At 37.2% G+C, this 144179-nt stretch overlaps 10 protein-coding genes and 8 pseudogenes across 26 annotated transcripts; 9 read left to right on the top strand and 9 right to left on the bottom strand.

The window, feature by feature from the left end:
- Positions 1-911: 911 nt before the first annotated feature.
- LOC147934100 (putative F-box/LRR-repeat protein At4g15060) lies at positions 912-2709 on the bottom strand (annotated as a pseudogene). The gene is made up of 3 exons (XR_015572834.1): positions 1716-2709; positions 1488-1628; positions 912-1403 (listed from the first exon to the last, which is right to left on the bottom strand). The product of XR_015572834.1 is annotated as a putative F-box/LRR-repeat protein At4g15060 (transcript).
- A 318-nt stretch (positions 2710-3027) lies between these two features.
- On the bottom strand, positions 3028-5018 carry LOC104773252 (sorbitol dehydrogenase-like; annotated as a pseudogene). The gene is made up of 4 exons (XR_015570559.1): positions 4772-5018; positions 3835-4187; positions 3515-3734; positions 3028-3421 (listed from the first exon to the last, which is right to left on the bottom strand). The product of XR_015570559.1 is annotated as a sorbitol dehydrogenase-like (transcript).
- A 5913-nt stretch (positions 5019-10931) lies between these two features.
- Positions 10932-13058, bottom strand: LOC104720322 (uncharacterized protein At2g29880-like; annotated as a pseudogene).
- Positions 13059-14357: 1299 nt separating this feature from the next.
- Positions 14358-15323, bottom strand: LOC147934099 (blue copper protein-like). The gene has a single exon (XM_087472053.1). It carries the CDS (start codon positions 15321-15323, stop codon positions 14358-14360), a length of 966 nt encoding a protein of 321 aa, XP_087328179.1.
- A 6013-nt stretch (positions 15324-21336) lies between these two features.
- Positions 21337-22274, bottom strand: LOC147934098 (uncharacterized). The gene is made up of 3 exons (XM_087472511.1): positions 22001-22274; positions 21603-21794; positions 21337-21554 (listed from the first exon to the last, which is right to left on the bottom strand). The coding sequence occupies exons 1-3, from the start codon at positions 22272-22274 to the stop codon at positions 21337-21339; spliced, it is 684 nt and encodes a 227-aa protein (XP_087328637.1).
- Positions 22275-24404: 2130 nt separating this feature from the next.
- LOC104773235 (protein neprosin-like) lies at positions 24405-32387 on the top strand. 2 transcript variants are annotated; one of them, XM_087471830.1, is made up of 8 exons: positions 24405-24773; positions 29294-29454; positions 29563-29655; positions 30982-31212; positions 31301-31453; positions 31593-31650; positions 31759-31898; positions 32028-32387. In XM_087471830.1, the coding sequence occupies exons 1-8, from the start codon at positions 24761-24763 to the stop codon at positions 32385-32387; spliced, it is 1209 nt and encodes a 402-aa protein (XP_087327956.1). In that variant the 5' UTR covers positions 24405-24760. The 2 variants fall into 2 exon arrangements, with proteins under 2 accessions (XP_087327956.1, XP_087327955.1); XM_087471829.1 differs by lacking the exon at positions 24405-24773 and having other exon boundaries at positions 29281-29454; positions 31593-31653.
- Positions 32388-33639: 1252 nt separating this feature from the next.
- On the bottom strand, positions 33640-35564 carry LOC104773236 (protein IQ-DOMAIN 31-like; annotated as a pseudogene). Its single transcript, XR_015570953.1, has 3 exons — positions 35181-35564; positions 34144-34835; positions 33640-33994 (listed from the first exon to the last, which is right to left on the bottom strand). The product of XR_015570953.1 is annotated as a protein IQ-DOMAIN 31-like (transcript).
- An 8120-nt stretch (positions 35565-43684) lies between these two features.
- Positions 43685-54130, top strand: LOC147934097 (putative F-box protein At1g67390; annotated as a pseudogene).
- On the top strand, positions 50405-52563 carry LOC104773238 (protein neprosin-like). The gene is made up of 7 exons (XM_010497816.2): positions 50405-50619; positions 50757-50849; positions 50957-51184; positions 51298-51450; positions 51650-51703; positions 51787-51930; positions 52084-52563. Exons 1-7 carry the CDS (start codon positions 50452-50454, stop codon positions 52447-52449), a joined length of 1206 nt encoding a protein of 401 aa, XP_010496118.2. The 5' UTR covers positions 50405-50451; the 3' UTR covers positions 52450-52563.
- Positions 54131-61991: 7861 nt separating the features above from the next.
- LOC147934096 (subtilisin-like protease SBT4.2) lies at positions 61992-105754 on the top strand (annotated as a pseudogene).
- A 2075-nt stretch (positions 105755-107829) lies between these two features.
- On the top strand, positions 107830-109436 carry LOC104773239 (galactoside 2-alpha-L-fucosyltransferase). Its single transcript, XM_010497817.3, has 2 exons — positions 107830-108311; positions 108741-109436. The coding sequence occupies exons 1-2, from the start codon at positions 108035-108037 to the stop codon at positions 108890-108892; spliced, it is 429 nt and encodes a 142-aa protein (XP_010496119.2). The 5' UTR covers positions 107830-108034; the 3' UTR covers positions 108893-109436.
- A 4176-nt stretch (positions 109437-113612) lies between these two features.
- On the top strand, positions 113613-116493 carry LOC104773257 (subtilisin-like protease SBT4.2; annotated as a pseudogene). Its single transcript, XR_015573041.1, has 9 exons — positions 113613-113713; positions 113799-113890; positions 113979-114225; positions 114316-114797; positions 114879-114973; positions 115075-115281; positions 115357-115463; positions 115569-115775; positions 115861-116493. The product of XR_015573041.1 is annotated as a subtilisin-like protease SBT4.2 (transcript).
- Positions 116494-122100: 5607 nt separating this feature from the next.
- LOC104773241 (subtilisin-like protease SBT4.2) lies at positions 122101-125240 on the top strand (annotated as a pseudogene). Its single transcript, XR_015572335.1, has 10 exons — positions 122101-122222; positions 122342-122436; positions 122593-122684; positions 122769-123015; positions 123114-123597; positions 123687-123776; positions 123876-124085; positions 124169-124280; positions 124380-124584; positions 124672-125240. The product of XR_015572335.1 is annotated as a subtilisin-like protease SBT4.2 (transcript).
- A 20-nt stretch (positions 125241-125260) lies between these two features.
- On the bottom strand, positions 125261-127679 carry LOC104773240 (uncharacterized). 4 transcript variants are annotated; one of them, XR_015572337.1, is made up of 11 exons: positions 127462-127679; positions 127307-127374; positions 126907-126988; positions 126632-126715; positions 126464-126503; positions 126335-126380; positions 126185-126238; positions 126035-126102; positions 125741-125824; positions 125595-125644; positions 125261-125482 (listed from the first exon to the last, which is right to left on the bottom strand). XR_015572337.1 is itself a non-coding variant. In XM_010497818.3 (11 exons), the coding sequence occupies exons 1-11, from the start codon at positions 127515-127517 to the stop codon at positions 125376-125378; spliced, it is 744 nt and encodes a 247-aa protein (XP_010496120.1). In that variant the 5' UTR covers positions 127518-127679; the 3' UTR covers positions 125261-125375. The 4 variants fall into 4 exon arrangements, 1 of the variants encoding a protein (XP_010496120.1); XR_015572338.1 differs by having other exon boundaries at positions 126185-126243; positions 126469-126503; XR_015572336.1 differs by having other exon boundaries at positions 126469-126503.
- Positions 127680-127756: 77 nt separating this feature from the next.
- LOC104773244 (uncharacterized) lies at positions 127757-131158 on the bottom strand. Of its 2 annotated transcripts, XM_087474997.1 has the most exons (5): positions 130855-131158; positions 128736-130565; positions 128436-128643; positions 128159-128346; positions 127757-128070 (listed from the first exon to the last, which is right to left on the bottom strand). In XM_087474997.1, the coding sequence occupies exons 2-5, from the start codon at positions 130558-130560 to the stop codon at positions 127982-127984; spliced, it is 2310 nt and encodes a 769-aa protein (XP_087331123.1). In that variant the 5' UTR covers positions 130561-130565; positions 130855-131158; the 3' UTR covers positions 127757-127981. The 2 variants fall into 2 exon arrangements, with proteins under 2 accessions (XP_087331123.1, XP_087331122.1); XM_087474996.1 differs by lacking the exon at positions 130855-131158 and having other exon boundaries at positions 128736-130786.
- Positions 131159-131182: 24 nt separating this feature from the next.
- LOC104773243 (uncharacterized) lies at positions 131183-135656 on the top strand. Of its 7 annotated transcripts, none has more exons than XM_019242616.2 (7): positions 131183-131379; positions 131547-131723; positions 131800-131875; positions 134315-134410; positions 134491-135007; positions 135083-135218; positions 135322-135656. In XM_019242616.2, exons 2-7 carry the CDS (start codon positions 131607-131609, stop codon positions 135514-135516), a joined length of 1137 nt encoding a protein of 378 aa, XP_019098161.1. In that variant the 5' UTR covers positions 131183-131379; positions 131547-131606; the 3' UTR covers positions 135517-135656. The 7 variants fall into 7 exon arrangements, with proteins under 7 accessions (XP_019098161.1, XP_019098165.1, XP_019098164.1 ...); XM_019242620.2 differs by having other exon boundaries at positions 131188-131379; positions 131589-131723; XM_019242619.2 differs by having other exon boundaries at positions 131188-131379; positions 131573-131723.
- Positions 135657-136280: 624 nt separating this feature from the next.
- On the bottom strand, positions 136281-136850 carry LOC104773246 (large ribosomal subunit protein eL27x). Its single transcript, XM_010497829.3, has one exon. It carries the CDS (start codon positions 136848-136850, stop codon positions 136443-136445), a length of 408 nt encoding a protein of 135 aa, XP_010496131.1. The 3' UTR covers positions 136281-136442.
- A 2323-nt stretch (positions 136851-139173) lies between these two features.
- LOC104773247 (protein PAT1 homolog 2) lies at positions 139174-143587 on the top strand. The gene is made up of 5 exons (XM_010497830.2): positions 139174-139723; positions 140095-140240; positions 140343-140399; positions 140573-140648; positions 140932-143587. The coding sequence occupies exons 1-5, from the start codon at positions 139669-139671 to the stop codon at positions 142986-142988; spliced, it is 2391 nt and encodes a 796-aa protein (XP_010496132.1). The 5' UTR covers positions 139174-139668; the 3' UTR covers positions 142989-143587.
- The last annotated feature ends 592 nt before the right edge of the window (positions 143588-144179 follow it).

Here is a 144179-nt window from a genome sequence, read left to right as displayed (position 1 = left end):
TACAAATTCCATGCTGTTATAATTTGCTATCAGTGCCTACTTTTTTTTTATAATGTCCTGATTGTTTATGAGGTTGAGGTTTAAAGTTACCTGAATATATATAGGACGTGATACTATATATATTTATAAAAAATTATGTGTTTTCTTCTCCCACCCGGCCCTCAATGGTCATCAAGACATTATAGTCACCGTCCAATCAACTGGTTAATCAAAACAAGATTCTCTTTCTCAATGGGGGAAAGACGTTCAAGCCACTATCCACTACCCACTACCATGAGTATGTGACTTTCTCAATGGGGGGAACTCGACTGTATCTGTAACAGAGGTTTTACAGTAGAATCATTTGTTGCTGAGCAGGTGTAGGAAACTGAAAAAGAACAATAATTAAAGTTTGGCTTTGTTTAAGAAATTATTATTATCATCAGCAGTTAACTAACAGTTAAGCAGAGAAATATTAGAGTGGAATCTGCTCTTTAGAAAAGAGTTACAGTAGAAAATATGGATTTCGCTATCAGAGATATATATTTGCGCACGAGTAGTCATTAATAAAAAATAAAAAAAAAAATTCGTACATAAATTTTCGGTTTAAATATTGACCAACAAAAAAACCTTCATATTTTCTCAAATTATCCGTGTTAAATCTCGTTTACTCTTGTAAATCATTTCATTCCTATTGCTTTTAAGTTTTAACTGTCTCGTACGTATGTTTAAATTTATAAAAAACCAAAACGGAAATTTTTTTTTTATTTGTTCTAAACCAAGTTTTGGTTTTTCAAATTGCTAATATATTTTGTTTAATCTAAAGAAAAATTAAGTACACATTAGGATGGCAAAATATTAGCTTAGCACTTTGAAATTATCACAATTTATTTATCACTAATCTTGTTTTGTTAGTATTATACGTTGGCAACCACAATGAAACAGTAGAGAATGATAATAGTTTAGGCACTGTTGAAAGATAATGATTGTTCTTCAAGAGTTACATCTTTGATCACATAATTATAAGTCATAACAATCGCTTTGTCGAAGCCAAGATCTAAAAATTGGGAAGCAATTTCCAAACTATCAACACTGGCGGCATTGAGGTGATCATCACGTACGGTTCATATAAATGAAAACAACAAAGTAGTATGAGTTGTTTTCGAACCTCGAAAAGAAAGTACCAGCTCCTGGATCACCATCTCACGTTCATCTTCAGTCTCTAGAGCAGACCGGAACCAGATTGTCGCAGCCTTTAGGCAACGAGCAGTTCTCAAGATGTATTTTGCCAAATCTATCACTTTTGGTGATCCTTGTATCCCTGTCCACTTGAAAGTTTCAAGACTCGATAACAAGCATTCAGGAACACAATTCAGTTCATTATCCCAGCGAAGCAGTGGATCCAGATTACTCTCTTTATGGTCCTGAGATCAAACATTAGAGCATGGCTTAAACATAAGTTACGTTAAATTAAACCAAAACAGAAGGACTCTATGGAAGAAACTTACATCATTCATATAGACCTCTAACTCTTGTAAATTAGGAGAATCTTTAAGTAACCGAACAAGTAGTTTCGACCAATTTGGATCGCATGGACATAGCTTCAGATGTTTTAGCTGGTTAAAGACAATACCTTCACGATACAACGCCTGCACATGATGAAAAAGGATTCAACCTCAAGATAACCTCAAAAAGTGTTCTAAAATGAGATTGGTAGATAGATGTAAACAGATTACCTCTTCAGCATTGACTGGTATGCATAATGAAAGCCGCTTGACGAATGTGACTGATCTAACAAACTTTTCGATATCGGGGTACGTCGAATCAATATACGCGTCCTCCAAGTTAGGCATATCTTTGAATTCGAAGGAGTAGCTATCGTCCTCAGTTACATATTTTTCTTTATAATCCGTAACTTCGAAATAATTCAAAGAAGGAGTGTCTATCACAAGCTCATCGAACCTATCACCTCTTGATATCTTTAGGGTTAGTCTCTGCAAAGATGGGACACTTACACCCTCAATGTTCTAAGACAGTGATATTTATGTTGTTCCAAAAATAGATCCTCAAGAACAGGGCAACTGGAAAGAAGTCGGTAAAAAGATTGTCATTTGAGTAAATCACACGTCGAAGGAGCAAAGTTTTTAAGTTTGGGAGACAAGCCATGTGAGGTACATGCACGAGTATGTCGTCTATGAGTTTCAAGATCACAAGCGATTTGCAGGTATACAAACTACTCAGTAATATAGTGAACCGGTAATTCGTACAATCAATAAGTTTGAGGCTTAACTCACGGACACAGCGAGAAACTGCGATTACAACCCACATACTAACAGTTTCAGGTTTAACTATTCGATTTGGTCCATAGCTAAAGTTGAGACGAAAGCATTCTAAGACGGGAGCTTTATGTAATGGCAGATTAAAATAAATAAAATTCACCAGATTTTCACGTTCGTACTTTGATTGCTCATAATACCATACTGGATCAAGCCCTACACTTAGGGGATCATTATATGAGTAATAGATTGAATCGTACTCAAGCTTAGGCAACCACATCCAAAGAAACTCCCATCGCTTGGATAATATACTTGTGCTTACAGCAACTTTTGTTGGGAGAAACAATAGTACCTTCAATAGCAATTCATCAGGCAATTGACTTATATTATCCACGTCTTCACAATCTCCAAAACTCTTTTTCGGGTTTAACGAAGATTCTCCGATCGTTGACATAAACACCAATTTGTAGAATACGAAACATTGGTTAAGGCGAGGGAAATAAAAATAGAGGAACAAAAGAAACCCAAAATAAAATACTTATGATCTTTTTATTAAGCCTAAGAGCAAGGCCAATGGGAGGTTCATATTTTGAAGTTCTTATTCACTGTTTCATTTATTTATGAATTAATTGTGTACTGTTTTAAATTCTAAGAACCTTGATCTCTTAATTAAAATTGTATCCTCCAATCGTAGTATATAAATATGGGTCTCTTATTTTGAAAATATTGTTTTTTGAAAATTTAAAAGTTTAAATAGATTAAACATTTAAGATTTTATAAAAATAAAAAAATATTGCATTTAATTAATTTTTAAACATACAAATCATAAAACAAACATAATACATTTTACACAGTAGAAAAAGTGCTATTCATAAATGGAGAAAATGATTAATTGTAATAATGATTTGCCCCAAACCGAGATTGTAATATATTTAATTGTAATAAAATGATGAATTCATAAATGGAGATTGTTTTCAGAGATTGAACATAACTTTGATGGCATTGCTCCGACGAGCACTGGTTTCAAAGGCATCTTCCACTTCCTTCTGAGAGAAACCGAATCTGTGGGTTATGAGTGGCTTTACATCAATCTTACCACTTGTAAGGAACTCAAGACACAAGGCCATGTGTTCTTGTACCTGAATACACCTACCACATCTACCTCCCTGTCTCAAAATAACACATTTACTTGTGGATCATGCGATGGTTTTCAGAGTTTCTTACTTTATTGGTTATTGTAAATATTCAAAAGAGGTTACCTTGCAGCTGCAGGAGTGAGAGGGCCAGTCATTATACCATGACCCATTCCAACAAGACAGACTTTACCACCACACTGAGTGGCTGCTAATGCTGTCGACATGGTTTTGTTAAAACCCGCACCATCGAATGTCACATCAATGTTTGCCCCATAGCTTTCTGAATTTGTTCAACCTCAGAACCAACAGACACACACCAACATTTATGAATGCTAATATGCTCCTACAATTTTAATGGAGACAATAAAAGAGATTTTTAAGCATCAATAAGAACCTTGTGGCATTGCATCAAAAAGGAACAAGAAGTGCTTAAGAGTTCTTACACAACATAGAAGTTCAATGTATCTTCTGACTGATCATCATCATTTTGGTAACCTTGAATTCTCTTTTTGGTAAGAATCTAACAGTTGAATTCTCTTTTTGGTAACCTTGTTCTCTGATGACGCCCTAACCAAGCATAATTCCCTCTAAGCGAATAGCAATACGGGATTGGTTTTTTACAACTCTTCATCCTACAATCCCTGCCAAGCTTGGTTGCATCAGCCATTGTTCTATGTTTAAGAACATTACTGCTACCACCAGACGAAAAACGTCTTGAACCATTTGAATCAAACAATACTTCTCCTTTACAAGGAACTTCATGGTGAAGAGGAAACAGTGCCATTTTCTTCAGGTCCTGTCCATTTAAGAGCAACATGTCATTAACATATATCTCTTCATTCACCAAAACCCAAAGCAAAATTTTACAGAAACATACAAAAAACAAACTTTAGAAATGCATATATCAAGTTTTAAAAAATCGAAACTTTAGCTCAGCCCTTCTAAGATAATCATAGAAACCTAATTGGGATACAGAGATCAGATTTAGGATAATCTCATTGGGGCATTTAATCAAACAACAAAAGGGCATAACTTTTTCAAGATCCCAACAGTGAAACGAGTAACAAAAGCCAAGCTCTTTGAAGTGAGAAATTGTCTTCTTCATCACCGTTTCCTTCAGACTTGTCGTCAATTAACGAATTCGAGAGAGTAGAATCCAAAACATTTGGGAAATATCAGAAGTTTGAGAAATCAATTCAAAATTTCAATTTTCCCAAACTAATTGACTCAAACGACATCAAGAACCCTCAATATAGATGCTACTGCTATTTAATCGAATCAGCGAGGAACTTGCATGGAAAAACCTTAATTTAAAGTGTTTTTGCTATGAATCAAATCAAAAACTTCAATTTGGTAAAGGAATTTGAAATCTGAATTTACCTGTTTGATAAACAATCCTCCAAAGCTTATCTTTTACCTCTCAACCTCTCTACTCTTCTCCTTCAGCGTCACCGCCACCGGATCGAGATGATTCTCTTTCAGTTTTTCCCTGCCTTCTGATTCCAAATTCCTTCGTCGTTTCGGGTATTCAATCGCGAGAGAGAGAGGAAAAGAAATTGAGTTTAGAGGATTTTTTTTTCCTTTTCTATTAGTTAGTTCGACCAACAGCATTACAACACATACCTTCTCTTTGAACATAATCGGGTATACTATATAAGGGCTTCCTTATGTTTTTTTTCTTTTTACTTCTGATTTATTTTTTTTGATTCAAAGCTTATCGATGGAGAAAGTCTAAGTAAAGAAAAAAGAGGTCCGGTTCTTAAATATTAAGCCTAAACAGTTGGACTTATTTTTTTAAGAGATTTAATATAATAATATTGGGTTTTCAAAGTTAGTCATTAATAAGATCATGACACGTGTCAAGTACACTCACGTGATATTGATATGTATCAAAAATTTATTATTTGTCAAAACAGTTAACTAAGATAATAACATAAAAATTATTATTTTTTAAAATAGCTAATTAAAATAATTACATTAAATCTACATAATATTTACATTTTTATATCTTAAAAAAAAATTTCCTAAATCAAAAAATTATATTATATGTGTATTATTGTTAATCAAGAAATAGTGAATAACAAATCTTAAAAAATAACATAAATTTTTTTTTTGTCAACAATTGGGCCACAATTGGCCGGCCCATTAGCCAAATTCCTACAATCGTAGGAAACGGATCTTTGGTGTGATGGTGTCTTCTACAAATGGACTTACCTCCTCCCACTGCACTAAGATTACTTCACAAAATAACATAAGTTATGTCAAAAGAATTATTATTTTTGAAACATAATAGGAACAACTAATTAAGAAAATAACATTATATCTAGATAAAATTTACATGTTTATATCAAAAGCTTTAATCTTTGATTTTTTTTTCTGATATAATTTTGTCGATCTATTTTGGATATTTTATTCGTGCGGGTTCTTCAATGGAAGCTATCAGATGCAATGAAATGAAATCAAAGTATATAAAGCCCGCTAAATTAATCGAGGATGGAGATACTGATGGAGGTTCCAAAAGTAATTCTACAGTTAGTAGCGTTATAAGTTTTAAAGATCAGTTGGTTGATGTATTTGGTCAAAATCTAGAGTTTTCTCTTCTGTATAATGTCAATGACTCCGATACTAAAACAAGAGATGCTTGACCGAGGAATTGAGAAGCGATTTTGTAATTTGGGAAATTGGAACGATAAACCGTTTTAAAATTGATTTCAAACCTGATTTATGTGGTTTTCTATTGAATTTAGTTTGTAAACCGTTTAAATCTAGGTATATAGAGAAATATATGAGAACTTTTGATTCGGCTAGAAATAAGTTGAGAACTTAGAATATTTGAGATGAGGTCATAGTTCTAAGTAGTTTTGGTACAATGAGATACTTCTAAGGATTAAATAAGGCAGACATCCTTAACGTGATTATGACTTATATCATGTTTTGGATTTTTTATAAAGTTTATATTTTGTATATCTGAATTATCTAAGGCTTTATATATACCATCATGATTATTTTTATTTTTATTATGTTATATTAACTTTCATTCAATTTCTTAACTTTGATTGGGTTGGTCATAAAATCATTGTAATAGAGTAGATAATTTTCACCAGTTGTTCATCCAAAATATCTTTGGAGTAAAAAAAATTCATGGTTAAAGAAATTATGTCACAAAACAATTTTAGTAATTATAAGAACTATAATTACGCTAAACAACATAAAATTTGTTTAATTTGTTGAAAAGACATTTTATAGGTGGTGATAAAGAGCAGACTGCGGACTAGAGTGTGACAGCTGAGGGTGTTGACGAGTCGCAGGGTGTCCAGGAGGATTCCATGAGTGTGGCCGGAGGGGGCGGTGTTGATGCTCCAGTGGCCGGTGATGCTAGGGTTCTGGGTGTGGGAGTCCCAGCGGGTGGAGTCCCTGGTGTCGATCTTGCGGGCTTGTTAGCACAGTTGGTGGAGCGGTTACCGGGATTGGTACCAGCTCAAGCACCGGTAGTGCCGCCAGTGGCGGCGGGGGTACAACAGCCAGTGGCTGCGGATGCAGGGGTTCACTCTCGTTATGTGAGCATGCTGAGAGAGATGAACCATATTGGTACCGAGCGGTTTTCGGGAGGTACTGATCCTATAGTTGCTGATGCATGGAGGACGAGAGTGGAACGTAACTTCCAGTCTCTCATATGCCCTGAGGAGTTTTGGGTTGATATAGCGGTTCACAACCTTATTGGAGATGCTCAATTGTGTTGGAGTTTTGTGGCTGCTAGGAGAGTGTAGAGGGATATATCTTGGGCTGACTTCGTCTTGGAGTTCAACCGCAAGTATTTTCATAGAGAGGCACTAGATTGGTCTGAGGTGCAGTTCCTTCTGCTAGCTTAGGGGACTCGGTCAATGCGGGAGCTTGACTTGGATTTCAGTCGACTTCTGAGATATGTGGCTCGGGCTATGGAGTCTGAGGAGGCTCAGATCATGAGGTTTTTGAGGGCCCTACGTGATGATTTGAGGGTTCAGTGTAGAGGGCGGAGTTATGCTACACGTGCAAAGCTGGTTGAGACTACGGCAGAGATCGAAGAGGACATCTGGGCACAGTCAGTGGCGGTTTGTCCAGTAGTTTAGTCTAAAGAGGCTCAGTATCATGGAGGTTCTAGCAAGGGTGGCAAGCCTGTGCAGGGAACCAAGAGGAGGTGGGAGGCTATGCAGAAGCCGATTGGTGCGGGTTACTTCGGTTGTGGGAGCATGGATCACAAGGTTTCTAGCTGTCCCAAGAGGAGTGCTCCGACGGAAGCGGCTCGTGTATGCTATCATTGCAGGGTGCCAGGGCACATCAAGCCCTTGTGCCCCAAGTTGCAGCCGATGGCAGTGGCAGCGTTGCAGCAGGTGCAGCCGGGAGGGCAGCAGGTGACACAAATTGAGCAGGCGCCACGGGTTTACACGACTAAAGAGACTGGTGGAACCAGTGCCAGGGCGATCACATGTATAATTTCTGATACTCTGTCTTTGTGAATTCTTAGAAAGTTCAGATTTTATGTTTTGTCTGTGATAAAAAGGTAGGTTCTCAACATATGAGGTTTGTGTAGGGACCCTGTTGGTCGGCGGGTTTAAGTCCCACGTTATGTTTGATTCTGGAGCTACTCATAGCTTCATTACTCCGCAGTGTGCAGAGAGTGCAGATATCAGAGGAGATCTCGGAGAGCGAGCCAGAGTGGTCAGAGTTGCTGGAGGCAAGTTTCTGAGAGTGATTGGACGGGCGAGAGGTATTGATATTCAGATCGCAGGAGAGTCATGGCCAGCGGATTTGCTTATCAGTCCTGTGGAAATGTATGACGTTATCTTGGGGATGGATTAGTGGCATCGGCATAAGGTTCATCTGGATTGTCATCGAGGAGATATGTGGCGGCCCTTGTGGCATTGAGATGATCCTTGTGTGGTCATGAGGTATTCCAATGAGGGATATGTGGTTGGTAGGGTATTGTGTTGTTCTACATGAGCCACGGGAAGGAAACCTGGTTAGGGATAGGACTTAGACGTGTTCAGAATTGTTTGCTCACGGCTCTTGGGGGACTTCGGTTCTCCTAGTACTATCATATTCTAAGTCTTTGTGGCTTGAGAGTATGGTTGGTATATCGACTTCGGATGATGATCCGGGGGCGTGCTGTAGGGTGGCAACCCGAGAGACGATTATTGGAATTCTCTATATTATGGCATGCGGGCTTCGACCCGAGGAGGAGCCAATATCATGGCATGCAGGCTTCAGCCTGATGAGGAGCCAATAAAAACTCAAGGTTTAGGCCTGTGAGTAGAGGAAAGTCCAAAAGTCGAGAGCAAATAATACTTGGAACGTGAGTATATCGCCTAGAGGTGACCTTTCGTAGTTCGGTCGGAGGAGTGCGGGCCGTGGAGACGGTTACACGGGAGTCCTTGACTGATGATTGTTTGAGATTCGAGGATGAATCTATGTTATTGGGGGAGAATTATAACACCCGCGAACCAAACTCTGCGTTTTGGGGGTGGGTGTCGATCGACACCAAAGGGGGCGTTGGTCGACACCAATGTTTTCTAGTTCGACCATATTGATTTATTAATTGATTTGGTTCGGTTTGGTTTGGAAAACCATTGAACCGGGTTACTTAAGTGGGTTTCGACGACAAGAAGGGTTTTGGGAAGTTTATTTGGTCGCCGCTTTGTTGTTTTGGAGAGAAAAGGGATAAAACATTGTTCTTGAGCTTTCGAGAGAGATTGGTGAGATTCTTGGCTGTTTCTTGAGAGATCCAAGGCTAGGAAGGAGTTAGGAGCTTGCTAGGAGGGTTGGATTCGTTGTTGTTGGTCAGAATCTTCATGCAAAGAGGTGAGTGCATGACCATGGCTGATCTAAGCCTGTGATTCTTTGTTCTTGCTTGTTTGTTGCTGTTTTTGTGTGTTTTCTTGCTGGGATTGATTGCTACAGGTTCCTAGAGATGTATATGGCTTGGGTTTTTAGTATTGGGCGATTTGGTGGAGTTTGGGAGCGAGATTCGACTATCGGCTTCGTGCGGATCGTGGTTGCAGAGGTAGTGTCGATCGACACCAGTGAAGCGGCATCGATCGACACTGTGGGGTAGTGTCGATCAACACCAAGAGCCAGTGTCTGTCGACACTTGGTTGGTGTTGGTCGACACCTCCCTTCCAGCGAGATGATATTTGCCTTCCTGGTTTGTATGCTTTGTTTGTTGATTGTTTAGAACATTGGTATCACAGTTGCTTGTGTGTATAGTCCAGTAGATGAGAGGATTGCCACACTGAGTGTTTATCAAATACTCATGTATCTCAATTTGTGTTTGTGATGCAGGTAAAGGCAAAGTGTGATCGTGGAATCAAGACAATGAAGAGGAGGATGTTCTAGAGACTCGATTGATTGTTGTCTGGCATTGCTAGATTGCTAGAGTTGGGTCAGTACAACATTGTTAGGTTGCTGGTTTTATGTTTCCTAATGTTTGGTTATTGGAATTGTTATACTTTGATTATTAGTTATTTAATTATTGGATAATGATTGGTTTATTGTTATGGTCTATGTTATCCGCTGTTGTGTGTTGTGGTTAGGTGGTTAACGGGTATGGATTCACCAGCTATAGAGTATTTATTTATTATTATTATTATTATTATTAATTATTTATAAAAAACAGGTCGGGTCGAAACAAATAGTTTTTATTAGTCATGTATGAAATATTTTATTTATTTAAATAATTAAGAGTTTCAAAAAAACTCAGAAAACGATCTTAAATGTGAAACAGTTGAAGGAAAAAACTAAAGTCGATGAGAAGCCAATTTCAGAGGAGAAGGAAGATGAAACTTCTGATAAAGATGATCTGGTTTTTTCCTTTTGACGTAACATAGACTTCTGAAAATATATTTTGTAATCAAAACAGAAAATAGAATATAATAAATCTATGTTGAATATTTGTTGGAGAAAATCTATAGTAAAGATTTGAGGTAAACTCAAGTAAGATAGAACTTGACTATATATTATTAAATCGATTTAATAATATAATGATAAAAATGAAAATTAACATTAATATATAGTATTAAAGTAGCTTGACTACAGTATAAAAGGCAGCTACGTTATCAAACGATCGAGATTGAATTATGAAGGTGTGAGTTATTTATAAATAAATTACATGCGGCTCAAAATTTGAAAGTCTATTAGATTTCTTTCTTTTCTTAAGTCCTCGTACTATTTTAAACAGTAATTATAACCAAAGTGGGAATCTTACTGTGAGCCACACATAAGATTAATGGAATCTCCATTTAACATTGGAACCTGTCTTTTCTTTTTTGTTTTTTTCGTATGAGCATGCTACCAAAGTTCTGGAAATCACCTTGATCCTCAGTTAAAGATTTACAGTGATCTATGATACCGATTCAAGCTCATTGAGAACAGATTTACCCAATAATTTAAAAAAAAAAAAAAAAAAAAAAATGTAGATTTCAAATGAAGCAAACAATTTTTAGGAAAAAAGGAAATACTACAAAAAAAAAACAAAAAACATTAGTTTTCTACCAACCAAAAAAAAACATCAATACACGTTGCGTCTTATCCAACACATACGTTCTTGGATAGACATGCTGATGAACACTTCTTTCATCCTCGACTTTAGAATTTCATTCAATGTATCATAACGAACATTTTCCTCCAAATCAGAAATTTCTTAAATAGCTTCCCATAAATTGTTCTTTTTCTTCTCAGCTTCTCTTGAGTGGCTTCTCTTTGTTGTATCAAGCTAACAACTTGATTGCTTACCTCAATTATTTCAGTGAACGTCTTTTCCATACGGACACTATCCATGCTTGAATTCGAATTATCAGAGTCTTCACCATCTCCACTTTTAGCTCTTTTTTTAGGAAGTTGTTTATCTCTCTGGCCCCCTTTGCTTTGTGGCATACTTGAATCTCTCTGACACTGATGCTTGAGATCCATCTAAATTTCCCATATTTCCAAAGATACTTGAGTATAATTCGCATGGATATTTCCCATATTCGCATATTTGGGCGTCAATATCATCTCCTAAGCCAACAACATTTTTTCCCGTAGCTAATCCAACATCAAATATTAGCTGTAAATCTTCATAGTCTTCAAATGTTTCATCACGCATGCTTTTTTTACATGGATGTGCCTATAAAAAAAATATTATAATATTACTAATTATTAAAATAAACAATTATAAAAATATAAAAACTCAGTTACCTTATCGTAATCATCCCACACATGGTTAGAAGCTGTAAACTTTTTAGTTACGGGATCCCACCCAAATCCAGAACTAAACCGAATCAGCTCTAGCATGCTATTATAGCGATTTTTCAAATTCTTCCATTTACTTTGATAGTTGTTATAAGTTTTCTCACACTGAAGTGCAGAATTCAAAACAGGCAGAATCTTTTTCTCCACTGTCATCTTGCTTATACAACCACTTGTATCACGCCAACCTTGTTTGATACCTTCTGTGAGGAGCCTGATCAACATTTTTGTTTCTCGTGCATTCCACGTTTCATATGGTCCTTTTTTCTTTCCTTGTGGTTGCGGATCTCCCATTATGCTTCTAGTAAAATGACATCCCATTATACATCTAGTAAAATAACATTTATCAAATGTAAACATATATTCTAAGAACCTATAAACTTTAATATCAAGTATCATTTGAGAATACGTATAGATTATGTATGAAACAAATAATTAAATTTAAAGTTTAGTCATGTATGATACTACGATAATTAATTAGGTAACTAATAATCTCACAAAAATACAAAAGATGAACTTACACGTGAAACCCAATGAGGCTGAACAAGATAACAGTGTAACCTACAAGACAAACAGGAAAAAGCAACTGTATCAAAGTGTGATAGAAAATTGCCATAGATTAATAACTTAAAGAAAAAAGATATACGAGAACAATTACTTAAGATTGCAGTGGCGCATCTTCTTTTCTCTTACTGTGTTATATAGACTTTTAAAGAAGTTGTCTAATTTAGTGGCACCAATTTCGTTTATGAGGATTTAGTTAGTGGAATGAGGTTGGCTAAGTTAGTGGCACCAAGTTCAACGAGTGAAATGAGGTTAGCTAATTTAGTGGCATCAAGATAGTGAAGAAGGTTCAACAAGTGGAAGGATAGAGAGCAGCAAGATCGTTTGTAATCAAAACAGAGAATTAAAAAAAAAAAAAGGCATATATAATATAAATGCAAATATAATATAATATTTTTATCAAATACGGTGGTCAACTATTTGTTACAAAATTAAAGATTTTAATTAAGCTCAAGATATTTAAAGATTTGATATGATCAATTCAATTTTTTTTAAGCAGTGTTTAGTTTTAATTAAATAAAAATCAAAATGAAATTCAGTGTTTTTTCATTTGTTTTTGTCAAAATTTTCCTTCCTATGCTGCAAATTCTCGAGCTTCCTACTTCTTCAGCTTAAGCTCTTCCAACTTTATTGCTTCTTCTAACCAACGTTGGCTTAACTCACCAAGCTAGAAGAAGAACTCATAGCTTATTTTTACTCCTCATAATCTCTAAGCCATTGGTCCAACGTGATGTAGTATCAACATACCACGCCCAGCTACCGTAGTCCATTGCATTTCTTGGGCTCTTTGAGTAAGCTTGATTGCCTTTCCTCCTTGGGTCCTTTGAGAGGATTCATCATCCATCTTGTTACTATATACTCTCATGTCGACGGCAGCAAATTGATTGCTTACTACTTAAGATACTATCCCTCACAGTCTCATTTACCAATGAAACCAAATTTAGGGGAGTAGTCGGGACAGTTACCGTGGCTGGAGAAGAGGACACTAAAAAGCTTCAATGACGATTGGATAAAGTGATGGTAGTAGCTCCTGTAACATCACTTTGGAAGACTATATATAGGAGTAGTTTCTACATTCTTAGAGACAATTTGCAGAGCATGAGGATAGCCTGATGATGGGTTAGTGTTGGCATTTACTAATGTAGTAGTAGGATGAAAATCGTTGCTGTTTACTAAGTAGTGTTGGCGTTTACTAAGAGCATGAGAAGAGCCAGATGATGGGTTAGTGTTGGCGTTTACTAAGAGCATGGGTAAGTTATTCTTTTGTTGTTTTTAATTTCCAGCACAATCACAGTTACTTTTTTCACATTAAGCATAAAGATTAAGACGATACTTTTTTCACAGTTGAAACATAGCTTCCTCTGCTGCTCTGCTGCTTCTAGTGATACTTGAAACCTAGCTTCCTCTGCATCTAAAGACATGCACATTCCATATGTTCCAATCAAATTCAGCAGCTCCTTTAGCGTTTCTCTGTCTCGCGTAATCACAGTCCACTGGTAATTTAGAAAAAAAAAACCATGAAGAAACAATAATAACTTATGAAACAAGGAAGAGATAAACCTGAAGAAAATTTCAGAGTCAAATTTCGCGTAATCACAACGATGATAACAACAACACGACAACGACGACGACGACTGTGACGACGATGACGACGATAACGACGATAACGACAACGATGATGACGACGATGACGAAGTCACCAGATGTTATTGATTTCATCCGGAGAGATACTTATGAGAAAAGAGATGAAATACTTAAAAATTGTTAGGATTGTATTTGTTCATGTTTTGGATGTAAAATATATTGAAATCTAAAGTGAAACAAAATCCATTAGAAATAGAATAACAGCGATGTTATAAGTGCTTTAAAATCATCCAACAAATGTTAAATCCAATAACATCAGATTTTATTGTATTTTCTAAAATACCTAATTGAATAACGCTGAATTTTGAAATACACCTAACTCAATTAAAATCCTAAATAGAAACGTCGAAAATTTTAGAAAAGTATATGACAAAATTTAAACGAAACAACGTATATTTCAAGCACTAAACGAATAAAACAAAAAGAAAACTAAAAAAAAACAAAAACTCTTAATAACCCTTAAAATCGCCACCGTTGATTAGTTAGTTGATCCGAATGCTTAGTGATGAGGTCTGATAATGCATAACCACCACCTCCACCTGTTGCAGCGGTTAATAGGTGAGAGCTTCTTGGGAAGATCCGGCAAAGTAACGTCTTCGGTTGATGGTTGCACCGTGACTCGAAGCTTAATGCCAGCCTGACAAAGACCGGTCTTCAAGCTTACAAAATAATGCACTCCTAGTTTAGTGAGCATAACGAGATCGTGTCGGGTCTTGTACACGGCTACAGTAGAATTCGATTCACATGATTTGAAGTCAAAATCATCGCTGATTTCTCTAACGTCGCTGATGTCCTTGTTGTACTCGAAATAGAGAGTATCTCCAACACGAAATTGTTTATTTTTACTCCACTTGTAATAGTAGTAACTGTAGTAGACGCTCCATCCTTTCGAATCACCTACCTTGTAGATCCTTCCTATCTTGCTCGGTGGTGGTGGAGGAACTGGACGTGAAGGTTCATGGTTCTTGCTCGGTGGTGGTGGAGGAATCGGACGTGATGGTTCATGGTTCTTGCTCGGTGGTGGTGGAGGAGGAACTGGACGTGACGGTTCATGGTTCTTGCTCGGTGGTGGTGGTGAAGAAGGAATTGGACGTGACGGGTCATGGACGACAAGAACGTCGAGTTTAAGTCCGTTGACGCATTGAATTTGATTTGAGGTGATGAAGTAATGATGTCCTGGTTCCTTGAAGGTTACGACATCGTATCCGGTGTTGTAAACAACTTTAGGAGAAGAGGAATCGCATGAATCATATTCTAAAACGCTGGAAACTTGAGCGAGGTCGTTGACGTTCTGATCGTATTCGAAGACGAGGGAATCTCCGACGTGGAATTGCTTATGTTCAGCCCACGTGTCGTCTTTCACAGTCCATCCATAGTCACCACCAACTGTGTATAGCTTAGCCGAGGTGCAACTAAGGAGAAACATGATCAGGAGTAAGAAGCCAAAGATCTTCTTGGTGGCCATGATTTCGGATTGTATGGATAGGAAGAAGAAGTTGAACGATTGTAGAATCAGAGGAAGAAGATGATTGATCTTTGGATATCTTCTTTGGAAAACCATTACAAGGATATATACAAAACAGAAACGTAGTCAACAAGACTAGTTAGGGAAACTTAAGGAAACTAATAAGTGTAATTATAGAATGTGCGGGATATGATTTGTGCTATCGAATAATATCCTAATACCCCCCTCAAGCTGGAACATGGAGATCGAGAATGCCCAGCTTGGACCGAAACTCTGCAAAACAAGTCTGACCAAGCGGTTTTGTGAAGATGTCGGCAAGCTGTAAGGTACTTTGAACATGGAACAAGACAAGGTTGCTGGACTGTATCTCATCACGAACAAAATGGCAATCATTCTCGATGTGTTTGGTGCGTTCATGGAAGACTGGGTTTGTTGCAATGTGTATTGCTCACTGACTATCACAATAGAGACACATAGGTTGCGGATGAGAGACACCAAGATCTGTGAGAACTCGCTTGAGCCACTTAAGCTCCTTGGTGATGTAGGCCATTGAACGGTATTCAGCTTCGGCAGAGGACATACTGACGGTGTTCTGTTTCTTAGTTTTCCAGGAGATCGGAGATGTACCAAGCTGAATAAAGTAACCAGAAACGGAACGACGGGTGAGAGGGCAACCAGAGTAATCAGAGTCACACCAACCTGTTAATTGGAAATTCGTCTTTGCCTTTAATAAAATGCCTTGTCCCGGAGTCGCTTTTAAATAGTGAACAATACGTAAAGCAGCACGCCAATGATCATCACGGGAGCTTTCATGAACTGAGCAAGGATATGAACACTGAATGCTAAACCAGGTCGTGTTGCAGCAAGATAAATGAAATGACCGATCAGACGGCGATAAGGTGTAGGATCACGAAGTAGAGGAGACTTAGATAAAGCTAACTGATGATTCTGTTCCAGCGGAAAAGAAACTGGTTTACAACCCAATAACCCAGTGTCAGCAATAATCTCCATCGCATACTTGCGTTGACTGAGGTAAAATCCCCGTGAACTGCGTGAAACTTCGATACCAAGGAAATATTTTAGAGGACCAAAGTCCTTCATTTTGAAACAAGTGGCCAAATATCCTTTAAACAGATCAAGAGCTTCATCCGAATTGCTGGTGATGATCATATCATCAACATAAATAAGTATGTTGATGCGAATTCCCTTCTTATGAAAGCCAAACAATGAATAATCAGCCAGAGATTGAGCAAAACCATAACCTTTTAACGCCGTCGTGAGCTTGGCAAACCAGCAACGTGGGGCTTGCTTCAGTCCGTATAAGGATTTTCGGAGTCTACAAACTTTGTTTTCACCAGCAATATAACCCGGTGGTGGTTTCATATAAACCTCTTCTGTCAAATCACCGTACAAGAAGGCGTTGTGTACATCCATCTGATGAACAGACCAATTATTACCTGCAGCAACCTCAAGGAACATTCGAACAGTTTGCATACGGGCGACAGGGGTAAAGGTTTCTCCATAGTCCACACCCTCAACTTGCTTATTTCCCAAAGCAACAAGCCGTGCCTTATATCGCTCAACACTACCATCGGAGTTGTGCTTGATTTTGTAAACCCATTTAGATCCAATTGCTCTCTTACCTGGAGGAAGGTCCTCAATGGTCCAAGTTTGATTATCCTCCAATCCTTCAATTTCAGTTCCCATTGCCTTCGTCCACACTTTACTCTGAACAGCATGCTTGTACATTTTTGGTTCGACAGCCGTGGTAATTGCCACTAAGTATGCCCGGTGAGTTGCTGAAAAACAAGAACACCCGACATACTTATTAATCGGATATAGAGATTTGGAATTACCCAGCAGTTGTGTTTGAACAGTGTTTACAACATAATCGCTTAACGTCACAGGGAGTTGACGTTGTCGAGCACCCCGACGGAGAGGATTCACCGGTTGAATGACTTCCTCCGGAACAGCAGAAACAGAGGATGCCGGAGATGCAGAGGGACTGGGTATAGGTGTCATAGAAGGTGTCGAATCGGTAGAAGGCGAGGCCGGTGTGGGTAACGGAGACGGGGTCGAAGTGGAAGAGGACGAAGGATCGAGGGCCTGAGATGGTGAGCTTAATGGGCTTGCAGTTGAAGTTGGGCCTGACACTGTTGGACCATTGAAAAGCCTGGTTTCATCATCGTCAATGATAGCGGCCGAAGGTGAAATCGACACCGTAGCTTCTTGTTCTTCCTAGATGATACGAGATGCAGGGTTGATAAAAGGAATTTCTTCTTCACAAAACACCACATCCCGTGACACTAAAAAATCGTGTGTCTCAAGGTCGTATAAACGCCATGCTTTCTTACCATATGGGTAGCCGACAAAAACACATTTTTGACTTCTAGGAGCGAATTTGTCACTGTTATGAGTGTGAGCATAACACAAACTCCCAAATACCTTGATATGATCATAATCAGGAGCAGTACCATGTAATTTCTGGTATGGAGTGAGACCATTCAAAACCGAGCTAGGAGTGCGATTGATCAGATACCCAGCAGTCAAGATGCATTCGCCCAAGAAGCGAATCGGAAGATGAGAGTGAAAGCGTAATGCGCGTGCAACGTTTAGGATATGACGGTGTTTTCTTTCAACACGACCATTCTGTTGTGGTGTCCCAACACAAGAGGTTTCATGGATATTACCAAGAGACCTGAAATAAGCAGCCATGCTTATAAATTCAGTCCCATTGTCGCTTCGAACTCTTTTGACTGTTTTCTGAAACTGTCGAGCAGCAAAAGTGATCAAACTTTTGAGATTTGTGGATGTTTCAGTCTTGTCATTTTGAAGGTAAATCCATACACTCCGGGAATAATCATCAACAACTGTAAGAAAATATCGACGACCAGAAGAAGATGGTGTGCGATAAGGCCCCCAAAGATCACAATGAAGTAACTCAAAAACGGATGTTGTTTTATTATCACTATGAGGAAAAGAAGATCTTGTTTGCTTAGCACAGAAACAGACATCACACGCCTTATTGGAAATTGCAGAAACAGGGATGGAAACATTGGGAAGTAAATCAACAACTTTTGAAGAGGGATGACCCATTCGATTATGCCACAGCTCATAAACCTTCGTCTCTTGCGTTGTCACCGACGCCACCAGCTCCATACGACAAAGACAAAAAGTTCCAGACTCACGCTTCCCCGCTCCAATCGTCATCTTTGTAACGAGGTCCTGAATAACAAGGAAGTGAGGAGTCACTTGCACAACACAACAATTCTCATCCATTAGCTGACCTACTAAAATGAGATCGGACTGTAGTTCTTCAACAAAGAAAACAGAGTGCAAAACGAGATTGGTTCCTAAAACAACAGTTCCTTCCTGGTTGGAGATCCGTTCACGGCCATCGGCCAGAATCACTAATACCGGCTCCATGTATCTCACATTGGTAAGAATGTTATAGTTACCAGTGAGATGATGTGACGCTCCAGAATCCAATATCCAAGATGGAGAAACATACTTACCGGAGAGTTTTTCGTTACTGGAGCTTGCACCACCATTGGATCCAGCATTCAGCATCTTCATGAGATTCTGCCACTGACTGTTGCTCAAACCACTGACACCATTACGATCAGCATCGGTCACGACATAGTTCGCTTGTTCACTGTTCGTTGCTCTTGGAACATGAACCACATTAGCATAGGTCAAAGCACGACCACGACCACCCGACGAGACTCCGCCAGAAACGCCACGTCCATGTCCTTGAACCGTTCGACTACGTGGACGCTCACCCCACCACTCTGGGTATCCAATAACCGCAAAACAGCTATCAGACAGATGACCAAGACAGTGACAGTGCTTACACAAGCCAACCCCATCATCGCCACGAGCAGAAGGAGTGAAACGAGGCTTTTGATGAGCAGCATAAGCAGTAACTTCATGAACCTCATCACCTTCTTTGCAGGATTCCGCAGATCCTCTTCCTGTCGAACAATGTTATACACCTCCTCCATTGGTTGGATTGGTGTGCGAGACACCAAGCTGGAACGGACGGTCGTGAATGTATCATCAAGACCAGACAAGAAGTCATGGACCTTGTCTTCTTCTCGATCTTTCTCCTGGAGTGATTGCAAGTTGCATTCACATTTCCCACACTTGCAGACACGCAAGGGGCGGTGATTAGACATGTTATCCCAAATCCTGTTCAGCTTGCCATAGTAAGCTTCGATCGTAAGTCCCTTTTGCTTGCAGCAAGCGAGCTCCGCTTTCAGTTGTTGAACACGCGGACCGTTCGTAAAGGAGAACCGTTTTTTCAGGTGATCCCACAGATCCTTCGCAACATCACGATGAGAGATGTTGGAACACAGAGATGGATCAACAATCATCCGGATCCATGAGACCAGCAAGGCTTGAATCGTCCACCAGTCTTCGAGATCAGCAGATCCTTCGTCGGGTCGGGTAATAGAGCCATCGAGAAAGCCAAACTTTTTCCTTGAGTAGAGAGCTGTCTTCAGTCCACATGTCCACTATTCGTAGTTGGTCCCCTTCAGCAACGGAAGAGAGATCACAACACCGGGATTGTCAGCAGCACTCAAGTCGTATGGAGAGATCTTGCGTCGTACCTCCATGGTTGTTTGGTTCGTGGTCGCTTTGGTCGTATTGTTTTCAGCCATAATCGAAAAAGGAAAATTTTTATTCTGTTTCGCGCTCTGATACCATGTAGAATCAGAGGAAGAAGAAGATGATTGATCTTTGTATATCTTCTTTGGAAAACCATTACAAGGATATATACAAAACAGAAACGTAGTCAACAAGACTAGTTAGGGAAACTTAAGGAAACTAATAAGTGTAATTACAGAATGTGCGGGATATGATTTGTGGTATCGAATAATATCCTAATAACGATGATGAGATGTTTGGTGAAAAAATAAGTCACCTATTGTGCTCTATTTATATAGCTTTACGAATCATAATTAATCATTGTCCTTTTAGGATTAAGTTTAGCTTAATCTTTAACATGAATGAGTTTTAAGATTCTTCTTTTAACGTAGTTCCTTTTTGGAATTGGATTCACTTTTTTGCAATCCTTTTCTATAGTACAGATTAGGCCCGCGTATTAACGCGGATATAAGAAAAATATGTAAAATGATATATAGTTTACGCACTCTATTTGGTAATACAATTATACTGTATATTATTACATCAGAATAAAATTAGATTTTACTTCTATGTACTCAATCCCAATATTAAAGTTATATCAAAATTATATCTTACTTAATATTAAAAAAAATAAAAATTAGTGAAACATAATTTTCAAAGAAAAAACTGAATACAGTACTAATATTACTCATAATTGAAAAATAACAATATCAAAAATTCATAGATATTTATTAATTTTCCTCAAATATTTATGAATTTAAAGTTAATTTACTTCCAAGAATATATATATATATGCATAATATGTAAATATATACTCTAAATTACATATATATATATATATAGATATATATATTTATATATTTAAAGTTTGATCTCATAGTTAAATTTTGACAAACAAAAAGAAAAAAGAGAGAAAATATAATTAATATTGTTCACAAAAAATTATGCATAGCTTTAATAATATAACGAAGTTTAATGGTGGTGTATTTGAAAAAACTATAACAACAATTTATTTGTTTATATAATGGTGAATATCTAAAATCCTTTTTCTTTTATGATTCATAATTGATAGTATATTTTATTAATTATGGTATTATATAAATTAATTATATAATTTCCTTAATTCTTTTTCTTATATAATTAGTAATTTAAAATTAGGAAGAGTATTATCTTTTTTTTTTCTTTTTTCAACCAAACATTAAATAAATTAAAAGATTACTCCAAGATTGGTTGCCCAAACAGGAGGATAAGAGTTTACAAAAGAAATTTCAAAAATTAAAGATCTTGAGGAACGAGCTAAACAACCTGCCCTGACATTGGACTCACGAGGGATCTTGATCAAGGTAAACGAAGGGAAAGATGATCAGAGCAAGGAGAATTCTTCCAGCAGCTTTGAGAAGGTCGGCCAGTCATCGGGTAGCTGCAACATCCCGATTAAATCTGCACAATCCGTCTCGAAGCCTTGACAGTCGACCCCTGCCGCCAACAAGGAATCCATAGCCCACATCAGAGCTTGTAGCTCCGCATGTAAAGGGGTTGGTCCCCGTCTATGACTTCGTGCGCCCAGAAGAAGCGTCGAATCTTCACCATTACAATACCATCAACCCATACCCTGGAAAGGATCCGAACCTTTCCATGAACCATCAATCTGAAAGCGTGGAGAGGGCTCCCGCACCTCTTGAATAACCGGAGGATACTGAAAACACCCCGAGAATGATTTGGCCTCCTCCCACAGTAATCTGTCATTATATGCCTGGTTTAAAATATCACTTGGGTTACCCTCTATTCCCTGAAAAACTTTCCTATTCCTATCCTTCCAAACTGACCAAAGAATCCAAGGGAGACGGAGGGATAAATCCGAAGCTCCCGATTGGGATGATGCCCGCCAAAAAATAAAGTCTAAGTGCGCATAATTGATTCATATGGAAAGCCATCAGGATAGATTGATACTTGAGACAATTCCCAGATACGTCGGGATCGAGAACACTCAAAAAGTGTGTGATTTATAGACTCTGCTGCGGACTCACATCGTTTGCATAGACCATCACAACGAACCCCCCGCTGCGCTAGCCGTTCCATCACAGGAAGGGTACTAGAGGCAACCTGCCAGAAAAAATGTTGAACCTTCGGGGGAACATCAAGTTTCCACGATTGAGCCCGAAGAGCCATACACGTAGGCCCGTATTCAACTTCCTTAATTAAATCCCGAGCTAACCGGTATCCCGTTTTCACCGAGTACTTCCCCAATTTGGTAAAATGCCATATTAAGCGATCCGGCTGATAATACTTACTGATCGACATACTCTGAATAATCGGGATATCCTTCGGGTTAAAAAAACTCCTCTAATATGGGTAATGTCAGTCCTTTGTAATTGGATTGATTAAGTGATTAACCATCAAGCTCGGGAGCAAAAAACGCCCCCGACCATTAGCTGGTCTTGGCCGGACATCCGGTATCCACGGATCCCGCCAAACTGAGATAGAACAGCCAGAACCCACCGCCCACCTTGCTCCTTGTCCCACCAGATCCTTGGTGGAGTAAATGATCCTCCATGCAAAGGAAGGATTATTTGGTTTTTTTGCCAACAGAGGATGTTTATTCCTAAAGTATCGGCCTCTCATCACCCGAGCCATCAAGGACGACGGATAATGAATTAGACGCCAAAACTGTTTAGCCAGCATGGCATCATTAAATTGATCAAGAGCTCAGAATCCTAGACCCCCTTCACACTTATCTTTGCATAATTTATCCCAAGCAACCCAGTGCATACCACGAGCCTTGTCGTTAGACTTCCACCAAAAGGTAGAAATAGCACTCGTTAGTTTAGACGTCAACTCCTGCGGTAGTTTATAACATGACATAACATGGGAAGGAAGTGCCAACCCCACCGATTTAATCATGATTTTCTTGCCCCCTTTAGATAAATACTTCACAGACCAACCATTTACTCGATCGTCCAATCGATCCTTCACATAGCTAAAAACCTTAGTCTTCAAACCCTGAAGGTTCTCAGGAATACCCAAATAAGAGCCCATACCGCCCTCCTTGGAAATGCCAATAACTAACTTTATCTGAGATCTTGTCTCAGGTGGAACCTTCGTACCGAACATAATCGAAGATTTCTCCAGGTTAACCTCTTGCCCTGAAGCTTTACCATAATTTCCTATGATGTTCATCACCGTCCGACACTTAGGCGCTTCAGCCTTACAGAAAAATAGACTATCGTCAGCAAATAGCAAATGAGAAATAGTGGGGCTATCACGAGCAATTGTGATGCCCGTCAACTTCTTCTCTCGTTCAGCCTTTCTTATATTTGCTATCAGCACCTCAGTGCAAAGTATGAACAGATACGGCGACAAGGGGTCCCCTTGACGTAAGCCCCTCTGTGGTATAGTAGAGCCCCTTGGCTGGCCATTCATAAGAACTTGATACGACACAGAAGAAACACACCACATAATCCACGAGATCCATCTCCGATCAAATCCGAATTTTTCCAAAACTGCCTTTAAAAAGTCCCATTCAATCCGATCATAAGCCTTACTCATATCTGTTTTAAAGGCCAGAAACTCCGAATTACACCGTCGGTTAGTATTCAGCCCATGAAACATTTTCTGGGCCACAAGAATATTATCCGTTATCAGTCGACCAGAAACAAATGCCGACTGAGTCTCTGAAAACATAAGAGGCAGAACTCGACGAAGCCGGAAACACAAAACTTTAGAAATAATTTTGTAGCTCAATTACAAAGACTAATCGGTCTAAATTCCGTCATTTGCTGTGGACTGTCCACCTTAGGAATGAGACAAATATTAGTCTCATTTAACCGGGGGTCAAAAACACCCGTTCGAAAAAACTCTCTTATCAGAGCCACCAAATCCTCTTTTAAGGATGACCAAAACCGCTGAAAAAACAAGGCTGTCATGCCGTCAGGACCTTGAGCCTTCTCCGGATGCATAGCAAATAAGGCCTTACAAACTTCTACTTCAGAGATATCCTTGGTAAGATCTCTATTTATCCTGTCCGTGATAAGAGGATGAATTTCCTGGAGCATCTCGGGATACCCTGACCATCCGACTTCGTGAAAAGGTCCACAAAATATTTGGTAGCAATATGCTCCATACCCGAGGGAGTTTCATTCCAGATAGTATTCTTATCAAATAATCCAATAATCCTATTCCGCACCCGCCTCTATTTAGTAGATGCATGAAAATATTGGGCATTCTTGTCCCCAACCCTTAACCAGAATTTCCTGCTTTTTTGTTGCCACTATATTTCCTCATCACGGTATGCCTCTTTTAATTTCCGCTCAATCCCCCGAATTTCTTCCTGCGAAATCGAATCATCCATTTTCACCTCTTGCAAAGCCGCCTTCAAGGAAGTAATAGCCGAGGGCCCAAAGGTGACATTGTTCTTTCGCCACAAGGAAATCGAATTCCGACAATTCCTAATCTTATCCACAAAGTCGGGGATCCAAAAATTTCTTGATTGATTCCACCCTGACTCAACTGCATCGGTAATACCCTCTTTACCCAGCCAACGCTTGTCAAAACGAAACTGTCTATGCCGTCTCCGCTCCGACTTTAGGCAAGTCGCTAAAATAGGGCTATGGTCAGAACCAATCATCTCCAAGTAATCCACCCTCGAGTTTGGGTAAAACCCATGCCAATCCTCATTACCCAAAGCACGATCTAACCGACAACGAACCACCTAGTTGTTACAACGGTTACCTCTCCAGGATAATTGTTCCCCATAACAAGGAAATTCGAGCATCCCGCAATGCCGAAGCATGGAAGTAAAAGGTACAAAAGAAGAAGCGGGGCTCAAAGCTCCCCCCTTTTCTCATGGTTCCCAACTAGTTCATTAAAATCGCCGATCAAAAACCAAGGATCAATGCGAAAAGAGCCAATATCCGTGAACTGGTCCCAAACTTTATCTCTATGTTGGGGAACAGGATCACCATAAATAAAAGACATAAACACTAATTGATGACCAATGAAAGCTTGTGTATCAATGATTTGATCGCTATCAAAGAGAATTGAGAGTTTTATTTCATCCATAGAAAACAATGCTAGACCCCCACTAGACCCGCGAGGATCAACAGTAAACAAATTATTATAATCAAACTTATTCTGAAAATTTTGTAAATAAAAAAAAACATTTTTTTATTTCTGAAAGAAATAAAATGTCTGGTCGAAGCTTCTTCCACAGATCACCCAAATAGTTCTCTGTCAGATTAGCCCATATGCCCTGACAGTTCCAGCTTAAAATCTTCATGTTTGAGCTGGTGGTTTCAGGAGCGCCACCATCCCTTTCTTTAGAGTATGACTTCCTCCACCAGCAGGAATGCCATCTTTTGTCTTCTGACCGTTCTTACCAACCACCACTGGTTTATTACCCTGACCTGCAGATTTGAGAGACATTGCTTTAGCTAAAAGGCGTTTCCCAGGTGAAGCCAACTGGAATACAACTTTCTTCGAACCTGAAAAACCCTTTCTACCTTGAGACCCAACCAATTTATCTTTAAAACTAACCGACTTCCCAAGGGAAACAGACCTCATGGCATTATCCATCTCCCACATACTTGATTGTAAAGGATCAGAAATATTCGTACCTTGAACATTTGTATCCTCCGCTCCTACGCCGGACTTTGTACCAGCCGCCAAAACCAACGCCGACTCTTGCCTTGAATCCACCAGATTATCAACATCATCAAATTCCCCATCCTCCAACAGATCATCAGTACTTTCGTTAAAACCCAGATCCCCAGGTTCCTGGTCCCCTCCACCTGAACCATCTGCCATAGTCTCCTCCATTGGGTTATCCTCGACCCCCACACCGCTGTGTCCTGGACCTTGAGACTTTTGCTTCCCCGACGCTTGCTTAATCTTGTACATTGGTTTGGGCCACACTGGATGAATACCTTTCCTAAGTGGAGGTAACTCCATGGAAGGATCCATCTCGACACCACCAATCAACTGTGACTCTGAAAAAGCATAGCCCATATTGGTACCCGACCCGCTGCCATGATATCTCATCTTCTGTCCCCACAAATGTCCTGGATTCCTCCCTTGAAGAGAAGTGCCCGAATGGTTTGACTCTCCCCCCCCCCCCCCCCCGGAACTGAGATTGGCGCCTATCAATAGGATACTCAGCTTGAAAATCCAAGGCCCGTTTGACATGTTTCCTTGGTTTCTCCCAACCACCTTCATGTTGAGCAACAGAAACTGGCTTAACCATAGTCTGTTGTCGCTGTGTTCCTCTCTTATCCGCATGTTCCACAACCGTCTTCAACTCAAGACACAATAGAGCATCGTGTGTTAATCTGAGACAATGTTTGCAATACCCAGACAGCTTCTCATAGTCGATGGTAACCACCACCTCATACCCTATATCGAAGGGGACCACCATTTTGAAGAGTAAATGGTTAAAACCATTCACCGTGACACAAATGCTACCTATTTCCTCATCGACATCCTTGATCTTCCCAATCTTCCTCCCTATTGCCTCAAGCGTTGCTACTTCCCACAGATGCATAGGAATACCTCCCAGCTTCATCCAAAAACTGAAGGCCGAAGGATAAGAATCTGACACAATGGGTTCCCAACGCACCAAAGAGTATTATCTTTTTGTATACATATAAGAATTATTTTTTTATATTTATTAAAATTGTTTAAATTTTTTTATTTCTTATAATTATCTTATTAAATTTAAATTTTGTTGAAACAAAGTTTTTTTATACCACATGACAAAATCTCTATTCGTTAAAATTGACACGAGTCATGATCACGTGAGTTACTAATTTTGAAAACAAAACTTTATATAATAAGATTTCATTCATTTAAAATATTATGATATTTTTAAGAATATAGAGATTGAGTAATTATTTATTAAAAGACATCAAAATACATCTCTTCATGGAAGGTCGTGCCTATGGGTTAGGAAAAAGGCATTTGCCTTAGGCCCCCAAAGTATATAGTTTTTTTGTGTGTTTTTTTTTCCTCTCAATTATGGAAAATATGGTGTATCATTATGGTTTTGGGATTCTTTTTATTTCCTAAAAATATACAAAAATGAAAACAAAACCTTAAATTGTGAAAGACCAAGTAAGGTCGTAAAACAGAAGGAAGAAAGATTAAGAGAAATTGGTGAAATAGTTTATTGAAATAAAAAGAAAAACGATTATGTTTTAGGCTTTTTAGATTTTTTTCTTTTGTTTCTGAAAAAAATTTATAGCCTTGAATTTTTGATATTTATTTTATTATAATTTTGAATTTTAATATTTATTTATTTTCATAAAATATATTAAAATAACTTTTAAACTCGCCTTAAGCCCCGATAAACCTGGGCACGGCACTATCTTCATGATCCATCACGAGCCTTATCCCAAGGGAATATGTTTTACAGCCACTTAGATCCAGATGAGTAATTACCATATTCAAAAATGTCGTAGTAAATATTGCCTAGCTTCCTAAAATTGCACCAACCATTTCACTATCATAATTTCTTTTGTTCAATTGATCTCTTTTGTTCAATTTAATTTTATACAAATTAAATCATTTTACAACATTTTCACTAAAAATATATACATATAATTCATTTAAATGCAAAACCCGTAAACATTTCCCTGTTCTCTAGCGGACATATTCATCATTCCCCCGCGTTGTAGCGGCCTTAACTGATCATTACTGTATATTAATAATTTTTAATAATATTCCACAAACTTAATTATTTACACAATTTTTCATGTATTCAATTTTAAACATTAATACAGTTTACTCAATATTTGTATTCTTCTTTTATTTTATCCAAATTCATGATAATATTAAAATATTCTCTGTTTTACATTATTTTACTGTATCAAAACTCATTTTATTACCATTTACTTCTTCCCTTCTATTTTTTTTATCCAAATTCATTGTATAAATATATAATCCACTGTTATATATATATATATATATATATATATATATATATATAATTGAATGCACTATATTGATCTGAGAATTTAACATAAAACTCCTATTTGTTATAAATCGTATATATTCGTGAATTTTCCCTACATTGTAGCGCGTGTCCGATCCTAGTTTAATATTTAATTGCTTAGTTAAGGTGTTGATTTGCACATAGGTATAATTAAGTTATGAATTGAACATACCTATAGAGTTGAGGTATGGAAAAGCTGTTTTTAGTTAGAAACAAAAAAATCATCAATTATTTTATAAAATTTCTCCCTCTCTCGATATTATCAAATATTACATAGGGGACAAATTTCTCAAAAAATAATTAAAATATGTTCTATAATATCCTTGCAAGAACGATTGCTTGTCAAGCATTTGAGTTAGTTTGTGCGGAGTTAGTCGCTATAATCTCTTCAAAACTGGCCAGCTTTCTCTAACCTTTTTGACGTTTTTGTTTTGCTCTATCTTTCCTTTCCCTCTTTCTCGTTATCTAAAATTTCTCGTAATATAAAAGCGGAATGCTTAGCATGTTCATCGACATCGTTTCTTTTACAAGTGGTTTTTGTAAACTTTTTACCTCCTGCTTAGACTACCAATTATCATGGAGTTTTATTTTAGTTAAAGTGTGGTTGCCAAAAAAATATGTTTATTGATCAATATATTAACATATAAGTCTTTATTAATTGTATTATATGTTGATATGTTGACTGTTGAATTCATTTCGTTATATGTCAACTGAATAATATTTGTTGAATATTGAATAAAATATTATTATGTCATTAATATATTAATATATGTCAAAAATATTGGTCTGGAATTTGTAAGAACAAAGGAGGGTGTATTCAAACCATGATTTTGGAGAATTTGATAGGATTTAGGAAATTTAGAATTTTGATAGATTTTAGAGAAGTTCACATGATTTTCTGTAATATTCTTTCAAATCCCACCTACAACCATGAGATTTGGATTTCTGTATTTTTAACTAAACAAATCCTCCAGAATCCTCCAGAATCCTAAAAATTATTAAAATCCTAATCCACAAAACTGTTTTGAATAACAATAGATTTTAAAGTAGATTTTTAAATCATCAGTTCAATAACAAGGGATTTTAATGAATTTTAAAGTAGATTTTTAAATCATTAGTTCAATAACAGTGAATTTTAATAGACTTTTTAAAATCCATGATTGAATAACGTAGAATTTGTAAATTTTACACAAATCACTTAAAATGTCAAGTTGAATACACCCCCCCAAAATGTTTTGTTTCATATTTAATCCCTTGTCTATCTTCCTTATAAATTATTTCATATTTATTTCTCTCTTTCATTCTCTCTAAAAGTTAATAAAAATGGGAATGATAGGTCCTGTGATACGAATGTTCTTATTGTGTTGCATCTTTGGTCACATAATTATAAATCATAACAATGGTTTCCTGGAAGCCAAGAAATTTTGGAAATTTGAAGATTTAGAAATTGAGAAGAAACTAAAAGCTATGAACAAACCCACTGTCAAGATCTTCAACGTTTTTCTATATATCTTTACAATATTGCTTTTGTTCCCTAGCTCTATATATATTCTATACGATTAAGTCATATATGTTAATCACTATATATATGGCTGTAAAAAATAGACTATAGATGGAGAAAGCTATGGGTGTGTGGATTTCTTTAAGCAACCTGCATTTGATCACCCTTCTATGAAAATTCATAGAAACCATTACACGGTAATTTCGGATAAGCGCTATAAATTTCTATATTAACATTTTTAAGTACATTTTGTGTTATGCCCTTTAAGTTTTGCTTATTTAATTTTTTATTTACAACATTAACCCCTACAAAAATTCCATAAATAACATTGCAGAAAAACTCAAATATTTAACTTTCTTAAATCGACCAATATTTGTTACATTTATTGCCATTAAATCTTAACAATATCTATACATTCTGATTTTTCCAAAAACAGCTCTACCAATTAAAATTTTAATCCCATAAAATCACCAAAACTATCTTTAGAGATTTTGTTTGTATAGACTTTCTATAGAATTTTTTGTTTTACATATTTTGATTGTAAAATGTAGATTTAGTCATCTACATTACTTGATTTGAGGTACTTAGGGGTTGATTCCTCAGATTTCTCACATTATAATAAATAAAACTAAATAATTATCCCGTGGTGTTTCTATAAATTGAAGTACATTTGGTGTCCTTTAAGTTATACTTATTTACAAAGTTAATCCTTAAAAAATTGCACATACCTCCAGTTTGGACTACCAATCTTTGAGTTCTATTTTAGTTTTATTTAATGTTTGGTTAAAAAAAAATTGCACATACAAACAGAATCAATTAGATTCCTAAAATGTCCGTACAAATTTGGTTTATAATTTCCTAAAACAATTTATATATTAAGAAATTTATTACACTTAATAACATATGCCAAAAATATCTATACAATATTTTCTTCTTTTAAAAACTCTAATATTGAGTAATAACTATATTGTTTCATATGAACAATTAAAACTTTAATGGTTATTAATATGCTGATAAAAAATGCAAAAATAATTATTTCACGGGTTAAATCTAATAAATTGGAGTATTTATAATATAAATTAATATGTGGTATATTGCATAACAACTTTTATGGATATAATTCTTTCACGAGTTAAATCTAAAATTTAAAAACACTAAAAATTTAAAAGTATAATAATGTAAGAATAATTCTTTCACGGGTTAAATCTAAAAAGCAGTAAAAATTTCTATTTTTATAACCATAAGAAATTCGATATGGTACAAATGTAACATTAGTATAAATAAAACTAAATAATTATCGCGTGTATGCGGTATACAACTGATCAAATTTTATAATTAACAATTAAAATACAACTATACAATCTTAAATACTAAACAACAGAAACAAAATTAACAAACAAATACAGTTTTTTAAAATTTAATTTTTTTGTTGTAAAAATAAAATCTAGTTCGTATATTAATTCTTGTAAAATGGAAACACAAAAAGAAACACTAATATGTTTGCGGTGTTCGATATGTCTTAGATGCGTCCAATATGGAAAGGCATTATGAGAAAACAAAATACAAACGATGCTGTATTTGGTTATTTATGGGAGAATGGTGTGGGTTGTCCTGTTGGTACGGTCCCTATACAAAGAGTCGCCAAAGAGGATATTTTGAGATTAGACTCATATGGCGATAATCATAAACCCCGTGGCTCTTGGAACACGACCAGTTATGATCCTAATAGTCCTCTTCATTTTGACCAACATCATGTAAGTTGATTATTTTAATTAAAAAAGACAAGAATATCATATAACCTTTTGATATATTTATAATGATCCTATTCTTGGTTGGGATTAGTTTGCCGTAGCTCGGACGAAGAACATAGGTAGGAGGTTCCGTGGAGCAACAATGGAACTTTGTATAACCGCGCCTAAGGTTCAGCCGACTCAATGCAGTGCTACTCGAATTCACGTTCAGATCGGAAGGGATTTCATCCAAGCCGGTTTGACTGTAAGTCAAGACTTAGTTTATTTATTTTGCACTGAACTACTGAGCTCAATTTACTAAATTCATTTTATAAATTTATAATCATGAATTGTATATTGTTTAGTATAATTTCAAATAACACAAATATTATTCACTAATTCAGGTTAATCCAGTATTGTACAAGGACCACCAACCTTGGACTTTCGTCTATACATATGTAAATCATTCAAAGAAAAAAATTCTCTTTCAAATTTATCATTTTGTTTGTTTCTATATATGTATGAAATAATTTGACTAGTTATAATAATATATAATCATGGGATATGTACATGGAAAATCATGTTACAATAGCAACTGCAACACTGGGGTGTTAGTCCTTCGTCGAGACTTTCCACTTGGTATGGCATTGAAGCCAGTGTCTATTCGTGGTGCTAATACGAGTTATTATGGAACCTTCCATGTAGTCATGGTTTTCCTCTTTCTTAGTACTGAGCATTTTTTGCCTTTGTTCTATTTCTTCGGAGTGCGACTAAACCATTCGAAAGTTTGACAGACATTATTGTAATGTCAAAAATAACCTATTATTTTCTTGTAACAGGACAAAAAATATGAAAATTGGTGGTTTCAATTTGGTAATAATCCTGTAGATATTGGACTTTGGCCGTGGTATAGGTTTAATCAAAGCTTCGGAAATTTGGTCGAGTGGGGTGGAGAAGTGTACAGCGCATTTCTGCCCAGTCCTCAAATGGGATATGGATATTTTCCTGTCGAGGCTGTACGGGACGATGCATATATCCAAAATATATCTGTACTCGACGGTGATTATAACATAGACCGCAATGTGACGAATCTCGAAGACTTTTCCGACGACACTCGAGGCTATAAAGTGATAGATACCCAAAATCCTAAACATCGTGGCGGTCATATAATCTTTTATGGTGGTCCAGGAAATATTTGAAAATGATTAGATCTTTATAATATGAAAGTTAAAACATTACCGTGACTTGATAATTAAAAAAGGTCTTCAATACAAACTATATATATATATATGCACAAGCTACAAGACATAGCAAAAGAGACATCTACATAGGCTAAATTATCAAGTAATCAAAATGAAAATTATGTCTTCCTGAAGGGCTACGTATGTGGGTAATTTTTGGTGTCTTAAGAGTTTTGAGTTTCCAGAAATGCAAACGGCTGCAAATGATTTTAAAACTCATACTAAGATCGATTGTTTATCTAGCATAATTCTTTCTAGTTTATTTAGATTTTCTTTGTAAACTTTCTAATTAATGATTGAAAAAAAATGAGTATACTTTCAATAGACCTACTCACTTGTCAATTAATATTGCAAGTGATGACCGTACAAGATTAATAATGTACCAACTAACCAGAAAAATATTATTGGGCACGTTATGTCTTGGATATGTTCGCCTCTCTCTCTCTTCTCATTGGTAACTAACTTTGTCTCTTACCATTATTTAATACTCCTTTACCAGTTAATATGATTCTTACCATCATTTTCTTGCACTGCGTCATATATAAGTTCGCCACAACTCCGAGTTCAAGACAAAACTTTACTTCGTACGTATAGTTACTGCCATGGCGAAAATTACTTTAATTGCCGAAATCACTTGAAAATAACTAATCACTAACACAAGTGTATTTGTTTACACAGACGGTTACATAATCACCTTTAACTTTAACCGTTTGTATTGAAGTTTTAAATTTTAACTAGGATAGTACCTGCGGCGTAGGGGAGGGTTTTTGTGTGTGTGTTTTTTTATTTTTATTTTTTTTTTTTTTGTAATTTTAATTATTGGGTGTGGTTTTTTTTTATCATGTGTTGTATTCTGTTTTTTTATATGTTTGTGTTGGATTAGAGATTCATTATATCTTTAACATCTTATTTGTGATTTTTTCTGTGTATGATTCATTGTTATTAGCATTATGTCAAGGTTTAACATAACACAGAGCCTTAAACAAGCAAAGATCAAATACAACAGTAGTTTACCAAGGTCAACGCATAGCCTCCAAGTGTATCTTCACCTTGGCAAGATAACGGTCTCAATTCATCAAGTGGAAAAGCATTGTTCATATATCCATCAAAAGCATGATAAAACATCCCACGTACCTGCGACAACCTTAGAACTTAAACTTTAGAAGGCTTCATCCAAAAAGATTGTGTTGTAACTGATGATAGGATACCATTCTAAAATAATCACATATTCATATAAAAAAAAGTTTAATATCTTCAAAGTAATGTACGATAAAAACCAGAATAAAAAGAAGAAGATCCAAAAGCCTTGTGGAAGCAACATTATCAGCTCAGGACACACTCACATTTGCGGAAACGTAGGGCCAACGATAACACTTGGCCAACATAAACACACACACAATCACAGACTCATAATCTAAGCTTTTAAATAGATAGATGGTTGCATTCTCGTGTTGGGGTAACGTCTCGTGTTGGGGTAACGTCCCTACTATAGAATCAAGAACGATAAAGGCTTCAACTTTCTGCAGCAATTTATCACCTCTTACGTTCTGCTGGAGTTGTCTTGGCTGCAAAGTCAAAACACAGTTTAGAGTCGTAGATGTAAGAAGTAAAATTTATGTAGTGATTTTCAGTAAGATCATGGGATAAAGCACTCAGGGAGATTTGGAGAATTTAGTTTGGTCTTATTAAAAATGTAATAGTGTTTGGCACTAACTGTTTCCTTCTTGGGAGGACAGAAGAGGTTTCTCCTTCTTATTCCCGGTTTTGTCACCTGAGTTTGTGAGTCTCGTTGTTATTGGGGAATTAGAGGTGATCCTGCCATTGCCTGAAGATGGTAGAGGATGAGGTTTGGAACAGTGGCTTTCTCAGTTCCATCTTGCTCAGCAGACTTTGGTGAGCCTTGCAGCCTTAGCTTTGCTTTTGCAGATTTAGTTGCTTGCACATAGCTTGGGATTGATGGGCTAGTCTGACTGTGCCCATTAATCTCTTCTCGCTCGGTCTTGCTAGTAGCTGAACCCTTCTTCCTGGATTTCTGGTTCTCCTTCCCAACTGAATTCTCTTTATTCTTTGGTTTGGGAGACCGTTCTTCTTTGGTATCCTTTTCTATTGAAGCTTTTTCCTCAACCATGGCTCTTTCGTTGCTGTCAATTTGGTTGACCAGTGATGAATCAAGTGCTTCATGGTTTCTAATGGTGCAAGAACTTTACGGACACTCTTCTTGGGTTTAGCAGATTCAGCCTCGACTAAAAGCTTGTTCTGAGGTTTTCTGCGTAGTGTTTTCTTCAGTTGAGGAACTGGTTTCCAGAAGCATGAGGCTGACCAGTTCTCTAACCAGATCAAGTTTGAGTTTGGATTGGATGAATTATAGGCGCGTACAGGTATCACTTTTGGTGATGAAGCGAGAAGCTGCAAACACAATTATCCATCAAGATTTTTAAATAAAGTAGAGAGACTCTATAACACAAGGGAGAAAATGTATACAAACTTAGCTCCTTATCTGTTTCTCCTAGTTTCAATGTCAAAAATGAACCCATCAAATTAAGTAACTCACCACCAAGCCAAGTTATTATGCAAAGCCTACTTCTCAAAAGGCTAAAGAACTTACCTTTACGACATAATCAACATCAATGAGTAATTACAACATCCAAAGATCAAGACTTTAAGTGTCCCCAAAAAACGAAAATTCAATTTGGGGACAACAGACCAAAATCGAGATAGCGAGTAAATCCAGATCTGTTGAGGAGTGTTTACCTCGTCTCTAAGCTGTTTAGTTTCATCAGGTTTAACAGTTTCGGCGAGAACTCCATGGTGAAGAACAAGACCCGAGAATGTGAGAGAGATCAAGATGGGAAACAAAAGCCACATGGAATTTGATTCCATCGATAAGCTGATTTTAATCTTGTGAAACCAGAATATATTCGATATCAATATATTCGATTGTACCAGAGAAAGAGAAGAAATCAATAAGATCTTCATTACAAAATCAATAAGAACGGCTTGCAAATTATATCAAGAACACCAAAATCGTTGATTCACACATCGTATTACTACAGAGTGGTGGCGAGTTCTTGAGACACGGTGAAGCGAGAATTGAGAAATCAGATTCCGGGTTGTTGAGATTTTGGACCTTTTCAATAAATTTTAGATTATTAGAATGTTATCTCATAGATAAGCAAAATTATAGATGATTTGTATTAATTTGATTGGTTAGCTATTTTTATCGATGTGTCAATTTGTGCTTGATTACAAAAGCTGAGGTGTTAGTAGCGGGAAAACAAAAGAAGTTTTATTGTATTGATACTTCTAAAAGTAACGGTTGAGATAGAAGTACTTTAGTTAGAAGAAATCAGAATTTGTTGGTATATTATTGGTTTATGTGCAAGTTGCGGTAACTGTTTTCTAAAGTGTTAATTATATATATATTTAAATAATTTATCCCTTTCATATGACATAAACAGATCCTCTCATTTTGTATTCCACTGCGGTTTTGCCTTTGTATTTTCTAATGATTTACTTCTTTTTATTGGGCAGATTTTTTGTATGTGGTAAAATGTTGTGTAAAGAAGGAAGGCATTTGATTTTTTTTTTTTTCTCAGAATGAAAATATATTGATTTAGGAAATGCCATTACACAAAGATTCAAGAAGCCATAATGGCTTAAATACAGAATCAGTATAATACACCTTGTCATTACAACCATACTTTGTCAATGCATTTGCTACATTATTACATTCTATCTTTGTGAAAGTAAATGAAGGTTGGACTAACCGTAATGACCACAATGTTATATCTTGTAAAATATTTCTTAAAGAAGCATTTGATTGTTGGCCATTTACTAGTTTGATTAACACCTCACAGTCGTCTTCAAAAACAATTGATTTGTATCCTCTGATCCAAACTTATTGTAATGATATTAATAGACCCTTTGTTTCAGTTTCTAATGGTGATCCTGCATAAGATAGTTTAGTTGCACCCCACACCAATGGTTCACCTTGATGGTTCCTAAATATTCATCCACATGTGCCTTTTTTTAGCGTCATTATCATCTCCTCCATCAAAATTGTATTTTATTGACGGATGTATTGGTGTTGTCCAAGTATTTCTGTGTTTGTGACATTATGTGTTGGCTCCTTAGGTTGCAAAGTATTAATCCAATCTTTAGATTCCGATTTTGCCATAAGAACTGTCTTGCTTGCGCTTTCGCGGAAATTATTGAAAAGTAGATTGTTTCTTGCTTTCCAAATATGCCATAATAGCCAAAAAGGTAAAAAGGAATCAAAAGTGTTTGTTGTCTGTGATGATAGAGTTATGATGTCAGAAATGATCTCGTATGTAGTATAAGGGAGTTGATTGACATTTATTAGAGCTGTGCTGGAAGGTCTCCATGCCATTATAGCAAAAGGACAAGAAAATAAGGCATGATGATCTGTTTCATCTGTTTGGTGATATCTTGGACATGTTGAAGCAATATTCATTCGCCGTTTCCTTAATCTTGTGTTTACTGGTAAGACTCTTGATACAATGCGCCATAAAAAATGTTTCACTTTGGGTAGAATCTTTAACTTCCATATCCTATTTTTTAGTTCCACCGATCCATATGGTATTAAAGGCATTTCACCAGGATCAAACAGGTAGTGTGTTATAAACCAGTATCCCGTTTTGATAGTGTAGTCACCAAATTGAGAATAGTTCCAAATAAGCTTATCTTCATTTGACACTTGAGAAAGATGAATGTTTCGGACTAACACATGCTTTGTTTGCGGAATTAGTGAGGATAACTGTTGTTCATCCCAAGAACGAAAATTACCAGTTATGGAGAAAAGATTCTCGAGAGGTTGTGAAGATTGTGATGTTAAAGTTTGAATTGGTCAAGGAGGATTATCGTCTATGGCATTGTCGACACCAAGCAGAATGGTTTTTCCATCCCCGACAATATAGCGAGTACCTTTTTTTAATAGATCTAAACCCATTAAGATAGAAGACCATCCATATGATTGATTTTTTCTTGGCCGAGCATCTAGTATTGAGTCATCTTGATAGTATCTGTTTTTCATAACACGAACAAACAAAGAGTTCGGATATTGTATAAGTCTCCAGGCTTGCTTAGCCAAAAGAGCATCATTGAATTTTGCTAGATCCCTAAATCCCAGACCCCCTTCCTTTTTTGAAATTTTTAGTTTCTTCCAAGCAATCCATGGTATTCCTCGTTGGTTTGAATTTTTCTCCCACCAAAAATTCATCAAGAGAGATTCTATCTCTGTAGTGATTCCCAATGGTAATTTAAAGCAAGACATAGCGTATACATGCATGGATAAGGCTACTGATTTGAGCATGATCTCTTTTCCTGCAGGATATAATGTTTTTGCAGTCCATCCACAAGTATGTTTTTTAACTCTATCAACAATGTATGCGAACATTTCTTTTTTCTTCCGACCAAACTGTTCCGGTAACCCGAGATACTTGCCTCCTCCTCCATGATTTGGGATGTTAAGTATGGACTTAAGACGTGATTGTGTTGTCCCAAAAACTCTGCTTCCAAACGTTATCATCGACTTAGATGTATTTATTTTTTGACCCAAATAGTACTCATAGATATCGAAGACGTCTTTTAAAGCTTGGCAGTTTTTCCTATTGGCTTGACAAAAAAAGAGATAATCATATGCAAATTGGAGATGTGTGATGCTTGGGACACCATTACCAATGCGAATTCCTCTGATATCACCTTCACGTTCTCTAGAACTGAATAATTGGCTTAATATGTCGGAACAAAGGATGAATAGATAAGGTGACAAGGGGTCACCTTGTCTAATACCTCTCGTAGGTGTGATATGTCCATATGGAGCCCCATTGATCAGTACCGAATAGTTAACTGATGTTACAACTGCCATGATCAAACTTATCCATAGGTCAGAGAAACCATAGATCCTCAAAGTCGTTTCAATGAAGTTCCATTCTATACGGTCATATGCTTTCGTTACGTCTGTCTTAACCGCCATGTAATTTTGTGAGACACGTTTCCGGACTTTCAGAGAATGCATAATCTCATGTGCGATCATTACATTGTCTTGAATAATACGGCTAGGGATAAAAGCCGCTTGTGAATCTGAGGCAGTGTCATTCAGGTGTGGTTTAAGGCGTTGTACCAGACATTTAGAGACTATCTTGTACAGAACGTTGCATAGAGCAATAGGTCGATAGTCCGTGAGTGTTTGTGGATTTTTGATCTTTGCAATCATGCATATGTTAGTACGGTTTATACTAGGCTTCATGTAGGATGTGTCAAAAAAATGTCTGACTTCTTGAATCACTTGTGTGCCAATAGTGCCCCAACAGCTTTTGTAAAACCTTGCTGTTAAACCATCTGGACCTGGTGCTCTATCATCACCAATCGAAACTACAGCATTATAGATCTCCTCATTTGTGAAAACTAGAGTTAAAACCTCATTGGCTTCACTCGAGATACTGGGTGTAAAGTCCGCAAAAACCGATGGTGAGACATGGTGACCTGAAGTAGTATAAATGTTTTTGAAGAATCGTTCAGCATGCTCGCCTATCTCCTTATCCCCTTGATATATTATCCCTTGATCATCCTTGATAGAACTGATCCAATTTAGAGCAAATCTTGTTTTAGCACTAGCATAAAAAAAACTTGTATTGTGGTCTCCTACAGTCATCCACTGGTTTCTACTTATTTGTTGCCAATGTTTCTCTTCATCACCATAAGCTTTGGTAAGAGCGTTTTGTAGATCTGGGATTGTCCTTCGTACGTTGGAAATAAGGCTTTCCATTGTGTAGTTTAGCTTCGCTAGTATAGACAATATTCTCTGTTCAGAATTTAAATGGTTGGTTCGCTTGAGAGTCGCCATCGCCTGTCTGCAACTCCTAATTCTTTGGTTGATCGGTATGTCCAAACTGTCATTACCGGCTATATAGTCATCCTTCTCTAACAGTTTCTTGAAAGTTTGGTACATCCACCAGTCATTTATCAAAATGAAAGGACCACCATTTGTGTCTCGTGATATATTTGAGGTCTAACAACATTAGTTTGTGATTGGATCCTGCAAAGTCCAAGAAGAGGTTCTCTACAGTTGGGAAGATCGCAACACCAGAGGAGTTGATTATGGCTCTATCCAGACAACATTGTATGGTATGAGAATGTCGTTCTCCCACCCATGAAAAAGGATTGCCTTTTGAACGGATATCATGTAAATCACAGATTGAGATCATGTGTCTAAAGTCTTTGAAGGTCCATTCTGCACATAATGGTCCTCATAGTTTTTCAGCATTAGAGATGATTTCATTAAAATCACCAATGAGTAACCATGGAGCAGTGCGTGTATGTGAAAGTTCTTCAAAACGATTCTATAATTCATATCTCTCACTTGGATTGGGATGACCATACACACAACACAAATAAAACACAATTTTATTATAAGATATTGAAACATCAATGAGCCTCTCATCCTGATAAATCAAGGAGAGAGACACATTGTCATTCCAAAACAGAGCTAGGCCACCACTCCTACCTTAAGGGTGCTGTATAATAATGTTTGCAAATCCTAAATCACACTTAAGTTTTGTTATTACATCAGATTGGTTCAGAGTTTCAGAAAGGAAAAAAAAATCACACTTAGTAGTTAAACATAGTTTTTTTTAAACGGGAAGTAGTTAGATGCGGACCAATGCTTTGGCAATTCCATGAGAGGATCTTCATATCGGATATTTTGGGGGTACCCCCCCCCCCTCCGTCGAATCCATTGTTTACAGAAACAAGAACCCACCGAGATCGTTCCCTGAGATTTCTCCCGGATTTGGTTCAGGACCACCAACTCCTCTGCTGCCTCCGCATTGTTGAAACTTATCTCAAATTCCACTCGCTTCCTCTCGAAGAGACCAAGGTCAGTGTTTGTGGTGGGAGGAATTGCATCTCTTAGAACTCTTTCCTGGTGAAAAACTTCATCATACTTGCTTCCTTTATGGGCCTTGAGATAGCGGAGACGTTCAGCCAACAAGTCTCTGTCCTCCAAAATACTAAGAGTAGCGTGGTTCACTATGGATTGTGGTACATAGCTTTGGACAGGAGCATTTGGTACCGTTTGCGTCTGTATACCCGGTATGAGGCTTGCCGGATCAAATAATGGGAGGGTGTTTGCCTCGGACATGTATTTGTCTCCATCATTGTGGTCCTCTCCATCACTGTCATTATCAGAATTCCCGGGTGCAGAGTCATCAAAGACAAGTTGACATTCTTTGACATCATGTTTAAGAGAGCCACATTTGGCGCAAAAGTTCTGAAGTCGTTCATATCGAAACTTAACAATGGTGTTCTCATCAGCAATAAAACGGATATTCTTTTGGAAACGCAAAGAATCATCTATGTTCCAGTCTATTCTAACTCGAACCGCCACAGTTTGGTTCTCATTCTCATCATAGTTACCTTCAGAAACATATCCTAACTTATTCCCTACCCATCTAGCCATTGCATTTGTTAAACAAAGGGTTGGGATATCTTGGATTTGAACCCAAAAAGGGATGATCTTCATATTGGTCTCACTGATGTTCGGGTACCACCGGTGTGTAGTAACCATCCAACCATTGAAAGACCACGGTCCTCTACGCAATACAAGATTCAAGGAAACTTCAGGTTGGAAACGAAATTGTACTCTTCCGCCATCGAGGATGCGTCCAACACATTCATCAGCAAAACCCGAAACCCTTGGCATCATCAATGCCCAGATCAAGATCTTGGACGGATTTACGAATATTATCACTCATTCTTAGTGATATTTGGGTAATAGTATTGGATAATTGGAAGATTGTTGAGAAAAAGGAGGGAAGATTGAGAATTTATTGGGGAACCATGGTGGTTTCGATTGACGGTTAAATCCCGTGAAACAGGGAGAAAAAAACTATCATGAATAACTGACAGAAAGAAACCGCCGATATGGATTCCCAAACTACAGTGGAGGAATTTATCGGTCGAAAAAGAACTCCTGATCAGAAACAAGATCAGAGATAAGGAAATGGATAACAGTTGGAGACGATCGCCAAGCGAGTCGCCTACAGAGAAAGCCATCACACTTTTCTTACAATTCTCTCTATCACAAATTCACAATTAGAAATCAAGTTGATTTTTATTTATCATTCTCCATTTGAATGTAAACGGAAAATAGAGTCAAATTTAATATTTATAAAATTTATAATATTTATAATAATATTTATAATAAATGTAATCTGAATAAATGCCAACAATTGTAATTTTTCGTCGTACATTTTCGTCAAATAATTTTTAATATTTATTTTAAAGAAAAATTGTATGGTTGTGTCTGTTTATTGTAGAGTTGTGCCTTTTACAATAAAAAAAATCATATAATTGCTTCTATTTATTGTAGAGTTGTGTCTTTTCACCATATCTTATTGAAAACTTTTTGTTCAAATAGTTATGTTTATATTATGTCTTTTGAACTCTATATATTTGTTTGTCTCTTCTTAGATTAACTAACAAATCATCGTTCGCTGACACAAATTTGTATTTCTTGTTGAATATAATAATATAAATTTTAATATTTAATATCCAACATTATTCTATAATCTAAATAGATTTTAGAAATGATTACAGTAATATATAAATTTAATCAACTTTAACTATGTAACTTACAGTTGCGTTTATTTATCGTAACTCTTTGTAAAATATGTGTTTTTTTAGATTTAACTATTATATCTTTTTTTTAGAAGTTGTATAATTTTATTAAAATTATTGGTTGATAAATTTTCACTCAAGATAAAATTTATTTTATTTTTAAATTTTTTTTAATAGAAAATTGCATTTACTTATTATAACCGTTCATTTGATATTCTAAATAAAAATCAGTTCGTCATAATATATATTTATGAATAAGAGAAATATCAATAATTGTTATGATGCTTGTTACTTCGAAAATAATTTTTCATAAAATATCTTATATTTATATTATATAAAAAAAATTTACAAGGTTGGCTCGACTCATTATGACTTTTAATTTAATAATTTTTAACTTAGAGTCGAGTCTTTTTCTGTAATATTTTTTATTATAAGTTTTTATTTTGATGGTTGTGTTTTTAAAACTCACAGTTATATATTTTTAATATTTGTGCAGTTTTATCCCTACCTATTAGTTTTCTTCTTTCGAGTTCATTTTTAGTTTTATTATTTTACATATATATTTTCAAACTGTTTTATTACTTTCAAAATTATTTTATCATATATAATTCTAAAATTTCAAATATAATTTAACTTTTTAAAAAAAAATTCTCCCACCACATCACGGGGGTCTGAGTACTAATATAATTTTGTAAAGAAACAAAAGTTAATTTGTCCGTACGGAAACACAAATATTAAAATAAAGAGGGTTAAATTTTAATTTCGACAACAACCCGAGATATTTTCTTTGTCTCTAAATAATCTTTTGTGCCTCCTCCTAATTAACTACATCAAGCATGTATAAACCTCCACACTCTTCATGGATAGACAAAGCTTTTCTGATGATGCACCTCTGGGTGTTGAAGCAATCGAGACAAGCTCTACACGTCGATCATGAGGATCTCATAGCTGGGATTTGATATGCTTTCAGTATTGGTTAGGCCTTCTCTGTGTTATTATTTGTTTTCCTGTCATTAGGTCAATTTAGGTGGTTTAAGAGATGATTTCACTTCGAGTCGTGGTGTGTTATCTATCTCACTGTGGTTAAAAAATGTAATGGTTCTCGATTAGGTAGCGTTGGATCCGCCTAGTGTTCCAGGGTTGTACTTGATCAACCATAGCATTTGTTTTGGTCCAAGTCTTTAGAGGTGAATGTAATGTGCCTTTGATTTGGTTGTAACATTTGGGTTAATGAAAAGTTGATGTTGAGCCAAAAAAAAAAAAAACAATAAGGAGGCTTGTAAAGTTGTACACACATGTAACTTTATCAGGATAAAATTGTCTAACCAAACTATATATATATATATACAAAACACATAGATGGGTTTTTATTTTACTTTTGGACAACATACGTAGATGGTTATATACCTCATTGTACACATAAGAAAGATGCTATATATTATGTTTTAAGTTTGTTTTATACATGCATGTACACATAAGAAAGATGCTATACCTCATTGTACACATAAGAAAGATGCTATATATTATGCTTTACTCATACATGTGAAGCATCTCAAGTCTAAAACAATTCTCTCTTTTTCTATTTCTCTTCTTCATAAAAGCATCCATCTCCTTCTTTAGTGATAATATCCATGGAGATATCACTATTATCTTCTAAAGCAGGAGGAAAAGGTGTCTTTGTTGATGCGGTCAATACCGAAGATCGAATCAGCAAACTCCCCAATGATCTATTGCTTAAGATCTTATCGACCCTGACTACAGAAGAAGCTGTTAGAAAAAGTGTTCTATCAAAGCGATGGAAATGTCGGAACTCTGTGTGGACATGCGCTATATCACGATATTTAGAAATCTTTTGTTCCATATTAGTCCTTATGCCGCTAGATGGATGACAAAGGTCCATTTCTTTTATTCAAAAATTCCTCTTACACCTTTTTGGGAAAAAATTTCACAAATAAACAAGTATATAGTACTGTATGATCATCCATTAATCCATGAATGATGAATCATTGAATCTCTTGTTTTTTTATTGTTGAAGTGGCTAATCAAATTTTTGATAGCAAATGAATACATATTATTCTAAAATTCGCGTGTTTACAAAAAATAAAGCTTAACAACTTTAACGATATATTGCGCGAAAAAAGTTTATATTTCAAATTTTATGATCAATGCGTTTAAATTTGGGTATATGTAGTACGTTTGTTATAACAGTTAGTGAATAGGAAATCTATATGATATCTTGCCTTATCCCACCCAGAATAATTACATGCATATAAAAATGTAAACCTTTTTTTTTGTCAAACCCATAAGGGGGCGTTTTAATTAAACCGGGACCAAAAATGTTGGGTTACAAACTGGGTGAATAGCTGTTTTAGCAAGTTCATTGCCCGACGGTTGAGTTTACGATTAACATACAGAAAAGAAATTTCATCAAAAAAAAGGGATAGATCTTGGATATCATGGAGAATCCCGTAGAGCTCCTTCGATGGAGTCTCTGAAGTGATGGCTTTGACCAGCATCTGTGAATCTGAAGCCAGAGAGAGTTTGTTGAAGCCAAGATCTAGGGCTTGTTGTATAGCCAGGGATACCACAATCGCTTCTGCTAAAATTGGACGGCTACGTTTTTCGCTGATGCCTGGTTCGGAATCTCCAAAGATCGGGAATAATCAGTAAAAATCCATCCAAACCCCGCATCCTGACACTCTGATCTCCATGCCACATCGGTGAAGCAAGAGATAGTATCCAATCCGATATCTGGCCTTTGAGGTTTTCGTCGAGGTTTAATGATCGGGGGTTGCAGTAATTGGGCAGCAATCCACTCACGAGCACTGGTGATGGCTTGAGAAACAATGTCCTGCGGTGAGGTTTGTTTCTGTTCAAATATCTTTTTGTTCCGAGAAGTCCAAATATTCCAGAGTATCCAGGGGACCAATGGCTCCATACCAATATACTGGTGGCATGTTGATTCCCAAGTTTACTAACTTTAAGTCCCATTTGTAGGTTGGTGATACGGTGGAGATCAATAAAAATGTAAACCTAATGTGATATATATATATATATATATATACTGTATAAATCTATATATATTTTATTTGTCAGGCAAAAAGGCTAATTAGAATTGTTGTAAAGTATACCAATTCATATATATAACTAAATGACCTATATATAGACTATAAAATATATTGTTGTCAGATTTAATTCATTGTAATTCCCTTTAATAAACGAAGTGGTGCAGCATGTACAGAGATTCATATATATAGTTAAATGATATATTTATCTTTATCATTGTCATATAACCTAATTAAATCACTCTTTGTCCTTGTAAGTTATAAACGATCATTGTGGCCATTTCCAAAGAGTCACAACTCACAATCGACCATTACCCATACCAATGTGAAGATGGGGCGGTCGAAGCGTGTATTCGCTCACTGATTCATGTGAAACTTGTCAAGCATCTCACACTTATAAATTGTTATGGCCGTTGCATCGCAAAAATCAAAACCAGTTATACACTCAACTCGACTTGCCTCCACACTCGACGCGGACCCCTATGTCTACCCAATACTCATAAAGACATCTGAGAGACGGGAAGTTGTATTCATTCTCGTCCTGCTCATTTCTATCAGCATGCTGACATACTGAGAACGAGCTCCTGCACCAGCAACCACTGGCTGCTGCACTCCCGCCGCCATAGGCAGAAACACCGCTCTAACAGCTGCGTCAACAAGCCCACCAGGTCAACACCTCCATCAGAGGCTCCACCAACTGGAACTCCCGCACCCGGAACTCCAGTACCACCAGCCAACCCCGTATCGACACCGCCCACACCGACTCCATCTCCGCCTACGGTCCTATCGGTACCACGACCGATCACACTCATGGACCCCTCCGAGAAACCCTGCAACTCGCCAACGCGCTCTTCTGTCACACTCTGATCTACAGTGTCACTAACCGTTTGGCCTTTGTCTCTACCACGTTTGCGTCCGCGTCCACGACCACGTCCGCTTCCCGCAACAGCTCTACCTCTAACCGTCTCCACTAACATGAACATAAGGCTAAGCAAGCAATCTAAACCATACACAAAAACACAAGGAATCACATTGAATGCTCGAAGAGTATGTTCTATGAACCCATGCCACACACAATTGACTAACTCACATAATCAATCAAAGCATGCAATTCCAAACATCAACAACAAAAACCTAGTGAACCCATACCCATAACCATAAGAGCTTTGATACCAAACTGAAACGACCCGACCCCTTTTTTTAGTACAATATTAAAACTAGTGATCACATACTCACTAACAACCTAACCACATTCAAACCAAACAGCGGAAATAACCAAGCATTAAACCAATAAAATAAATAACCAAATGAATAAATCAATATCATCAATCCAACAAACCAATAATGTAAACCAAGTCATAGAATAATGAACCAACATCCTAAACAACCGTTCTAGACCACTAAATTCCATTTTAACAACCTAACAACAGCATAGAATAAACAACCAAGCCTCTAGAACATCCTCCTCTTCATCGCCTTGATTCCACGATCACACTTTGGCTTTACCTGCACCACAAACACAAATTGAGATGCATGAGTATTGTCATAAACACTCAGTGGGCAATCCTCCCTTCTACTGCGCTATACACACAAGCAACTGAGGATTCCAATGTCAAACAAGCAACAACCAAATACAAACAAACTAAGAAACAAGTATCAGCCGCTTGCTGAAAAGGTTGGTGTCGACCGACACTGACTCTTGGTGTCGACCGAAACCCTTCCTCGACCCGAAAACCCTAGGACCGACACTTTCCAAGTCTCCGCGCCGTCAACTCCTTGGTGTCGACCGACACTGACTCCAAATACGCGATCTGCTCGAAGCCGAGAGTCGAGTCACCGCTTCTTTCCACCTCCAAATAGTCCAAAACTCAATCAAAAGCCACATGAAGTCGTAGGAACCATGTAGCAACCATAACAAGCAAGAAAACGTCACAAACAACATAAAACAAGCAAAACAAAGGAAATCTCAGGCTTAGATCAGCCATGATCAAACACTCTCCTCTTTTGTAGGAAGTGTTTGACCAAAACCGACGAATCTAACCCTTTAGAAAGCTTCTCCTTCGATCCTAGCACCAGATCTCTCCAGAACAGCTAGAAAACTCCAGCAATCTCCCCAAACTCTCAAGAACTTCTCCTTTCTCTCTAGAACTCTATGGAAACAGCAAACAACCCTCTATACAGGACCTAGGTCAAATTTCCCCTTTAAATATGTTGGTTAGGGATTTTACTTAAACCAAATCGATAATTTAAATCAATCCGATCGAACAAGAAAATGGTGGTGTCAATTGACACTCACCTTAGTGTCGATCGACACCCATCCCAAAAATTCACAATTTGGTTCGCGGATGTTACAAAACTTATTGACGTCTTTGTCGAGATCTCCAAGTGAAAAGGTTAGACATATGTGAAGTAATGATATGCTGCTAGATCTACAAAGCTTGTGTGATAGATACATATATGAGATGCTTAACAGATAGATTAAAGGATAGAGAAGAGATGACACAAGAGATTTGTTAACAGGATTCGGATAACCTACATCCCCGAGACAAATTCCAGAATCATTCACTAGAATTAGAACACAAAAATCATATTTGCCAATGGTATCTAGCACACACTTGTGTCTACCATAATCTACATGAACTAAAGGAACCACCACTCAATGTCGTTTCCGACGAATGTGAACCTCTACAAAAACCACCCACAGATTCTCTATCTTGTCGGTGGGACAAAACCCCACACAACATGTGTGCTTCTCTCAATTTTAGGTCTAAGGTGCGTAGCCTTCTTCTTGTTACCACCTCTTCCTTTTATACCTCTTAGAGTTCTCCACAAACCCAGTTTCCAAAAGCCTCTTCCTATATTCTTTTGGGTAAAAGCTTGTTCTCTTTTTGTCAACTTGACCCATGCTTTTGTTCCTGTCGCACCTAACACAAGCATGCTTCTCTAACACAGCCGCTCCACTATTTGCTGCAATTTGAAGCTTTTCCGCTCTGTTTCACTACATAATCTCTTCACGAGGTTTACCTTGTTTTCAGCTCTGTTGCACTACAGAGCCACTAAACATTATCTGCTCTATTTCCAGCTCTGTTGTACTTCAGGTTTACTCAACTACTATATATTTTTGCTCTGTTATATTGTGCAGTAGCTCATTTCTTTCTGCTCTGAAGTGCTTTCAGGTTCCCCAGCTGGTTATGGATAACTTGTTCTTATGAGCATAAACAAGATTGGCTGAGTTCTCACTTCTTGGATCTTCACAATAAGACTCCAAGGTTCAGCATGTCACTTCATTCCATGTGACTTCACATTGAGATGTCTTGGCTGTAGTAGATTCTCTGATTCTCTATCTGAAGAATCATTGCGTCTGTGTCTGTAGCTGGTTACACATGCTCCAGCTTGTTCACTGCTTCTTTGTCTGAACATATGTTTGTATCAGACTTGTTCACTACAACGTTCACTGCATATGTGTTTGTACTTGTGGTTGTAGCACGTGTACTTATTGCTTCTTGATCATCTCTCTTGAGTTTTATACCAGTAACAACACCAATATATCTTCAATATCTCCCTTTGTTGTTGAGTAGAACTCAAGCTTTCTCAATTTTTACACTTGATAATCTTCAAAATTTTATGTTGTAACTGAATCTTTGGCACCTTCATTACCTTGAAAGATTCTGTTATTGTGTTCTTGTCTCATCTGTTACAACAGTTGCTCATTTGCTCTTTGTTGTCATTTTTCTAATTCGGTCAACACAATGTATTTTCAATGTGAATTATTTTAATGACCCCACTCTCAAGAAAGCACGTTTTGAAAAATTGAGGTGATTGGTGAGAATGAGCCACCTCAAAAATCGTAAATATGCATATGAATTAATGCAAGGTAACAATGACCCCAGTCATCATGCAGATTTTAAGATACGGACCGTCGAATCTCTTTTGTGTGAGATAGATAAATTTTTCATTGCATGCACCATACTGTAGACTCCAGTAAGAATCCATTTCATCTATATTATTATTTTTGAAGTACATTTTGTATTATGTTCTTAAAGTTTTGGTTATTTAATTTATTTTATTTACAACATTAACTCATAACTATTTTCCTAAAATAACAATTCCTGAAAACTCATTTAATAGAACTATTTAAATTGACCTAATTTGATACATTTATTGCCATAAATAGCTTGACAACATCTATATATTTCAATTTTTCCAAAAAAAACTCTACGCATTAAATTTTTAATCCCATAAAAATCTTCAAAACTATTAAAATAGATCTTTAGAGACTGTATGATCTCTTAAATTTAAATGACACAGCTGAGTTTGAATAACAAATGATTACAATCACAATAATTATTATAACGTTAATAAAGTTCATAAAAACGAGAACCCAACTTTAGAAACTCAATAATCGGGTATACTTAACTTTCGCATCAAGAAAAACATTTAATATAATATATACCGTGTTAAGAAACTGAATATTATTATGCAATAATGTTATCAACTCAAATAGGAAAACACTAAAATCTCTCTTTTATTGCTACGGATCGTAAACTCCTTGCTCATCAAGCAGTTTTTATGTATAAATATCAACTTCACAAACAAAACACAACACACAACCAAAACCACTAATATGACGGTTTTGAAACACGGGTTAAACCACTAATATTATGGTTTATTGTTATATAGCGGGATATGTTATTAACATGACGGTTTGAATTAACATTAGTATAAAATAAAATATTATTAATTCGGTTTTGAAACACGGGTTAAATCTTCCTTTAAATATTTGGTCAATACCACTAATATAAGAATATTAAACATATTAAATCAGGGTAATTTAACTAAAATTTTGTAAAACAATTAAATCATTGGTAAAACTGTGACTTAATCTGATAATAGCTTATAAATTACATATTTATGTATTTATTTGCCCTATTATTGTTCTAATAATTGACAATCCAAACAAAATTATTATTTAATTAAACAAAACAAACTAATATAAAAAACAAAAAAAATAAAATGTTATTATTTTTTTAAAAATTATCCCGCAGTGTACCGCAGGTTAAAATCTAGTCTAATGTTAATTTATCAGCATATATGTAAGAATCCTTTGAATCCATTTTATCTAATGTTAACTGATTAACTTATCAGCAAGTCTTTCCATAGATGATTTTGGTCAATGGTCAATGGTCAGAAAATTTGTAAGCACAAAATCGTATATTCCTTAATCAGCATCCTCAACCTTATACTATATTAAACCTTTATCCTTCCTCCTTCAAAATCAGGCAACTCATTCTCTTTCTTTCTCTTTATTGTTGGTAAAAATGGAAGTGCCAGTGATATGGGTGTTCTTAATCTGTTGCATCTTTTGTTGCATAAGCATAAGTCATAACAATGGTTTCGTCGAAGCCAAGACATTTTCTAAATTTGAAGATTTAGAAATCGAGAAGAGACTAAAGGCTATGAACAAACCCGATGTCAAGATCATCAAGGTTTTTTTATAAATCTCTCACAATCTTGCTCTTGTTTTTTTTTTTTAACAATTGGATTTGTTCTCTCTATAAGACAATTGGATACAATTAAGTCAAATATGTTAACCTCTATATATATATATGACTGAAAAAAATAGACTATAGATGGAGAAAGCTACGGGTGTGTGGATTTCTTCAAGCAACCAGCATTTGATCACCATTCTATGAAAAATCACACATACCATTACACGGTATAATTTCGGATATATCAATTCTATATACTTATATTATTTTTTCTTAAAACATAAAAAGAACCGGACAGTAATATGTTTGTGGTGTTTGACACATGTTGTCTTAGATGCGTCCAATATGGAAGGGAATGAGAGAAAAAAAGACAAACAATACTGGATTTGGTTACTTATGGGAGAATGGTGTAGGTTGTCCCATTGGTACGGTCCCTATACCAAGAGTCACCAAAGACGATCTTTTGAGACTTGACACATTTGGCGATGATCATAAACCTCGTGGCTCTTGGAACACTACCACTGATTATCCTAGTAGTGTTCTTCATTTCAACCAACATCATGTAAGTTGCTTCTTTTATTTTTTTAAATAAAAAAACAGATTCTCAAAATAACATTTTGATATCTTTATATTGATAATAATGTTTCGTTATTGAACGAAAATGAATGGAATTAGTTTGCAGTGGCTCGATCGATAGACCCAGAACAAAGATTTAATGGAGCAACAATGGAACTTTGTCTAACTGCGCCTAAGGTTAAGCCAACCCAATACAGTGCTTCTAGACTTCACATTCAGATCGGAAAGGATTTCATCCAAACTGGTTTTACTGTAAGTCACTTAGTTTATTTATTTTGCTGTCAACAACTTGCACTCGATAAAAACAAAAAACTACACTACTATACGATTTCTTTTTCTTCATGTAATAGCTACGACGAATTCTGTAATTTATTTAATTAGTTCAACATAATGTATTGTATCTTTTTAATAAATAATTAAAAAGGAACACAAATTATATTTCTTAATTCAGGTAAATCCAGTATTGTACAAGGACCACCAACCTCGGACTTTCGTCTATACATATGTAAGTCAGTCACATCATGCTTGTAAATTCTCTTTTTTAAGTTTATCATTATGTTTTAATTTGAATATATAATAATGGGACAGGCAGGTGGTAAATCATGTTACAATAGCAACTGCAATGTTGGAATGTTACTCGTTCGTCAAGATTTTCCACTTGGTACGGCATTGAAGCCAGTGTCTATTCGTGGTGCTAAGACAAGTCACTATGGAATCTTTGGTCTAATCAAGGTTTCCCTCATTCTTATCATTGTCCTCATCAAAAATAAGATTCTATTTGCTGACAATCGAAAGTGTTGCTCCGTTGGAAAGTTCGACTTAACATAAATAATTTTTGTTTCTTAATGTAATGTCAAATTTTACCTATTATTGTTGGGGTAACAGGACCAGAAGAATGGAAATTGGTGGTTGCAATTTGGTGATCAGGGAGAAGAAGTTGGATTTTGGCCGTCCAGTAGGTTTCACCAAGGCTTTGGAAATTTGGTCGAGTGGGGTGGAGAAGTGTACAGTGCATCATTACCGAGTCCTGAAATGGGATATGGACATTTTCCAGTTGAAGCGTTGCGTTACGATGCATATATGAAACATATATCCATACTCGACGGTAGTTATAACGTAGACCACAGTGTGGACTATCTCCAAGAATTTACAGACAACGATCGGGGCTACAAAGTGCTAGACGACACAAGGACTTCCAAATACCCTCGTGACGGTCATATTATATTTTTTGGTGGTCCGGGGAATATCTAAAAATAATTAGATTTTTGTGAAATGAAAATAAAAAATTATATTGACTTTATTATTCAATAAATGCCGCATTTATGGGTTTCTTTAAAAAAAGTTAAATCAAATATGAATTTGCCATTTTTCATGATGTTATTTATTGATTTTTCTATTTTATCTAAAATATTATGCATTTGCATTTTTGAAGTTACAAAAATACGAATAGACATATGTTTGACCCCATTATATTTGGGTTTAGTTGGTTTAATTTGTTTGTAAAATTTAATATTTGTTATAAAATATGTATTTTAGCAACAACAAAAAAAATAGACATTATTAAGTGTTTAAGATTGGCAAATCTATAAAGTTTTTGCATAAATGGCATATTTGTAAGATTTACCTTCGAAAAGTTTTTATAAATTGAACAGAGATTTCTACTAACTATACATAGGCACAAGACATATATAGAAATGGCGAAATTAATCAAGTAACCTTGTCAAATGTGGAGAATGGCATTTTTTGTAATCGAATGTGTCAAAAAAATGTCTCCCTCAATGGCACGCTTCCAACTAGGTCATCTCCAAGATGACCATTTTCTGCTGTAGGACTTTCGTCTTTCCAAAAAAAAATTTATCATCCTTTTTCTTTCTGACATCAAAAGAAAAATGTATATATATATATATATCTTCTATACATTTTTTTCCTTATTAATTACACTTCTTTCTGCAGTCTTCCTTTGTCAAGAAGCTCAGAAGAGGGGCACATCCGCACATATGTGCCACAATAACTTAAGGAATTAAACAAATAACTTAGCACTTTTAGTTGAATCTTTGTCAATATGTACCTCAACTCTCAAGTTTTCAAAATGAGCATTTTTGAAAAAGAATATCTTTTATTTCTAACAAATTCTCAAATTTCTTTGACGAAATAATGTGCTCCATGCAAAAATATTTCCTGGATCCGCTGCCACTAATCTCGAAAGAGGACAGTGGTGTTGGACCTAAGAGACTTTAAACATCTCTAATGAAGCACGCTTATTCACGCTTCTTTAGTTACTATTCCTCAAAGCTTCTATAAGTTACCCATTTTCACATATGTTATTAAATCACTCTTTGGCCTTGTAGGTTATAAACGATAATTGTGGCCATTTCGTACGAACCAGAATCGACCATTACCCATACTAATGTCAAGATGGGACGGTCGAAGCGTCAAGCGTGGATTCGTTCACTGACTCATGTAAGACATGTCAAGCATCTCACACTTATAAATTGTTATGGCCGGTTCATCGCAAAAAACAAAACCAGTTATACACTCGACTTGTCTCCACAGTCATTTTCCCATCAAAACCTCGAATCACTCTATCTTGGTCGGTATAACTTAAAAGATCCACATGCTTTCCAAAACTGCTGGAATCTAAAGAGTCTAAAACTTATTGGTGTCTTCGCCTAGATCGAAGTCTTAAACTCAGTACTCAGTTACGCAGTGCTCCTGTCTTGCATGCCCTTCTCTCGAAGTGCTCGCTGCAAAGCTCAACTGCCATAATCGAAGTGGTCCTCTAAAAATTGAAGACGGAAATTTAAAGTTCTTGTACTTATCCTGTCATCAGATTGCTGGTATTAAAGTGGCTGCAACCAGTCTTGAGATCCTGACGGTCGAATCTCTCTCGTGTGAGATGGACAGTGATATCCTCACACCAGCTATTATATAGCATGCCCTCCTCATGTATATATTTCTTTTTGCCTTGCAATTTTATTTTGTAGAATTATGTGCTAAAAGAAGTTTAACTGCATGTCCTGGAGAAATGGGAGACCTCTAGATTGTATTTAAGGTACGTTAATGTCATGTTTTCTCATTTTAACTGGATTGAATGAGCTAATTTTTTATTTTTAACAACGTTGATGTGATATGTCCATCAATCCATACATGATTTTTTTTTTCTGTATATATAGAATAGCAATGCTCCCAGGAAAGAATAAAGAGAAAATGTTGGGAAGAGACAAAAACGTATCCCAGCGGTTGCTTACTTGCTTCCATGCATATAATGTATGGCTGTATTAGCGGTTCTAAAGAAGTGTTTGCGTTAGCATCGCGCTTGATAACGCAAGGGTCAGGATCATATTAATCAAAACTTCGTCCATTCCTCTAAGTAACAAGTTAGGGATAGAAGAGGCCTCTTCCAGAGCTAAAGGAACTTCCAGAAGGTCACACAGAACTTAGTATCATAATTATCTGATGGAATTTTGTTTGAAGTTAGTACGTGTTTTGGCATTTTTTTTTTATGTTTCAGATATACTAATTAATCAATTTGAAATTTATCTGAATTATTTCCATTTTCTACTGCATATATTTGAGTCTTCAATCAAATTGGGCCTTTGACATAGTAGTCATGTTTTGCCCCCTTTTTTGAATTTCTTGTATATTGCAAATTAAAAGTTGCAAGTAATTTGTAAACAGTGCCTAGCGCCTGTATCGGAGTCTAGACAAGGTACAGGTGATTGCACATTTTTTACTTATTTTTCATATTTTTATAATTTATAACAAAAATATAATCAATCCAAAATAGAAAAAGCTAAATATGTTGTACTACGACCAGAGTTACAGAGTAGGTATTCTGACCGGAGTATTGGTGGGAACTTCTTCGGGAAGCCTATGTGACCATATGAAAGTCGTCGGGTCGTCATTTTGTTGGAAGTTTCGGAAACAGTTTATAGAAAAATTCTGATGACATTTCAACAAAGCTTTCCGGCAAGTCCTATTGTAACGCCCCTGAACCGTCCTATGGCCGGACAGGCCAACGGACAGTCACAGAACGCTACGATGGGAACTGCGTCGAGGTGGTCCAGTCGAGGGACGAAAGCCGAAGCTTCCCAACCGGTCCTCCCTAGCACAATTCCACCCGCATCCGAGACTACTTAGGCTTTGCAACCCTCGCGGTCTGGTGCGTTGTGTTGGCCCGGACAAGGCTAGTACCGTTTGAATCCACACAACATAAACGAAAACAACTTCATACTTTATTTATTTCATAAAATAAGTTCATAAAACATTTATACGAAAATGGCGCCAAGCCTAAGGCCAAAACATGATAAACTTAAAGTTTTACAAAAACAACAACTTGCAAAGGCAATACAACACTACACCGGCTGGCCTAACGTCCTGTGCTCCCCCTAAGGCTTTATCCCACTAAGGTTACCTGCAAAACAAATTATGGAGTCTTGAGTGCTAATCACTCAGTGAGTTCGGGAACCTAACAAGAACCAAAACCCAACCCCAACCCCAGCAAGCAAGCAAACAAACAAGCAAGCCTAAGCTAAACAAACATGCAAGACTAAGCTATCAACATGCAAGGCTAAGCTATCAACATGCAAGCAAGCAAGCAATCAAACAATCAATCAGAGAAAGCATGCAGAAGATAATGAGCTAAGCAAATAAATCTAGCAAGCAATCAAATCAACAACAATGCAATAAAACTTGAATAAAAGATAAATATTTTAAACATGTTTTAATTCTTATGGGCCATGGTATGCTTCCTCCTTCCTTTCAACAACTTTGTGAACACCTGTGCTGCAGCCACAAAGGCACGCAACCGGAACATCACCTAATGCTACACCGTCATGTGGACAGCTTCAGCCAGGGTAGCGAGCCCAGTAACCTCCGAGCTCTTCGTCCCCAGACCCTACAACTCACGACATGGGTTACATGAACGCGGCTGTATGCTGTACGGAAATCATGAAGACAGCCATACCAATTCTTACTACGCTAGCAGGACTTTGTCGCGACTACACGCATTAAGACCTACAATTGATACCTTGAGTTTATATGGTTTTTAAAACACATAAATTTACAAGTATCTTACCAATTTTTAACCTCTCCGGCACTAGAACCTTTGTGTACGGGCATTTCACCTTGTGCACGATCTAGTACCGAGACTAACCTCTTAGCAAGTGCAATTAAACAAGAAAATCAATCAAGAAATGAAAGTAAAATGCAAACAAGCAAACATGCAACAGAAAACAAGCAACATCCAAGCCTAAGTAACTAGAGAAATATCTAGATACTAAGCGCTAAACATGCAAAAAACTAACACCAACAAGCAACTTAAGAAACTAGAGTGAAATCTAGGGACTAAGAGCTAGACACAACCTCCCCCTAACATGCAACAATGCAAAAACAAGACTTAACCAAATAGACTCGATCTAGATGGAAAAGAAATGAATCTACTAAACAAACCAACGAAAATGCCTAGATTTAACTTATAAATCCTAAGCAATATCAAGGTAAAACCCCACCTATCATGTACCATATTACATGCTTCGAGACTCACCTGGACTTGGCTGAAAGAAATGAATCTAAATAGACTTCTAGTCCTAACTGGTGAGAACTAGATGCGAACAGCTCCTACGGCGGCACACGGCTAACGACCTAGGCGGACGCGGCTAACTACTCGCGGGAGAGAAGGACTCTAAGGAAAGAACTCTCTCTCACTCTCTCTAACTCTAACTTCTCTTTTTTTCTCTAAGGATGGGATGAACGAAAATGACTTCCCTAAGGGGTCTATATATAGTGGAAGGTGTGAGTTTGGGCGGTTCTACCGACCATGTTCTCCTCTATGCCACAAAAATACTTGGTGAAATCGCACACCACTTGGCTAGATAATCTCCTCTCCTTTCCTTTGTCTCTCATTCCTCTTTGCATGAGACTCCATTGGCCAGCTTTTGAGAAGACCAAATGATGATGCCTCCCATCTCTTTTTGCATGAAATTCTATTGGTTACTTTTTAAGAAAAGTAATAATTATGTCTCCCACTTTCTTTCATGAAATCCTATTGGTTGATTAAGGAGACAAATCACCCTTAATTTCCGGATTCTTGTCTGCTCATGTTAGCGATACAACGGTGTAGTCGACGGTACGCGACGTGGTACGTGACGCTGTGCGCAGTATGGTCACAGACGATTCTACGGTACGTCTTAGACGATTCTGCGGTACGTCTCAGACGATTCTGCGGTACGTCTTGGATCTGCGGTACGTGGTACAGTCCACGGTACATGGCACAGTACATGGTACGGTACATGGTACAGTACATGGTACGGTACATGGTACAGTACATGGCCTTCCTTCCTTTCCTTCTTTCAAAGTCCTTTCCAGGCCTCTTTCTCCAAAATTTTTATTTGGATTTTTACCCTTAGTGAGGGTCATTACACCTATAGTCGGTACTAAGCTAGAAATTTCTGTCCATTTTCAGGCTATAATATTTTCCAATTTTAAAAAATAAAAAGGATACTTACATGTTATGACCCTCACCAAGAGTAAAACATTGAAATTAAAAAAATTTGGAGAAAATGATCCGGAAAGGACTTGGAAAGAAAGAGAAGAGAAAAATAAGAAGAACGACCGAAGGAAGTCTGAAGGAAGATCAATAAGTCAGAAGATGGCCAATGACCGGTGGTCGAGAGGCTAAGTCCAAAAGGAAGTCGAAGAAGAAGAATTGCCAAGTCAAAATCCCAAAAAGGCCAAGGTACGGTCAGGACAGACATATACGGACGGAGACGGTATGAACGAACGTACACGGACGGGGACAGTACGGACGGACGTACATGTTCGGAGGCGGTACGGATGGACGTACATGGTTAGAGGCGGTACGGTCACATCGGACGTACGCAGACAGAGACGGTACGCACAGGCCGGACGTAAACAGACAAAGATGGTACGGACCGAGTAAAGACGGGAAGGAGGGACGCATGCCGAGTATAGCTGGTAAAGATCGATTGTTCGCGGTACTGACGGAGAAGTTGCGGTACGGAGAGAAGTTGTGGTACAGACAGAGAACGTACAGACGAGACCAAGAATGCGTGAACGTAGCGGACGAGGCGTGCGACAAACACGATATTGTGCGGAAACGCGGTACGGACCAGACAACGGTCCGAAATTTAAGGAGCGATTGTCTAGCGGCTCAAAAAGATTTTTTTTCGTAAACTCAACCAATGGAATTTCATGCAAGCTTGGAGGAGTAATCATTGTGTTGTTGAAGACAAGGGAGGAACATAATCATTGTTTCTCATGAAGTTGGCCAATAAGCATTCATGCACCAAAAGTGGGAGACAAGAGAAGATTCTCTCTTAAGAATCAACCAATGCAAATTCATGCAAAGGAATGATGAAGATTCTATGGAAGAGAGACTTGCGCACCAAGTTTTCGCCCAAGAGAGTGGAGAGGAGGCAAGACATTTGCTCGCCATGCATTGGCGAGTAGCACCGCCCAAATCCTCTATAAAAGGAAGCCATCCCTTCTCATTTTGCTCATTCACAACTCAAGAGAGAAAAATCACAAAAATTTCTCTAATTGTTGCTCTCTCAAAGACAAAGAGAGACGCTATTCGGAGGCGAGGCGAGACGCTGTCGGGACGCTGGTCAAGTGATGATGTTCATACGCATAGGAAGTTGTTGGACGCAAGGGGAAGTTGTCTGGTTTGTGGTGCTATGAAGTCCGATCATCAATCTACCGAATCACTGTGTGTCCTGTGGTGAGTTATGTGGTAGTTTTGTGTGGGGTGCTTCATGGATCCTATGGACCGTGTACGTACCCATTGCTTGCTGCATTTAGACTAGGTTCATGTTAGGACTAGTTAGATGTTGAATGCGTAATATGGTAGGATTCAAGCTAGAATTTATGTTGAGCACATAGAATTTTTGTTAGGAATCACCATGCATGTTGAGCATTCGAGAATTGAACCGCATATTTTCATGATGAATCTAATGCATTTTAGCAAATTTGGCTTGCTTAAAATTTGAACCACGGACTTGCATGTTTGATAGAACTGATAGATTTTTAATTGCAATAAATTCTTGCTTAAAAATTGGTTAAATCGGTTTCATGCATGTAGAACAATCTAGGTTGCTTGAATTTCTATTCTTGTTGCTTGTTGCTTGTTGCTTGATTTCTTGCTTGATTTTCTTGCTTGCTTTGCTTGATTGTCTTGCTTGAATTGCTTGTGTTATAGTACTAGATTCTTAGAGTTATTTTCACTAACCCTTTGAATTTGTAGTACTTGTCTTAGCTAGTCTCTTGAATTATATTAGTTATTCTTCTCGAGTCGTAGCTAGGATAGAGTAGTCGATCTTCTGTTCCAATTTTGTAGGGTTGTCTCGCGAGAGTTCTCAATGACCACTCGCGCGGGACAAAGTTATGGCTAGCTCGCTACTAGAGTGACCGCTACAAGACGTTGTAGCTTGATGTGGGCTCATGTTGGTTACCTTTGTGGTTTCAGCATGGGAAGTGGTTTGGAACGGAACAGATTATCGAGGGCCCATAGGTGAAGGAGTCTAGGATAGTCGAGTAAATTCCTTGATTATTCTAGTCGTCTTGTGCTGTGTATGTGAAAGAGTCTAGAGTATTCAAGTTACCCTTGTTGTATTCTAGTCGTCTTTGTTTGTCGCGTAGGAGTAAAGAGTCTAGGTTAATTGAGTCAAGTCTTGATTGAACTAACCCTCTTTGCTTGCTTGTTTGTTGATTGCTTCCGCTATTGTTTCTGTTGTGTAGCTTTGATTGCTTGCCTTGCTTGTTTCCTTCCTTGTTGGGGTAGTCGGGGTGGGGAAATTAGAAGCATGTTTAGGGAAGGAGTACCTAGCCTCACTGAGTAATCTTAGATTACTCATGATAATAATTTGTCTTGCAGGAAGTCTAGGAAGAGTCTAGAGCTGGAGCAAACTTTAGGGTGTCGGATAGGGATTTTCTGTATTTTTGTAAAACCCTATATTTTCCTAAGATGTATTCTATGAAAATATCCGATAATTTATGTACATTGCTTTGATAACTTATTTTCAATGTAATAATTTATTAAAGTAATATATTCGGTTTTTGGGGAAACATGGCAAGTTGCATTTGATACTCGGCCTTGTCCGGGTCAACACAACGCGCCAGGACCGCGAGGGTTGCAAAGCCTAAGCGAACCTCGGCCGCGAGCGGAGTCGCGTCCAGGAGGACTGGTCGGGAAGCTGCAGCTTCCGTCCCTCGGCCGGACCACCCGGGTACGATCTCCCACGGTGACGTTCCGCGGGCTGTTTGTGTCCTTGTCCGAGGCATAGGACGGTTCGGGGGCGTTACAAGCGTGGTATCAGAGTGGTGTTTTGAACCCGTGGGCACTTGTGATTTTCAATGTTTTATCGAGTAAATGCGTCGCAAAAACACAATTAGATTCCGGTCGTTTGCTTTACTAGTTTGAGTGTAAACCTTAGACCTGACTAGCAACTTACCTACCCTTGTGTGTGTGTTTAGATGTCTTCAGGTGAATCAGGTTGCGGGTATGGTTCAGGAGGAGGGTGGCCGAGACATGGTGATTACGAGAATCATAATGGATATTTGTCGACCGAATCAGAGAGCAGTAACATGCTTATTGACCCAGAACCTTGGTGCATAGACGGAGTACAGGGTGAAGATGACGCGAACCCGTCAGTTGAAACCGATCCATCATAATTCTTAGAAGGTTCGGTGGAGGTGGAAGTGGACCAATATGACCAAACAGTTGTGCTGGAGATTGGTGAGCCGAGTCGTACCCAAGTTAGGATGGACGCGCAAGGAAACTTTCAAACTGTTCCAGTTGGAGACCATGGAGAAGAAGATGCCGAGATTACTGACAAGTTGCAACATCTGCTGTTGGACCTTGTAGAAGACCAGATTAACGACGCTATTGCCTTGTACTATATGAGAGAACACCCAAAGGGTATCGACAGCATTCTCAACTTTCTGATCGAGGTATATCCAACAAGCGAAGCTGGTGGTGACGAAGTGGCACCAGAGGAAACCGATGGAGTTGGTGGTGATGGAGTGGTGCAGAAGACCGAGAGAAAAATGAATTCAAGCGACGGAGACTCTGAGTCTTATGAGCCAACGTCGGATGAGGATAATATGTGGAAGTGATCGAAGTGTCGTCGGATGAAGATTATGTGGAGGTGATCGAAATATCATCAGATGATGAGGATGGCATACCAACCCTAGTGATCGAACTGAGGAGTAGCCAAGACTATGTGCCGCAAGACCCAGTACCGGAAGCCGAACCAACCTTGGAGCCAAGGGACAATGTTAGTCCAGTACACAGTTAAGACCGAGTTGTACCGGAGCGAGGCTGTCCGATTCGAGCCATACCATTGTGGATGGTGTTACCGCAATCAGAGACCGATCAAGAGGAAGGAGAGTTGCCGAGTTATGGAAGGTGGGATCCGAGGATGCTGGAGGAGGACCTAAGTAATGAGAGGTCGCTAAACCCCTTAAGGAAGATGGAGGAAATACCAAGGAACCCGATGATGGAGATGACCGACAAGATGGACGAAGTAAGGAGGCTGAACCGAGAGTATGTAAGATTTGAGGAAGGAGAGAGTAGTACCAAGAGGCCAAGGACAGTTGACCATGGAGCGCAGACCGTGACTACGCAGCCGAGAGGCCGTCTAAGGATGAGAGCCACTGCTCGAAAGAGGGTGACTTACCCAGATCGTGTCCAGATTAGAAACAGTTATTACTGTGACTTGTGCGAAGGAGTAGGACACCGCACCAAGGATTGTTGGAGAACATCGCTTCAATAAATGTTATCCCCGGAGCGTGTTGTGTGTCGTGAATGTGGGACGCGTGGGCACTTTGCTTATCGCTGTCCAAACCAAGTTGTCCAAGGGGAAGCGAATCCACTAGACCAAGTCGTGCGTGCGGGAGAGAACCCGTCAGGTCAGGATGTTCGAGCCGAGAACCAGTCGAACCAAGCCGAAACCTCATTGTCTACTGCCCCAACCTCAATCGTGCCTCCCGCTAAACCGCAACCTGAGGAGCTGACTAGGATATGTGTGTGCACTTGTGAGGAGTGTAGGAGCCGCCAAGACCCATAGGATAGTTGGGGGAAAAAGGGAAGTTTTCTTTTGGGGCTTTGTGTAAGGGTCGGATAGGTTTTCTTTTGTTTAACCGCTAGACTTAACCTTAGTTGTGTATCTTGTCTAGGCGAATCCGAACCCTGTGTAGTAGAAGGCTAGGTGGAGGAAGAACTCATCTATTTTTCCCTTTTGGATGTAAAATATTTGTGTTAATTTCTAGCCGCGGTTATCTACTTGTTTGTGTGTTGCTTACTAATCTTGCTTGTTTAATTGCTTGCTTTGATTGTTTAGCATCTGGTAGGTTTTCATAGTAAATTAGTCGTAATTAGCTTGCATTGGTTCTGCATGATTGATTAAGGATTCACGTAAGACACCACACACAAAGCGCGATCAGACAAAGAGAACGAGATCAGGAAAATTCAACCACGGAGGGGAAAATCAGATCAGTTAAAGAGAAAGATCAAGAGAAAACAATAGTGAAAGGATTAGGGCAAACCCTTAGAAAACTTAAACAAAGGGCGAGAGCAAGCAAAAAGAAGCATTGCAAATCAATCGATAGTAGCAAAGCGAATTGCGAAGGAAACCCAACAAAGTGCGAGCACGAGAGTGCAAGAAGATAATGCATGGCCAAAGAAATCCACTAAGTATGGACAAAGAAGGCGCAAGAAAATAATGATTGACGAAGGAGATGAATCCAATTTGTGCTAAGTGGCAAAACCAGTAAGGTTCTATCGAACCAAACTAGTAGGCGGATTAAGGAGTTATGATACGATCTTCCCAAGGAGTCGACACTCTAAGGTGGTGAAAGGGATAAACTTTGCATCCAAGAGACTGTGAAGTCTAAAGGATCAAAGGATGTGGAGCGAATGGTCGCACAAGAGCTGTGGAAGACTCTTGATATACCGGTGGATTGATTCTTTGGATATTACACACCAAAAGGGATCGACAACTTGCTGGATATGACACACCAACAAGGAATGGATAGAGAGATGGATCGAGAGACGCCACAAAGATCTATGAAAGGATCTATGATAAGTTTGAACCAACCATGAACATAGATATGACGCACCATGAACATGAAGTTCCAAAATTACAAGATATCACATCTTGAAAGAGAGAAACTTCTCTGATTTTTACTCAACAACAAAACTTACTTTTTATGCATGAATTAAGCCTCATTATATAGAGGAGATACAACAATTTCCTATAACATGCAGCAACTTGGGAATGCAGCAACTTGGGAATTGAAATTCAAACTCTAAAGTGCGTGTAAGAGAGAGAAAACCACATAAATAAATGCTGTTTTGAGAATGGGCGAAAATCTCTCTTTTCTTCTTGATTTTGGGCTGAATCCACTTTGTGGGGCTTCTCTGATGGACGAAGATTCTAGAACAATTTGGTTTGTACCTTAATTCAATCTGGTCTGGTCAGATTCCTCCTTTGAATGGCGTATGTCTGAATTCGCGTAAGCTGGAGATCAGTTGTTTTGTAAATTGCGTAACTCCTTCATCTAAACTCTGTTTGATCTGATTATTCTTCGAGGAGTTTCATTACAGAGCTGAGCACATTCTCCAACTGGTTTCATGCACAAATTCCTCGTAGTTGAGCGGATACGCATCAAACAATGAGCACATGTCCTGACGCTTCCCATTATCATATCATACTCTCCCTCTTGAAAAAGGATTTGCCCTCAAATCCGGATACTATTCTTCTTTTTCGTTCCTTTTCCTTCTTCTTTTTTTTTTTTTTGACAAAATAAAGAAATAAAAATAAAACAGAAATTGAGGATGAAGATATGAGAAAATGAATGAAAGAAGATGGAGAGATGAGAAGATGATAGAATAATAGACCAAGCCTAGAGTGTTGCTCTGAGACCACATGATACGATCTTCCCAAGGAGTTGATACTCTAAGGTGGTGAAAAGGATAAACTTTGCATCCAAGAGACTGTGAAGTCTAAAGGATCAAAGGATGTGGAGCGAATGGTCGCACAAGAGCTGCGAAAGACTCTTGATATACCGGTGGATTGATTCTTTGGATATTACACACCAAAAGGGATCGACAACTTTCTGGATATGACACACCAACAAGGAATGGATAGAGAGATGGATCGAGAGACGCCACAAAGATCTGTGAAAGGATCTATGATAAGTTTGAACCAACCATGAACATAGATATGACACACCATGAACATGAAGTTCCAAAATTACAAGATATCACATATTGAAAGAGAGAAACTTCTCTGATTTTTACTCAACAACAAAACTTATTTTTTTATGCATGAATTAAGCCTCACTATATAGAGGAGATACAACAATTTCCTATAACATGCAGCAACTTGGGAATGCAGCAACTTGGGAATTGAAATTCAAACTTTAAAGTGCGTGTAAGAGAGAGAAAACCACATAAATAAATGTTGTTTTGAGAATGGGCGAAAATCTCTCTTTTCTTCTCGATTTTGGGCTGAATCCACTTTGTGGGGCTTCTCTGATGGACGAAGATTCTAGAACAATTTGGTTTGTACCTTAATTCAATCTGGTCTGGTCAGAATCCTCCTTTGAATGGCGTATGTCTGAATTCGCGTAAGCTGGAGATCAGTTGTTTTGTAAATTGCGTAACTCCTTCATCTAAACTCTGTTTGATCTGATTATTCTTCGAGGAGTTTCATAATAGAGCTGAGCACATTCTCCAACTGGTTTCATGCACAAATTCCTCGTAGTTGAGCGGATACGCATCAAACAATGAGCACATGTCCTGACGCTTCCCATTATCATATCATACTCTCCCTCTTGAAAAAGGATTTGCCCTCAAATCCGGATACTATTCTTCTTTTTCGTTCCTTTTCCTTCTTCTTTTTTTTTTTTTGACAAAATAAAGAAATAAAAATAAAACAGAAATTGAGGATGAAGATATGAGAAAATGAATGAAAGAAGATGGAGAGATGAGAAGATGATAGAATAATAGACCAAGCTTAGAGTGTTGCTCTGAGACCACATGATACGATCTTCCCAAGGAGTTGATACTCTAAGGTGGTGAAAAGGATAAACTTTGCATCCAAGAGACTGTGAAGTCTAAAGGATCAAAGGATGTGGAGCGAATGGTCGCACAAGAGCTGTGGAAGACTCTTGATATACCGGTGGATTGATTCTTTGGATATTACACACCAAAAGGGATCGACAACTTGCTGGATATGACACACCAACAAGGAATGGATAGAGAGATGGATCGAGAGACGCCACAAAGATCTATGAAAGGATCTATGATAAGTTTGAACCAACCATGAACATAGATATGACGCACCATGAACATGAAGTTCCAAAATTACAAGATATCACATCTTGAAAGAGAGAAACTTCTCTGATTTTTACTCAACAACAAAACTTACTTTTTATGCATGAATTAAGCCTCATTATATAGAGGAGATACAAAAATTTCCTATAACATGCAGCAACTTGGGAATGCAGCAACTTGGGAATTGAAATTCAAACTCTAAAGTGCGTGTAAGAGAGAGAAAACCACATAAATAAATGCTGTTTTGAGAATGGGCGAAAATCTCTCTTTTCTTCTTGATTTTGGGCTGAATCCACTTTGTGGGGCTTCTCTGATGGACGAAGATTCTAGAACAATTTGGTTTGTACCTTAATTCAATCTGGTCTGGTCAGATTCCTCCTTTGAATGGCGTATGTCTGAATTCGCGTAAGCTGGAGATCAGTTGTTTTGTAAATTGCGTAACTCCTTCATCTAAACTCTGTTTGATCTGATTATTCTTCGAGGAGTTTCATTATAGAGCTGAGCACATTCTCCAACTGGTTTCATGCACAAATTCCTCGTAGTTGAGCGGATACGCATCAAACAATGAGCACATGTCCTGACGCTTCCCATTATCATATCATACTCTCCCTCTTGAAAAAGGATTTGCCCTCAAATCCGGATACTATTCTTCTTTTTCGTTCCTTTTCCTTCTTCTTTTTTTTTTTTTTGACAAAATAAAGAAATAAAAATAAAACAGAAATTGAGGATGAAGATATGAGAAAATGAATGAAAGAAGATGGAGAGATGAGAAGATGATAGAATAATAGACCAAGCTTAGAGTGTTGCTCTGAGACCACATGATACGATCTTCCCAAGGAGTTGATACTCTAAGGTGGTGAAAAGGATAAACTTTGCATCCAAGAGACTGTGAAGTCTAAAGGATCAAAGGATGTGGAGCGAATGGTCGCACAAGAGCTGTGGAAGACTCTTGATATACCGGTGGATTGATTCTTTGGATATTACACACCAAAAGGGATCGACAACTTGCTGGATATGACACACCAACAAGGAATGGATAGAGAGATGGATCGAGAGACGCCACAAAGATCTATGAAAGGATCTATGATAAGTTTGAACCAACCATGAACATAGATATGACGCACCATGAACATGAAGTTCCAAAATTACAAGATATCACATCTTGAAAGAGAGAAACTTCTCTGATTTTTACTCAACAACAAAACTTACTTTTTATGCATGAATTAAGCCTCATTATATAGAGGAGATACAACAATTTCCTATAACATGCAGCAACTTGGGAATGCAGCAACTTGGGAATTGAAATTCAAACTCTAAAGTGCGTGTAAGAGAGAGAAAACCACATAAATAAATGCTGTTTTGAGAATGGGCGAAAATCTCTCTTTTCTTCTTGATTTTGGGCTGAATCCACTTTGTGGGGCTTCTCTGATGGACGAAGATTCTAGAACAATTTGGTTTGTACCTTAATTCAATCTGGTCTGGTCAGATTCCTCCTTTGAATGGCGTATGTCTGAATTCGCGTAAGCTGGAGATCAGTTGTTTTGTAAATTGCGTAACTCCTTCATCTAAACTCTGTTTGATCTGATTATTCTTCGAGGAGTTTCATAATAGAGCTGAGCACATTCTCCAACTGGTTTCATGCACAAATTCCTCGTAGTTGAGCGGATACGCATCAAACAATGAGCACATGTCCTGACGCTTCCCATTATCATATCATACTCTCCCTCTTGAAAAAGGATTTGCCCTCAAATCCGGATACTATTCTTCTTTTTCGTTCCTTTTCCTTCTTTTTTTTTTTTTTTTGACAAAATAAAGAAATAAAAATAAAACAGAAATTGAGGATGAAGATATGAGAAAATGAATGAAAGAAGATGGAGAGATGAGAAGATGATAGAATAATAGACCAAGCTTAGAGTGTTGCTCTGAGACCACATGATACGATCTTCCCAAGGAGTTGATACTCTAAGGTGGTGAAAAGGATAAACTTTGCATCCAAGAGACTGTGAATTCTAAAGGATCAAAGGATGTGGAGCGAATGGTCGCACAAGAGCTGCGGAAGACTCCTGATATACCGGTGGATCGATTCTTTGGATATTACACACCAAAAGGGATCGACAACTTGCTGGATATGACACACCAACAAGGAATGGATAGAGAGATGGATCGAGAGACGCCACAAATATCTGTGAAATGATCTATGATAAGTCTGAACCAAACATGAACATAGATATGACCCACCATGAACATGGAGTTCCAAAAATTACAAGATATCACATCTTGAAAGAGAGAAACTTCTCTGATTTTTACTCAACAACAAAACTTACTTTTTATGCATGAATTAAGCCTCATTATATAGAGGAGATACAACAATTTCCTATAACATGCAGCAACTTGGGAATGCAGCAACTTGGGAATTGAAATTCAAACTCTAAAGTGCGTGTAAGAGAGAGAAAACCACATAAATAAATGCTGTTTTGAGAATGGGCGAAAATCTCTCTTTTCTTCTTGATTTTGGGCTGAATCCACTTTGTGGGGCTTCTCTGATGGACGAAGATTCTAGAACAATTTGGTTTGTACCTTAATTCAATCTGGTCTGGTCAGATTCCTCCTTTGAATGGCGTATGTCTGAATTCGCGTAAGCTGGAGATCAGTTGTTTTGTAAATTGCGTAACTCCTTCATCTAAACTCTGTTTGATCTGATTATTCTTCGAGGAGTTTCATTACAGAGCTGAGCACATTCTCCAACTGGTTTCATGCACAAATTCCTCGTAGTTGAGCGGATACGCATCAAACAATGAGCACATGTCCTGACGCTTCCCATTATCATATCATACTCTCCCTCTTGAAAAAGGATTTGCCCTTAAATCCGGATACTATTCTTCTTTTTCGTTCCTTTTCCTTCTTCTTTTTTTTTTTTTTGACAAAATAAAGAAATAAAAATAAAACAGAAATTGAGGATGAAGATATGAGAAAATGAATGAAAGAAGATGGAGAGATGAGAAGATGATAGAATAATAGACCAAGCCTAGAGTGTTGCTCTGAGACCACATGATACGATCTTCCCAAGGAGTTGATACTCTAAGGTGGTGAAAAGGATAAACTTTGCATCCAAGAGACTGTGAAGTCTAAAGGATCAAAGGATGTGGAGCGAATGGTCGCACAAGAGCTGCGAAAGACTCTTGATATACCGGTGGATTGATTCTTTGGATATTACACACCAAAAGGGATCGACAACTTTCTGGATATGACACACCAACAAGGAATGGATAGAGAGATGGATCGAGAGACGCCACAAAGATCTGTGAAAGGATCTATGATAAGTTTGAACCAACCATGAACATAGATATGACACACCATGAACATGAAGTTCCAAAATTACAAGATATCACATATTGAAAGAGAGAAACTTCTCTGATTTTTACTCAACAACAAAACTTATTTTTTTATGCATGAATTAAGCCTCACTATATAGAGGAGATACAACAATTTCCTATAACATGCAGCAACTTGGGAATGCAGCAACTTGGGAATTGAAATTCAAACTTTAAAGTGCGTGTAAGAGAGAGAAAACCACATAAATAAATGTTGTTTTGAGAATGGGCGAAAATCTCTCTTTTCTTCTCGATTTTGGGCTGAATCCACTTTGTGGGGCTTCTCTGATGGACGAAGATTCTAGAACAATTTGGTTTGTACCTTAATTCAATCTGGTCTGGTCAGAATCCTCCTTTGAATGGCGTATGTCTGAATTCGCGTAAGCTGGAGATCAGTTGTTTTGTAAATTGCGTAACTCCTTCATCTAAACTCTGTTTGATCTGATTATTCTTCGAGGAGTTTCATAATAGAGCTGAGCACATTCTCCAACTGGTTTCATGCACAAATTCCTCGTAGTTGAGCGGATACGCATCAAACAATGAGCACATGTCCTGACGCTTCCCATTATCATATCATACTCTCCCTCTTGAAAAAGGATTTGCCCTCAAATCCGGATACTATTCTTCTTTTTCGTTCCTTTTCCTTCTTCTTTTTTTTTTTTTGACAAAATAAAGAAATAAAAATAAAACAGAAATTGAGGATGAAGATATGAGAAAATGAATGAAAGAAGATGGAGAGATGAGAAGATGATAGAATAATAGACCAAGCTTAGAGTGTTGCTCTGAGACCACATGATACGATCTTCCCAAGGAGTTGATACTCTAAGGTGGTGAAAAGGATAAACTTTGCATCCAAGAGACTGTGAAGTCTAAAGGATCAAAGGATGTGGAGCGAATGGTCGCACAAGAGCTGTGGAAGACTCTTGATATACCGGTGGATTGATTCTTTGGATATTACACACCAAAAGGGATCGACAACTTGCTGGATATGACACACCAACAAGGAATGGATAGAGAGATGGATCGAGAGACGCCACAAAGATCTATGAAAGGATCTATGATAAGTTTGAACCAACCATGAACATAGATATGACGCACCATGAACATGAAGTTCCAAAATTACAAGATATCACATCTTGAAAGAGAGAAACTTCTCTGATTTTTACTCAACAACAAAACTTACTTTTTATGCATGAATTAAGCCTCATTATATAGAGGAGATACAACAATTTCCTATAACATGCAGCAACTTGGGAATGCAGCAACTTGGGAATTGAAATTCAAACTCTAAAGTGCGTGTAAGAGAGAGAAAACCACATAAATAAATGCTGTTTTGAGAATGGGCGAAAATCTCTCTTTTCTTCTTGATTTTGGGCTGAATCCACTTTGTGGGGCTTCTCTGATGGACGAAGATTCTAGAACAATTTGGTTTGTACCTTAATTCAATCTGGTCTGGTCAGATTCCTCCTTTGAATGGCGTATGTCTGAATTCGCGTAAGCTGGAGATCAGTTGTTTTGTAAATTGCGTAACTCCTTCATCTAAACTCTGTTTGATCTGATTATTCTTCGAGGAGTTTCATTATAGAGCTGAGCACATTCTCCAACTGGTTTCATGCACAAATTCCTCGTAGTTGAGCGGATACGCATCAAACAATGAGCACATGTCCTGACGCTTCCCATTATCATATCATACTCTCCCTCTTGAAAAAGGATTTGCCCTCAAATCCGGATACTATTCTTCTTTTTCGTTCCTTTTCCTTCTTCTTTTTTTTTTTTTTGACAAAATAAAGAAATAAAAATAAAACAGAAATTGAGGATGAAGATATGAGAAAATGAATGAAAGAAGATGGAGAGATGAGAAGATGATAGAATAATAGACCAAGCTTAGAGTGTTGCTCTGAGACCACATGATACGATCTTCCCAAGGAGTTGATACTCTAAGGTGGTGAAAAGGATAAACTTTGCATCCAAGAGACTGTGAAGTCTAAAGGATCAAAGGATGTGGAGCGAATGGTCGCACAAGAGCTGTGGAAGACTCTTGATATACCGGTGGATTGATTCTTTGGATATTACACACCAAAAGGGATCGACAACTTGCTGGATATGACACACAAACAAGGAATGGATAGAGAGATGGATCGAGAGACGCCACAAAGATCTATGAAAGGATCTATGATAAGTTTGAACCAACCATGAACATAGATATGACGCACCATGAACATGAAGTTCCAAAATTACAAGATATCACATCTTGAAAGAGAGAAACTTCTCTGATTTTTACTCAACAACAAAACTTACTTTTTATGCATGAATTAAGCCTCATTATATAGAGGAGATACAACAATTTCCTATAACATGCAGCAACTTGGGAATGCAGCAACTTGGGAATTGAAATTCAAACTCTAAAGTGCGTGTAAGAGAGAGAAAACCACATAAATAAATGCTGTTTTGAGAATGGGCGAAAATCTCTCTTTTCTTCTTGATTTTGGGCTGAATCCACTTTGTGGGGCTTCTCTGATGGACGAAGATTCTAGAACAATTTGGTTTGTACCTTAATTCAATCTGGTCTGGTCAGATTCCTCCTTTGAATGGCGTATGTCTGAATTCGCGTAAGCTGGAGATCAATTGTTTTGTAAATTGCGTAACTCCTTCATCTAAACTCTGTTTGATCTGATTATTCTTCGAGGAGTTTCATTATAGAGCTGAGCACATTCTCCAACTGGTTTCATGCACAAATTCCTCGTAGTTGAGCGGATACGCATCAAACAATGAGCACATGTCCTGACGCTTCCCATTATCATATCATACTCTCCCTCTTGAAAAAGGATTTGCCCTCAAATCCGGATACTATTCTTCTTTTTCGTTCCTTTTCCTTCTTCTTTTTTTTTTTTTTGACAAAATAAAGAAATAAAAATAAAACAGAAATTGAGGATGAAGATATGAGAAAATGAATGAAAGAAGATGGAGAGATGAGAAGATGATAGAATAATAGACCAAGCTTAGAGTGTTGCTCTGAGACCACATGATACGATCTTCCCAAGGAGTTGATACTCTAAGGTGGTGAAAAGGATAAACTTTGCATCCAAGAGACTGTGAAGTCTAAAGGATCAAAGGATGTGGAGCGAATGGTCGCACAAGAGCTGCGAAAGACTCTTGATATACCGGTGGATTGATTCTTTGGATATTACACACCAAAAGGGATCGACAACTTTCTGGATATGACACACCAACAAGGAATGGATAGAGAGATGGATCGAGAGACGCCACAAAGATCTGTGAAAGGATCTATGATAAGTTTGAACCAACCATGAACATAGATATGACACACCATGAACATGAAGTTCCAAAATTACAAGATATCACATCTTGAAAGAGAGAAACTTCTCTGATTTTTACTCAACAACAAAACTTATTTTTTTATGCATGAATTAAGCCTCACTATATAGAGGAGATACAACAATTTCCTATAACATGCAGCAACTTGGGAATGCAGCAACTTGGGAATTGAAATTCAAACTCTAAAGTGCGTGTAAGAGAGAGAAAACCACATAAATAAATGTTGTTTTGAGAATGGGCGAAAATCTCTCTTTTCTTCTCGATTTTGGGCTGAATCCACTTTGTGGGGCTTCTCTGATGGACGAAGATTCTAGAACAATTTGGTTTGTACCTTAATTCAATCTGGTCTGGTCAGAATCCTCCTTTGAATGGCGTATGTCTGAATTCGCGTAAGCTGGAGATCAGTTGTTTTGTAAATTGCGTAACTCCTTCATCTAAACTCTGTTTGATCTGATTATTCTTCGAGGAGTTTCATAATAGAGCTGAGCACATTCTCCAACTGGTTTCATGCACAAATTCCTCGTAGTTGAGCGGATACGCATCAAACAATGAGCACATGTCCTGACGCTTCCCATTATCATATCATACTCTCCCTCTTGAAAAAGGATTTGCCCTCAAATCCGGATACTATTCTTCTTTTTCGTTCCTTTTCCTTCTTTTTTTTTTTTTTTGACAAAATAAAGAAATAAAAATAAAACAGAAATTGAGGATGAAGATATGAGAAAATGAATGAAAGAAGATGGAGAGATGAGAAGATGATAGAATAATAGACCAAGCTTAGAGTGTTGCTCTGAGACCACATGATACGATCTTCCCAAGGAGTTGATACTCTAAGGTGGTGAAAAGGATAAACTTTGCATCCAAGAGACTGTGAATTCTAAAGGATCAAAGGATGTGGAGCGAATGGTCGCACAAGAGCTGCGGAAGACTCCTGATATACCGGTGGATCGATTCTTTGGATATTACACACCAAAAGGGATCGACAACTTGCTGGATATGACACACCAACAAGGAATGGATAGAGAGATGGATCGAGAGACGCCACAAATATCTGTGAAATGATCTATGATAAGTCTGAACCAAACATGAACATAGATATGACCCACCATGAACATGGAGTTCCAAAAATTACAAGATATCACATCTTGAAAGAGAGAAACTTCTCTGATTTTTACTCAACAACAAAACTTACTTTTTATGCATGAATTAAGCCTCATTATATAGAGGAGATACAACAATTTCCTATAACATGCAGCAACTTGGGAATGCAGCAACTTGGGAATTGAAATTCAAACTCTAAAGTGCGTATAAGAGAGTGAAAACCACATAAATAAATGATGTTTTGAGAATGGGCGAAAATCTCTCTTTTCTTCTTGATTTTGGGCTGAATCCACTTTGTTGGGCTTCTCTGATGGACGAAGATTCTAGAACAATTTGGTTTGTACCTTAATTCAATCTGGTCTGGTCAGAATCCTCCTCTGAATGGGCGTATGTCTGAATTTGCGTAAGCTGGAGATCACCTGTTTTGTAAATTGCGTAACTCCTTCATCTAAACTCTGTTTGATCTGATTATTCTTCGAGGAGTTTCATAATAGAGCTGAGCACATTCTCCAACTGGTTTCATGCACAAATTCCTCGTAGTTGAGCAGATACGCATCAAACAATGAGCACATGTCCTGACGCTTCCCATTATCATATCATACTCTCCCTCTTGAAAAAGGATTTGCCCTCAAATCCGGATACTATTCTTCTTTTTCGTTCCTTTTCCATCTTTTTTTTTTTTTGACAAAATAAAGAAATAAAAATAAAACAGAAATAGAGGACGAAGATATGAGAAAATGAATGAAAGAAGATGGAGAGATGAGACGATGATAAAATAATAGACCAAGCTTAGAGTGTTGCTCTGAGACCACATGATACGATCTTCCCAAGGAGTTGATACTCTAAGGTGGTGAAAAGGATAAACTTTGCATCCAAGAGACTGTGAAGTCTAAAGGATCAAAGGATGTGGAGCGAATGGTCGCACAAGAGCTGCGAAAGACTCGTGATATACCGGTGGATTGATTCTTTGGATATTACACACCAAAAGGGATCGACAACTTTCTGGATATGACACACCAACAAGGAATGGATAGAGAGATGGATCGAGAGACGCCACAAAGATCTGTGAAAGGATCTATGATAAGTTTGAACCAACCATGAACATAGATATGATGCACCATGAACATGAAGTTCCAAAATTACAAGATATCACATCTTGAAAGAGAGAAACTTCTCTGATTTTTACTCAACAACAAAACTTATTTTTTTATGCATGAATTAAGCCTCACTATATAGAGGAGATACAACAATTTCCTATAACATACAGCAACTTGGGAATGCAGCAACTTGGGAATTGAAATTCAAACTTTAAAGTGCGTGTAAGAGAGAGAAAACCACATAAATAAATGTTGTTTTGAGAATGGGCGAAAATCTCTCTTTTCTTCTTGATTTTGGGCTGAATCCACTTTGTTGGGCTTCTCTGATGGACGAAGATTCTAGAACAATTTAGTTTGTACCTTAATTCAATCTGGTCTGGTCAGAATCCTCCTTTGAATGGCGTATGTCTGAATTCGCGTAAGCTGGAGATCAGTTGTTTTGTAAATTGCGTAACTCCTTCATCTAAACTCTGTTTGATCTGATTATTCTTCGAGGAGTTTTATAATAGAGCTGAGCACATTCTCCAACTGGTTTCATGCACAAATTCCTCGTAGTTGAGCAGATACGCATCAAACAATGAGCACATGTCCTGACGCTTCCCATTATCATATCATACTCTCCCTCTTGAAAAAGGATTTGCCCTCAAATCCGGATACTATTCTTCTTTTTCGTTCCTTTTCCTTCTTTTTTTTTTTTTGACAAAATAAAGAAATAAAAATAAAACAGAAATAGAGGATGAAGATATGAGAAAATGAATGAAAGAAGATGGAGAGATGAGAAGATGATAAAATAATAGACCAAGCTTAGAGTGTTGCTCTGAGACCACATGATACGATCTTCCCAAGGAGTCGATACTCTAAGGTGGTGAAAAGGATAAACTTTGCATCCAAGAGACTGTGAATTCTAAAGGATCAAAGGATGTGGAGCGAATGGTCGCACAAGAGCTGCGGAAGACTCCTGATATACCGGTGGATCGATTCTTTGGATATTACACACCAAAAGGGATCGACAACTTGCTGGATATGACACACCAACAAGGAATGGATAGAGAGATGGATCGAGAGACGCCACAAATATCTGTGAAATGATCTATGATAAGTCTGAACCAAACATGAACATAGATATGACCCACCATGAACATGGAGTTCCAAAAATTACAAGATATCACATCTTGAAAGAGAGAAACTTCTCTGATTTTTACTCAACAACAAAACTTATTTTTTATGCATGAATTAAGACTCATTATATAGAGGAGATACAACAATTTCCTATAACATGCAGCAACTTGGGAATGCAGCAACTTGGGAATTGAAATTCAAACTCTAAAGTGCCTGTAAGAGAGAGAAAACCACATAAATAAATGTTGTTTTGAGAATGAGCGAAAATCTCTCTTTTCTTCTTGATTTTGGGCTGAATCCACTTTTTTGGACTTCTCTGATGGACCAAGATTCTAGAACAATTTGGTTCGTAGCTTAATTCAATCTGGCCTGGTCAGAATCCTCCTCTGAATGGGCGTATGTCTGAATTTGCGTAAGCTGGAGATCACCTATTTTGTAAATTGCGTAACTCCTTCATCTGAACTCTATTTGATCTGATTCTTCTTCGAGGAGTTTCATAATAGAGCTGGGCACATTCTCCAACTGGTTTCATGCACAAATTCCTCGTAGTTGAGCGGATACGCATCAAACAATGAGCACATGTCCTGACGTTTCCCATTATCATATCATACTCTCCCTCTTGAAAAAGGATTTGCCCTCAAATCCGGATACTATTCTTCTTTTTCGTTCCTTTTCCTTCTTCTTTTTTTTTTTTTGACAAAATAAAGAAATAAAAATAAAACAGAAATTGAGGATGAAGATATGAGAAAATGAATGAAAGAAGATGGAGAGATGAGAAGATGATAGAATAATAGACCAAGCCTAGAGTGTTGCTCTGAGACCACATGATACGATCTTCCCAAGGAGTTGATACTCTAAGGTGGTGAAAAGGATAAACTTTGCATCCAAGAGACTGTGAAGTCTAAAGGATCAAAGGATGTGGAGCGAATGGTCGCACAAGAGCTGCGAAAGACTCTTGATATACCGGTGGATTGATTCTTTGGATATTACACACCAAAAGGGATCGACAACTTTCTGGATATGACACACCAACAAGGAATGGATAGAGAGATGGATCGAGAGACGCCACAAAGATCTGTGAAAGGATCTATGATAAGTTTGAACCAACCATGAACATAGATATGACACACCATGAACATGAAGTTCCAAAATTACAAGATATCACATCTTGAAAGAGAGAAACTTCTCTGATTTTTACTCAACAACAAAACTTATTTTTTTATGCATGAATTAAGCCTCACTATATAGAGGAGATACAACAATTTCCTATAACATGCAGCAACTTGGGAATGCAGCAACTTGGGAATTGAAATTCAAACTCTAAAGTGCGTGTAAGAGAGAGAAAACCACATAAATAAATGTTGTTTTGAGAATGGGCGAAAATCTCTCTTTTCTTCTCGATTTTGGGCTGAATCCACTTTGTGGGGCTTCTCTGATGGACGAAGATTCTAGAACAATTTGGTTTGTACCTTAATTCAATCTGGTCTGGTCAGAATCCTCCTTTGAATGGCGTATGTCTGAATTCGCGTAAGCTGGAGATCAGTTGTTTTGTAAATTGCGTAACTCCTTCATCTAAACTCTGTTTGATCTGATTATTCTTCGAGGAGTTTCATAATAGAGCTGAGCACATTCTCCAACTGGTTTCATGCACAAATTCCTCGTAGTTGAGCGGATACGCATCAAACAATGAGCACATGTCCTGACGCTTCCCATTATCATATCATACTCTCCCTCTTGAAAAAGGATTTGCCCTCAAATCCGGATACTATTCTTCTTTTTCGTTCCTTTTCCTTCTTTTTTTTTTTTTTTTGACAAAATAAAGAAATAAAAATAAAACAGAAATTGAGGATGAAGATATGAGAAAATAAATGAAAGAAGATGGAGAGATGAGAAGATGATAGAATAATAGACCAAGCTTAGAGTGTTGCTCTGAGACCACATGATACGATCTTCCCAAGGAGTTGATACTCTAAGGTGGTGAAAAGGATAAACTTTGCATCCAAGAGACTGTGAATTCTAAAGGATCAAAGGATGTGGAGCGAATGGTCGCACAAGAGCTGCGGAAGACTCCTGATATACCGGTGGATCGATTCTTTGGATATTACACACCAAAAGGGATCGACAACTTGCTGGATATGACACACCAACAAGGAATGGATAGAGAGATGGATCGAGAGACGCCACAAATATCTGTGAAATGATCTATGATAAGTCTGAACCAAACATGAACATAGATATGACCCACCATGAACATGGAGTTCCAAAAATTACAAGATATCACATCTTGAAAGAGAGAAACTTCTCTGATTTTTACTCAACAACAAAACTTACTTTTTATGCATGAATTAAGCCTCATTATATAGAGGAGATACAACAATTTCCTATAACATGCAGCAACTTGGGAATGCAGCAACTTGGGAATTGAAATTCAAACTCTAAAGTGCGTATAAGAGAGTGAAAACCACATAAATAAATGATGTTTTGAGAATGGGCGAAAATCTCTCTTTTCTTCTTGATTTTGGGCTGAATCCACTTTGTTGGGCTTCTCTGATGGACGAAGATTCTAGAACAATTTGGTTTGTACCTTAATTCAATCTGGTCTGGTCAGAATCCTCCTCTGAATGGGCGTATGTCTGAATTTGCGTAAGCTGGAGATCACCTGTTTTGTAAATTGCGTAACTCCTTCATCTAAACTCTGTTTGATCTGATTATTCTTCGAGGAGTTTCATAATAGAGCTGAGCACATTCTCCAACTGGTTTCATGCACAAATTCCTCGTAGTTGAGCAGATACGCATCAAACAATGAGCACATGTCCTGACGCTTCCCATTATCATATCATACTCTCCCTCTTGAAAAAGGATTTGCCCTCAAATCCGGATACTATTCTTCTTTTTCGTTCCTTTTCCATCTTTTTTTTTTTTTGACAAAATAAAGAAATAAAAATAAAACAGAAATAGAGGACGAAGATATGAGAAAATGAATGAAAGAAGATGGAGAGATGAGACGATGATAAAATAATAGACCAAGCTTAGAGTGTTGCTCTGAGACCACATGATACGATCTTCCCAAGGAGTTGATACTCTAAGGTGGTGAAAAGGATAAACTTTGCATCCAAGAGACTGTGAAGTCTAAAGGATCAAAGGATGTGGAGCGAATGGTCGCACAAGAGCTGCGAAAGACTCGTGATATACCGGTGGATTGATTCTTTGGATATTACACACCAAAAGGGATCGACAACTTTCTGGATATGACACACCAACAAGGAATGGATAGAGAGATGGATCGAGAGACGCCACAAAGATCTGTGAAAGGATCTATGATAAGTTTGAACCAACCATGAACATAGATATGACGCACCATGAACATGAAGTTCCAAAATTACAAGATATCACATCTTGAAAGAGAGAAACTTCTCTGATTTTTACTCAACAACAAAACTTATTTTTTTATGCATGAATTAAGCCTCACTATATAGAGGAGATACAACAATTTCCTATAACATACAGCAACTTGGGAATGCAGCAACTTGGGAATTGAAATTCAAACTCTAAAGTGCGTGTAAGAGAGAGAAAACCACATAAATAAATGTTGTTTTGAGAATGGGCGAAAATCTCTCTTTTCTTCTCGATTTTGGGCTGAATCCACTTTGTGGGGCTTCTCTGATGGACGAAGATTCTAGAACAATTTGGTTTGTACCTTAATTCAATCTGGTCTGGTCAGAATCCTCCTTTGAATGGCGTATGTCTGAATTCGCGTAAGCTGGAGATCAGTTGTTTTGTAAATTGCGTAACTCCTTCATCTAAACTCTGTTTGATCTGATTATTCTTCGAGGAGTTTCATAATAGAGCTGAGCACATTCTCCAACTGGTTTCATGCACAAATTCCTCGTAGTTGAGCGGATACGCATCAAACAATGAGCACATGTCCTGACGCTTCCCATTATCATATCATACTCTCCCTCTTGAAAAAGGATTTGCCCTCAAATCCGGATACTATTCTTCTTTTTCGTTCCTTTTCCTTCTTTTTTTTTTTTTTTTGACAAAATAAAGAAATAAAAATAAAACAGAAATTGAGGATGAAGATATGAGAAAATGAATGAAAGAAGATGGAGAGATGAGAAGATGATAGAATAATAGACCAAGCTTAGAGTGTTGCTCTGAGACCACATGATACGATCTTCCCAAGGAGTTGATACTCTAAGGTGGTGAAAAGGATAAACTTTGCATCCAAGAGACTGTGAATTCTAAAGGATCAAAGGATGTGGAGCGAATGGTCGCACAAGAGCTGCGGAAGACTCCTGATATACCGGTGGATCGATTCTTTGGATATTACACACCAAAAGGGATCGACAACTTGCTGGATATGACACACAACCAAGGAATGGATAGAGAGATGGATCGAGAGACGCCACAAATATCTGTGAAATGATCTATGATAAGTCTGAACCAAACATGAACATAGATATGACCCACCATGAACATGGAGTTCCAAAAATTACAAGATATCACATCTTGAAAGAGAGAAACTTCTCTGATTTTTACTCAACAACAAAACTTACTTTTTATGCATGAATTAAGCCTCATTATATAGAGGAGATACAACAATTTCCTATAACATGCAGCAACTTGGGAATGCAGCAACTTGGGAATTGAAATTCAAACTCTAAAGTGCCTGTAAGAGAGAGAAAACCACATAAATAAATGTTGTTTTGAGAATGAGCGAAAATCTCTCTTTTCTTCTTGATTTTGGGCTGAATCCACTTTTTTGGACTTCTCTGATGGACCAAGATTCTAGAACAATTTGGTTCGTAGCTTAATTCAATCTGGTCTGGTCAGAATCCTCCTCTGAATGGGCGTATGTCTGAATTTGCGTAAGCTGGAGATCACCTATTTTGTAAATTGCGTAACTCCTTCATCTGAACTCTATTTGATCTGATTCTTCTTCGAGGAGTTTCATAATAGAGCTGGGCACATTCTCCAACTGGTTTCATGCACAAAATCCTCGTAGTTGAGCCGATACGCATCAAACAATGAGCACATGTCCTGACGCTTCCCATTATCATATCATATTCTCCCTCTTGAAAAAGGATTTGCCCTCAAATCCGGATACTATTCTTTTTTTCGTTCCTTTTCCTTCTTTTTTTTTTTTGACAAAATAAAGAAATAAAAATAAAACAGAAATAGAGGATGAAGATATGAGAAAATGAATGAAAGAAGATGGAGAGATGAGAAGATGATAGAATAATAGACCAAGCTTAGAGTGTTGCTCTGAGACCACATGATACGATCTTCCCAAGGAGTTGATACTCTAAGGTGGTGAAAAGGATAAACTTTGCATCCAAGAGACTGTGAATTCTAAAGGATCAAAGGATGTGGAGCGAATGGTCGCACAAGAGCTGCGGAAGACTCCTGATATACCGGTGGATCGATTCTTTGGATATTACACACCAAAAGGGATCGACAACTTGCTGGATATGACACACCAACAAGGAATGGATAGAGAGATGGATCGAGAGACGCCACAAATATCTGTGAAATGATCTATGATAAGTCTGAACCAAACATGAACATAGATATGACCCACCATGAACATGGAGTTCCAAAAATTACAAGATATCACATCTTGAAAGAGAGAAACTTCTCTGATTTTTACTCAACAACAAAACTTACTTTTTATGCATGAATTAAGCCTCATTATATAGAGGAGATACAACAATTTCCTATAACATGCAGCAACTTGGGAATGCAGCAACTTGGGAATTGAAATTCAAACTCTAAAGTGCCTGTAAGAGAGAGAAAACCACATAAATAAATGTTGTTTTGAGAATGAGCGAAAATCTCTCTTTTCTTCTTGATTTTGGGCTGAATCCACTTTTTTGGACTTCTCTGATGGACCAAGATTCTAGAACAATTTGGTTCGTAGCTTAATTCAATCTGGTCTGGTCAGAATCCTCCTCTGAATGGGCGTATGTCTGAATTTGCGTAAGCTGGAGATCACCTATTTTGTAAATTGCGTAACTCCTTCATCTGAACTCTATTTGATCTGATTCTTCTTCGAGGAGTTTCATAATAGAGCTGGGCACATTCTCCAACTGGTTTCATGCACAAAATCCTCGTAGTTGAGCCGATACGCATCAAACAATGAGCACATGTCCTGACGCTTCCCATTATCATATCATATTCTCCCTCTTGAAAAAGGATTTGCCCTCAAATCCGGATACTATTCTTTTTTTCGTTCCTTTTCCTTCTTTTTTTTTTTTTGACAAAATAAAAAAATAAAAATAAAACAGAATTTGAGGATGAAGATATGAGAAAATGAATGAAAGAAGATGGAGAGATGAGAAGATGATAGAATAATAGACCAAGCTTAGAGTGTTGCTCTGAGACCACATGATACGATCTTCCCAAGGAGTTGATACTCTAAGGTGGTGAAAAGGATAAACTTTGCATCCAAGAGACTGTGAAGTCTAAAGGATCAAAGGATGTGGAGCGAATGGTCGCACAAGAGCTGTGGAAGACTCTTGATATACCGGTGGATTGATTCTTTGGATATTACACACCAAAAGGGATCGACAACTTGCTGGATATGACACACCAACAAGGAATGGATAGAGAGATGGATCGAGAGACGCCACAAATATCTGTGAAAGGATCTATGATAAGTTTGAACCAACCATGAACATAGATATGACCCACCATGAACATGAAGTTCCAAAATTACAAGATATCACATCTTGAAAGAGAGAAACTTCTCTGATTTTTACTCAACAACAAAACTTACTTTTTATGCATGAATTAAGCCTCATTATATAGAGGATATACAACAATTTCCTATAACATGCAGCAACTTGGGAATGCAGCAACTTGGAAATTGAAATTCATACTCTAAAGTACGTGTAAGAGAGAGAAAACCACGTAAATAAATGTTGTTTTGAGAATGAGCGAAAATCTCTCTTTTCTTCTTGATTTTGGGCTGAATCCACTTTTTTGGACTTCTCTGATGGACCAAGATTCTAGAACAATTTGGTTCGTAGCTTAATTCAATCTGGTCTGGTCAGAATCCTCCTCTGAATGGGCGTATGTCTGAATTTGCGTAAGCTGGAGATCACCTATTTTGTAAATTGCGTAACTCCTTCATCTGAACTCTATTTGATCTGATTCTTCTTCGAGGAGTTTCATAATAGAGCTGGGCACATTCGCCAACTAGTTTCATGCACAAAATCCTCGTAGTTGAGCAGATACGCATCAAACAATGAGCACATGTCCTGACGCTTCCCATTATCATATCATATTCTCCCTCTTGAAAAAGGATTTGCCCTCAAATCCGGATACTATTCTTTTTTTCGTTCCTTTTCCTTCTTTTTTTTTTTTTAAAATAAAGAAATAAAAATAAAACTGAAATAGAGGATGAAGATATGAGTAAATGAATGAAAGAAGATGGAGAGATGAGAAGATGATAGAATAATAGACCAAGCTTAGAGTGTTGCCCTGATACCACATGATACGATCTTCCCAAGGAGTCGATACTTTAAGGTGGTGAAAAGGATAAACTTTGCATCCAAGAGACTGTGAAGTCTAAAGGTCAAAGGATGTGGAGCGAATGGTCGCACAAGAGCTGCGGAAGACTCCTGATATACCGGTGGATCGATTCTTTGGATATTACACACCAATAGGGATTGACAACTTGCTGGATATGACACACCAACAAGGAATGGATAGAGAGATGGATCGAGAGACGCCACAAAGATCTGTGAAAGGATATATGATAAGTCTGAACCAACCATGAACATAGATATGACGCACCATGAACATGGAGTTCCAAAATTACAAGATTTCACATCTTGAAAGAGAAAAACTTCTCTGATTTTTACTCAACAACAAAACTTATTTTTTATGCATGAATTAAGCCTCATTATATAGTGGAGATACAACAATTTCCTATAACATGCAGCAACTTGGGAATGCAGCAACTTGGGAATTGAAATTCAAACTCTAAAGTGCGTGTAAGAGAAAGAAAACCACATAAATAAATGTTGTTTTGAGAATGGGCGAAAATCTCTCTTTTCTTCTTGATTTTGGGCTGAATCCACTTTGTTGGGCTTCTCTGATGGACCAAGATTCTAGAACAATTTGGTTTGTACCTTAATTCAATCTGGTCTGGTCAGAATTCTCCTTTGAATGGCGTATGTCTGAATTCGCGTAAGCTGGAGATCAGTTGTTTTGTAAATTGCGTAACTCCTTCATCTAAACTCTGTTTGATCTGATTATTCTTCGAGGAGTTTCATAATAGAGCTGAGCACATTCTCCAACTGGTTTCATGCACAAATTCCTTGTAGTTAAGCAGATACACATCAAACAATGAGCACATGTCCTGACGCTTCCCATTATCATATCATACTCTCCCTCTTGAAAAAGGATTTGCCCTCAAATCCGGATACTATTCTTCTTTTTCATTCTTTTTCCTTCTTTTTTTTTTTGACAAAATAAAGAAATAAAAATAAAACAGAAATAGAGGATGAAGATATGAGAACATGAATGAAAGAAGATGGAGAGATGGGAAGATAATAGAATAATAGACCAAGCTTAGAGTGTTGCTCTGAGACCACATGATATGATCTTCCCAAGGAGTCGATACTCTAAGGTGGTGAAAAGGATAAACTTTGCATCCAAGAGACTGTGAAGTCTAAAGGATCAAAGGATGTGGAGCGAATGGTCGCACAAGAGCTGCGGAAGACTCCTGATATACCGGTGGATTGATTCTTTGGATATTACACACCAAAAGGGATCAAAAACTTGCTGGATATGACACACCAACAAGGAATGGATAGAGAGATGGATCGAGAGACGCCACAAAGATCTGTGAAAGGATATATGATAAGTCTGAATCAACCATGAACATAGATATGACGCACCATGAACATGGAGTTCCAAAATTACAAGATATCACATCTTGAAAGAGAGAAACTTCTCTGATTTTTACTCAATAACAAAACTTACTTTTTATGCATGAATTAAGCCTCATTATATAGAGGAGATACAACAATTTCCTATAACATGCAGCAACTTGGGAATGCAGCAACTTGGGAATTGAAATTCAAACTCTAAAGTGCGTGTAAGAGAGAGAAAACCACGTAAATAAATGTTGGCTTGAGAATGGGCGAAAATCTCTCTTTTCTTCTTGATTTTGGTCTGAATCCACTTTGTTGGGTTTCTCTGATGGACCAAGATTCTAAAACAATTTGGTTCATTCCTCCTTTGAATGGGAGTATGTCTGAATTCGCGTAAGCTGGAGATCACCTATTTTGTAAATTGCGTAACTCCTTCATCTGAACTCTATTTGATTTGATTCTTCTTCGAGGAGTTTAGTAATAGAGCTGAGCACATTCTCCAACTCATTTCATGCACAAATTCCTTGTAGTTACGCAGATACGCATCAAACAATGAGCACATGTCCTGACGCTTCCCATTATCATATCATACTCTCCCTCTTGAAAAAGGATTTGCCCTCAAATCCGGATACTATTCTTCTTTTTCGTTCCTTTTCCTTCTTTTTTTTTTTTTGACAAAATAAAGAAATAAAAATAAAACAGAAATAGAGGATGAAGATATGAGAAAATGAATGAAAGAAGATGGAGAGATGAGAAGATGATAAAATAATAGACCAAGCTTAGAGTGTTGCTCTGAGACCACATGATACGATCTTCCCAAGGAGTCGATACTCTAAGGTGGTGAAAAGGATAAACTTTGCATCCAAGATACTGTGAAGTCTAAAGGATCAAAGGATGTGGAGCGAATGGTCGCACAAGAGCTGCGGAAGACTCCTGATATACCGGTGGATCGATTCTTTGGATATTACACACCAAAAGGGATCGACAACTTGCTGGATATGACACACCAACAAGGAATGGATAGAGAGATGGATCGAGAGACGCCACAAAGATCTGTGAAAGGATATATGATAAGTCTGAACCAACCATGAACATAGATATGACGCACCATGAACATGGAGTTCCAAAATTACAAGATATCACATCTTGAAAGAGAGAAATTTCTCTGATTTTTACTCAACAACAAAACTTACGTTTTATGCATGAATTAAGCCTCATTATATAGAGGAGATACAACAATTTCCTATAACATGCAGCAACTTGGGAATGCAGCAACTTGGGAATTGAAATTCAAACTCTAAAGTGCGTGTAAAAGAGTGAAAACCACATAAATAAATGCTGTTTTGAGAATGGGCGAAAATCTCTCTTTTCTTCTTGATTTTGGGCTGAATCCACTTTGTTGGGCTTCTCTGATGGACCAAGATTCTAGAACAATTTGGTTTGTACCTTAATTCAATCTGGTCTGGTCAGAATCCTCCTTTGAATGGCGTATGTCTGAATTCGCGTAAGCTGGAGATCAGTTGTTTTGTAAATTGCGTAACTCCTTCATCTAAACTCTGTTTGATCTGATTATTCTTCGAGGAGTTTCATAATAGAGCTGAGCACATTCTCCAACTGGTTTTATGCACAAAATCCTCGTAGTTGAGCAGATACGCATCAAACAATGAGCACATGTCCTGACGCTTCCCATTATCATATCATACTCTCCCTTTTGAAAAAGGATTTGCCCTCAAATCCGGATACTATTCTTCTTTTTCGTTCCTTTTCCTTCTTTTTTTTTTTTTTGACAAAATAAAGAAAAAAAAATAAAACAGAAATAGAGGATGAAGATATGAGAAAATGAATGAAAGAAGATGGAGAGATGAGAAGATGATAGAATAATAGACCAAGCTTAGAGTGTTGCCCTGATACCACATGATACGATCTTCCCAAGGAGTCGATACTCTAAGGTGGTGAAAAGGATAAACTTTGCATCCAAGAGACTGTGAAGTCTAAAGGATCAAAGGATGTGGAGTGAATGGTCGCACAAGAGCTGCGGAAGACTCCTGATATACCGGTGGATCAATTCTTTGGATATTACACACCAAAAGGGATTGACAACTTGCTGGATATGACACACCAACAAGGAATGGATAGAGAGATGGATCGAGAGACGCCACAAAAATCTGTGAAAGGATATATGATAAGTCTGAACCAACCATGAACATAGATATGACGCACCATGAACATGGAGTTCCAAAATTACAAGATTTCACATCTTGAAAGAGAAAAACTTCTCTGATTTTTACTCAACAACAAAACTTATTTTTTATGCATGAATTAAGCCTCATTATATAGTGGAGATACAACAATTTCCTATAACATGCAGCAACTTGGGAATGCAGCAACTTGGGAATTGAAATTCAAACTCTAAAGTGCGTGTAAGAGAAAGAAAACCACATAAATAAATGTTGTTTTGAGAATGGGCGAAAATCTCTCTTTTCTTCTTGATTTTGGGCTGAATCCACTTTGTTGGGCTTCTCTGATGGACCAAGATTCTAGAACAATTTGGTTTGTACCTTAATTCAATCTGGTCTGGTCAGAATTCTCCTTTGAATGGCGTATGTCTGAATTCGCGTAAGCTGGAGATCAGTTGTTTTGTAAATTGCGTAACTCCTTCATCTAAACTCTGTTTGATCTGATTATTCTTCGAGGAGTTTCATAATAGAGCTGAGCACATTCTCCAACTGGTTTCATGCACAAATTCCTTGTAGTTAAGCAGATACACATCAAACAATGAGCACATGTCCTGACGCTTCCCATTATCATATCATACTCTCCCTCTTGAAAAAGGATTTGCCCTCAAATCCGGATACTATTCTTCTTTTTCATTCTTTTTCCTTCTTTTTTTTTTTTGACAAAATAAAGAAATAAAAATAAAACAGAAATAGAGGATGAAGATATGAGAACATGAATGAAAGAAGATGGAGAGATGGGAAGATAATAGAATAATAGACCAAGCTTAGAGTGTTGCTCTGAGACCACATGATATGATCTTCGCAAGGAGTCGATACTCTAAGGTGGTGAAAAGGATAAACTTTGCATCCAAGAGACTGTGAAGTCTAAAGGATCAAAGGATGTGGAGCGAATGGTCGCACAAGAGCTGCGGAAGACTCCTGATATACCGGTGGATCGATTCTTTGGATATTACACACCAAAAGGGATCAAAAACTTGCTGGATATGACACACCAACAAGGAATGGATAGAGAGATGGATCGAGAGACGCCACAAAGATCTGTGAAAGGATATATGATAAGTCTGAATCAACCATGAACATAGATATGACGCACCATGAACATGGAGTTCCAAAATTACAAGATATCACATCTTGAAAGAGAGAAACTTCTCTGATTTTTACTCAATAACAAAACTTACTTTTTATGCATGAATTAAGCCTCATTATATAGAGGAGATACAACAATTTCCTATAACATGCAGCAACTTGGGAATGCAGCAACTTGGGAATTGAAATTCAAACTCTAAAGTGCGTGTAAGAGAGAGAAAACCACGTAAATAAATGTTGGCTTGAGAATGGGCGAAAATCTCTCTTTTCTTCTTGATTTTGGTCTGAATCCACTTTGTTGGGTTTCTCTGATGGACCAAGATTCTAAAACAATTTGGTTCATTCCTCCTTTGAATGGGAGTATGTCTGAATTCGCGTAAGCTGGAGATCACCTATTTTGTAAATTGCGTAACTCCTTCATCTGAACTCTATTTGATTTGATTCTTCTTCGAGGAGTTTAGTAATAGAGCTGAGCACATTCTCCAACTCATTTCATGCACAAATTCCTTGTAGTTACGCAGATACGCATCAAACAATGAGCACATGTCCTGACGCTTCCCATTATCATATCATACTCTCCCTCTTGAAAAAGGATTTGCCCTCAAATCCGGATACTATTCTTCTTTTTCGTTCCTTTTCCTTCTTTTTTTTTTTTTTGACAAAATAAAGAAATAAAAATAAAACAGAAATAGAGGATGAAGATATGAGAAAATGAATGAAAGAAGATGGAGAGATGAGAAGATGATAAAATAATAGACCAAGCTTAGAGTGTTGCTCTGAGACCACATGATACGATCTTCCCAAGGAGTCGATACTCTAAGGTGGTGAAAAGGATAAACTTTGCATCCAAGATACTGTGAAGTCTAAAGGATCAAAGGATGTGGAGCGAATGGTCGCACAAGAGCTGCGGAAGACTCCTGATATACCGGTGGATCGATTCTTTGGATATTACACACCAAAAGGGATCGACAACTTGCTGGATATGACACACCAACAAGGAATGGATAGAGAGATGGATCGAGAGACGCCACAAAGATCTGTGAAAGGATATATGATAAGTCTGAACCAACCATGAACATAGATATGACGCACCATGAACATGGAGTTCCAAAATTACAAGATATCACATCTTGAAAGAGAGAAATTTCTCTGATTTTTACTCAACAACAAAACTTACGTTTTATGCATGAATTAAGCCTCATTATATAGAGGAGATACAACAATTTCCTATAACATGCAGCAACTTGGGAATGCAGCAACTTGGGAATTGAAATTCAAACTCTAAAGTGCGTGTAAAAGAGTGAAAACCACATAAATAAATGCTGTTTTGAGAATGGGCGAAAATCTCTCTTTTCTTCTTGATTTTGGGCTGAATCCACTTTGTTGGGCTTCTCTGATGGACCAAGATTCTAGAACAATTTGGTTTGTACCTTAATTCAATCTGGTCTGGTCAGAATCCTCCTTTAAATGGCGTATGTCTGAATTCGCGTAAGCTGGAGATCAGTTGTTTTGTAAATTGCGTAACTCCTTCATCTAAACTCTGTTTGATCTGATTATTCTTCGAGGAGTTTCATAATAGAGCTGAGCACATTCTCCAACTTGTTTCATGCACAAAATCCTCGTAGTTGAGCAGATACGCATCAAACAATGAGCACATGTCCTGACGCTTCCCATTATCATATCATACTCTCCCTTTTGAAAAAGGATTTGCCCTCAAATCCGGATACTATTCTTCTTTTTCGTTCCTTTTCCTTCTTTTTTTTTTTTTGACAAAATAAAGAAAAAAAATAAAACAGAAATAGAGGATGAAGATATGAGAAAATGAATGAAAGAAGATGGAGAGATGAGAAGATGATAGAATAATAGACCAAGCTTAGAGTGTTGCCCTGATACCACATGATACGATCTTCCCAAGGAGTCGATACTCTAAGGTGGTGAAAAGGATAAACTTTGCATCCAAGAGACTGTGAAGTCTAAAGGATCAAAGGATGTGGAGTGAATGGTCGCACAAGAGCTGCGGAAGACTCCTGATATACCGGTGGATCAATTCTTTGGATATTACACACCAAAAGGGATTGACAACTTGCTGGATATGACACACCAACAAGGAATGGATAGAGAGATGGATCGAGAGACGCCACAAAGATCTGTGAAAGGATATATGATAAGTCTGAACCAACCATTAACATAGATATGACGCTACATGAACATGGAGTTCCAAAATTACAAGATATCACATCTTGAAAGAGAGAAACTTCTCTGATTTTTACTCAACAACAAAACTTACTTTTTATGCATGAATTAAGCCTCATTATATAGAGGAGATACAACAATTTCCTATAACATGCAGCAACTTGGGAATGCAGCAACTTGGGAATTGAAATTCAAACTCTAAAGTGCGTGTAAGAGAGTGAAAACCACATAAATAAATGCTGTTTTGAGAATGGGCGAAAATCTCTCTTTTCTTCTTGATTTTGGGCTGAATCCACTTTGTTGGCCTTCTCTGATGGACGACGATTCTAGAACAATTTGGTTTGTACCTTAATTCAATCTGGTCTGGTCAGAATCCTCCTTTGAATGGCGTATGTCTGAATTCGCGTAAGCTGGAGATCAGTTGTTTTGTAAATTGCGTAACTCCTTCATCTAAACTCTGTTTGATCTGATTATTCTTCGAGGAGTTTCATAATAGAGCTGAGCACATTCTCCAACTGGTTTCATGCACAAATTCCTCGTAGTTGAGCAGATACGCATCAAACAATGAGCACATGTCCTGACGCTTCCCATTATCATATCATACTCTCCCTCTTGAAAAAGGATTTACCCTCAAATCCGGATACTATTCTTCTTTTTCGTTCCTTTTCCTTCTTTTTTTTTTTTTGACAAAATAAAGAAATAAAAATAAAACAGAAATAGAGGATGAAGATATGAGAAAATGAATGAAAGAAGATGGAGAGATGAGAAGATGATAGAATAATAGACCAACCTTAGAGTGTTGCCCTGATACTACATGATACGATCTTCCCAAGGAGTCGATACTCTAAGGTGGTGAAAAGGATAAACTTTGCATCCAAGAGACTGTGAAGTCTAAAGGATCAAAGGATGTGGAGTGAATGGTCACACAAGAGCTGCGGAAGACTCCTGATATACCGGTGGATCGATTCTTTGGATATTACACACCAAAAGGGATTGACAACTTGCTGGATATGACACACCAACAAGGAATGGATAGAGAGATGGATCGAGAGACGCCACAAAGATCTGTGAAAGGATATATGATAAGTCTGAACCAACCATGAACATAGATATGACGCACCATGAACATGGAGTTCCAAAATTACAAGATATCACATCTTGAAAGAGAGAAACTTCTCTGATTTTTACTCAACAACAAAACTTACTTTTTATGCATGAATTAAGCCTCATTATATAGAGGAGATACAACAATTTCCTATAACATGCAGCAACTTGGGAATGCAGCAACTTGGGAATTGAAATTCAAACTCTAAAGTGCGTGTAAGAGAGTGAAAACCACATAAATAAATGCTGTTTTGAGAATGGGCGAAAATCTCTCTTTTCTTCTTGATTTTGGGCTGAATCCACTTTGTTGGCCTTCTCTGATGGACGACGATTCTAGAACAATTTGGTTTGTACCTTAATTCAATCTGGTCTGGTCAGAATCCTCCTTTGAATGGCGTATGTCTGAATTCGCGTAAGCTGGAGATCAGTTGTTTTGTAAATTGCGTAACTCCTTCATCTAAACTCTGTTTGATCTGATTATTCTTCGAGGAGTTTCATAATAGAGCTGAGCACATTCTCCAACTGGTTTCATGCACAAATTCCTCGTAGTTGAGCAGATACGCATCAAACAATGAGCACATGTCCTGACGCTTCCCATTATCATATCATACTCTCCCTCTTGAAAAAGGATTTACCCTCAAATCCGGATACTATTCTTCTTTTTCGTTCCTTTTCCTTCTTTTTTTTTTTTTGACAAAATAAAGAAATAAAAATAAAACAGAAATAGAGGATGAAGATATGAGAAAATGAATGAAAGAAGATGGAGAGATGAGAAGATGATAGAATAATAGACCAACCTTAGAGTGTTGCCCTGATACTACATGATACGATCTTCCCAAGGAGTCGATACTCTAAGGTGGTGAAAAGGATAAACTTTGCATCCAAGAGACTGTGAAGTCTAAAGGATCAAAGGATGTGGAGTGAATGGTCGCACAAGAGTTGCGGAAGACTCCTGATATACCGGTGGATCGATTCTTTGGATATTACACACCAAAAGGGATTGACAACTTGCTGGATATGACACACCAACAAGGAATGGATAGAGAGATGGATCGAGAGACGCCACAAAGATCTGTGAAAGGATATATGATAAGTCTGAACCAACCATGAACATAGATATGACGCACCATGAACATGGAGTTCCAAAATTACAAGATATCACATCTTGAAAGAGAGAAACTTCTCTGATTTTTACTCAACAACAAAACTTACTTTTTATGCATGAATTAAGCCTCATTATATAGAGGAGATACAACAATTTCCTATAACATGCAGCAACTTGGGAATGCAGCAACTTGGGAATTGAAATTCAAACTCTAAAGTGCGTATAAGAGAGTGAAAACCACATAAATAAATGATGTTTTGAGAATGGGCGAAAATCTCTCTTTTCTTCTTGATTTTGGGCTGAATCCACTTTGTTGGGCTTCTCTGATGGACGAAGATTCTAGAAAAATTTGGTTTGTACCTTAATTCAATCTGGTCTGGTCAGAATCCTCCTCTGAATGGGCGTATGTCTGAATTTGCGTAAGCTGGAGATCACCTATTTTGTAAATTGCGTAACTCCTTCATCTGAACTCTATTTGATCTGATTATTCTTCGAGGAGTTTCATAATAGAGCTGAGCACATTCTCCAACTGGTTTCATGCACAAATTCCTTGTAGTTAAGTAGATACGCATCAAACAATGAGCACATGTCCTGACGCTTCCCATTATCATATCATACTCTCCCTCTTGAAAAAGGATTTGCCCTCAAATCCGGATACTATTCTTCTTTTTCGTTCTTTTTCCTTTTTTTTTTTGACAAAATAAAGAAATAAAAATAAAACAGAAATAGAGGATGAAGATATGAGAAAATGAACGAAAGAAGATGGAGAGATGAGAAGATGATAGAATAATAGACCAAGCTTAGAGTGTTGCTCTGAGACCACATGATACAATCTTCCCAAGGAGTCGATACTCTAAGGTGGTGAAAAGGATAAACTTTGCATCCAAGAGACTGTGAAGTCTAAAGGATCAAAGGATGTGGAGCGAATGGTCGCACAAGAGCTGCGGAAGACTCCTGATATACCGGTGGATCAATTCTTTGGATATTACACACCAAAAGGGATTGACAACTTGCTGGATATGACACACCAACAAGGAATGGATAGAGAGATGGATCGAGAGACGCCACAAAGATCTGTGAAAGGATATATGATAAGTCTGAACCAACCATTAACATAGATATGACGCTACATGAACATGGAGTTCCAAAATTACAAGATATCACATCTTGAAAGAGAGAAACTTCTCTGATTTTTACTCAACAACAAAACTTACTTTTTATGCATGAATTAAGCCTCATTATATAGAGGAGATACAACAATTTCCTATAACATGCAGCAACTTGGGAATTGAAATTCAAACTCTAAAGTGCGTGTAAGAGAGTGAAAACCACATAAATAAATGTTGTTTTGAGAATGGGCGAAAATCTCTCTTTTCTTCTTGATTTTGGGCTGAATCCACTTTGTTGGACTTCTCTGATGGACGAAGATTCTAGAACAATTTGGTTTGTACCTTAATTCAATCTGGTCTGGTCAGAATCCTCCTTTGAATGGCGTATGTCTGAATTCGCGTAAGCTGGAGATCAGTTGTTTTGTAAATTGCGTTACTCCTTCATCTAAACTCTGTTTGATCTGATTATTCTTCGAGGAGTTTCATAATAGAGCTGAGCACATTCTCCAACTGGTTTCATGCACAAATTCCTCGTAGTTGAGCAGATACGCATCAAACAATGAGCACATGTCCTGACGCTTCCCATTATCATATCATACTCTCCCTCTTGAAAAAGGATTTACCCTCAAATCCGGATACTATTCTTCTTTTTCGTTCCTTTTCCTTCTTTTTTTTTTTTGACAAAATAAAGAAATAAAAATAAAACAGAAATAGAGGATGAAGATATGAGAAAATGAATGAAAGAAGATGGAGAGATGAGAAGATGATAGAATAATAGACCAAGCTTAGAGTGTTGCCCTGATACCACATGATACGATCTTCCCAAGGAGTCGATACTCTAAGGTGGTGAAAAGGATAAACTTTGCATCCAAGAGACTGTGAAGTCTAAAGGATCAAAGGATGTGGAGTGAATGGTCACACAAGAGCTGCGGAAGACTCCTGATATACCGGTGGATCAATTCTTTGGATATTACACACCAAAAGGGATTGACAACTTGCTGGATATGACACACCAACAAGGAATGGATAGAGAGATGGATCGAGAGACGCCACAAAGATCTGTGAAAGGATATATGATAAGTCTGAACCAACCATTAACATAGATATGACGCTACATGAACATGGAGTTCCAAAATTACAAGATATCACATCTTGAAAGAGAGAAACTTCTCTGATTTTTACTCAACAACAAAACTTACTTTTTATGCATGAATTAAGCCTCATTATATAGAGGAGATACAACAATTTCCTATAACATGCAGCAACTTGGGAATGCAGCAACTTGGGAATTGAAATTCAAACTCTAAAGTGCGTGTAAGAGAGTGAAAACCACATAAATAAATGTTGTTTTGAGAATGGGCGAAAATCTCTCTTTTCTTCTTGATTTTGGGCTGAATCCACTTTGTTGGACTTCTCTGATGGACGAAGATTCTAGAACAATTTGGTTTGTACCTTAATTCAATCTGGTCTGGTCAGAATCCTCCTTTGAATGGCGTATGTCTGAATTCGCGTAAGCTGGAGATCAGTTGTTTTGTAAATTGCGTTACTCCTTCATCTAAACTCTGTTTGATCTGATTATTCTTCGAGGAGTTTCATAATAGAGCTGAGCACATTCTCCAACTGGTTTCATGCACAAATTCCTCGTAGTTGAGCAGATACGCATCAAACAATGAGCACATGTCCTGACGCTTCCCATTATCATATCATACTCTCCCTCTTGAAAAAGGATTTACCCTCAAATCCGGATACTATTCTTCTTTTTCGTTCCTTTTCCTTCTTTTTTTTTTTTTGACAAAATAAAGAAATAAAAATAAAACAGAAATAGAGGATGAAGATATGAGAAAATGAATGAAAGAAGATGGAGAGATGAGAAGATGATAGAATTATAGACCAACCTTAGAGTGTTGCCCTGATACTACATGATACGATCTTCCCAAGGAGTCGATACTCTAAGGTGGTGAAAAGGATAAACTTTGCATCCAAGAGACTGTGAAGTCTAAAGGATCAAAGGATGTGGAGTGAATGGTCGCACAAGAGTTGCGGAAGACTCCTGATATACCGGTGGATCGATTCTTTGGATATTACACACCAAAAGGGATTGACAACTTGCTGGATATGACACACCAACAAGGAATGGATAGAGAGATGGATCGAGAGACGCCACAAAGATCTGTGAAAGGATATATGATAAGTCTGAACCAACCATGAACATAGATATGACGCACCATGAACATGGAGTTCCAAAATTACAAGATATCACATCTTGAAAGAGAGAAACTTCTCTGATTTTTACTCAACAACAAAACTTACTTTTTATGCATGAATTAAGCCTCATTATATAGAGGAGATACAACAATTTCCTATAACATGCAGCAACTTGGGAATGCAGCAACTTGGGAATTGAAATTCAAACTCTAAAGTGCGTATAAGAGAGTGAAAACCACATAAATAAATGATGTTTTGAGAATGGGCGAAAATCTCTCTTTTCTTCTTGATTTTGGGCTGAATCCACTTTGTTGGGCTTCTCTGATGGACGAAGATTCTAGAAAAATTTGGTTTGTACCTTAATTCAATCTGGTCTGGTCAGAATCCTCCTCTGAATGGGCGTATGTCTGAATTTGCGTAAGCTGGAGATCACCTATTTTGTAAATTGCGTAACTCCTTCATCTGAACTCTATTTGATCTGATTATTCTTCGAGGAGTTTCATAATAGAGCTGAGCACATTCTCCAACTGGTTTCATGCACAAATTCCTTGTAGTTAAGTAGATACGCATCAAACAATGAGCACATGTCCTGACGCTTCCCATTATCATATCATACTCTCCCTCTTGAAAAAGGATTTGCCCTCAAATCCGGATACTATTCTTCTTTTTCGTTCTTTTTCCTTTTTTTTTTTGACAAAATAAAGAAATAAAAATAAAACAGAAATAGAGGATGAAGATATGAGAAAATGAACGAAAGAAGATGGAGAGATGAGAAGATGATAGAATAATAGACCAAGCTTAGAGTGTTGCTCTGAGACCACATGATACAATCTTCCCAAGGAGTCGATACTCTAAGGTGGTGAAAAGGATAAACTTTGCATCCAAGAGACTGTGAAGTCTAAAGGATCAAAGGATGTGGAGCGAATGGTCGCACAAGAGCTGCGGAAGACTCCTGATATACCGGTGGATCGATTCTTTGGATATTACACACCAAAAGGGATCGACAACTTGCTGGATATGACACACCAACAAGGAATGGATAGAGAGATGGATCGAGAGACGCCACAAAGATCTGTGAAAGGATATATGATAAGTCTGAATCAACCATGAACATAGATATGACGCACCATGAACATGGAGTTCCAAAATTACAAGATATCACATCTTGAAAGAGAGAAACTTCTCTGATTTTTACTCAACAACAAAACTTACTTTTTATGCATGAATTAAGCCTCATTATATAGAGGAGATACAACAATTTCCTATAACATGCAGCAACTTGGGAATGCAGCAACTTCGGAATTGAAATTCAAACTCTAAAGTGCGTGTAAGAGAGAGAAAACCACGTAAATAAATGTTGGCTTGAGAATGGGCGAAAATCTCTCTTTTCTTCTTGATTTTGGTCTGAATCCACTTTGTTGGGTTTCTCTGATGGACCAAGATTCTAGAACAATTTGGTTCATTCCTCCTTTGAATGGGAGTATGTCTGAATTCGCGTAAGCTGGAGATCACCTATTTTGTAAGTTGCGTAACTCCTTCATCCGAACTCTATTTGATCTGATTCTTCTTCGAGGAGTTTAGTAATAGAGCTGAGCACATTCTCCAACTCATTTCATGCACAAATTCCTTGTAGTTAAGCAGATACGCATCAAACAATGAGCACATGTCCTGACGCTTCCCATTATCATATCATACTCTCCCTCTTGAAAAAGGATTTTCCCTCAAATCCGGATACTATTCTTCTTTTTCGTTCCTTTTCCTTCTTTTTTTTTTTGACAAAATAAAGAAATAAAAATAAAACAGAAATAGAGGATGAAGATATGAGAAAATGAATGAAAGAAGATGGAGAGATGAGAAGATGATAGAATAATAGACCAAGCTTAGAGTGTTGCTCTGAGACCACATGATACGATCTTCCCAAGGAGTCGATACTCTAAGGTGGTGAAAAGGATAAACTTTGCATCCAAGAGACTGTGAAGTCTAAAGGATCAAAGGATGTGGAGCGAATGGTCGCACAAGAGCTGCGGAAGACTCCTGATATACCGGTGGATCGATTCTTTGGATATTACACACCAAAAGGGATCGACAACTTGCTGGATATGACACACCAACAAAGAATGGATAGAGAGATGGATCGAGAGACGCCACAAAGATCTGTGAAAGGATATATGATAAGTCTGAACCAACCATGAACATAGATATGACGCACCATGAACATGGAGTTCCAAAATTACAAGATATCACATCTTGAAAGAGAGAAACTTCTCTGATTTTTACTCAACAACAAAACTTACTTTTTATGCATGAATTAAGCCTCATTATATAGAGGATATACAACAATTTCCTATAACATGCAGCAACTTGGGAATGCAGCAACTTGGAAATTGAAATTCATACTCTAAAGTACGTGTAAGAGAGAGAAAACCACGTAAATAAATGTTGGCTTGAGAATGGGCGAAAATCTCTCTTTTCTTCTTGATTTTGGTCTGAATCCACTTTGTTGGGTTTCTCTGATGGACCAAGATTCTAGAACAATTTGGTTCATAGCTTAATTCAATCTGGTCTGGTCCGAATCCTCCTTTGAATGGGAGTATGTCTGAATTCGCGTAAGCTGGAGATCACCTATTTTGTAAATTGCGTAACTCCTTCATTTGAACTCTATTTTATCTGATTCTTCTTCGAGGAGTTTAGAAATTGAGCTGAGCACATTCTCCAACTCATTTCATGCACAAATTCCTTGTAGTTGAGCAGATACGCATCAAACAATGAGCACATGTCCTGACGCTTCCCATTATCATATCATACTCTCCCTCTTGAAAAAGGATTTGCCCTCAAATCCGGATACTATTCTTCTTTTTCGTTCCTTTTCCTTCTTTTTTTTTTTTTGACAAAATAAAGAAATAAAAATAAAACAGAAATAGAGGATGAAGATATGAGAAAATGAATGAAAGAAGATGGAGAGATGAGAAGATGATAGAATAATAGACCAAGCTTAGAGTGTTGCTCTGAGACCACATGATACGATCTTCCCAAGGAGTCGATACTCTAAGGTGGTGAAAAGGATAAACTTTGCATCCAAGAGACTTTGAAGTCTAAAGGATCAAAGGATGTGGAGCGAATGGTCGCACAAGAGCTGCGGAAGACTCCTGATATACCGGTGGATCGATTCTTTGAATATTACACACCAAAAGGGATCGACAACTTGCTGGATATGACACACCAACAAGGAATGGATAGAGAGATGGCTCGAGAGACGCCACAAAGATCTGTGAAAGGATATATGATAAGTCTGAACCAACCATGAACATAGATATGACGCACCATGAACATGGAGTTCCAAAATTACAAGATATCACATCTTGAAAGAGAGAAACTTCTCTGATTTTTACTCAACAACAAAACTTACTTTTTATGCATGAATTAAGCCTCATTATATAGAGGATATACAACAATTTCCTATAACATGCAGCAACTTGGGAATGCAGCAACTTGGAAATTGAAATTCAAACTCTAAAGTACGTGTAAGAGAGAGAAAACCACGTAAATAAATGTTGGCTTGAGAATGGGCGAAAATCTCTCTTTTCTTCTTGATTTTGGTCTGAATCCACTTTTTTGGGTTTCTCTGATGGACCAAGATTCTAGAACAATTTGGTTCATAGCTTAATTCAATCTGGTCTGGTCCGAATCCTCTTTTGAATGGGCGTATGTCTGAATTCGCGTAAGCTGGAGATCACCTATTTTGTAAATTGCGTAACTCCTTCATCTGAACTCTATTTGATCTGATTCTTCTTCGAGGAGTTTAGTAATTGAGCTGAGCACATTCTCCAACTAATTTCATGCACAAATTCCTTGTAGTTAAGCAGATACGCATCAAACAATGAGAACATGTCCTGACGCTTCCCATTATCATATGAAGTTAGACAAGTTTGGAGGGCGAACAAGGAGTTTGGAGATGGAGCCAAAAAATGAAGAATAAGAAGTCGTGGACTTCTACCAAGATCATATGATCAAGTCCAAGATAAAGTTAATCAAGGACATGGAGGTTGCAATATGAGGAAAGTGGAGACCAAGTAGAATGGAGGAAAAGTTATGCAAAATGCGAAGCTTGAGAAGGCAAAGAAGTTGAAGTCTTACGCAGTACAAAATTAAAAGGAGTCGAAGAAGTAAAGCTACATGGAGTATAGAGTCAAGATTGGAAGGATGCGACATCGCGAGATGAACATACCAAGACGACAAAGTAAACCGAGTGGTGCGACAAAAAGAAGGAGTCAAGAACAAGCTGAAGAAAGAGAAGGATGAGTCAAGGAGTAGATGAATCACGGTACATTGGGAGAGCAATCTTAGTACCAGGAGAAGATAGAATATGAAGGATTAAGCAGTTGTTGGAGATGAAGAAGCTTTCAAACAGCACGAACCTTTTCAAAGCGCTAGCCAATGGCGCGAAAGAATCAAGTGTATGATGAGTGAACCAAACCCAAAGGAGTTGACAAGCCAAGTAACGGAGCGTTGCGACGAAAGGGATGTTATAATAGTGATATCGATGCTAGAAGGATGAAGACGTAGAGGACAAGAGGTATCAGCACCATCAAGAGGAGGAGAGGAATTTTAGAATTCGAAGACGAATTCTTATAAGGGGGGAGAATGTAATGACCCTCACCAAGAGTAAAAAATCCAAATTAAAAAAATTTGGAGAAAAAGACCCGGAAAGGACTTGGAAAGAAGGAGAAGAGAAAAATAAGAAGAACGACCGAAGGAAGTCCGAAGGAAAATCAATAAGTCAGAAGATGGCCAATGACCGGTGGTCGAGAGGCTAAGTCCAAAAAGAAGTCAAAGAAGAAGAATTGCCAAGTCAAAATCCCAAAAAGGCCAAGGTACGGTCAGGACGGACGTATACGGACGGAGACGGTACGAACGGACGTACACGGACGGGGACAGTACGGACGGACGTACATGTTCGGAGGAGGTACGGACGGACGTACATGGTTAGAGGCGGTACGGTCACATCGGACATACGCGGACAGAGACGGTACGCACAGGCCGGACGTAAACGGACAAAGACGGTACGGACCGAGTAAAGATGGAAAGGACGGACGCATGCCAAGTATATCTGATAAAGGCCGATTGTTCGCGGTACTGATGGAGAAGTTGCGGTACGGAGAGAAGTTGCAGTACGGACGGAAAACGTACGGACGAGACCAAGAATGCGCGAAGCATTGATCGTTCCGGCGGGTCCTCTTACCAGATCAAAATCCAGGAGGTTCAACCAAGCTATCGATGGACTAATCAAGGAGCTGGACAAGAAGCAGGAAGATGTGGTTCAAACCATTTGGACGTTGCTTACAGCTCAAGGTGTTCGGTAAAGGGTTAAGTGTTGCTTATGCACTCTTTTTCCATTGTCAAGTTTTGTCCCAATGGGTTTTCTTGACAAGGTTTTTAATGAGACATAAGCAGCACTTTCAAAGTCCCCTTTGCCAACCCAATTCGTGGTCCAAGGCCCATCTCTTTGTCTTGGACCATTTTCTATCTTTTCTCTCTTATTCAAACTTGCATTTATTGCTTTGTAATTTCCTAGGCATTATGCATGAGCTTGGCCTTGTTAAAGCTCTTGCATGATTTCCTAGGATTTTATTTCACTTCTCCTTCGTCCCCCTTCTCCTATAAAAAGACAATGTATCTCTCTTTTGTTTCTCATCAAACATTTTAATCAAAAACCTTCTTTTTACTTGTTTGATCACAGAAGTGTGTAGTATCTTCTCACCTTGTTTACTTCTTAGTGTGTCATATCTAAGTTGTAGTCAAGCCTGTAGTCTAAGAGATCTCCACCTCTCTTAGAAGTACACTTCGTTCTTCCCCTTCAATCCGCTGCAATTCCACCTCTTCACCTTCTCCGCTGTTCATCTCTCTATTCCGCTGCATCTTCAATCCATTCATATTCATCATTCCGTTCATCCCTCTTCAAGACCTTGCAAAGTGTGTCCTTGGACATAGATCCTCATCCAGGAGTCTATCACTATGGAAGAGAGATTTGCACACCAAGTTTTCTCCCAAGAGAGTGAAGAGGAGGCAAGACATTTGCTCGCCATGCATTGGCGAGTAGCACCGCCCAAATCCTCTATAAAAGGAAGCCACCCCCTCTCATTTTGCTCATTCACAACTCAAGAGAGAAAAATCACAAAAATTTCTCTATGTGTTGCTCTCTCAAAGACAAAGAGAGAGACGTTATTCGGAGGCGAGGTGAGACGCTGTCGGGACGCTGGTCAAGTGACGCTGTTCGGACGCATAGGAAGCTGTTGGACGCAAGGGGAAGTTGTCTGGTCTGTGGTGCTGTGAAGTCCGGTCATCAATCTGCCGAATCACTGTGAGTCCTGTGGTGAGTTCTGTGGTAGTTTTGTGTGGGGTGTTGCATGGATCCTATGGATCGTGTACGTACCCATTGCTTGCTGAATTTAGACTAGGTTCATGTTAGGACTAGTTAGATGTTGCATGCGTAATATGGTAGGATTCATGCTAGAATTTATGTTGAGCACATAGAATTTTTGCTAGGAATCACCATGCATGTTGAGCATTGGAGAATTGAACCGCATATTTTCATGATGAATATGATGCATTTTAGCAAATTTGGCTTGCTTAAAATTTGGACCACGGACTTGCATATTTGATAGAACTGATAGATTTTTAATTGCAATAAATTCTTGCTTAAAAATTGGTTAAATCGGTTGTATGCATGTAGAACAATCTAGGTTGCTTGAATTTCTATTCTTGTTGCTTGTTGATTGTTGCTTGATTTCTTGCTTGATTTTCTTGCTTGCTTTTCTTGATTGTCTTGCTTGAATTGCTTGTGTTATAGTACCAGATTCTTAGAGTTATTTTCACTAACCCTTTGAATTTGTAGTACTTGTCTTAGCTAGTCTCTTGAATTATATTAGTTATTCTTCTCGAGTTGTAGCTAGGATAGAGTAGTCGATCTTCTATTCCAATTTTATAGGGTTGTCTCACGAGAGTTCTCAATGACCACTCGCGGGAAAAAGTCACGGCTAGCTCGCTACTAGAGTGACCGCTACAAGACGTTGTAGCTTGATGTGGGCTCATGCTGGTTACCTTTGTGGTTTCAGCATGGGAGGTGGTTTGGAACGGAACAGATTATCGAGGGCCCATAGGTGAAGGAATCTAGGATAGTCGAGTAAATTCTTTGATTATTCTAGTCGTTTTGTGCTGTGTAGGTGAAAGAGTCTAGAGTATTCAAGTTACCCTTGTTGTATTCTAGTCGTCTTTGTCTGTCGCATAGGAGTAAAGAGTCTAGGTTAATTGAGTCAAGTCTTGATTGAACTAACCCTCTTTGCTTGCTTGTTTGTTGATTGCTTCCGCTATTGTTTCTGTTGTGTAGCTTTGATTGCTTGCCTTCCTTGTTGGGGTAGTCGGGGTGGGGAAATTAGAAGCATGTTTAGGGAAGGGGTACCCAGGCTCACTGAGTAATCTTCGATTACTCATGATAATTATTTGTCTTGCAAGAAGTCTAGGAAGAGTCTAGAGTTGGAGCAAACTTTAGGGTGTCGGATAGGGATTTTCTGTGTTTTTGTAAAACCCTATATTTTCCTAAGATGTATTCTATGAAATTATCCGACTATTTATGTACATTGCTTTGATAACTTATTTTCAATGTAATAATTTATTAAAGTAATATATTCGGTTTTTGGGGAAACATGGCAAGTTGCATTTGATACTCGGCCTTGTCCGGGTCAACACAACGCGCCAGGACCGCGAGGGTTGCAAAGCCTAAGCGAACCTCGGCCGTGGGCGGAGTCGCTTCCAGGAAGACTGGTCGGAAAGCTGCAGCTTCCGTCCTTCGGCCGGACCACCCGGGTGCGATCTCCCACTGTGACATTCCGCGGACTGTCTGTGTCCTTGTCTAGGGCATAGGACGGTTCGTGGGCGTTATACTCACCTATACATATTTTTACAAAATTTAAGAGAATAATTTAGTGGAAACTTAACAATGAATCATGTTCTCCATAATACTAAACAGATTCTCTATACTTATTGGTTTTTATAAAACAAATCATTACAAAATAGAGATATAAAAATGGACTTCTCAAATATAAATATTAGATTAATCTTTAATACTACTAAAGAAAAAAGTAATAGAACAGAAACTGTAAAACCACTTATGAATCAAATTTATTCACAATATTTGTTTTATATTGTTTCTTTTTAATTTAATAAAGTCGATACTAACCCTGTCGCTATTGGATCGTTTCAGCGATGCTCAAAGGGATTGTTACCACGGCTGCTGTTGAGAACGACATCTCTAAAATTGAAACAGCGACTAACTTTGCAACGTGGATCATATCCGTGGCAGCAGGTACAACTGATAGAAATTTTGTTACTAATGTGGTTAATGGAGATGGTAAAACCATGACGGTATAAGATGCTTTTCTCTTTGTTACAGTTATATATGAATACGTATCAAGCAAGCAAGCAAGGTAACTTGTTACTCAAGAAATTCGTACTGGCCTAACTTTTGACTTGAAAATTTTCATTTTTATGGATATATCTTCATTTATTGGCGTTCATTCTCTGGTAGGACTTGTGCCTGAACACGGTGGAAGGAAAGATTGTTGTGTACGATAATCCGAATTGTGTTATGGAACAAAAAGAAGGAGGTGCGCGGTTGGAACTATCCTTTTTGTAACCGATGTTGATACTCCTTGGTCTTGGTCATATTGCGGTTTCAACCTTCGGTGAAACCATTTATAATGCATTCAGATCTTACGTTCTCTCTTCACCGTAAGACTTGTTCTCCTTAGACATTCTGTTATTAGATTCTTTTTAAAGATGCTTGTAACAATTTTCGATGTGAAACATAAACCCACAAGGAACAATATTGAAGAGTGAGACAATTAATGACAATGATGCTCCGATCGTTTCTCATTTCTATTCTCGTGGTCCAAACACTCTCTTTAGCGACATTATGAAGGTAAGAAACACTCAATACAAAATCACCGAACTCTGTGTTTATAATTTGCATAATTTGGTTCGAAATAAATATATATACATATGTAGCCTGATATTACAGCTCCAGGTGTGAATATATTAGCAGCATATACACCAATTGGTCATATTTCTTTTTATCGAGAAATCGAGGAAGCTATACAAGGTTTTTCTCAAGCCTGTTCATATGATACCTAATAATATGGTATTAAAAAAAAGGAATTCTAGGACACCCGTGTGAATTCGGACCTCTCCGATTCAACTCGGACCATAGTTCCTGACCTAAAATTCTACGCAAGTCAAGATCGAGAAAAGGAAGTTTTGCAATCATTGAATCAAACTCATTGTTGAATCCCATTCAGTAGAATATGGAGGTACTTATGGCGGAACGGGCCAATCTGGTATTTCGCAATAAAGTGATAGATGGAACTGCTATTAAACGACTTATTAGCCGATTAATAGATCACTTCGGGATGGCATATACATCACACATCCTGGACAAAGCGTGGATTACTATTTCATGACCGAACATCTATGGCTTGCCCTCATGTCGCAGGTGTAGCTGCTTATGTCAAAACAATCCGTCCTGATTGGTCCGCTTCTGCTGTCAAATCTGCTATCAATGATAGCCTATCATGACTACTGGTATCAACATCGAACCAACTTATTCCCTGAAGAAAAAAATTAAGTGACATCTGACCAGAGTCCTGTTTTTGTTGCAGCTTGGACAATGAACGCTTCGAAAAATGCAGAAGCTGAGTCTGCATATGGATCAGGATATGTTAACCCTTCATTAGCAGTTTATCCAGGACTTGTTTACGAAATAGCTAAAGAGGATTACTTGAACATGCTTTGCTCTATGGGCTACTCATCCGAAGGAGTTAGTATTATCGCGGGCGGAACCTTTACTTGTTCTGAAAAATCTAAGCTTAACATGAGAAATCTTAACTACCCATAACCATCAATGACAGCCAAAGTTTCGGCCTCATCCACTTCAGATATCACTTTTACCAGAACAGTCACCAACGTTGGGGAAAAGGGATCCACCTATAAGGCAAAATTGTCAGGGAATCCCAAACTCAGCATCAAGGTTGAGCCAGAGACTCTCTCTTTCACCTCACCGGGGGATACGAAATCTTACACCATTACCGTCTCGGCCAATAGTCTTGTTGGCATTTCTGGTATTGTGTCTGCATCTCTCGTTTGGTCGGATGGATCATCACACAATGTGAGATGTCCTATTGTTGTGTACACTTAGGCATCAATCCCAAATTTCAAGAATTTGATGTTATGGTGTCTGTTCTATTATAACATCATTTATTTAACACATAAACAAGATTTTCACATATCACACATAAAAAAAGAAAAAAGAAAAAAACATTTTCTTTCATCGTTAACAAAGTCAAGTCAAGGACCAAGGCGAGCCTCCAAGCCTACCACTCTCACCCAGATTCCTATAGAGCCACTCCAATAAAGACTGTTGAAAGAATTGAGTCCCACGTCTAGGAGGAAGAAGACGCATCCACACCCCAGACATTGCTGGGCAATCCCTTAACACATGTAAAATAGACTCATCACCTCCCTTACAAACCTGACATAATCCTGTATCCGACAGATGTCTACGCTGCCTCTCCACATTTGTCATTATAACCTGCTGGACACCTAACCAGAGGAACACTCTTACTCTTCCAGGAGCTATAACTCGCCAAATCCTGTCAAACAGCTTTCCTCCAAACGGCCTCGGGCTATTGTCAAAGGAGATAAGATCATAAGCTGACTTCATAGTAAAATTCCCATCCGGAGTGGCTCTCCAAGACAACCGGTCCTTCGCCCCCATCATAGTATCCAAAGCCAAAGTCGCCAACATTAACTGTACATTCATAGGGATATAAGCCCCAATACGCATATAATCCCAACTTCCCTCATTCTTCCAACACTTCCGAACCCTTACCTCCAATAAAACTTTCGGCACAGGAGATATGGCCAGTTCCACCAGAGGGAACTGATGCGCCCATTGGTCTGACCAGAACCATATACTTCGCCCATCCCCAGGGACCCAACCAATTCCTGGCAAAAAAACCTCACGCAGACCAACTCCCACTCTCCTCCAAGTCGAAGACCAGGTACTTTTCACCACTAGCCAACGCTTATCGTGCAGATCCCCTACCTTATACTTATGCCGTAAAACTCGTGCCCATAAACTATTTGTATCATGTAAGAGTCGCCATGGAAATGGCGTTGTATGAATGTGTTTGGGAGTCAGGGTAGATGTAGAGATAGAGTGCAGTTTATCAAGGACTTAGCCAAAGAGGCTTTTGATGCACATCGTCATGTGAGTGGGAATGGTACAAGTAGGGTAAGGGTGGAAAGACATATTGCTTGGACTCGTCCGGGGGAAGGGTGGTTAAAGCTTAATACAGATGGTGCGTCGCATGGGAATCCTAGGGCTGCTTCAGCGGGTGGGGTTCTGAGAGATCATGCGGGCAACTGGTGTATTGGTTTTGCAGTGAACCTTGGGATATGTTCTGCACCGTTGGCTGAGCTATGGGGGTGTAATATGGGTTGGTTGTAGCGTGGGAGCAGCGAGCTACGCGGGTAGAGTTGGAGATTGACTCCCTAATGGTGGCAGGTTTTCTTAAGACAGGGATAAGGGATTCTCATCCCTTGTCATTCCTAGTACGGATGTGCTATGACTTGATATCGAAGGACTGGATTGTCCGCATCACGCATGTGTATCGAGAAGCTAATCGGCTTGCTGATAGTTTGGCTTCTCGCATTTTCTTTATCGCTTGGTTTCCATTTGTTTCATGTAAGGTCCGATGGGGTGACTGCTGTTTTGTTAGACGATGCGAATGGGATTGCATCCCCGATGTAATACTTTTATTATTTTTTGAATAAATATGGGAGACTAGTCTCCCTCAGTTTACCAAAAAAAAAAACAAAGTCAAGTCAATATCACTATCCAACATGTAAATCTCTTAGTTTTTTTTTTTTTCCTCAAATTTTATTAATGAACTAGTTTTGGTATTAAGGGTGAGATACAAAGCCGGCGGACAATATAATGTCCCCAGAGTCTAAGTCGGCGGAGAATTTCCCAAAAATCTCTTACTCAAAATGCTCATATTTTAAAAATATTTTTCTATATATATACATATATATTTAAAAGCAACTAAAGGCTATCTCCAACAACAACATTCTCTTTACTAAAATAATAATAAATAGGAGATAAGCATAAGAGCATTCCCATTTCACATCCCGTAGTGGAGATGTATTTTATATTTTAATAATATAATAAAAAATTAAAGTTTTAATCGTAATATTTTCGAGACGCAAGTCTCCGCCCAGTTCATTTTAGATCCTCAGATACACCAAACGTGTCATTAGTTTATTGGTTACGTTTTGTTTTTGTTTTTTTTTTAATCTTTTCTTCCTTTGCTTCTCAGTCTCTTTGGATACAATCAAAACGATGAAACCCGACGAAATCAACACGATCGAAGTTCTGTCAACTTCTCCGAACTACTTCCGATGAGAGCAATCAATGGATCAGAATCCGTATAGGAGAAGATCGTCTCCTATCAGAACCACCACCGGCGGTTCAAAGTCTGTCAACTTCTCCGAACTACTTCCGATGAAGTATCTCAGCTCCAGTAAGATGAAGCTCACGAGAACCTTCACTAGTTGCTTGATACTTTGCTCTGTACTAGTAGCATTCTCAATGATCTTCAACTACCACCCATCTGATTCAAATCGGATAATGGGTTTCGCCGAAGCAAGAGTTCTCGACGGCGGTGGCTTCTCCAATGTTACTAAAATCGGTATGTGTGTTCTTCTAAGTCAAAGTTTTGAGCTTTATTAGTTTAGATCTCGTGTTTACACTGAAGCATTTGCCTTTATGTGTCCATAGGCCATAGCTCTTTGTCGATTTCAATTTTGTTAGATGATTCTCTTGAACTGATATGAGCAAGATTGTTAGGTTTTGCGTTTTAAGCTTACTGTGATTCATAGCTTAGAATCTGCAGTGAGTGGTCAAAAAACCAGGTTATGTTTTATGGTCTGAATTCATAAGCTAGTTGGAGTTTTCATGGAAACTGCCATAACAAAAATTGAGTCTTTGTTGGTCCCAAGACTGTGTTTTTGGTCTGAGGTGAAAAAAGTGCTCTTTTGTTTGGTCTTTAGCTTAGAATGTTCGTTTGCTTCTTTCCCCTTCTTAGATTCTGTTTTGATTTTGTTTTTTTTTTTGGTAGATTCAAATGATTCTGATAAGCTTCTCGGAGGACTACTAGCTTCTGGTTTTGATGAAGGTTCTTGTCTCAGTAGGTACCAATCAGTACTTTACCGTAAACCTTCTCCATATCTTATCTCTAAGCTTAGAAACTATGAAATGCTTCACAAGTGATGTGGTCCGGGTACTGAGTCTTACAAGAAAGCACTTAAGAAACTTGACCAAGAGCATATTGATGGCAATGGCGAATGCAGATATGTTGTGTGGGTTTCTTTTAGCGGGTTAGCGAACATGATACTTTCTCTAGCCTCGGTTTTTCTCTATGCTCTTTTGACGGATAGAGTCTTGCTTGTTGACCGAGGCAAAGACATGGATGATCTCTTTTGTGAGCCGTTTCCTGGTATGCCGTGGTTACTGCCTTTAGATTTCCCTATGACTGATCAGTTTGATGGATTGAATCAGAAATCCTCACGCTGTTATGGAGGTATGGTGAAGAATCAGGCGATTGATACTGAGAAAACTTTGTCTTATCTTTATCTTCAGGGGACTGAAGCTAGTATGATTCTCCAGCTACTTGCTTTCATATGTTTTTATCATTCTATGTTTTTTTTTATTATTGTATTCAGTTTTAAGTTTGTTTGTTTTTTAAGTATTGTAATATATGTTTTAAAGTTTTTATAATGTAATATATTTGTTTTTTAATAAATGTATTTTACTATACCAACAGTTTCTAGTTTTATTTTCTTAATATTGCATACATTATATAACCAACATTTATAACATTATAAAATATATTTAAAACACATTTTTAATAAAAATTATATAAGACACCCATATTTAGGGATGACTAATGGGAGGAGAAAAAATAAAAACAAGAAAATGAATATCTAAACTTAGATTAATATTATTTTTAATCAATACAATAAAAGAATAAGGTGGTTCTCTTCAAAGAATGACACCTATGTGATGACACTTCCGAAAAAAATCAGTAACCTATCAAATTAAATTAAGACAATTAATACATATTAGCTTTTTTTTAATTACGTGGACAAAACAAAACATAAACGAGAGCGTTTAATCGATTTCTCAATTTCTTTTCTTCGTCGCCGTGAAACCTATCTAAAATGCTCGCCGTAATACCAATCTTCTTCTTCGGCTTCTTTAAACCATCGACCGACTGTGCTGCTGATCATAGCCATGGCTCTCTCTACCAATCTGAGCAGATCCGACGCTGATGTTAGCGCCATCGATGATCGATCGATTGTGGTGGATTTCTTCTTCTTCGATCCACCAGAATCTATTCATCAGATCCGGTGATGAACAGTTACGACCATAACACATGTATATAACTATAAGCTTGTGTGATGATGTAATAAGGTAACAAATTTCAGATATATAAAAGAGTTTTTATTTTACTTCTTGTTCTCGAAGAGACGACGTCTCTTACTCTGTTTTGTTCTTTCTCTTCTCAATATTCTAACACTCCTATTTTTTACCAATGCCTTTTCCATAGCAGAATTATCCAGGCAAAATTCGCGATGCATCCTTCTTTAACGTCTTGTCAAGGTTAAACTTCTACATCTCTTATATTTCCAAATGAATTGCTTTTTCTTTAGTTACTCTGATTGCTTCTTCATTCTTCAACCTCTTGGGTTTTTTCCAGGTTCATTGCACTGATATTGGACCTGATTACTCCCTCCCGTGGGTCATGGCAGAAGGAAAGACAATTTACTGACACTATAAGACAAGTTTTTTTAATGACAAATTCCACTTTTCTCGCGTACAGGTTGTTTCATGAGTCAATCACATCTTCTACACTTGAACTGCTTTTATGATAGGAGATGGAAAGCACTTGACAAATGTCAATTGTGTGGAACATGATTACCTATGTTTACTTTTCTTCTTGAATTCTATTTGTATCAGCTATGATCAATTCCTCTCAAAATCATCTTGTTAAGAGATCACTTTTTGATAAGCTTAAGTTAAAGAGATAAGAGAAACGAAGAAGATAGAAAATACTGTATGTAGCTAATGTTTTGTAACTGTGATATTAACTTGCAGATTTCTCTACATACGTTGAGTTTAAGATCTTCTACTTTAAATTAGTAGCATGTGCTTCTATTCATCAATATGCTGACCCTAGCTGCGAGGATTTAATTTGTTTATTTCTTTGATTAGTTCAACTAAACATGTACTTATCTAAATATGATTGAAGATCTTCTCTCTCACTTGTGGTGCACATGTTTTATTTAAGAATGTGGACGGACTGTGACATAGTTTTGCTTTCGGTAGAAATCAAGAATTTTAAGAAATGAGCTAAACCAATGCGGCTGAACTATTTACCCCACATTTAGGTTTTCATCTCATTAGAAAATTATATATTTCTTAGCCTTCGCAGTTTTCGCCAAATGTAGTTCTCTTCAAATATGTAAAGAACACATTTGACGGTCAAGATTAGAAATGAACAAATTATTACCGTCTTCCCTTTTGGTGGTGTGTAATATAGGAAATAAGGGGATATAATTGAACAAATTATTAACGTCCACAAAAATGTGTTTAAATGGACAGGTCCATATAAAACCAACAAAAAATGAAAAGAGGCTTATTACGGTCACAAAATTTCAAAGCCAATATTGATTATTGTGAACATGAGTTGACGAGTTTACAACTAATCAAAACTATATAATTATAGATGATTAAATTTTAAACTACAAATAAAAACACCTCAAAATTAAACTAGACCAATATATCTCCCACAACAAGTTATAGGAAAAAAACATCCTGAAAAACATAGAATACATTAGTTAATTGTAAAATTATTTGTAGTGAACTCAAATGTAAATGCTTGTAATAACAAATATTATGGAGTTACAAATCATTGTAGGTTTGTCTTTATTTTATTGTTTCATTGCATTTCTATATCTTATCGTTTTCAAAACCATAATTTTCATAGTTAATCTAATTTCAGAAAATAAAAAATTATATCTTTAACATTAAATATATTTAAAAATAAATAAAAAAACATCCTGCGCATTGCGCGGATCTAACCTAGTATTATTAAAAGTTAGACATACTGATTTGAGGATGACTAATGGTAATGGACATGATCTAACCTAGTATTATTAAAAGTTAGACATACTGATTTGAGGATGACTAATGGTAATGGACATGCTCTAAGAGAGAGGAAGGGATGTTTTTCCCGGAAGGAACTTAAGAGACAGTTTCTCACACATGTGTCAGTTTTTTATTGATTTATTTATTAAACAAAATAAAAATATAATTATTTAATTAAAAAATGATTTTTTATTGTTTTTTGAGAAACTCTCAGCATTTCCACAGTTGGTCATGCTCTTAAGAACACTACCTCCAAATTATATTAGACCCAAGATCCATTTCCTTATTATATTAGTAAAATAGAAAAATATTGTAAATATTATCCTATATGAAAAATTCAAACTATCTTATTTCTCTATTTTTAACAATAAAAAGGATGCTGACCCAAAATTTAAATATTTAAGAGAATAATTTAGTGGAAAGATAAGAATGAATCATGTTCTCCATAATACTAAACCCATTTTCTATACTTATTGGTTTTATATTAAACAAAGCATTACAAAACAGAGATATGAAAATGGACTTCTCAAATATAGATATTATATTAATCTTTAATACTATTAAAGAAAAATTAATAAAACAGAAACTATAAAAACCCTAATCAATCAAATTTATTCACATTTGTTTTTTTTTTTTTTTTTTGACAACAAAGTACAAGATCAGCTCAAACGTGCCAATTGGTAGGAAAAACATTCACATAGGTAATTTGTCCACACTACCATTCTGTGATAGAGGAATCAAGACTATAGAAAATGATAGGAACTCCTCCTTGTCTTCTTCAATAACGTCCAGATATATCTTGAAAGCAGGCCACTCAGAAGGCGAAGACACCATCTTCACCAAATCAGAACAGTCCATGAAAAAAAACTACTTTTTCATTATCCGCACCAATCATACACCGCATTGCCCAAATGAGAGCTTCAACTTCAGCATGGAGGGGGATAAGCTTCGGCGAGAATTTGATGCATCCATAGTGGGAGATTCCCCCTCAGGAGAAATTCACATTTGTTTTATATTGTTACTTTATTAATTTTAGATTGAATTGTTTGATGTGAAGCTACTACAAAAGGTCAAAATTAATATTACCCAATAATTTAATAGATTGTAATTTTACACAAAAATAATAATAATAATAATAATAATAATAATAATAATAATAATAATAATAATAATAATAATAATAATAATAATAATAATAATAATAATAATAATAATAATAATAATAATAATAATAATAATAATAAGTATATTAATAATAATTAATAACAAATGTCTTCAATATTTTCAAAATTTTGAAAAATTTATATAATATTATTATAAGATCTTGAATTTTTTATTTTTTTTGGGAAATCTGATTTATGAGTTGATTGAGGATATGGATTAAACATTAATGAAGTATGGATTTTGCTTCCATATGAATAGTGATTTGATGTCTACAAAAACAAAAGATGCTTATTAATGAAATATAAATAAATCTCTACAGCATAAATAATTCATTAATTGTCAAGATAATTTATCTCTTACACACGAATATAGATAACCGTACTAGCAACTTCACATATTGAGAATTTTAATCAAACAATTATATTGAACATGTCGATAATGGCTTCCCTTGGTTTGATTCTATGTCTTTTTTCGGTTCTTCTTATGAGCCTTTGTCAAATTCCTACAGCTATCGAAGATGAACGAAAGGCAAGTCGTTATCCATAAGAACTAATCTACGTTTTCTTAGCTTGTATTGGTCTCTCATTATTGGTTGTGACTTGTGACATTTTGACGCATGCAGGTGTATATTGCATACATGGGAGGTCTTCCTTCAAATGCTTCTTACTCTCCTATGTCTCACCATCAGAATATTCTTCAAGAAGTTATCGAATCAAGGTTTGATAAAAGACTCTCAAATCTCATCACTCAAATCTTGTTCCTTGTTGTTTACGTTATTATTTTTTCGCTGTTTGATCTGCAGTTCCGTTGAGGAGTCTTTGGTCAGAAGCTACGGAAGAAGTTTCAATGGTTTTGCAGCCAAACTTACTGAATCTGAAAGAGATAAACTTATGGGTGCGTAAATTTTTCATGATAATAAAAATATTATGAGACACTCGTCATGATGGTTAATTTGCAAATGTTTTTCATGCGTGATTCGAACGCATGGACGGTGTGGTTTCGGTTTTTCCAAATACGGTTTATAAGCTTCTTACAACAAGATCTTAGGAGTTCATGGGACTTGGTGACAAAAGTAAGCAGGCCCCTAATGTTGAGACCAATATAATAGTTGGTGTAATAGACGGCGGGATCTGGCCTGAGTCCAAGAGTTTTTCAGACAAAGGCATCGGTCCGGTACCAAAAAAATGGAAAGGAACTTGCGCAGGAGGAACTAATTTCACCTGCAACAAGTTAGTAACATTTTCACTTTTTTTTTCTTTTCCAGTTTTCTTGCTTGACACGAAAATATCAAAAGATAAAGATCAATCCACCTTTTACAGGAAGGTGATTGGAGCACGACACTATGTGCAGAACTCGGCTAGGGACGATGACCCCCCACGGGTCACACACGGCTTCAACAGCCGCAGGAAACAAAGTAAAAGGAGTGAGTGTAAACGATGTGGCACAAGGAACTGCAAGAGGTGGTGTGCCTTTAGGTAGAATTGCTATTTACAGAGTTTGCGAGCCAGCAGGTTGTAATGCCGATGGAACTTTAGCTGCATTTGACGATGCTATTGCCGATGGAGTCGATGTTATAACCATTTCTATTGGAGGAGGTATTGCTAGAGTCGATGTTGACCCTCTCGCTATTGGATCGTTTCACGCGATGCTCAAAGGCATTGTTACCACGGTTTCTGCCGGAAACTCAGGTCCAAAACTTGGAACAACGACTAAGCTTTCACCGTGGATCATATCGGTGGCAGCAGCTTCTGATAGAAAGTTTGTTAATAATGTGGTCAACGGAGAAGGGAAAACCATACCGGTAAGAAGGTTTTCTCTTGTTTTAGTTGATATATGAATGTAATATTGTCATCCCTCATGCTGATTATGTATGGACGTTCAGGGACAATCGATCAATGACTTTGACTTAAAAGGAAAGAAGTATCCTTTGGCATACGGGAAAACTGCTTCAAGCAAGTGTTCAGAAGAGCTAGCAAGGTAACTTGTGACTCAAGGACTCTGCAGCGACCTAACTTGCGACTCAAGAATTTTCACTTTTATGTATAAACTTCATTTATTTGGCATTCATTCTCTGGTAGGAGGTGTACTATCGGTTGCCTGAACACGTTAAAAGGAAAGATTGTTGTGTGCGATGTTAAAAATAATGTTATGGAACAAAAAGACGCAGGTGCAGTTGGAACTATCCTTCATGTAACTAATGGTGATTCTGTTCTTGATCTTATAGCGGTTTCAACCTTAAATGATACCAATTATGAAGCCTTCAGATCTTACGTTCTCTCTTCACCGTAAGAAACTTTTCCATAAACATTATTTGATTAGATTTTTTGAAGATGTTTATGAAACTTTTCGATGTGAATCAGAAACCCGCAAGGAACTATAAGGAAGAGTGGTACATTTAAAGATTATCATCCCATAGTTGCTAATTTCTCTTCCCGTGGTACAAGCACTCTCTTTAGCGACATTATGAAGATACTAATTAAAAACTTAAAACAAAATTCACAGAACTTTGTGTGTATAATTTACATTTCTTGGTATTTGGATCGGTGTCTTGACAACTAATATATATATATGCAGCCAGATATAACAGCTCGAGGAGTGAATATATTAGCGGCATATACACCATTGGCTCAAACGGCACTTCCAGGACAAAGTGTGGATTACTATATGATGAGCGGAACATCTATGGCTTGCCCTCATGTCGCAGGTGTAGCTGCTTATGTCAAGACAATTCGTCCTAATTGGTCACCTTCTGCCGTCAAATCAGCTATCATGACTAGCGGTAAAATCAACATAGAACTATTTCTTCCCTGAAGAAAAAGTTTAAGTGACTTGTGGCCTGAATCGTTTTTTTGTTTTTGTTGCAGCTTGGGCAATGGACGCTTCGAAAAATCCAGAAGCTGAGTTTGCATATGGATCAGGATTTGTTAACCCTACAGTAGCAGCTGATCCAGGACTTGTTTACGAAATAGCTAAAGAGGATTACTTGAACATGCTTTGCTCTTTGGACTACACATCCCGAGGAATTAGTAATCTCGTGGGCGGAACCTTTACTTGTTCTGAAAAATCTAAGATTAACATGAGAAATCTCAACTACCCATCAATGACAGCCAAAGTTTCAGCCTCATCCACTTCAGATATTACATTTTCAAGAACAGTCACCAACGTTGGGAAAAAGGGATCCACTTACAAGGCAAAATTGTCTGGGAATCCCAAACTCAGCATCAAGGTTGAGCCGCAGACTCTCTCTTTCAAGTCACCGGGGGAGAAGAAGTCTTACACCGTTACAGTCTTTGGAAAGAGCCTTGCTGGTATTTCTGGTATTATGTCTGCGTCTCTGGTCTGGTCGGATGGTTCATACCATGTGAGAAGTCCTATAGTTTTGTACACTTAATTAGGCATAACCCCTAAATTCAATAAATGTATTTGATGTTTGACGTTTGTTTAATGTTTGATGTCAAAAATATATATATAATAATAATGTATTTGATGTTTTGGTCTTTGTTTCGAGTATGTTCTTGATATTTAAATTCAGTTTCTCTCAATAAATATGAGAAGGGGTTGTGTGTTTGCGTTTTACATTTCATGGTTCAAACTTCAAACTCAGTCTATGGTTAACATAAACGGTATCCTTGTGATGTAACTTAATTACTTAAACACTTCTCTACCTTCAACAAATCTATATAACCCATAATCTTTTACATGAACTACGATGATGTATATTTCCTGAAATATTTAACGTTTTTAGGTTATTTATTAGTATGTGCTTCTCAATCATTTGTATACAGACATTTTTTTTTTCTTTCAAAAATTTTATAAGCCTCATATTCAGAGCCGTGCCACAAAGAACGAAGAAAAACTTCCGCGTACAGCATACTAAATATTTTCTTTGGAAAGATAATTAAAGCAAGCCCTCAGTTATTAACTTATTATTAGTTGTAGTTTTATCATACTAGTTATCTTGTTTACTTTTCCTTGTTTAAATTTTTTTTCGAACAATGTTTTTTGTTCCATAATATGAAATTTATCTTGTCGTATTTATTGTCAGCTACTTTCTCTCATCCTTTTTTTTTCCACTACTAGATCTATTCTATCATGGATTCAAGCAGCTCGAACAAGTAAGTTGTTTTCTCCACCTTCTCTGTTTCATTTGTTTCCTCGAATACGTTGTTTCCTCAGTCTATACGAACACGATTGATTTGTTGAGTCTGCTTTTGCATTTTGGTTTTCTCCTCCTCCTCCGTTTCGTATCTGGTTCAATCGTTGTTCAATCGTTTGATTTGTTGAGTTTGCTGTTAGATTTTGATTTTCTCCTCCTTTATTTCCTCAATCTAGTTAAATCGTTGTTCAATTGTTTGGTTTGTTGTTACGTTTTGTCACAGATCTACTTTGATTTTTCTCTTTTGCAGGCTTTCGCGGAACCATGACTCATGGAACTCCTGGAAATCGATGTCCGCTGCTGTAAGTTAAGAGACTTTAGTCTAGTCCTTAATACCTTTAAATCATTTAGGTTCCTGAAACCATATATTCATTGCAAAATTGAAAAGCTAGAAAATAAAAACTGATGTGAACACGCATTTCTACAATACATATTCTCTTTGGTTACTTCCACAATTTGTTCTCTGTTGCACATTGCTGCTCCCATGGATCCTTGGCTGTAAGAGTATGAATCTTTGTATGCTTTTTTTGTTTAGGAGAAAGCTCCTTTCCTTGCTAAGGCTAAGGATCCTTAACGTGGAAAGCATTGAGTGGTGATCTGACAAAAGAATGAATTATGATGGTATGAATACAACCTATAGAATTAGTTGTGCATTTTTTGTGCAGCAGAGGAAACAGTCTGTCACATATTGTTTAGTTGCATAGTAGCCAGACAATCTTGGGCTTCATCACAGATTCCCTTTCCAAGTGATGGTTTCTGATGCACCTATTCTCTTTACTCAAACTTTCAGCATCTACTCGAATTTTTGGAGAGTGGTTAGTTTCCGGATCAACTAAAACTTGTTATTCCCTGGATTCTTTAGAATCTATATAAATGTAGAACAACATGTCCAGATTCGTGCCACAAGGTATGAAAACTAAACTTCCACCTATGGCATAATCTTTGGGAAAATAATTAACTCAAGCCCTTTGTTATTATTACTTGTAGTTTTATCATACTAATTATCCCGTTTATTTTTCTTGCTTTTTTAGATCTTTTAGAAACAGTTGATTTCCATCAATTTGATAAGTGAAAAAAAAAAAAAAAAAAAAAAAAAATTCATTATCGTTTATCATAGTCACCTTACAGTTACATATTCTTCTCGTTTCTAATCGTTTAATTGTTTTAAATTGCAATTGTAACTGTTTAAACATTATTTAACTGTTCTTAGTATAACACTCTATCTTCGTTGAAGTATACTGTAAGATCTATTGAAGCATTTGGCTGTTCCATTTATTAAACAAGAATATAATTAGTTGACAATTTGATATCGAAAAAAATCATTGTCATGTAAAAACTTTATGTTTCTATTATTAATATTATGTTTGCTAGTTAGTTATTTTTATGTTTCTTATTTGATATCGAATACAATGGATTTTCGTATTATTGACTTAAAAATAAAATTTGGTTTTTTTCGCTTATGGTAAATGTTGGCACGGTTTTGTTCGTATTCAAGGTCATTTTTTACCGAGGTAACAAGGACAGATGGACTAGAATGACACAAGGACCGATGATTGTTTATAAACAATTCATATTTTTTGCTAGTAGGGACATTAAACGATTTATATGAAAACAAAAAATTATTTTTGAAATTATATATTTGTCTTTTCGGAATAAGAAATCTCTATTAGTTATATATATATATATATATATATATATATATATCTTTATTATATTATTTAAGTAACCTTTAAACAAATAACCCTACTCTCATATAATATATTACACAAAATGTCACCGTATTTAATTACCAAATAAAATAACCTCATCTTAATATTAATTTTTTGTTAACAGAAAACAGATTTTTATTAAAATAGTTATTAAAAGAAAAAAATTCACGTAAATATTAATATAGTTTTTTAGTGTTTCTTAATTGTTTTTTTTTATTTTTCGACTCAAAAAATCTTATAAAATCAGAAAAAAATCTTGAACAATAAATATTTACGTAAAAAATATATTATAAATATTTTAACAATAATATTTTAGAAAAATAAAAAATCTTATAAAAAGATTTTATTTTTTATAGCCCAATATTTTTGAAATTATTTAATAAAATTATTTTAACATATTTGATTTATTGTTTCAGAAATCTTAGAAAACAATAATAAACTATTTAGAACAATTATAAAACTTAATTTTATTTATAAAACTAAGATTAAATATATGCATCCTTAAATCGTTTAATAATAACATATATATTTTAAAACTAAGATACAACATTGTTTTTATTTTTAAAATATAAAATATTATATCTAATTTATTAAATATTTGTTTGCACTGCACATCGACGCAGAGACATTATATTAAAATCTAAAAAATCACAAATATTATATTTTATTTAATATAATACATATAACTAAAAAATAAATCAAAAAGTTAAATATAGATTTCTAAACATGACCGCTTCAATGCAGGTTTTGTTTAATTTTTAGATTAACGGGTTGAAATTAGAGTATGAAACTAAATAAATGAAATGTAAAAGATTATAAAACGTATAGCACGAGAACTATCTATACATTTCCATGTGCTAACTATCTAGAATGAAATATTCTTCGGTCAAGATATACTCATTATAGTTGCTTTTATTTTTCAACACATTACTTATATAATATATTAAGAATTGTTTAACATTAAATAATGAAGAGGCTTAAATCATGATATCAACGGATTTTTTCCTTTTTTTTTATTACAAATTATTAAAATCATAACAAGGTATCAAAAGTGTAGTGTTTCCAATTTACATAAATTAATGCTTTTTATTTTGAACTTAATCTGAATTAATAGAATTTATACAAAAAAAAATAATTCAGAATGCATTTATTCATAAATCAACTCAGAAAATCTTAATTTTATAATAAAGATATTTTAATCAATTAAAATATAAAAAAACTACTTTCTTCAATAGTATTAATAAAACAATTATTCATAATGTTAATATAAGATTATAGCATATGATATTTTAATAACTAGAAATCCAATCTTTCTTACACATAATTTTAACCTTAATTATTCAAAAACATCTACACAAATGTTTTTACTAGAAAATCGTAAATAATAATTATTATCAATCATAATATTATTATTCCTTAAATAATTATTTTGATCATTCGAAATAAAAATAAAAATAATTATCCACGAAAAACTATTAAACCTCCACTATCTAAAAAGTGCGGGTTACAATTCTTTTTTAGCAAATTTTTTACAATTGATGATCTTATTTTCTAAAATATTTCGCTCATTCACTAATTAATTCAAAATTTTAGAGGATTTGATATATATAATTTAATATAATGAGATAATTAACAAATCGACTAAATTTTCAATCGTATGATAGGTAATATATTGTCCTGTCATACTATTCAAAACATATATATATATATATATATATTTACGGGTTAACTTATTTGATACTTATAAATATTCAAATTTTATGAGTTTGCACTGAGATCGATGAGTTTTAGTAACAAAATTTTTTTGTTATACTCCATTCTACCTCCCACTCATATAATTTTCTTACACTTTAATTCATTTTTTACGTTGACTCAGTACCGCTACAAATTGTAAAGCAGATCACGAGTAAATAAGGGTTTTATTGTTTCTACCAATTCTAAAAAGTTTAAGCAATTATACCCAAAACCTAATAGTGGTAAGTCGTTAAGTTTATTATACCAACTATAATCGAAACCGAAGTATGAAACTAAGTAAAATAAATTTATAAATTATAAAATATGTAGAATAAATCAAATTAAGATAATACTGTTATTTTGTAACTAATAAATTAAAATTTACGTAAATATTTCCCCGCACTGCACAGTACGGGTTATCATCTAGCAGTAGCTGTAGGCTAGAATTTAGTTTATTAAAATAATATGATTGGTAAAAATTTAGCAGTTGAATACAAAATTATATATAAAGAAACATAACTAAAGTTATCTAAAGGAAAGAGGATAAAATAATTAAGAGTATTATAGTAAATTTAGAGCTGGAGAACCAAATGCTCTCTAAATGCTTTATAATAACATGCTAATGCTCACCTTGATCACAATACTTGACTGGATATGGAATACGCATTATGGCTATAGTTAAACGCTTTACCAATCAAATATCTTATTTGGAATTAAAATTTCATGTGAACAATAATAAAATCTATAAAATATTCTTTTGATTTGAACTATATACTACAAAAACTTAATAACAGAATATATAATATCAAAAGATCTTTGGAAAAGGAAAAATATATTGAAATATCTATTAGAGAACTACTAATTACATGTAATGACATAATTACTGTAATTTCTTTAATTTTATAACTCTCTAAATTATACTCCTCAATCAGTTTTCTCCTTTTTAGAGTATGTTCTCCCAATTAATAATATAGAGATATCATAATGATATTATACCATATTTTCAAAAAAATTAAGAACCGTTATGTATTGAGAAAAAAAAAATTAAGAACCGTTATGTGATCAGTTTTATAAATTATCAAGCGAAGAAAATCATTTTTTTAAAACCATAGTGATCTGTACTTATTTTAGTTTTTTCTATTTAAAGAAACAATTAAAAAAAACTTTTAAATGAATCCTAACATATAAGTATGTTTAGTAAATTAATATTAAATACCATTAAAGAAAACATAATATGAAAACAACAATCAATCAAATCTGTTCATATTACAATAAAAACATTAAATAATTCTAAAAGAAATAATTGAAAATCCTAAAATAGATATTGGTATTTTATAAAATTAAGTTTAGAAACCAATTTCATATAAAATTTGGATATAACTTACCTTATAATGAATTATACATTTAATTTCCATATTCATTGCATTGTCACGATCATTTCTCTCTATATGTAATGTCCCTCATTATAAATATGTACCAGCAAGCAACTTCACGGAATTGAAATCTCTTGTCAACAGGTAAAAGGTCTCGATCGATAATGGCTTCCATTGGCGTAATCCTATGTCTTTCCTCAGTTCTTCTCATGAGCCTTTGTCAAATTCCTACCGCTATTGAAGATGAAAGAAAGGCAAGTCATATATGTTTCGTCTTGTAACCCTAATAACTATATATATAAGTATATTTGTTCTAAATTTGTATTGGCCTCTTAATATTCATTGGTTTGTGACTTCTGACATTTTGACGCAGGTGTATATTGCATACGTGGGAGCTCTTCCTGCAAAATCTTCTTATTCTCCTATGTCTCACCATTATAATATCCTTCAAGAAGTTATTGAATCAAGGTTTAATAGTTTTTATACATAATTTTTAACAATGAGGACAGATTAATATATATTTCAATGTGTTGTTGATGACCCGGCTTGAGCTGACTCAAATCTCTATCACCCAAATCTTGTTGCTTGTTATTGAAATTATTGTTTTTTATTATTATTATGCAGCTCCGTAGAAGATTCTTTGGTCAGAAGCTATGGAAGAAGTTTCAATGGTTTTGCAGCCCAACTCACTGAATCTGAAAGAGATAAACTTATTGGTGAGTTCTTATGATTAAATAAAAGATTATGAAACTCTTCATGATGGTTAACATGATGATGATGATGTGATGTGTGATTTGAAGGCATGAAAGGTGTGGTTTCGGTATTCCCAAGCAAGGTTTATAAGATTATGACGACAAGATCTTACGAGTTCATGGGACTTGGTGATAAGAGCAACCATGTCCCTGAGGTCGAGAGCAATATAATAGTGGGTGTTATAGACGGTGGAATCTGGCCTGAATCTAAGAGTTTCTCAGACGAAGGCATTGGCCCAATACCAAAAAAATGGAAAGGAACTTGCGCAGGAGGAGCTAATTTCACATGCAACAGGTAAGTAACATTGTCACTTTTTTACCTTCTCCAAATTTCTTGCGTGACAAGACAGGATCAAAAGATAGTTGTTAATTACCCTAATCCAAATACAACAGAAAGGTGATTGGAGCACGACACTATGTGGAGGACTCTGCAAGAGACACTGACGCTCATGGATCACACACGGCTTCGACAGCTGCTGGAAACAAAGTAAAAGGAGTGAGTCTGAATGGTGTGGCAAAAGGAACTGCAAGAGGCGGTGTGCCTTTAGGTAGAATTTCTGTTTACAAAGTGTGTGAGCCAGCGGGTTGTAGTGGTGATCGACTGTTGGCTGCATTTGACGATGCTATAGCGGACGGGGTCGATGTTATAACCATTTCTATTGGAGGCGGTGTTACTCAAGTTGATATCGACCCTATTGCTATTGGATCATTTCACGCGATGGACAAAGGGATTGTTACAACGGTAGCGGTTGGAAACGCCGGCTCTAAACTTGGAAAAGCGGATAACGTTGCACCATGGCTCATATCCGTGGCTGCTGGCTCGACGGATAGAAAATTTGTTACTAATGTGGTTAATGGAGATGACAAGATATTACCTGTAAGAAGTCTTTCCCTTATTTCACTTGATATATAAATGTGTGTGTCGTCATCTATCATGGTGATGTGATTTAAAGTATGTACATACAGGGGAGATCGATCAATGACTTCGACTTAAAAGGAAAGAAGTATCCTTTGGCGGAAAACTGCTTCAAACAACTGTACAGAGGAGCTAGCAAGGTAACTTGCGCCTCAAAGAATCCATAGTGACCTAACTCGCAACTCAAGAAATTATATGTTCATGGATATATCTTTTGATACATTTGTGTTTTATGGTAGGGGTTGTGATAGCGGCTGCCTGAACAATGTGGAGGGAAAGATTGTGGTGTGTGATGTTCCAAATAATGTTACGGAACAGAAAATAGGTGGTGCGGTTGGAACAATCCTTCATGTAACTGATGTTGATACTCCCGGTCTTGGTCATATTCCGGTTGCAACCTTAGATGATACCAATTATGAAGCATTAAGATCTTACGTTCTCTCCTCACCGTAAGTATATATATGCTACATATAAACAAATCTTTGATTAGGTTCTCTTAAGATGTAAATGAAATTTTTTCGAGATGAGACAGAAACCCGCAAGGAACTACATTGAAGACTGTGACAGTTAAAGATAATGATGCTCCAGTCGTTCCTACCTTCTCTTCTCGCGGTCCAAACAGGCTCTTTAGTGACATTTTGAAGGTAACAAACACTTAAAACAAGATTAACCGAACTATGTGGATGTGGTTATAATATTTGTTGGAATTTTGATTTGATCGATGACTTGAGATATATATGCAGCCTGATATAACAGCTCCAGGAGTGAATATACTAGCAGCATATTCACCATTGGCTCAAACAGCACTTCCTGGACAAAGTGTGGATTACTATTTCATGACCGGAACATCTATAGCTTGCCCTCATGTCGCAGGTGTAGCTGCTTATGTCAAGACAATACGCCCTGATTGGTCCGCTTCTGCCGTAAAATCCGCTATCATGACTACAGGTATTTCTCAACATCAAATGGATCTAATCTCTGAAGAAACAAATTAAGTGAGATCTGGATCGATCCTTTTTTTTTTTCTTAATGCAGCTTGGGCAATGAACGCTTCGAAAAATGCAGAAGCTGAGTTTGCATATGGATCAGGATTTGTTAACCCTACAGAGGCAGTTGATCCAGGGCTTGTTTACGAAATAGCCAAAGAGGATTACTTGAATATGCTTTGCTCTTTGGACTACTCATCTGTAGGCATTAGTACTATTGCCGGTGGAACCTTTACTTGTTCTGAAAAATCAAAGCTTACTATGAGAAATCTCAACTACCCTTCAATGTCAGCCAAAGTTTCAGCTTCATCATCTTCAGATATCACATTTTCAAGAAAAGTCACCAACGTTGGGAAAAAGGGATCCACTTACAAGGCAAAATTGTCTGGGGATCCCAAACTCAGTATAAAAGTCGAACCAGATACGATCACTTTCAAGTCACCTGGAGAGAAGAAGTCTTTCACAGTTACAGTCTCTGGCAAGAGTCTTTCTGGTATCTCTAGTATTGTGTCGGCGTCTCTGACTTGGTCGGATGGATCACACAATGTGAGAAGTCCAATCGTTGTGTATACTTAGTCATCAACCCCAAAGTCAATAAAATAAAATTACTTTATGTTATGGTCTCTGTTCTAAAGATCTTCTCGAAAAAAAAATTCAGTTTCATTAGGAAAAATAAGGGGTTCTGTAAGTCTTTACATTTCGGGGTTCAAACTCAGTGTATGCTACGATGCAGAAGGTTCACCTTTTGAAACTCTAATTATCACCCTTTCCTGGGAACATTCCCTCCATGTATTCGTCAAAGTTTTCATCATCCTTGCCTTCTCTATCACCACCTCCCGACTTGCGCTTTCCCGTTTTCCCTACAATATTTAAACACATTATATATTTCACACCTACCCAAAATTACAATATTCCATTTCTTTTTCTACAAAGAATAGACCCAAAATATATTGAACTTTGCATATTACACACCTTTTCTCCTCTCCTCTTCATCTGTGTCATCTTCACTGCATGATTGATTCCTGTATTTCAAAGTTAATGTATCCAACTTAATGTAATCGAAAAAGAATAACGCATGGCTCTTATTCGTAAATTAACAAGAACCTCTTTATCCATACCGTTTTCGTTTCTGCTTTTTCTTTTCTTTACTCTCTGATCTTTCGCCCTCCTTTCTTTTTTTGTAATAAAGCTTATCCGCACATCTGGTGCCAAAAATGTTTGATATTGTGAAAACTTAGGAAAACAGGTTGTCAAGCTTTATTGAGAGCAAGTAAGTGTTACACAACAAAAGCATTGAAACAAACCAGGATACAAGTACTATGGTCGTCGGTATTCAATTTCCAAAACCACTACTAATTCAATTCAGAAAGCATAGAACATAGAGATGAGCCAGCTATACAGTGAATGCCTACCTCTCACAAGCTACGAGTTTTACAAGGGCTTGTTTGTCTTCTCCAGCTTCATGATAAGAAAAATTCACCTGCAAAATCATCAGAGCTCAGTGAAATAATCCGACGCAAACATCAGAACAAGTAAGTGAGAAAATATCTAAAGATACATGCCTCATAGCTTGCTAACCCTTCCTTTTCATCACAATGTTTGCTCCCACACATAAACTGCCCTGACAGAAAGCAGTTGCATTCACACTCAAAACTCTTATCACAGCTACCTTAAAATAAATCACAGACAAAGAGTTTGAAGCAATATTTAACCTTTCCCAGTCATTACTTCCTTTTCCGTTCTCCATCTTAAACCCATCTACAAACATTCAGAATAAATCAACCGAACAAACGTAATACATGAATCCACGTGAGATACAGTAACTATGCATCAGATTTTACCTTACCAGTCTTGTATCTTGACATGTCAGCTATACAGTATCTTCAATCAGTCAAGGAGTTAGCCATGTTGTAATCATCCAAACTCCCGTTAATTAGTACTTGAACATAAGTAAAGATTATCTAACTGGTGATGATGAACTCAAAGCAGCACTATGTTTGAAAGGATACTCTTTAAAAAGCTTATCATAGTATTTTTTCACCAATCTTTGCTCCCAAGAAGGGTTCAAATCATCTTCCTCAGAACGTATAAACCTTTAAACAAAAAAACAAAAAAAAACCCCAAAATTACAGAGAGTTCAAGAGATACACAAGAAACTATCTTTACAATTCATAAATAAAGACAAAGTAATAGATATATGCCAACAAATGGCGTATACCAAATAAGATTCAGAAAAAGAAAGTGGCAGATTTCATTAAAGCAAGCATTCCAATACAAAACATACCTGTATCCTTCTCTTAGTGTGTCCTGATCAGTTTTAACAGGTAACTTGACTTCAGCTGGCTTATCCGTCCCATAAAAACGAACTGTAAAGTAACAAAAAAAAAAACAAAAAGATGAACCTAACTGAAACAAAAAGATTATTCCTTTTGCTCTCTCTCCATTGCAAAAGAAATTAACTTCCCAATGGAGAACCAAAAAAAAAGAAGAAGACATGTAAGGCTGACTGTAGCCTCCTTCCTAGCTCAGAGGAGAAGACTGTTCATCAACCAGTTTTTGATTTGGGACACATGGATTCGGGTAAATAGAAAGCCACTTATTCACCCTAAATTCCCAAAACTTTTGTCCATTTAAACCCTAACTATCGAGACATATATACATGAACATTGAAACAAGTGTAGTACCGTAGTCTTTTAAAAACTTCTTATGCCGCTCGTAAGCATTCAAACCACGAATATGCGCTTGGTATTGCCTACAGAGACACGATTGAGACAGTCAAATTAAGAAGAAGAACACAGAGAAGTAATCAAAATCGAAATCGAAAGAAAAGAAGATTAACTGCTTGCGTTCTTCTCTGTCGTATATGTCAGATCTGATCGTTGCCTTCGAAGCCATGTCTCGCCGCCGATGTCCGCTGGAACACTGTCGTAGACCTTATTTGATGAGCTTATCTCCGTCTATTTTTTCTCCGATTACACCAATTCTCTTAATGGGCTGGGCCGTATGTACAAATATTATGGCCCGTTAAAATGTCGGAGTTTTTGTGTTATATGCCGTAGAGAATGTTTGTGATTCAAATGTGCTAACAAAATCCATCAAATATATATATATATATATATATGAGAAAATAGGCATTTGGAAGTGAATATATATATATATGTCAAACATCTGGACAGAACCTGACAATAAACACCTAAGAGGACACAATGCATGAGGGGAGTAAGAAGAAGAAAGAATACTGAAACGTCTTGTACAAGAACAAATCTAAAGAGTAAAAAAGACTCTAAAATTACAAATCAAACCCTATGACTACAAACAGCTTCCACCTGAGTTAGAAAAGAGCCGCCGCCAACCAGACATCACGTGAATACCTTCTCTGATGTGTTTGTATAATAAACTTCATCTCTCTCTTCCTTGCCTCCCTTGAATATCTCAGCATCATCGAAACCTGTACACATTTTTTTCAACTTTTTAAAAACCTCAAATCTTCTCAAAAAGAAACAGATTGTATAAGGATGCTGCTGAATCTTTTTTACCTGGGCCCAAGTCTTCAGTATCATCCATGATCGGTACTACTTGATTCCTATGAATAGACTCTAGCAACTTCCAGTCAGCACTTCCATTCCCTTCTACACAAGCTTGGTCTCCGCAAACCCAGTCTTTAAGAACATCCATCCTGTTGTGTGATAACGGGTCTAGTGTCTCATCCCCGCTTACATGACCCCTAGAGGAGACAGAGAACCGTTACATCTATCCTTTCTTACTCCCTGGAAACTAAAAATTTGGCTGAGAAGGACAAGATTTACAACTTACAGTTGTCTGAGACGCATGTTGTACTGAACAAACACAAGATCGCTGAGCCGTTTTTGCTCAATGGAGTTAGTCGATTGGTATATTTGTTCGACGGGTATCTGGTTTCTCCTGGAGCTACTAACTGATGAACTACACGTCTGACTAAGAACACGTACCGCAAAACGTGAGAGGTTCAAGCAGCTTTCTCCATATGTAGACCACCACTCAGCTAAGAACCAAGCATGTAAAAGAGAGTACAACTAAGAGAAGCACAAACGAGATTTACACAAGAAAAACAAATCAAGGAAAATTAAACCATACCAGGAAGCATTGTGTCCCGAGCTCTGATTGCCAAGTTTCTTCCAAAAACTCCATTACCAAATTTGTAGAAGGATAACTCCTTGAGGATTTTGTCTTGAATCTTGTCATCAGGAACCAGTTTCTCGAAACAATCGAGCACCGATAAGCTAATCTCACTACGCATTTCTGCACTGGCGTTATAAAAGAATTTCGGGTTAAGAAAGAAGCCAGCAGCAACCAAAGGTGTATGCTGTTGTTGCTCCCACCATCGATCTATAATTTTCCAGTATACCATGTAATTCTCCCTATTAACCAGATGTGTTTTGATTGCATCTTTTGCTCGGTACATTGCTGCATAGACATACCCCGTTGCAGGCCTCTTTTCAGAAGAAACTATTCTCAAAGCACGCAAAAGAGGACCTGTTAAATGGTTCACCAACTCTACTGCCTTCCAAAACGCTTCATCAGTGATGGTATTCATCACCAACCCGCTAGGTTCTTCCGAATATGAACATTCATTCCACTCTGCTGAAGTAACCATAGCCTGCAGATTGGATTTGAGCTCGGCTATCCTATTCAATGTAGCAAAATTTGTGGCAGAAGTGCTAGATGCTGGTTGCAGGATATCATTACCCGAAGTAAATTTCCACAACAAATTCAAAACACCACTACGGTTGTAAATAAACCTTGTGATAACTCGAGCCTGTTCGATAGTCTCGCTTATCCAGCCTAGTTTCCCAAATTCCTCAAGCATCTGATCTATGCAATGTGCAGCACAAGGCGCCCAATATAGAGAAGGATACACATCCATCAGCTTTGTCCCAGCATCAATGTAGTGATCTTCGCATTTTGTAATCACTTGAACAACATTGGTACTGCCAATTTCTTCAACCAGCTCCCTAAGTAGCTCAAACAGTTTATCACTAGAAGACACTATCTCAGACGCCTCCACGGATTTCAGAAAGACTACCTTTTCTGGACAGTAAACCAAAAAGTTAAGAACTTTAACGCCTTTATCAGAGTTTAGTTCCTCAACCAAAAGGGAACAGCCTGCCCTCTTCCACATTGCTTTGCATTCATCAACTTCTTTAGTCATTTCCTCTACACAATCCTTCAGTATCCAACCTCGAAGGTCATCATGAGTGGGGGCAGATACTCCGAATCCTCCAGAGGCAATGGCATCAATCATTGGTTGAAAATTAACAGAGTTTGCTGCATCAAAATCAGCTCCAATGCCAAACAAAAACCGTCCGATCTCCATATGAACTGCATTCTCCTTCTCTCTAAAAGATGGGTGCACAATGTTCTTTTCACTACTAATCGCCACGGGAATCAAATTATCCATGTCTCTACCAATCAGGTCAATATTGTTGCTCCCACTACCATTCTCAAAAACGTTCTTTTTACTCCTGTAAGTTCTCTGCTTTGTTCTGCCACTCATCACACTCTCGGTTTGCACAACCACATCCGAACTACCAGGCGATTTAAAATCGTCATTCACATCAGACGGAAGCAGCAGCATTTCTCCTTCAATAGGAGGTAAAGCACCAACAGACAAAGGCTCTGAACTGGATTTTTGTCTCTTCCTCTGACGTCTCACGGTTCCATCAATACACTGCTGCAAAAACAGCCTCACATCTTCGGGGACTTGATCACAGATCGTGCCTTGTCCCTTTTTACCAGCAAGATGTTCCTTAACCCTAGTGATACCTCCACCTTTGAACATTTTCCTACAGTAGAGACACCTCATCTGAAGTCTATCACCGTATTTGTAGATTTCACAATGCTTCCATGCATTGTCTTGTTTCTGCGGTGTAAGAGCTACAGGTTCCAATTCCGGATCCATAAAGCCTGTACTCATTCAACAAAGAAAAAGAAAAGGTAGAGACTTTGTTAACATTCTCAAAGAACTCAAGGAATAAACAAAGCCAAGATCCCTCCAATGATCTCAAATTCTGATAATTTACACAAGCCACATTGATTGAACCATTTAAAAAGCAAACTCAAAAACCACATGCACCCAAATCTCGGCTAAACTACACAATTCAGACAGAAACAAAACAAACCAAAAAAAAAAACAAAACAAAACAAAACAAACCAGTCAAATTATGTTGTACAAGGATTGATGAAGAAAACGAACCTGTTCTGGTTTGTGGCCGGTTACGAAGAAATCGGTTTCGTAGAAAAGTGATAAAATTCCGGTACAGTAGCTTCGGTTCCGGGGAAGAGGGAGCTAAAACCAGCCGGAGGTGAAGATTTCCGACGAACGGAGGAGGGAATCGGAGGAAGATAAGAGGGATGCAATGTTTGGGAGAAATTGACCCGGCCCGATTAGGGTTTGCAGAAATAGGTTTGGCAGCTTTTTTTTTCTGGTTTATATGATGAACCTATAAATCGGGCAAATCTTTATTATGACGTCACCCAATTTGTTTTCCGTTTTTAACATTTCGTTATTTATCCTTTTAATTACATTAATACAACGTCGTTTGGTTTTTAGGACGTTTTTCTGAGCAAACGACGTCGTTTCTTTTTTTTCGACGCCGTGTTCTATTTCTCCGATTAGCGTCGGTCGTCTTCTCTCTCAGTCTCAGTCCTTGATCTGGTTTCTGTTTACTTAATCGCTTCTTGTGGGAGAAATGTCTTCTTGATTGAGACAGCATCAGAGGTATGTGTTTATTTTGTGATTGATCAAAGTTCAGAAAGTATGATAAGAAGAACTTGTTTGATCTATCTACTTATAAAAACTCGTGGTTCTGAGATTGTAGCAAGAAATGAGTGGGCATTGTATGTGTTTGAATATTAGTACTGTAGTTGCTGGATTGAAATGTGTAGGTATATGTACATTTGTTTTCGTTGAGGCATTTCGTCGAACAGTTAGAGGACGACTATAAGATGGATAAGCTTCTTGAGAATCATCAGTTTGCGACGCATGCCATCGCTGCCTCTGCTTCTGTATCGTTAGGAACTGCTCTCGCTTATCCTCTGGATACAATCAAAACCATTATCCAGGTTTCTTCCTCAACAAATTTGTATTATATTCGCTTCTATCACTTCGATTTTGATTTCAACATTGAACTGTGTATAGGTTGGTTCAGGACCCAGTAAGAAATTACGCCCCTTTCAAGTTGTGAATAGAGTTCTTCGCTTCTCTGGCTATTCAGGTTTGCAAAATTTTGCTCTTTTTAAGATTTCAATCGTTTTCTGATTCTGCATGATAAGAATGAAACTATGAAACTCTCCTTCTTATCCTCCGATACACTGTTTTACAAGACTAGAGCCACCGGCACATCACCGATTCATCAACTCTATCTCCCAAGCAACACATATATCACTTCTACAATTCACAAACAATGCATAAAAGAACTACAATGACTGTTCTCTGTTTATATACCAATGTCTTCGGTCCTTTGCACGTGCTTCTCATGTGCTTATCAATACTCCCCCCTTTGAAAACAGCTTGTCCTCAAGCTGTGGAAAAAAAAGAAACCTAATGAACTGTGTGTAGTATCATCATATCGCCCTTTCCCAGCTCTTTCTCCACAGCTTCTTGCTAAAAGATGTCAAAATATGTTGTCTTGCAAGGTTTTACTATAGGCAGATGTTTCCCTGTTCGAAACGTTTCGCTAGTTTGTATTTTGAACTTAAAACCACCATTTCTTGCAAAATTTTCTCCTCCATAATCCTGAACGGCCCTTTGAATCTGCTCCAATGCTCTTTGAATGATAGAATCATGCTTGATCATCATGTAGACGGGCTGCTGCGGATTTATTGGGGTGATTGACAGAGTCAACAACTTAGATGCAAAAGTTGCAGGTTGAATGACTTGCCCAATCTGGGACCACCACACATCAATCTGTTGTTCGATTTGGAACTTGTAAACAATGACGAGTCCATGCTCTTTGTTCTGTCCCTTGTCTCTCCAACGATGCCACAAATAAAAATACCCTCTCTTGTCAACAGTTGCAGCAGAGCAGGTGCCATATGTAACATCACTTCCACGTGGATTCTTGTCAATTATCAAGACTGCTTGTAGTTCCTTAGATTTCCATTTGTGCTTTACATCGGTCTCACCAAAAATAAGCTGTGCTAATATACTTAGATTCACTTTGGCAAATGTACTATCCACACGCTGTTCCATTCTATAAAGCATCCCTGCAACCGCTACGGTTTCAATTCTCATCTTGTAGGTAATCTGCTGCAGCAACACAATATCACTAATAGATAGTCCCTGCAAGCCGTCTCTTGTTCCTTTCGCATCTGCAACTATATCTAGAAACAATAGTTGTTCTGGTGCTGAATTTTGTGCCTTCAAACTGTTCTTGAACTTGAACATCCATGACTTAGGAAACTTGCTTATCTTCTTATGTTGCAGTAAGTTGTACCCTCTAAGAGATATTTGATCGAACACTTGGTAGCCATAAGGGTCCATCTCGCTACCATACACAATCTGAAACTGAGCCGCAACATTTCCATCAAAGAACAAGCTCAAATCCGTGTTTGTTAACCTCACCTCAACTTCTTGACTCTTTGGCGATTCTTCAGTAAAGATCCATGCTACTTCATTAAGAGCTTCAAAGATTGGATTCTCAACGTGCTTTTCCCCAAGTTTTCTATTTGCCAAAACTGAATCCATTCCAGAAAATCCTAACTGAAGAACACTACGGCTAGGTTCCAAGTCAGAGATCAATACCTGATGTTGCGTGTTGAATTGATTCTGGACCAACGATTCTTTGTGAAAAATTGCTTCTTCACTGTGAATTGTAACTTTTTCTGCAGCAGAAGTTGCTATTGATACACATTCATTGGAAACAGCCAAACCAAATGTTTCTTGAATGGCTTTCTTCTCCTGACGCAAGCCTTCCTCACTGTGAATCATATCAGCCACCACAAATTCTGGTTCAACACTCCTGTCAGCCTCTAGATCGTCTCTTTGCTTCTTGATGAATTGTTGTATCTTACGTTCGTTCTCAAGCATCATCCTCATTTTTTCAGGATCGTCTCTTTTTCCAAAACCCAGTACCAAAACATCTTTCAAGTCTTCCCAGCTTTGGAAAGGCATAAACGATTGTCGCCATTGAACATGAGCGTCGGCTTCACCTTCGGGAAGACTATGTGCAAGATTCAGTTTCTCATCCGCCGTGAAATTCTCTTGAACAAAGAAATCCTCCAGCCATGAAATCCATGGTCGTAGTTCACCGGCAACACCATCAAAGATGGGAAATCCCTCAAGACACATTGTGACTAAAATCCCCAAATTTCTTGAAACCCTAACTTTCTTCAGCGTTTGATTCCATCCGTGTTCACAAGCGCACCATTTGATAAGAATGAAACTATGAAACTCTCCTTCTTATCCTCCGATACACTGTTTTACAAGACTAAAGCCACCGGCACATCACCGATTCATCAACTCTATCTCCCAAGCAACACATATGTCACTTCTACAATTCACAAACAATGCATAAAAGAACTTCAATGACTGTTCTCTGTTTATATACCAATGTCTTCAGTCCTTTGCACGTGCTTCTCATGTGCTTATCACTGCATCAGGCGAAAAAGGGCATATTGTTGATTGTTTCTGGCCTTTTTGGACACCAATGCAGGTCTGTACAGTGGTCTTGGATCGTTAACTTTAGGAAGGATTTCAGGTGTTGGTGCAAGGTTTGGTGTCTATGAGATCCTAACAGCTTTCTACAAAGGTATTACACAGCTCCCCATGTCTCGTTTCTTGTGTCTAAACTCTAAAAAGTACTTACTATATGAATTCATTTTGTTACAGATGGTCGACATGATAACTATGTGAGTGTCGGTGAAGCTTTTCTAGCTGGGATGGTGGGAGGTGCAGCAGAAACAGTGGTGACTTCTCCATTTGAGCTTATCAAAGTCAGAAAACAAGTGACTGCTGCATCACGGGCTCCAAATGCTGCCGCTGTTGCAGAGACCGCACCTGTTTCACCTATGATCACAAAACTGCTAAGAAGATACACTCTTGATGTAAAGTCGTTGACGCAAACAGTCAGTCTCTTATCCGTCTTGAATCATAAACATCCGAACATGACAGCCGCTTTGCAAGAGTACCCGTGGATGATGACTGGAACAGGAAACCCGCCATCAGCCATGGATGTTAAGAGACCGCTCGATGTTGCCTCACTTGAAGGATATAGAGCTTTATGGAGGAATCTACGTTCGGGTCTTGTAAGAGATTGTCTTTATGGAGGAGTGTTCTTCTCGACGTGGCAGTTTCTTCACGAGGCAATGGTCGGTTGGAAAGCTGTTGGAATGAATCCTTTGCCCAGGTACTTAACTATCAATCTACAGAGTTCTGAATCAACTTGAAACTTTATTGATTCTGCAAAACTTGTTGAATGCAGTTCTGAAGAAGAAATCGGACCATTATCTCCGGTAGCCATTAGCATTGCTGCTGGGATTTCCGGTGCCGTTGCAGCTGCAGCATCTCATAGCTTTGACACAGCAAGAACACGTGCGCAGTGTGTAATATTGCCGAAGGTACAACAAAATCTGCTCTCATGATCTTACAAAGAGATATATGAAACTCAAAGCTCTGTTTTCACTTTCTTTGTGTTTGGTTTTCTATTTATCTTTTTGACAGTATACAGCAAAAGAGAGGAAGTTTCTGAAATGGAATAAACCTGGGAAGAGATTAGAGAGATGGACAGGAATACATCCTACAGACAGAAATCTCCTGTTCCGAGGGATTGGGATAAGAATGGCTCGAAGCTCTGTTGCATCAACGGTGATCGTTGGAAGCTATTACTTAGCTGTCGATCTATTAGTTCCCAAGTGAGGTCAGACAAAGGCTACGAATACGTCTTGTATTGATCATAAAAGATAAACAATACCTCAATTTTGTTTAGCTTGCGTTTGTAGTACAATAAAAGAGAAACATTTGTATTGTTATGCATCAATTATACTCTTTTAAGTTAAGTATCTGTCCCAAACATTAACAATTAATCAACAGAATAAATTGGTTGTAAGCTTAATTCTTTGTAATACAATTGCTGAAACTATTGACAGAACCCTTTCAGTCTGTTGAATGACAATAGCTCGAAAACATCTTGGTAAACGATCTGGACTATGCATGCACAGTATGACTCTAGTTAAAAACTTTTGTCATTGCCCTAACCAAGATTATGAACAACCTTTTGGCAAGAGATCTTCAGAACCGAACAAAATCAACAAAAAAATGTGACAAAAGGTTACTAGATTCAACTTTTTGTAAACACAGTTGCTGATTCTACAATTTTAGTAGAAGCTTAAACAAGGGAGATAAACACATTTGATTAATGAATGATTCAAAACCATGTATATGCCAATGAGTAAAACCAATCTAAGTTCCCTAAGGTTATGTGAAACTGGAACATTTCTCAGGTTATCATTTTCAAATGATAACAAAATGTATCAATTTCTAATCGAGATAATGAACAAGATTCTTCCAATGAATCATCTAGAATCTAACATAATCAACTAAAGAAATGACAAATTCGTATAACAAAAGCAGATACTTCAATGGAAACAAATATGTAATCAAAATGCATAAGAGAAACAGAATAAAAGGCAAAATCCATAATCGAAACTCAAACAAAACGTCTTACACAATCCAAAACAGGTTCCACAATTTTTAACCATAGAGGAAATGAGAAACCCTAGAAACTAAAAAATTCGATAACAAAAAGCTCAAACCCGTCCGTCCCTGTCGGAAATCGAAATTTCTCAGAACCTGAGCTTGGTGAAGAACCATCTGTTCTTGCCAGTCTTGAACCTCTCCTCAAGCTTAGCCTTGGCCTCCTTAAGAGCAGCAACCTTCTTATCCTTGGACTGAAGGGCATCAAGCGTCGCGACTTCCTTGAGATCCACGTCGAGTGTGTAACGCGTAGGCATCAGATGCTGGTAGTTAACGAGCTTGATGAAACACTTAACCCTAGATTTCTTGGCAGTCTTTTTGGCTGAGTCTTTGCGGATGACTTTGCTCGGGTACTTCTTGAGCCCGGCGACGAGGCAGTGTCCGTAGCCACGATCACGTGTACCGTCGTCGAAGGATTTGACGATGACGGCTTTCTTCCCGGCGTAACGTCCTTGAAGAAGGATCACAGCCTTGTTCTGCTTCAAGAACTTCACCATTGTTGAGCTTCGATGCTTAGATCTTTCTCCTTCTCTGGTTTCGTCTCTCTCTCTCTCTGGCTGCTATGAACCCTAAGTGGCGGATTCTATGAGAAATGCGGCTTTAATAGTGATCCCAGAAACTCTTTGTGGAGAGGACTGAGAAAAAACCCTAGCACCTCTTATTGGGCCGTTAGGTCAAACCCATTTCTAATTTGGGCTTTATATTGTTGATGATACCCGGCTCGGGTGAAATGTAAAACTCATTTTTCTTTCTTTTTTTTTTTTGCATATAACCATTTTAAGGTTCTCTATCTCCTTTTTTTTTTAATCAAAATTACTAATTTTAATGTCAAATTTAGAAACAAAACTAAATTTGGTTCTTCCATTTTTAAGGTTCTGTCTTGTTATCTCTGTTTTTGTTTAAGAAGTTGTCATCTTTCGATTTGGGTTTGATATCATCTGTTTGTATTCCTAGTTCAGTTTATGGTTTTCCTTAGATAGCGTTTAGTTTCCGGGATTTCATTTTACTTTGGCAGTTGACTCCGGAGATTTCTAGTTGTCCGTCGGCTTAAACGTCCCTCTTTTAGACATATGTAATATACCTTTGGATCCAAAACAAGTTCTAATAAAATTCAAGATGACCAAAAAAAACAAAACTATTGATACTCCGAGACATTTAAACGTGTGACTACTTTTTGTATAGCACTAGATTTGCCTTGCAATTGCTCGAAAACTCTTCTAGCAGCAAGTTGATAACTTTTGTGTGCTTTCTAATTGTGCTTAAAATGTGTCATATACAGCTTTATAATATTTTAAAAAATGGTATGCTTGACTTTGTAAGCCCCTATGATTATGGAGTGTGAACATCATCAATATTTACAAATCCGTAGATTGATTACATATCAATTTTAAAAACTTTGCTTGGCCGGTTACATCAAGTCTGCGCAAGTAAGTGTAGGTGTCATATATATTTTATATAGTATAGAGGGCGTTAGAATTGTGTATAATAAATACAAATGACAAAATAAGATCAAACTGAACCGACCGAATGAAATCCATTCACATGGACCATAGAACTTCTCTCTCCCAGTTATATTTTATTTTTAAAAAATATCGTCGATATGCATTTAATTTTTTTGTTAATCTCTATGCAATTAATATTCATAACTAACTTATTTGGTTGAGTTTTAAACAAGTAAAAGCATATGTAAAGTTGAAAAGGAGAAAATTTGTTCGAATCATATAAAAGGATCATTTTGATTAGTATCATACTGTAGTAAGTGGATGTGGTATCTATATAGCCATATCAACCAATTTTTATGGTTTGTTTCATAGTTATCCATCCAAAACAGTTACACAAATAAACAAATCAGTTATGAAATTTCTCGTTAAGTCTAGTGGTTAGCCCACTAGTTTATATTAAGCTCATCAAATGTTTAGTGTTTGGTTCCCAAAATACATATGCTAGTGAAAACAATTTCGTTGCAAATTTATTCTTTTTTTGTTATTTATTTTAATAAATGTAAAACTTATTCGAACAAAAAAATCTCTTAACAGTAAATATGTCATGTTTTTATTTATTTATTTTTAGAAAAAAAAAGAATAATTAAATGTTACTATAATCAAGAGATTTCTAAGTTCAAGAACCAAACCATAAGCTAACTCATTTTCTAGTGTGGTTGAACCCAATTCTTTGTTTGAGTATAGAAAATCGATTTTTTGTTGTAAACTTCTTGCATGTTATTACATATATAGTTGTTTTTCGTGTTTCATATATTAAATCTAAACTTTTATATTATGAACTTAGTGTAGTTACCGTGTATTGTAAAAAAAAAAAAAAAAAATCAGATGTCTCTATATGCTGTGTGAAGTTCGATTCTTAGCAGAGAATAATGTTAGAAAAAATTATAGAATAAAATATACATGACCCATCATTTGTTGTTGATTGATAATAAAAGAGTTTGAAGTAAGGCTATAATGTTTAGGTAATTGTTAGTTCAAATTTATATGTTTATGTTGATAAAAATCAATGTTTATATATAGATATTCTTTATTTTGTAACCGTCGTAACTAAGATCTTATATATAAATTAACATCTCAATAAATTCGTACTGAGTTTAGCAAGACATCTGGAACATATGCCGTGGATCTAAACTGCTCTTTCGTACCAACAAAAAGATAAGACCAGACAAGAATACAAAAAAAAAAATCTTTAATAATCACTAATTTTAATAAACATATAATGCTAATTATTAACTAATAGAAAGTTAAGAAAGAAAATCAGAGAAAGTAGAATATTTACTTTATATTTTTGTCAACAGAAGAGAATTTTTTTTTCCTTGACGACAAATGAAAATAATTTTAATTTTATTTTCCTTGCGAATAATTTATATGATTAAACTTAACCCACTCAATTTTTTAAAAAAAAAAGTAGAAAGAAAAGAGAAAATAAAGCAAAATGCTTATTCAGACAGAGATAGCCATAAAAATAAAATAAAATAAAAGGAGAAAAGAGTAGAGGAGAGGATTTGTTCGGGCAAGGAAGGTCATTTGATGTGTCAATGTTACGCACAGCGCAGGGAAAAGAGAGCAGAGATAATAATAAAAAGGCTCTCTCTCTCTCTCTCTTCTCTAATCTTTAATCTCTTCTTTTAGGGGAGAGGAGAAGAGAGGTTTCCTCTAATTCCCCGGAGAATCTGGAGCTAAATCTTTTTACTTACCTTTCTTTTTAGTTCTTCTTTGACAAGGAGTAGTAGTAGCAAGAAAACCCTTTTGGAGATTCGTTTGTGTTTTCTCTGTTTCTTTTGTGTGTGTTTTAGCTGTCTTAGTATTGATCATGGAGAGATCTGATTCTAAAGATTTCTATAACTTCGCTCGGAAGACTTCTTCAGGTTTACTTCTCTCTTTCTTTTAAGCTCTCTCTCTCTCTCTCTCTCTGTTTCAAATCGAGTAAAGTTTCTTTCTTTGATCCGAGATGTGAATGATTTGATTTGCTTCTGATTTGGAATAACTTTTAAAGAAACTTTATATATATATATATATATATGTTTGATGTAACAGAGGAGATGAGTTTTCAAGTTGATCTGGAACCTAGAAGATTTACTAGTTTTGCTTTTTTTGAAGTGTCGTTCCAAAGCATGAAATGAAACTGAGATTTGTTTACACTGAGAGCTTTAGTTCTACTTTCAATTCTGGTTCAACTAATTTTTTCCTTGTGACATGTGTGTGATGAAAACGGTTGTTCTTTTTTTTTCTTGTGCAGATAATAAAAGTGCTCTTTTTGACGCATCTCAATATGAGTTCTTTGGTCAAAGTCTTGAAGAAGTTGAATTGGGTGGTCTTGATGAAGATGCTTCTGTTCGTGGACATGTCGATGATGAAGAGTATCACTTGTTTGATAAAAGAGAGGTAATGGTATCTTTTTTTTTTTTTTCAATTGGACTGTGTTCTTGGATGGTTTTATACGAGTCAAATGGATGATTAAAACATGCATTTCACTTGTGGTTTCAGGGTGCTGGTTTAGGATCTTTGTCTGATATGGATGATCTTGCCACAACTTTTGCAAAGGTTAGCATATTTTTAGTATTATTCGCTGAGAAATGCAGTTACTTTTGATACTATTATTATCCTCCATTTTTTCATAGTCTCTCTTGAGATAAATCAATCTGTCTTTCTCAGCTTCTTATTCTTACTTGTTCTCTACTTCACTTATCTTATTTTTTTGGTCTTATCTTGTGTAGCTGAACAGAAATGTTACTGGGCCCAAACACCTTGGAGTAATTGGTGACAGAGGATCAGGGTCCTTTTCAAGGGAAAGTGAGTTTGGTTTTTACTGTTTACTTTCAAGAGTTTTCTGTAGCTTGCTTTTATTTTCTTGTTCTTCTATATGACTTTTTCTTCTTCTTGAGCTATGCAACTGAGGGTAAAAACTGTGAGCTTGTACTTTTAGATATATACACTATGGGTTCAAAAATTTGATGATCTTATCTCCCCTTTATGGAGGTGATGGTTTGGTTTTGAGAGATGAGCTGTGGTAGTTCAGATAATGATTTTGGTTCTCTACTTACAAGTTTTTTTCTAACAGTACTTTTATCTCCAGGTTCCACTGCTACAGATTGGACACAGGATAATGAGTTCACAAGCTGGTTGGACCAGCACACGCTTGAAGAACAAGCTCAGGAAGCTAGTTGGCCTTCACAGCTACAATCATCTGCCAATTCAAATTCTCTGTACAGGACATCTTCATATCCACAGAAGCAAACACAGCTACAACATTACAGTAGCGAACCGATTATTGTACCAGAATCGGCGTTTACATCTTTTCCTTCGCCTGGCAAAAGATCACAACAGTCTTCACCGAGCCATATTCATCGTGCTCCTTCTCTTCCTGGTGGTAGTCAGTCGAATTTTTCTGCTCCAAATGCATCTCCTCTGTCAAACTCGACTTACCATCTTTCAGGATTGTCACATGGACCGCCTCATTATGGTAGTAGTAATTTGGCTAGATATGCCTCATGTGGTCCTACTCTTGGTAACATGGTGCAACCTCCTCACTGGGTGACTGACCCTGGCCTTCTGCATGGTGACCATTCGGGGTTGTTACACAGTCTAGTACAACAGCAGCATTTGCAACAGTTGCCTCCTCGGAATGGTTTCACTTCTCAACAGTTAATATCCCTTCAGCAGAGACAATCTCTAGCTCATCTTGCTGCATTGCAATCACAACTGTATAGTTCCTATCCTTCTCCATCACAAAAAGCTCCTTTTGGGGTTGGTGAAGTAAGGGAACACAAACATAAGTCATCTCATAGAAGTCGAAAGAACCGAGGCATCTCCCAACAGAACTCGGATTTGGCCAGCCAGAAAAGTGAAAGTGGGTTGCAGTTTAGATCAAAGTACATGACTTCAGAAGAGATAGAGAGTATTCTCAAGATGCAGCATTCCAATTCACACAGTAGTGACCCTTATGTCAATGACTATTACCATCAAGCTCGGCTTGCCAAAAAGTCAGCTGGATCAAGAACAAAGCCTCCTCAGTTGTATCCTTCTCATTTGAAGGATCACCAATCCAGGTCCCGTAATAGTAGTTCAGATCAGCAACCACAAGTTCATGTGGATGCTCTTGGAAAGATTACACTTCCTTTTATTTCCAGACCACGAGCCTTACTCGAGGTTGACTCTCCACCTAACTCTGGTGATGGAAGGACTGGTCATAAGGGATCTGAAAAGCATCTGGAAGATGAACCTCTTGTTGCAGCTAGGGTCACCATTGAAGATGCTTTTGGAGTTCTTATCGATATAGTTGACATTGATAGGACTCTCCAATTCAACAGGCCACAAGATGGAGGAGCTCAGCTCAAGAGAAAACGACAGATCTTGCTTGAAGGATTAGCAACTTCACTACAACTTGTTGATCCCTTCAGCAAAACAGGACAGAAAACAGGATTGACCGCCAAGGATGATATTGTCTTTCTACGCATAGCGACACTTCCCAAAGGTCGGAAACTGCTCACAAAGTATCTACAGCTTCTTGTCCCTGGTACTGAGATTGCTCGGGTTGTCTGTATGGCTGTATTCCGCCACCTCAGGTTTCTCTTCGGTGGTTTACCGTCAGATAGCCTTGCAGCAGAGACAATTGCTAATCTTGCTAAAGCAGTTACGGTTTGTGTTCAAGCGATGGACCTCCGAGCACTGAGTGCTTGTCTTGCAGCTGTTGTTTGTTCTTCAGAACAGCCACCTCTCCGTCCAATAGGAAGTCCTGCCGGTGATGGAGCATCAGTTGTATTGGTATCTCTTCTTGAGAGAGCTGCTGAAGTAGTAGTAGTAGTGGCGGCGGTTCCACGTGTCAACAACAACTCGAATGATGGACTCTGGAGAGCTTCGTTTGATGAATTTTTCTCTCTCCTTACTAAATATTGCAGGAGCAAGTATGAGACGATCCATGGTCAGAACCATGATAATGCAGCTGATGTGTTGGAGCTAGCTATAAAGAGGGAGATGCCTGCTGAGCTTTTACGTGCGAGTCTACGTCATACTAATGAAGACCAGAGGAATTTCTTACTAAACTTTGGTCGTAGAGCATCGCCAGTTAACGAGTCAACAACAACAACCCGCGCAAGTGGTGGTCAGGTCAAGTCTGAATTTGTGAGGGGTTGAAGTTCTAATAACCATATAGAAAACAATCATGGGCGGTGGTGTGAGTGGCTGCTGGTGTAGAAGGGTTCAGGTGATAAAATGTGTTGTTCGTTTAGATTGGTGCGTTTTAGTTGTCTTTAAACTTCTTCTTTAAGTTCCTCCTTAGGTGGTTGAAAGCTGGGGAAAGGAAAAAAATGAAAGTGGGAGTGGGAGTTGGTAAAACCGGAACTGAATTCTCTCCGGGGGAGCTGTATTTTTGTTGCTCTGTGATGGAAAACTCCTTATCTGGTAGGACTCATTTAGGGTTTTAGGAGTTTGGAAGGAGACTAGTGTTTGTGACCCCTGTATAGACTGATGGTGAATGGTGTACGATGATGCTGATGGTGCTGCTTTAATGGTGATGTGATGGTGAATTGTGGTGGCGTAGCTAAGAGGTCTTTTGTTGTCTTAGCTTCTTGTGGGTCTGTTTTCAATATGGGCATTGTAATAATAAGGAACGCAAAGTTTTTAAAACGTTGTTTCTATTGGATCATATGTCTCGAATGTATACTTCTGTTATTTTGTAAGAAGTTGAAAACTTGAAATGTTGTTATGCTTTTATGCAAAGCTTATTGGTACTACTAGAGTTAAGTATATAAGCTCCTTTGAGTCGCTCTCAAGCTGGTAATGTCAATATTTTTTATATAAAAAATAACATTTTAAGGAATTTGAAACATAACTATGAATCCGGTTGGGATTAGTTAATTATTCGAAGTAAGACGGCTTCTAAACTAAACCAACGAAAAACTGGAGTGGTAGTTATGGGCAGTGGAGCCAATGTAATTTTGGAAAATGGTAGGAATTAAGACACGTGAAGCATGTCTTTTTCAAGCTTGGAACTGCTCACATGCCACGTGCACTTTAGCTGTCTCTCCTTTTGCTTTTTATCTTCTTTTCATACAAGAAAAAGACATGACCCGAACCGAGATATGATGAGGTCTTCATCTTTGTCTGAATTTTTACTTTTGTTTTCTGAATTTTGTTTTTTACTTGATGTTTTTTTTCTTACATGTACTTATGCCGTAACGAAGTGTCTACATTGTACTTTTTACCTAACCTAACCGACTTCTTTTTTCTGACGGCGACGACGAATACTTTTATTTTTACCTAGTCTACCATTGACACGTGAAGCATGTTTTGAGTCCTCATTGGTCGAAAGAGTAGACTAATGTT

Source organism: Camelina sativa, chromosome 11, assembly GCF_030686135.1.
Source record: "Camelina sativa cultivar CO46 ecotype springtype chromosome 11, ASM3068613v1".
Lineage (NCBI taxonomy): Eukaryota > Viridiplantae > Streptophyta > Magnoliopsida > Brassicales > Brassicaceae > Camelina > Camelina sativa.
Note: the sequence above shows the minus strand (reverse complement) of the source record. Positions and strands in the feature narration are given on the sequence as shown.

Bases quoted from the DNA above. Each gene is read 5' to 3' on its own strand.
- LOC104773238 (XM_010497816.2), top strand. From the start codon at position 50,452: ATGGAAGTGCCAGTGATATGGGTGTTCTTAATCTGTTGCATCTTTTGT. The intron at 50,850-50,956 runs GTATAATTTCGG...ATGTTGTCTTAG, and splicing joins ATCACACATACCATTACACG to ATGCGTCCAATATGGAAGGG. The intron at 51,704-51,786 runs GTAAGTCAGTCA...ATAATGGGACAG, and splicing joins GGACTTTCGTCTATACATAT to GCAGGTGGTAAATCATGTTA.
- LOC104773240 (XM_010497818.3), bottom strand. From the start codon at position 127,517: ATGGCTTCGAAGGCAACGATCAGATCTGACATATACGACAGAGAAGAA. The intron at 126,244-126,334 runs GTTAAATATTGC...GCTTTCTGTCAG, and splicing joins GGAAGTAATGACTGGGAAAG to GGCAGTTTATGTGTGGGAGC. The intron at 125,825-126,034 runs GTAGGCATTCAC...TTTTGGCACCAG, and splicing joins AAACTCGTAGCTTGTGAGAG to ATGTGCGGATAAGCTTTATT.
- LOC104773246 (XM_010497829.3), bottom strand. From the start codon at position 136,850: ATGGTGAAGTTCTTGAAGCAGAACAAGGCTGTGATCCTTCTTCAAGGA.
- LOC104773235 (XM_087471829.1), top strand. From the start codon at position 29,281: ATGGGAATGATAGGTCCTGTGATACGAATGTTCTTATTGTGTTGCATC. The intron at 31,654-31,758 runs ATTCAAAGAAAA...TGGGATATGTAC, and splicing joins CGTCTATACATATGTAAATC to ATGGAAAATCATGTTACAAT. The intron at 31,899-32,027 runs GTTTTCCTCTTT...TTCTTGTAACAG, and splicing joins GAACCTTCCATGTAGTCATG to GACAAAAAATATGAAAATTG.
- LOC104773243 (XM_019242616.2), top strand. From the start codon at position 131,607: ATGGATAAGCTTCTTGAGAATCATCAGTTTGCGACGCATGCCATCGCT. The intron at 131,876-134,314 runs GTTTGCAAAATT...ACACCAATGCAG, and splicing joins TCGCTTCTCTGGCTATTCAG to GTCTGTACAGTGGTCTTGGA. The intron at 135,219-135,321 runs GTACAACAAAAT...TCTTTTTGACAG, and splicing joins AGTGTGTAATATTGCCGAAG to TATACAGCAAAAGAGAGGAA.
- LOC104773244 (XM_087474996.1), bottom strand. From the start codon at position 130,575: ATGAGTACAGGCTTTATGGATCCGGAATTGGAACCTGTAGCTCTTACA. The intron at 128,644-128,735 runs GTATGGTTTAAT...CTTGGTTCTTAG, and splicing joins TCGGGACACAATGCTTCCTG to CTGAGTGGTGGTCTACATAT. The intron at 128,071-128,158 runs GTAAAAAAGATT...AAATGTGTACAG, and splicing joins TACTGAAGACTTGGGCCCAG to GTTTCGATGATGCTGAGATA.
- LOC147934099 (XM_087472053.1), bottom strand. From the start codon at position 15,323: ATGGCCACCAAGAAGATCTTTGGCTTCTTACTCCTGATCATGTTTCTC.
- LOC104773239 (XM_010497817.3), top strand. From the start codon at position 108,035: ATGGATCAGAATCCGTATAGGAGAAGATCGTCTCCTATCAGAACCACC. The intron at 108,312-108,740 runs GTATGTGTGTTC...TTTTTTTGGTAG, and splicing joins CTCCAATGTTACTAAAATCG to ATTCAAATGATTCTGATAAG.
- LOC147934098 (XM_087472511.1), bottom strand. From the start codon at position 22,274: ATGTCGATCAGTAAGTATTATCAGCCGGATCGCTTAATATGGCATTTT. The intron at 21,795-22,000 runs GTGAGTCCGCAG...TTCTTTGGTCAG, and splicing joins TGATGGTCTATGCAAACGAT to TTTGGAAGGATAGGAATAGG. The intron at 21,555-21,602 runs GTTCGGATCCTT...GTAATGGTGAAG, and splicing joins GATTGATGGTTCATGGAAAG to ATTCGACGCTTCTTCTGGGC.
- LOC104773247 (XM_010497830.2), top strand. From the start codon at position 139,669: ATGGAGAGATCTGATTCTAAAGATTTCTATAACTTCGCTCGGAAGACT. The intron at 139,724-140,094 runs GTTTACTTCTCT...TTTCTTGTGCAG, and splicing joins CGCTCGGAAGACTTCTTCAG to ATAATAAAAGTGCTCTTTTT. The intron at 140,241-140,342 runs GTAATGGTATCT...TTGTGGTTTCAG, and splicing joins ACTTGTTTGATAAAAGAGAG to GGTGCTGGTTTAGGATCTTT.